Here is a 144,179-nt window from a genome sequence, read left to right as displayed (position 1 = left end):
ATGGTCTCACTACCCTAAGCTGCATCCAGCTTCAGTGCTTATCCAGTAGTACTTTACCCTAGCTTGTTATTAGTGTAAACCTTGTATCCTGCCTATGTGGACCAAGGCTTTTAACGTAAGATAGTGTGGTAAAGTTATTATTATTATTGTTATTGGTGTGAGTGTATATGGGGGGTTGTTAAGGGGTTAATAAATAAGTACATGAATTATAGAGTATCCCTTCTTCCTGTGTGGGAGTGCATTGATCAACCCTTAGACTAACATATATGGTCTAGTAGCAAGTTATTACTACTGTGGATAGTTTATTTTGGGGGCCGGGCCTTTTAGCTCTCCCATATTTGATACTCTGTCTTCTAACTACCCTTACCCCTTAATAGTACCAGTTCCCCATAGCAAGCCCACCACACATTTATATTTATAACAGTAGGCATGGAGGGAGGGAGGCAGGCAGGCAGGCAGGCAGAGGCTGAGTGGTAAGCGGGGAGGGAGGGAGGCAGCTGGGTGGTAGGCAGGGAGGGAGCAGCAAGGAGGGTAGCAGGCAGGCAGAGGCTGGGTGGTAGGTAGGGCGGGAGTGGATGGAGATGGATGGAGGGATGGATTGATGGATGGATGGATTGATGGAGGGAGGGAGAGAGGGATGGCACTATGGTTGTTGAGGTGAAGCAGAGAAAGCGTGTGTATGGGAAGTTTGGGGGGGAGGGGGGGTGTCGTTGGAGGGGGAAGGGACCAGCTCGCAACCAGATGTTTAGATGGAAGGAAGGAGGGAGGAAGGGATGGAGGGGAGGGAAGGAGGGAGAGATGGAGGGAGGGAAGGACGGAGGGATGGGGGGAGGAATGGAGGGAAGGAGGGAGGGAGGGAGCTGGGAAGGAGGGACGGATGGAAGGAGGGAGGGAGAGAGGAAGAGATGGAGGGAGTGAAAGAGGGAGGAAGGGATGGAGGGAGTGAAGGAGGGAGGAAGGGATGGAGGGGAGTGATGGAGGGAAGGAGGGAGGGAAGGAGGGAGGGAGGGATGGAGGGAGGGATGGAGGAAGGGATGGAGGAAGGGATGGAGGAAGGGAAGGGAGGGAAGAAGAGAGGGAGGGAGGGATGGAGCAATGGATGTTGAGGTGAAGCAGAGAGAGCGTGTATGGGAAGTATGGGGGGGGGGTGTGTGTGTCGGTGGTGGGGAAGGGAAGAGATAAGCCTAACACTTGACCCAGTTAACCAGATGTTTGGATGGAAGGAAGGAATAAGGGAGGGAGGGATGGAGGGAGGAAGGAAGGGAAGGAAGGAGGAAGGGATGGAGGGGAGGGAGAGATGGAGGTAAGGAGGGAGGGAGGGAGGGAGGGATGGAGGGAGGGAGGGAGCGAGGGAGGGATGGAGGGAGGCATGGAGGGAAGGAGGCATGGAGGGAAGGAGGCATGGAAAGGAGGGAGGGATGGAGGGAGGGAGAGAAGGAGGGAGGGAAGTAGGGAGGGAGGAAGGGAAGGAAGGACAAAGGGATGGAGTTGAGGGATGGTTGGATGGAGAAAGGGAGCTGGGAAGGAGGGACGGAGGGAGGAATGGTTGGATGGAGGGAGCTGGGAAGGAGGGGGGGAAGAAGAGAGGGAGGGAGGGATGGAGCAATGGATGATGAGGTAAAGCAGAGAGAGAGCATGTGTATGGGAAGTATGGGGGGGGGGGGCGGGTGGGGGTGTGTTTGTCGGTGGTGGGGAAGGGAAGAGATAAGCCTAATGCTTGACCCAGTTAACCAGATGTTTTTTATTTAATTCTGGATGTACATCATATATATTTTTGCTTACAGATTTTGTTTAGTAATATTATTAGGATAATAAAAAGTTATAAAATACTTGCTTCATGAATGCTTTATTAGATGGATATTCTCCAGGTTGTCTCTGGCTGGCTGGCAGTCTACTGAGCCATTTCCCAGAAGGGTCTTGGGGGGGGGGGGGGGGAAGGCAGTGAGGGTGTGGAGGTAGAAGTTCAGTGAAGGTGAGGGAAGGGATGAAAGGGGTAGGCGGCCTGCTTGCCATGTGAGGACCCTCTGATACAAAGACAAACCCAACACCGACCTTCGGTAATATCGACCGCCAGACCGTTTATGAGGCTCTAAATACCGGTCTCCCAAACCGGTCGTTATTACCGGCAGATCGGTATAAAAGAGGCCGTTTGCAGGCGATGAGTCACAATAACGTGGCTGAAGTATGTTGAATCCTCCTTCTGTTAAGAAAAGTGTCCTCGTCTCTCTCTTCCTCCGCGCTCTACGCATCAGCGACCCTCAGTTTCTTGATTCTGAAATTGCCTTTATCTACAAATCATTCTCTCGCCTTGGTTATCCTTTGCATTTCATCATCTGTGCCTACTCTCAAGCTAAACAAAATTTCTTTCATCCTAAACCTGCTTCCAACACTAGTAGCACTGTACTATGCCTTCCCTTCATATCTGAACTCAAAACTTTTACCAATACCTTTCGTCCTCTTGACATTAAACTCGCCTTTCGACAAACTAACACACTTCGTAGTAATCTAGTTCACACTGCTCCTCCTGCTTCTAACGCTGCTGGTGTCTACTCTATTTCCTGTTCATCTTGTCCTCTCCAATACTTTGGCGAAACTGGCCGTACACTGAATGACAGACTTAAAGAACACAAGAGAAGTGTTAAGTCTGCAGACACTAACAATGCTCTCTTCTTCCATGTGAGGGATTCTAATCATCCCATTGATTGGTCTTCCTCCAAAATAATCTTTCCTGCCTCTACTCTACACAGACGCCGTCTTGTAGAATCGGCTCTTATACACAATGTACCCAACATGAACTTGAGTCCTGGCTTTGTTGCTGTGGACTCTTCCCTTTCACAGTATATACTCAAATGCTCTAATCTTTCTAACAAACGTGACTTAACATAAGCTTACCCCTTCCATTTATCTTTCTTTTTCTTTTTCTCTTTCCTTTTCTTTCTCTCTTCTCCCTTTTTCTGTGCATTGTCTTCTCCTACGCTCCCTTGCTATCCTCTTCTTATTCCTATTACTATCTCCTTTGGTAGTAATAATAGGAGCTGCCTCGTATGGGCCAATAGGCCTTCTGCAGTTCTCATTATTACTACTATCCCCTACACCTTACTTTCCTCCTCAGCTCTCTCTGGCCTATTTATTGCCTGTCCCTACCTGTCCTCATCACAATCGACCTGAGAATGGTCCAGGACGGACCGAAACGTCGTCGTCCCTTCAACTTCTAGTGTGTGGTCTGGTCAACAAAGAGGCCATTAAATTGAGTGGAAACTGTACACTAAAAAGAACCCGATTAATGGCAGAGGGAAAGGACGCGAAAAGCACCAAAATGCCATGTGGAGGAGGCAGACACCACCCACAAGAGCAAACAAGAAGACAGGGCCCAGAAGGCTCAGGAAACTGCGCAACCATCAACTGACAGGAGAGGCGGGGCCCAAGAGCCAGAGCTCAACCCCTGCAAGCACTACTAGGCAAGCACCCCACCAAAAGTGAGAACCAGCACTAGGCCGACAGAAGCGCCAGACAAGACAACCTCACCTGCAGAGCAGACACATGACCGTGCCACAACCCAGGCGAGCCAAGTAACATACTAGGAGCAGCGCTAAAGGTGTACCCGAAAGCCATGCATACTCGAGGCAGTAGGCACAGTATGTACCCTCACCTGAATAAAATACGAGGTCGAAGGAGAAAGACAGCAGAGGTGCGCTCCCTGCAGAAGACGAAGCAGTACAGAGGAAGAACAAAGTGACACCCCCAAATATAAATCCAAAACACCCTCAGCATCCAGAGGGCCACGACTGGAGGGAGAAACGAGCTGCCGTAGAAAACCACGAGAAACGGCGCGAACACACGAGCATACTGCCCGTAGACAAAATGCACACCGCGGCCACAGCACACAAGGTACGAAACGCACCACCCGTTCACCGGGAGGCGTGGCTCGTACACCAGGCGGACACAAAACGTACACAAATTGTACACACAATGAACAGACATCGTACAAACACAAGGAAGGCGTGCAGAACGAAGACAAGGAACGCCGAAACTGGAAGTAGAGACGACGCGAGAACAAAACAAGGCGAAAACGAGGCGAAAAAAAAAGATGATGAAAGGGATCCAACAAGGCCGACAAAAGACCCGATGGAAACTACATCGAAAATCAACAGACGTTCCAATAATATTGGAAGGTACGAAGAGACTCGCGAACCAACGAGAACCATGACAAGCACCCCCTGACCAAGGAACATGCAGGGCCAATGATACGAAGCGGTTTAGGCACTATGTACTAGGTCAATATAGAAATCCATCAATGTTTGTTTCATACCTTGTATGGATATACCTTACCTGAACACTTTTTTTTTTTGTGAACAGCATCGTGACATAGGAGCATAGGAGCAAAAAGGGTAAGGAAAAGGGGGTGAAACCCAACCCCAGGAACGACGGGACCGACGAACCCGAAGGAACATGGAACCGAACCCAGGGAGGGGTATACCCGAAAACAACAGGAACACAGAGGGAAGGAACAACCAAAGGTACAAGGACCCAAGAGGAGCAAAAGGGGCCGAGGCCCCCCAGGTAACCCCTCCCTAACCCCGGGAACCTCTACGGCATGACCCAGGGCCGAGCCGCACCCCCAAAGCCCCAGCTTAACGAGGAAAAGCCGGGGCAGCCGTTCAAACACTAATGAAGGGAGCCCACTGGTCAGACCCATACTGCACGGCAGGAGGAACCAACTGGAATGCCTCCGCCGCTACCCCGGAAGAGGAAAACCCCCGAGACCGCCCGAGTCTCAACCCAACCAGACCCCGCCCCAACGCCGAAACCCTTCTATGGTTCGGAGCAGGAAGCAAGGGAGGAAGTGAGTAGAACAGAAGGGGAGGAACAAGAAGCGGAAGGAGCCAGAGCCGAAGCGACCCCCACCCCCAAGTCCATTCCCCATCCACCAAAACGGGAATGTGAGGATACAAATATGGTAATTACAGTCTTGTAAAGCCACTAGCACGCGCAGCGTTTCGGGCAGGTCCTTAATCTAAGAAAATTTTAAGGAGGTAAATACTTGCAAAATTATAGACAAAAAATGATAACAGATTACATGAAATGAAAAAAAAGATGAGAGAAAATTGTAGGTACAGTATATTAAAGCACATAGGTAGCTAAGATTGATTGCAATGACAGCTTGAATGGTAGTTGACAAAAAAATTGGTAGGCATAATACAGCAGAAACAATATAAGATTGGTTGCAATGACAGCTTGAATGGTAGTTGACAAAAATTGGTAGTCACAATACAGCATATGGCTAGCACATAAAAGAAGACAGCAATGAACACAATGATAAGGTTGTTTGAAATTACATAAAAATTAGGAGATTGGGTAACACTAGGTACAGAGCAAATTTAAAGCTCAGTGTAGGAAACTAAGAAGATGAAGTTAGATACTTTTTGGTTTTGCTTTTAAATAAGGCAAAAGTTTTACAGTTTTTCAATTCACTAGGGAGTGAGTTCCATAAACTAGGTCCCTTAATTTGCATAGAGTGTTTACACAGATTAAGTTTGACCCTGACCATCCATTGTATACAAGAGCGCCTCCCATGCCCTTGCATCACCTATAGCTCTGCTGTTCAACAAATCCCTTGAGTGTCATACCTTCCCTGATATCCATAAAAATGCAAGAGTAACGCCAGTTCATAAAGGAGGTAATCCGTCAGACATAAACAACTACAGACCAATATCGAACCTACCCATACTATCAAAAATATTTGAAAAAATTATCTACAAACAGCTATACTCCTATCTCGTAAAATTCGACATTCTTAGCCCCTGTCAGTTTGGCTTCCGCTCTCAAAAGAGTACCAACGATGCAATTATTAGTCTCCTTGATATAATTTACTCGGCCCTTGACAAAAATGAGTTTCCAATTGGACTCTTCATTGACCTGAGAAAGGCCTTTGATACTGTTAATCACGATTACCTCTTATGTAAACTCCATCATTATGGAATCCGAGGCCATGCACTGGACTATATCCAATCCTATCTTAGTGATAGACACCAATGTGTAGCCATCAATAATATAATCTCTCCCATTCTGCCAATAACCGTTGGAGTATCACAGGGCAGCATCTTGGGACCCCTACTATTTCTTATATACATTAATGATCTGCCTAATGTCTCTAACATTCTGAAACCTATTTTGTTTGCTGATGATACTACCCTCATTTACTCCAACCCCAACCCACATACACTAAATGATGTTGTTAATAATGAACTAAAAAAAGTCCACTTATGGATGTCAACCAACAAACTAACACTTAACATAGAAAAGACCTACTACATCCTATTTGGAAGCAAATCTACAAATGCAATTCAGCTTCAGATTGACAATGTAAACATTAGCAATAAAAATGATGGAAAGTTTCTTGGCATATTCCTAGACAAGAGACTCAACTTCAGTACCCACATACAACACATAACTAAGAAAGTCTCTAAAACAGTTGGTATACTCTCCAAAATCAGATATTATGTTCCTAACTCTGCTCTCATCTCTCTATATTATGCACTAATCTATCCCTATCTCAACTATGGTATCTGTGCATGGGGTTCAACCACTGCAAACCACCTCAAGTCCATCATCACCCAGCAAAAATCTGCTATCAGAATAATATCAAATTCTGCTTTCAGACAACACACAGCCCCCTTGTTTAACTCCCTAAACATGCTAAACATAATCTCACTCCACAAATTCTCCTGTGTCAACTACATTTACAAAACCCTGTTCTTAAATGCAAATCCTTGTCTGAAACTCTTCCTGGACAGATGTAATATGACCCATTATCACCACACCAGAAATAAATATCTCTTCGATATCCCCAGAGTTAAACTTAATCTGTGTAAACACTCTGTGCAAATTAAGGGACCCAGTTTATGGAACTCACTCCCTACTGAATTGAAAAGCTGTCCAACTTTTACATCATTCAAAATCAATACTAAAAAGTACCTAATTTCATCTTCATAGTTTTTCACTTTTTGCCTTAAAATTGCACTGTATCTATTGCTACCCAATCTCCCAACCTTTATGTTCCCAACTTGAACATCTTTACCATTGAGATCATTGCTGTTTTCTTATATGTGCTGCCAATCTGTTGTATGGTGTTTATAAATCTTGTTATCTATCTTTTGCTACCCAGTCTCCCAATCTTTATGTACCCATTCTGAACATCTTTACCATTGTGATCATTGCTGTCTTATATGTGCTGTCAATCTGCTGTATGGTGTCTATTAATCTTGTTTAAATTACTAATCAAGCTGTCAATGTAATCAATCAGAGCTTTAATATAACAATGTGCTTTAATATACTTATCTCTCTCATCTCATTTTTCTCTTGTAATGTATCTTTCATTTATCAATTCTGATTGAAATTACCTACTTAAAATTATCTGCTAGACTAAGGACCTGCCCGAAACGCTGCGCGTACTAGTGGCTTTACAAGAATGTAAATACTGTACTATCCAATGTATTCTCTCAAACCCAATGTACCTTCTTGTATATATATAAATAAAAAAAAAAAAAAAAAAATATTGAACAACCTAACACCATTAATGAATGGTCCAGACCCTGTTTTGGGTGTAATTTTTATCAACCCGAGTTGAGTTGTATATATAATAATTTACTTATGATCATTACACCTTTGAGTGATTAATTAGTGTCTATACCATCCTAGGGTGATATAGAAGAGCTAACCTAAAGGTACTTCCATGACACTGGTTTATCACTCAAATCATTAGTGTGTATGATTGTATATATATAATGTGTATTAATTTTAAGTGCTAACCTCTAGTAGAGGTAGGATTATTGCCTAGTGAGTGCAGAATTTTACCCTAGGCTACCATCAGTGCTTGTTCAGTATTATGAGCGACCCAAGTACAAGTCCCATAAGGCTTCACCAACTAGCCAGTATGGATAATGCAGGGAGAATGAAAAGAACCCTTGCAGGTCTTAAAGGCCACTTAACAAGACAGATCAAGAAATGTGAAGATTTGTCACAACAATCTCAAGTTGATTATGCTGACCTGGAAAGCTATTATCAAGCAGCTGCAGGTAAATTTGAGCAAATCAAATGCCAAATAGCAACATATGTGGCTGAACTTGTCAACACCAATTTATCAGAAACAGAAATAGACGACATTATGGTTGATCTTGCGAATTATGAAGATCACACTCAGGCCACGTTACAGCCTTATGTCAAATTAATTGCCCAGAACAAAGCAACAACAACAACAGTTGCATCTAATACGAATCAAGCAGAAGTTCGACTCCAATTAATTTACCCACTTTCTCAGGAAAAGATGAGGAAGATTGGGACGAATTTTGGAACAAATTCGTTGACCTTGTAGACTCAAAACAATCTTTACCAAAGAGTAGTAAATTCTCTTATTTGCAAGGCCAATTATCAGGTGAGGCTAAAACAGTAGTATCCCATCTGAGATTAACTTTGAGATTAATACATTGTTTACATCATGTGCTGTACTACGAAGATAAATTTACCCAAATAAAGAGCAACATTAAACAAACATGGAGAACAATTTCACAAATATTGGGATCAAAAAAGTCTTTTAATAACAAACCGACTCTCCTGTCTAATAACGATGGTCAGCTTTCAGCCTCTGATTCTGCTATTGAGTTCAATAGGTTCTTCTCTTCCATTGGTTCATCCCTTGCTAATGATATTCCATCTTCCAGTACTGACATTAAGGACTATCTTACAGGGAACTATCCCCAGTCTCTGTACCTAAAGCCTATTAATTCCATTGACGTCAATGAGATAATCCTTTCCCTTAAAACCAAGTCTGGTGCCCTTGAGGAGATACCAACTTTAATCTACAAAAAAGCCTCCAGATCTTTAGCCCCTGCTATTGCTTTGCTCTTCAACAAGTCACTTGAACTCCAAACCTTTCCAGATATTCTAAAAAAAAGCGAGAGTAACGCCTGTCCACAAATGTGGTGATCTCACAGATGTTAACAACTACAGACCTATATCAATCCTGCCAAACTTGTCAAAAATTTTTGAAAAACTAATCTATAAGCAGCTTTACTCATATCTAGCCAAACTCAATATACTTAGCCCTTGCCAATATGGCTTCAGGCCCAAAAAAAGCACTAACGATGCACTTATTGGTATGCTTAACTCGATTCATACAGCTCTTGATAAAAATGAGTTCCCTGTTGGGTTATTTGTGGACCTGCGTAAAGCTTTCGATACTGTCAACCACCAAAACCTTCTTCTTTAATTGCATCATTATGGTGTCAGAGGACACTCCCTACAATACCTCAAATCCTACCTTACTGACAGGCTCCAATGTGTTTCTGTGAATAATACAATTTCGCCCACCCTACCCATCAACATTGGTGTTCCCCAGGGCAGCATACTTGGCCCTCTCCTCTTTCTCATCTACATTAATGACCTTCCAAATGCCTCCCAACACCTCAAACCAATCCTATTTGCTGACGACACAACCTTCATTTACTCCAGTCCTGATCCCCTTGCTCTAAATGCCACAGTAAATACTGAGCTAAATAAAGTCCATCTGTGGCTAACTGCCAACAAACTCACCCTTAACATTGACAAAACTTTCTATATTCTGTTTGGCAATAAATCCTCTAAACAAATAAATCTCAAAATAAACAATACCCAAATTTGTAACAAATTAGATGGCAAATTCCTTGGCATTCTCATTGACCACAAGCTGAATTTCCAGGGACACATTCTAAACATATCAAAAAAAGTTTCAAAAACTGTGGGCATTCTTTCCAAGATCAGATATTATGTACCACGCCCTGCCCTGGTGACTCTCTATTACTCCCTTATCTATCCATATCTCAACTATGGTATTTGTGCTTGGGGCTCTACTACCCAAAATCACTTACGTCCTCTAATTACTCAACACAAAGCTGCTATTAGGACAATATCCAATTCTGGCCCCAGACATCACTCGGTACCCCTATTCAAATCCCTGAATATGTTAGACATTAAGTCACTGCACATTCTCTCATGTGTACTATACATATACAAAACGCTAAATTGTAATGCCAATCCTGATCTCAAAAGCTTCATAGAAGGTTGTAACAGAACCCATGAGCACCACACCAGAAATAAATACAGTTTTGATATTCCTAGAGTACGACTTAATCAAACCAGAAATGCTTTACAAATCAAGGGGCCCAAGATGTGGAATGACCTTCCCAACCATGTTAAAGACAGTACCTCTCTCAACCAGTTTAAGTTAAAAACGAAGCTATACCTAATAAATTCCCTGTAACCTACCTTACCTCTCTATTGTCAACCCATGTATGTTATTTGTTTTTTGTTTTACAAATCAACGCTGTTTTAATGTAATTTTCTGTAATAATTTGTAATTGTATTTGTGCTGTTTTTTCAACAATGTTCCCCCCTCTTTTACCTCTATTTTTATTTGTACTCAACGCATTTTTTTCTTTTTACCCATTAGTTTTAAGCTTTAGTCAGTAGTGTTTTTTCCTGCCCGAAACGCTTTGCGTAATAGTGGCTTTAGGCATTGTATGTACTAGCTCCTATCTATAAAGCCAACAAACTTTGTAAAATCTCTTTATGTATGTACCTTTGCCTAAATAAAAATTATTATTATTATTATTATTATTATAACTAATGACGGCTATGATCTGGCAGTAAAACTCCTCAAGGATAATTATGCTGATCCAGAAGTAAGAACATCACATTTAGTTCATGAGCTGTTGCATTTACCCCCACCGGAGGCTTCAGCTGATTCACTCCAAGTCTTCAAGCTGGAGGTAGAATCATTGATCAATGCCCTCAGCCTGACAGCAGATACAAACGGGGCTGAGTGGGTCTTGAAAATAATTGTCCAGGAGAAAATACCTAGGGACATATTGAGACAAATGAGTGTTCATTACAATAAAAGTATCTTATCCATGAGTGAAATATCTGAGGGTTTAAAGTCAGTAGTTCATCAATTACGAACACATGACAAATTAAAACCACCAAGTAAACCCTCAGAAACCAATAATAGTAAACCACAGAGTACCAAAGGTACTCCAAATCAATCTAGACAATATAATTCAACACCAAAGTGGAACAGTAGCAGTGTGGGCGTATATGCAGTGGGACCCTCCAAGCCTATAGTTACTGTGTCACCCAAGAACGTGACACCAAAGGGTACTGGAAGCTATGGAACATGTTTGTTCTGCAATGAGAAACATTCGACTCAAAGATTTGCAACATTGCACGAGGTGCCTCAGGAAACATAACATCAAGGACTGTGAGACCCAATTACACACCTGTAATAGGTGTAACAAAGGTCAGCACCATGCAGCATTGTGCAGACACCAAAACAACGTCTCCAAACCCCAAGGTGGAAGATAGCATTCCCACCACAGTACAGTACTGCAAGGTGCAACAAACAAAGAGTGTCCAATCGGCAAAGTCTAAAGGTAATACGACTTTGCCTACTGCCCAAATTACCATCCTGAATAAGAGGGCCAAGGTCCATACCCGTGGGTTGTTTGACCAAGGATCCCAGAGAACATATGTCACTAAAAAGTTGAACAATTAAGGCCTGTAGCCCAGATGTCATTCAATATCTCAGGGTTTGTAACAGATGCAGGACCTCAAGTCTACCAGGTGGTACAACCATCAGTACGTTTAGGCAGGTACGTCTGTCGAGTACAAGCCATTGTGGTGGACAAAATACCAGTAGACCTACAAGTTCAAGGTCTGAGAGCAACAGCCAAATTCCTGAGAAATAGAAGAATAAAATTGGCAGATAATATTAAGTCTGATCACCTCACCGACTTCGGTCTCCTTTTTGGGACAGACTATTGCCATCGATTCATCGGTAGCCCTACTAAATATCAGGGTATAACCATGTTAAAGTCTGCAGGAGGTAAATTACTCTCAGGCCCAGTATCAAGCCTGAGGAGACCTATGGCTGCAGATAAACAATACCAATAGAAATCTAAATTTGTCAGCTGATTATATTTCTCCAGTAGCATTATACTAAGGAGATTACAGCTGACTATACCAACAGAGGTTGATGTTAGTATCATCATTTAAAGCTGAAGATGAGTTCATGAGGCCTCAGTGGCAAATCAGTGAACAGTAGCTACAAGTCACTGCGACCAATGTCACTGAACCCACTGCAGTCTCAGAACCATACCTTACTTTAATGATGAGCTATTCAATCTTCTGAATCAATTAACTAAATTAAACCCCAATAAATCTGATGACTGATTTGATACATTTATTATTTAATCAAGATGTATTCCATGGGCCTCAGTGTTTATATATCAGTGACCAGTTACCTGAACAAACTTCAAGTTATATCTAATGTCACTGATCTCACTGCAGTCCCTGAATCATACTTGACTGTAGTACTTGATCACATTCAGTCTTCTGGGTTAAATAATATGTATTTAGGCTTGAATATTAGCCTTTCAAGAGTTGACAGGGAAATGAAATCGCATTAGACTTCTAACCCCTGCAACTCTAGTACGGGACATCCGTCCTGTACGAACAGACGCACAAATGTGTGATTACTAACTACTAACATCAAATTACTCTAATAATTCGAAGGAGGAGTATCGGTGTTCGTCTGTTCTAAATAGGACTTCGACCCGTGAGCAGCCCCCTGGGGAATTATATCGGAAAATCCGACACCATTTAATAATAATATCATACAGACAGATAATAATTGCTGCTGTATTGTATACACAAGTTAACCCATAGAAAACGTAACTTGTAGTGGAATTACCGTCTATAGAAAATGGAATATCATTACCACATACTATTATAAAATCACCACCTATTATGGTGGGAATTATTCTTAAATACATTAGTCTTTGGACTTTACCATCATAAAAACATCTTATATAAATTAACTTAATTATCAGAATTAAAATAGAGTAAATGTGACCCTTCTATCACTTACTGTCATCTGGACAAAGTAAGCCAGGCATCAGTGGTGAGGGAGTGGTCAGGCATTGTTGTTGTCACCTCCGAGACGCGTGGAGCAAATTCGGCTCCTATCATATCTGGACAATGTCGGCCAGTAGCGTCAGTAGTATGGAGTGTTAGACATTGTTATTGTATGAGACCAGAGGCATAGGAGCAATTCGGCTCCTGTTAATTTTACTTGGACAAAGTGTTATGGAAACCAAAGGTGTACCATCATCAACACGCTGTCAACAAATTCAAGTTAAGTGTTCTGCCGAAACCCATTTATCTTTCATTTATGGCCATTAATGTCAGTGGATATAGGGTGAGCCATTTAGAGCATGAGTTCGCCTCATACTAAAGGTAATTAAGCCTAGGTCTGTATGGTTCCATGTACAGTGTTTTCTCTGATATAGCTGTCATATATTAGGATTCTGGCTTCACAGCTAGCGCCCTTTTGACAGGTCAAGACGAGGAAGCATGCTTTGTGTACCAGTTACTGGGTGATGGACGCTACCTCACACGAGGGAAAATGTGGTGTCTACATCCTGGTTATACCTGGTGGACTAAGGCCTGCTGTACAATAAGATAAGGAACCTCTTCAATGTATGTAGTCTAATACTGTAGTTTGATTGGCTGCATATATATAAATTCAATTAATATAAACCCCCCCTAATGTGTAGAAGATCGATTTGTGAGATTATGAGATTATTGCAGAAATACAGTCCACTTATCATTATACAAATTGCTATCGAAGTATACAAATTAACGTAAATATAAATTCATATAAATTAAATATAAATCTCACAGGTCGGTTCCCTCACCCCTCCCAGATGATACCTTGTGTTCAGCCTCCTGCTCCCTTCGCCTAATTTCAACACCATAGTGATGAAATTTCATCATCATAGTATATCCACGTGTTTGCTGTAGAAGCTGTGAGTCACCCCCTGGATGAACACTGTTGTGTTAGCCTGCCTGTGACGTGGCAGAACCTGGAATTGTCGTACCCGGGGCTGACTGGTGGAGAAGACTAGCCACTGGGGTGTTGTGGTGAGGAGAGTGATCAGCGGTATCACACGAGGCTCCTGCCTAGGGCTCGCAACCCTAGTATCGGTCGTGGAGTGGCCTACGCAGCAGAGCTGATTGGAACCTGCCAGCTACAGGCTGGATTTGTGGTTGAAGGCCTCCACGACGGTGCACCCAGTGGGACTGTGATTTGGCTGGCCTGTGGCCAGGGTAGACTCGTCTAGAGAATCTAAGGATTCATCGTGAGGCCACGAGAAGAGGACCAGGGCTACTCATCGTGAGCACCGTGGGGCATCCCGTGTCTTCGGAGGAAGACGAGTTATTGTAAATAAGTGTAGTAATAGCAACCCCACGTGTGACTGTGATATATTTATTTATGGTGGTGGTAGCAATATATATTTAATTTTGTGTATTTGTATCCCTTCCCCTTTAATTTACTTGTGTTACGGAACACACCCCTTGAAAGCCACTACTAACTTGGGGCCGGATACCCAAATTTTAATAACATCAGAGAAAGAACCCAGTTGCGACCCAATAGGGCCGTAACAACACCGCCCAGTAGTATTAGCGATAACTGTTACTCACCGTAGCCCTGTGGGTCTTCATTCAATCCTCGCGGCGCCACTGTACGCCTGGAGAGTATCCCAGTCGATCCCCGGCCGGCCTCTTTATCCAGAGATGAGTGAGAACACGGTTTGCTCTCTCAACCATGTGCCCACCCTGACAAGGGCTCTACTACTAACCACAAGGTCGCCAACTGGTGTTTCCCATGTCCAGTAACACGTCAGTGGTATTGTGGAATTGTAGAAACAGTGGCAAGAGCACACTCAACGGATCTGATATCAGGCAGGTATTTATTTCTACCACTATCTCCTTTCAAGTATTATATAGCCACAAGAAATATGGAGGGGATGATACAAACACGAAGGTATTTTGTATTTTACTTAAAACTCAAGATATCATATTCTTATATCAACAAGCAAACAGCTAGTACATGAAAAAGTCGCTCGCTCTCCACATATAATCAGGAACACACCAAGATGGCAATGCTCCCCCTCACGTCAACGTCTAAATCAGCTGGGCGACTCTCCCCCTCACTGCGTGATCTCTTACTGCGCTTGTTTGTTGGCGTTAGGCGCCTATTTCTTTAAATTCTCAAGAATCACTATATGTTCAAATAACACAATATTTGCGACAATGGCAATAGAACGCAAATGAATTACTGCACTGATCTTGAGCTCAATCAAACATTTCTATATTAATGAACATAATTCACTATCATGGCATAACACACTGTACTTCATATAATGATAACGAATGCAACAAGATATAATACTGGAGTTCTCAGTAATTCCTTTCGTAGGCGAATATTCAATTGATCACTGCACACATGAAAAATTATTCAACACACAAGCATAAATATATATAGATAAATCATAGATATCAATAATAGTAATAATATAAATACTGGGCACATAGCCTAACACCAATAACTGGTACACTTATATATATATATATATATTCTCTCTAAATTATCATATTAAAGTCACATGAAAGAAATTATCAACACAGTAAATTCTTCAATTATTCCAGGTGCCTGCACACACCACATATATATAAATATCGTGAGAGCTCTATACAGCCTCACTCTGCACAACTGTGCCTTACTGTGACATAGACCTAGGTGAGACTTGCTCACGACATGAAAGATACTCTGGCTAAATATATATATATAGCTGACTAAAGGGGAATTGGGAGGGAAACTAGAATCACCTACTTCCACCTATCCTCCGGTGAGAGTTGAATTGTAGCTCCTGGTACAGGCTCTCGCCTCGTGTAGGGAATGCCCCCACACAAACAAAAGGCCCCAAAATCTGTTGGTATTACAAATGGGCTACCTGTAAGCATGGGGGATTCGGGAAGAATAAATGGAACATGTACATACGATCACCCTAGAAAGTGCAGGAACCTCCTCAATACAGGTAAATGTACCAAAAGTTGTGAATTCTTTCACCCAGAAATTTGCAAGAACTCTTTGGACAGGAAAAGTGTGCTTCAATGCTGAATGTCCAGCTTTTCATATAAGAGGTACCAGGCGAATAAAACAGACAGACTACCACTATGAAAACAGCCACTACTCCATTGACCGGGATAATTTTTTAGCAACAGGAGGAGAAGAATGGCTAAAAATGACCAGACTCTACCACCAACTCGGTCAAATGCTAGAGAGGACGCAAACACAGTGGCCTCCTTACCAGCGCCTCAGATATTAACACCAAGTAAAGCATCCAGCACTTCCACTAACACGATAACATCATTTATATTTGCCAACATCCAGGGTATAAAAACACGCAAATCCAACAAAGTTCACTTTATAGATGGTCTCCTTCATGAGGCAAATGCAGTGTTTGCAGCCCTAACGGAAACTCTCACAAAGGACTACCTTGATGGTGAAATATGGATCTCGGAATACAATCTCTTCAGATGTGATAGGAAACACCGGCTTCAGGGTGGGGTCAGCCTCTACATCAAAGACACACTCATCTGTACTGAGCTGCTAAACACCTCAAATGATAAGGTGGAAGTGCTGATAGTCAAAATAGAGATCCTAAATGTAGTTGTTGTCCTTGTAACCAGAGGCAAACCAGAGGCAGTTTAAAGACCAACTAATGAAAATAGAGCACTGCTTGGAAAACCTCGCAAATCCAGCTCCGAACATCATCCTGCTTGGGGACTTCAACCTACAGCACCTGAAATGGAAGCACCTGGCTAATACAGTAATATCAGAAAGAATACCAGGAAGTAGCCTAAATGAACAGGCACATGCAAATGACCTGCTACGGATGTGCGATAGGTTTGCCTTAAACCAGCAAATAGTAGAACCAACTAGGAAGGAGAACACGCTGGACCTCATTTTCACTAATAATGATGAGTTGATCGGGAACATAATGATTACAAATACCTGTTACTCAGATCACAACTTAATTGAAGTTCTGACAACCATGGAGAATGGACCTTCAAAACCAGTCCAGATTCCCGGTGGAGGATATTTCAGCAAATTCAACTTCAATAATAAACAGATAAACTGGGAGCAAATAAACCAGGACTTCACAGAAATAAACTGGGAAGAACAGCTAGAAAATGCAAACCTGAACCAGTGCCTGGAAAAAATAAGCTCAGTAGCACTAGAAATATGTTCAAACCGCATACCCCTAAGAAAAAAGAGAGAGAGATGCAGATTGGAACGGGAACGTCGTTCCCTATATAGGCGAAGAAAACGAATCGCGGAACAACTTGAGAGTCACACCCTATCTCAAGAACGGCGAAGGTTAGGTAGAGAAATAGAAACAATTGAACTCACGCTACAAGAATCATACAAAACCCAGGAGAGGCAAAGAGAGCAAAAGGCCATCAGTGAAATAGAGAGAAATCCAAAATATTTTTTCTCCTATGCAAAATCAAGATAAAAAACCACATCTAGTATTGGGCCCCTGCGAAAGGGAGATGGGACTTTCACCGATGACAACAAAGAAATGAGCAAATTACTGAGGAAGCAGTACAACTCTGTTTTCAGCGAGCCATTATATGCACTAAAGGTTGATAACCCAAATGAATTTTTCATGGATATGATACCAACATCAAATAAATCATATATCAGACGTCGCCCTATCCCCACTAGATTTTGAACAAGCCATAAACAGTATGCCTATGCACTCCGCACCAGGCCCGGATTCTTGGAACTCCATATTCATCAAGAACTGTAAAAAACCACTATTGCAGGCCCTTCACATTCTGTGGAGACAAAGCTTAGATACTGGCGTTATCCCTGCCATACTAAAAACAGCAGAGATAGCACCACTCCATAAAGGAGGAAATAAGGCAGAGGCAAAAAATTACAGACCGATAGCACTAACATCGCACATCATAAAAATTTTTGAGAGTGCGCTAAGATGATCACAAAATACATGGAATCACAGCATCTCCATAACCCCGGACAACATGGTTTCAGAACAGGGCGCTCTTGCCTGTCGCAGTTGCTGGACCACTATGATATGGCATTAGATGCTATGGAAGACAAACAAAATGCTGATGTAATTTACACAGATTTCGCAAAAGCCTTTGATAAATGTGACCATGGTGTTATTGCACATAAAATGTGTTCAAAAGGAATTAACGGGAAAATAGGCAGATGGATCTACAATTTCCTGACTAACAGAACCCAATGTGTAATAGTCAACAAAATAAAATCCAGCCCATCAACCGTGAAGAGCTCAGTCCCCCAGGGTACTGTGCTTGCTCCAGTACTTTTACTCATCCTCATATCGGACATAGACCAGAACACAACCTATAGCACTGTATCATCCTTTGTGATGACACTAGGATTTTCGTGAGAGTTGGCAACATAGAGGACACGGCAAACCTCCAATCAGATGTAGATCAGGTCTTTCTATGGGCTACAGAAAATAATATGGTGTTTAATGAGGATAAGTTCCAGCTCATGCGCTACGGAAAAATTGAAAATATAAAAACAGAAACCACGTACAAAACTCAGGCAAATCATAACATAGAACGAAAAGGCAATGTAAAGGATCTGGGTGTACTCATGTCGGAAGACCTTACCTTTAAAGAACACAATAAAGTAGCCATCACAACTGCAAGAAAAATGACAGGTTGGATAACAAGAACTTTTCACACTAGAGATGCTATACCGATGATGATACTTTTCAAAACGCTTGTGCTCTCTAGAGTGGAGTACTGCTGCACAATGACAGCCCCTTTCAAAGCTGGAGAAATTGCTGACCTGGAGAGCGTGCAGAGATCCTTTACTGCTAGAATCCACTCAGTAAAACATCTAAATTACTGGGACCGACTAAAGAGCCTAAATCTGTACTCCCTTGAGCGCAGGCGGGAGAGATACATAATAATTTACACGTGGAAAATAATTGAGGGGCTGGCCCCAAACCTGCACACAGAAATAACATCACATGTGACCAGGAGGCATGGCAGGATGTGCAGAATACCCCCGTTGAAAAGCAGAGGTGCAACAGGTACTCTGAGAGAGAACTATCAACATCAGAGGCCCGCGACTGTTCAACACGCTTCCACTACACATAAGGGGCATAACTGGCCGACCCCTCACTGTGTCCAAGAGAGAACTGGATAAGCACCTCCAAAGGATACCTGATCAACAAGGCTGTGACTCGTACGTCAGGCTGCGAGCAGCCGCGTCCAACAGCCTGGTTGATCAGTCCAGCAACCAGGAGGCCTGGTCGACGACCGTGCCGCGGGGACACTAAGCCCCGGAAGCACCTCAAGGTAACCTCAAGGTAAGGTAACACACACACTGTTGTGTCCTCCAGGAACTCACTCAACGTCCCAAAATAAACGCGTCGTCTCCGTGTTCTGTCCTCTGCAGGTCCGTGCTCATCCACAACGTCTTGTAGGGTTGGAGTCGGTCTCCCGGCCGTCGACTTCTCCCAGCTACGGCTAACAACCTACTTCTCGGCTGCAGTCGTCCGGATTCCCAATTAGTTTCTTCTTTCACTGCTTCACGGTGGATTGGCCCAGCCGCTACGTCGTCACTGTGAAGCTATCAGACGTCCCAGATGACACTGCCTAGACTTCACCTGCACAGCACCTGACCCTGGAGCACTTGATGCTCAATATTCCGTCAATTCCCTCTTCGGTCCACACATGGAATGAAGGAAGACCTCTCGGCGTACTTGCAGACTACGGGTGACGCGTAAGATCCACGGGATCGGGGTACAACTGTCAAACTGACAGGACCAACCTTCACACATCCGTCCACCTTGACGTTTCGTGTCAGACTGATTCCCTCACGGAGGATCGGCCCAGCCACTACGTCATCACTGTGAAGCTATCAGACGTCCCATACGTCACTGCCTAGACTTCACCTGCACAACACCTGTCCCGGGAGCACTTGTTGCTCAATATTCCATCAATTCCCTCTCTGGTCAAACACATGAACGAAGGAAGACCCCACAGGTGCTGGCAGACCACTGGTGATGCGTAACTCCTCCAGAGATGGGGTAAACTATCCAACTGACAGGACCCCCCCAGCACACGTCCGACCTCCTTGGTGTGCTATCTCAGACTGGTGGCGCCAGAGTGGCGGGATGACCAGACCCCCCCTGCCTTCGTGACATCATATTTGCCACGGGAGGTTTTCATTGGCTCCCTGTCCCACGTCGCTGTCGGTGACCAATCTGGTGTCACTGACGTCACACAGTTTTGGCAACAAAACAGAGGGGCCAGCGCCATATTGGCTCCCTAAAGGGCCTATACCACAGGCCAAAATACTCTTCTTTTACGAATTTCTCGCCAACGCGAGAACATTACACTCCCCCACATATATCAAACTGCTGCCCGTAATGAACAGAACGCTCGGGCAAAGTGGATATGACTCTTACAGCAGGCGTGGGAGAAATATCAGGGGGGGAACGCCGTCACAATATGTGTGTGTGTGTGTATGTATATGAATGTGTATAAAGTATATATGGAAGCTGATCAGAATTACATTTCACCTTTGTAAATGCACATTACTGCCAAAATGCCAAAACATTCTGGCCAAAGGAGGAGCAAGGTCGGGGCCTAATGCAGCGGAGGCTGCAGAGCCTGGTCTTCCAACATGGACCGACTCAGGGGCTTGGTTGCCAACCCCACGAGCCTGAGAAGGTAAAGGAGAAACAAAATTTAACATGAGGACGAAAAAGAAACATTCATTCACAAATGTGCCCCCACACCTACCATGGAGGCACAGTTACAGGCAGGACACCCAACAAGAAGCTATTGCTGATCATACCGTGGCCTCCTAGGGCTGTGTCGTGAGTATACGCCCCACAAACGCCACCTTAAGAACCGTCAGTCTGTCGAGATCGTGTTCAGTGATGAAAGGAGGATTGACAATAAAAGGTTCCCCTCGCTCTCGACTTTGGGTACTACAGTTCTACGGGTGCAAGAGTATGCCTCCTCAAGCACCCAGGCGTCAAAATGGAAGAAGTCCAAAGGAATAACCAAAACAAGCAAAAGGTCGGCAGGAAACGACAAGCAGATAGGAGAAGAGGGGGGGGGGAGAAAAACGAAACAGAAGGGAAAGGAAAAGTTGTTCAGCACAATTAGAGAGGATAGCAGCAGGAGCACAAGGCTACAAAAGGGCAGAGGAGTGTCCCAAGGAGCATTACACTCCAGCAGCCGCCCACTAAGCCCCCCTCATGGCATCAATGAGCTGAACAGGGAGGGGGGGGGGGAGGCAGAAGAGTAAGCAGGACAGCCATAATTGCGTTTAGACAGCATGAGAAAGGAATGTAAAGAGAGCAGCATGCGCCTTTCAGCTCCCCAGGAAGTATGGGACAAGACCTTAAGTAAGTTAAGGGCTTTGAAGCATTCAACTCGAAGGTAAGAGATAAGGGGTGATTAAGACAAGCAAATATCAAAGATTAACCCAAAAAGTTTAACAGAATCCTTTATAAAAGAGGATTACTATAAAGAGGACAAAGTGGGGTCGAAGAACGACCTGCTTCCGAGTAAAGGTCATAGCACAAGTCTTAGTTGGAGAGAACTTGAAGCCATGATTGGTGGACCAGGACGACATGGCATCAATCGCAAGTTGAAGCCGCCATTGGAGAAAAGGCGAGTCATCACCTAGACAGCAGAGGGTAAGATCATCAACATAAGAGATCCGAGAAAATGCCAAAGGGATGGGAGGAAAGAAGACCATTGAGGGTTACCAGGAAAATAGTACTGCTCAGAACACAACCTTGAGGTACACCTTCATATTGCTGAAAAGAGGCAGAGAGGTTCCCTTAGAATCTCATTCTATGGGAACGACAAGAGAGGAAGATCTTGAGTTAGAGAGGGAGATTGCCATCAAGGCCAAAAGAACAGAGTTGGAACAGAATGTGGTATCTCCAGGTGGTGTCATACGCCTTTTCCAGGTCAAAAAGGACTGCAACCATGAAGGTCTTCACAGCAAAGGTAGTACAAACATTACCCTCTAAGTTCAGAAGGACATCAGTCATGCAGCAACACTTGTGAAAGCCAAATTGAGAAGGAGAGAGAGGGTTCCAAGAACCATATCAGACAGACACTGACCATACATTTAAAGAGGTTGCAGACACAACTCGTTAAAGCAATGGAGCGAAAGTCTTTAGGGAATGACCACTGAGAACTAGGTTTTCAAATAGGAAGAATAACCCCCTCAAGTCAGTCCTCGGGAACTGAAGACAACTCCCAGACACTGTTATAAACATTCAGTAAATACTGAAATATGTATGGAGGGAGATGTCAAAGTATTACATAATGAATATCATCTGTACCCGCCGCTGTAGAACCACAGAAGGCCAGGGCAGACTGGAGTTCTGAGAGAGAGGAGCGTTATAGAGAAGATGAAGAGGTGTTTGAAAATCTAAGTGACAAGATTCAAGAAGAGGCTTAAGAGTAAGGAAAGGCGGAAGATGAGAATCGGAGCTAACAGTTGAAAAGTGTGAACCCAGTTCGGTTTTGACCGAGACCGGATCTGCCACAATAGAACCACAGAGGTGAAGAACTGGCAAGACATCTGGAAAAAACTTACCCACTACCTTGCAGATTTCCTCCCAGATCAGGGGCAGAGGGGTGTTAGACATAATAGTGGATATGAAAGATCGCCAACTCTCACTCTTAGTCGTACAGATGGCCCTACGGGCCACCACACTTGACTTCTGGCGCAAAAGCAAAGAATCAGGCGTCCATCAACAACGGTGTTTCTTCCAGGCCGCAGGCTTACAGTGGACAGCCTGAGCACAGGGAGCATTCCACCAGGGAACACACTTCTGTGCGCCCCAGGAGGTAGAGCGAGGAACAGAGCTGAGGGCAGCATCAAAAACTGTCAAGAAAGGAGGAGGGGGGCTCGGGAAAGAGGAAAATCAGAGAGGTCGGAAAGAGTAACACAAAGGTAAAGAGGTTCCAAACAGCCTTGTCAAACTTCCACCTAGGGAAAGAGAGGGGAGGGTGAGAAGAAAAGTGAGAAGGATGGGGAAAAGGTCACTGTTATGTAGGTCATCAAGAACCCACCAGGTGAAGTCCATATAAAGAGAAGATGAGCAGAAAGTTCAATACAGGAAATGGTGGGAATCAACATGAGTGGGTTCACCAGAATTCACTAGTTATAAAGGAAGAGAAGTGAGCACAAATGGTTCAAGAAGGCGTCCCCGAATGTTTGTCAGAATATCTCCCCAGAGGGTATGCTGACAGTTAAAATCATTCAAAAGGAGCACAGGCTCTGGTAAAGAGTCCAACAAGTGTTTAGGATCATGAAGAGAAAGCGTAAAATTTGAGGGGAAATAAACGAAACAGACTGTATACCATTTACTCACAAAGATACAGACCACAAAACACTGAATGGGTGACTGAAAAAGTTGAGGGATGAAGGGAATATCAAGACAGATCAAGAGAGCAGTAGAGTTATGCGCAGTAAAAGCTGGAGGGAAAAAGAGAAAGTAATAACCACGCCAAGTAAGTTTTATTGTTTTCTTTTGGGAGGGAGGTCTTTGGTTGTTCTACCTCTTCCCCTCACTTCATTACACACACAAATTACAATAGCGTGATGCTTCAATGAACAAATCCACAAGGGCCGTGACGAGGATTCGAAACCTACGTCAGAAGAGGTAGAACGGCCTATTGACATAGCTAGAGTGCATGGAGGGAGCTGTGTAAAGCCCTGGTTTGTGTCTCAGGAGACGCTGCAGGATTCAAGTAAGTTCAGTAAAACTTCTGGTTTCAACTCTTTTTACCATGTCGTAGCTCAGTCGATAAGGCAGCGTCTGGGATGATCTCGGACATAGGTTCAAATCCTCGTCACGGTCCTTGTGGATTTGTTCATTGATGCATCACGCTATTGTGATTTCTGTGTGTTTTTGACAATATTCAAATGACTCTTATGCTGTATGAATCCTAATGTGCCTTATTAGATTTGATTTTTGTGAAAAGTCTTTTTGACATTCTGAACAGTGATATGGTTTCTCTCCTGTATGAATCCTCATGTGTATTCTTAGATATGATTTTTGTGAAAAGTCTTTTTGACATTCTGAACAGTGATATGGTTTCTCTCCTGTATGAATCCTCATGTGATTTAATTAGATCCAATTTTTGTGAAAAGTCTTTTTGACACACTGAACAGTGATATGGTTTCTCTCCTGTATGAATCCTCATGTGTGTTATTAGAACTGATTTTCGTGAAAAGTCTTTTTGACACACTGAACAGTGATATGGTTTCTCTCCTGTATGAATCCTCATGTGATTTATTAGATCCAATTTTTGTGAAAAGTCTTTTTGACACACTAAACAGTGATATGGTTTCTCTCCTGTATGAATCCTCATGTGTGTTATTAGAGATAATTTGTGTGAAAAGTCTTTTTGACATACTGAACAGTGATATGGTTTCTCTCCTGTATGAATCCTCATGTGTGTTATTAGATTTGATTTAAGTGAAAAATCTTTTTGACATTCTGAACAGTGATATGGTTTCTCTCCTGTATGAATCCTCATGTGTGTTATTATATCCATGTTTTGAGTAAAGTTTTTTTGACATACTGAACAGTGATATGGTTTCTCTCCTGCATGAATCCTCATGTGTTTTATTAGAGATAATTTGTGTGAAAAGTCTTTTTGACATACTGAACAGTGATATGGTTTCTCTCCTGTATGAATCCTCATGTGTGTTATTAGATTTGATTTAAGTGAAAAATCTTTTTGACATTCTGAACAGTGATATGGTTTCTCTCCTGTATGAATCCTCATGTGTGTTATTATATCCGATTTTCGTGAAAAGTCTTTTTGACACACTGAACAGTGATATGGTTTCTTTCCTGTATGAATCCTCATGTGTGTTATTAGATTTGATTTTCGAGTAAAGTTTTTTTGACATACTGAACAGTGATATGGTTTCTCTCCTGTATGAATCCTCATGTGTTTTATTAGAGATAATTTGTGTGAAAAGTCTTTTTGACATACTGAACAGTGATATGCATTCTCTCCTGTATGAATCCTCATGTGTGTTATTAGATTTGATTTAACTGAAAAATCTTTTTGACACATCTGAACAGTGATATGGTTTCTCTCCTGTATGAATCCTTGTGTGTGTGTTATTAGCCATAATTTATTTTTAAAGTCTTTCAGACACATTCTACAGTGATATGACTTTTCTCCTGAATGGTCACTTATATAAATTTTGATATTTTTGAAAGTAGTTTAGACAATGTATTTACTTTTTTTCTCTAAATGTTTTGTATGCTATTATGCGAGATGTTTTCATAATATAATTTTGAACATTCAACACTGATGACATTTTTCTTTTGAATAAATATTTGTACAGTTTTCTTGATTGTATAAACCTTTACAGCTATTTGATCCAAAAAGCAAGTATTATCTAATGAAATATTCTACATTTCATTAGTTAAGTCTTGTAGACAATTATTATTAGTATTTGTCTCCTTTATAAATTGTTGTGTTCTTTATAAATCTTAGTAATATATTTGATATATTTTAAATGCATGAGCTTTTATTTATTACTAAAGCAAATATTGTTAAGAGATGCCAAAAACACTTGGACTGTCGGATACATAAATAATTCAAGTAACTACATAGCAATCAGTATAGAGTAACCAGAATAGAGCACACAGGCTTATAGTGTTAACTCTGTTGTCAAAAGATGGCACTCAATATCAGATAAGCAATTGGAATAATCTAATTAACTTTTGTAGGAATATAAAGTAATTTAATTACTTGTCAAAGACACAAGAGAATGGAAAAAAGTTACAATATGTAAACCACTGGTATTATTCATAAATAGTAAGATAATATTGTACTTATTATATTATAAAATGTGCTAGACATAAAATATACTGTACAATATTTCCTGTGAATCAGCAAGTGTAAAAGCAAACATACAAATCTACGTCTCCACATGCATTCACCAGCAGGAAAGTTAGTGTCCGTGTATAACTTTGTAAACATTACAAACAAATCCTGTGGCAATTTTTTTTTTTAAGATTTAGCAAAATGTCTTTGCATAGAAAAACTAAATATATTATAAATTTATTTATAATTATACTGATTTATCATACTGTACATATAGCAACAGCAGAGAGGGATGGTTTATTATAAATACAGCCACAGTATTAAGATGTTTCACTACAGAACCTTATTACAAATATGACCACAGAATTTGGGATGTTTAATTATAAACATAACCACAGAACTGATGGATGTCTTATTATAAATATAACCACAGCACAAGAGTCAGGTACAGTGGACCCTCATGTGGTTTGTCATTTGCAAACATATATGTATGTGATTTTTACAAGAACTTACTGATCCAATGTACCATGCACATTGTTATTTTTAAATCCCCTATACATTAATGTAAATATGTAAATAAATAAATAAATTCTGAGCATTAAGAACACTGATATATTATCTTATTTGGAGAGCCTTTTGAGCTTAAGAGCAAATTACCTAAGAAAAAATTCATAATTACTATAGAGTATAAAGATTATTTATTTTAAATGCTTTCTCAACATTTACAATGGCTCACATAGGAGAAACAGTATGTAATGTTTTAAAACTTAAAATATATATTAAACTTTTTTATATTAGAACCTGATAATAAAAATAATTAATTTGAAAATCTTAAAATGTTTTCTTGCCAAACAATAGTATTAAAAACAATACTGTACCACATACACAATGAACTAATAAATACTGAGATTTTAAAATTAATGATACACCAAATTTAATTTAAATACACATTTCCTTTGTTACCATAGTGCATGAGATGTTAATAATGCATGACATATTGATAATACATGTAGTCATTCACATGAGTGTGCTGAAGACAGTCTTACCCATCTACATGTAGTATTTCTTACACCATAATGTGTTTCATAATACTGCTGACAACATGTATGCAGTATATCTGACACTGTGTGTGGATGCTGACACTGCAGGTATTATTCAATACCACTGGGTCCTGACACTGCAGGTATTATTCAATGCCACTGGTTTCTGGCACTGCAGGTATTATTCTTCTGGTGACCGTAGGAGCTGTGAAAGAAAGGATTGAGATTACCAAGTCGTTTTAAGTCAACAAATACCAAATACAGAATCTTTTAAAGCTAGTAAAGATTTCCCAAATAGGATTTTTTTTTAATAATTCCAATACTATAATGGTTCTTTCTCCAAATAAAACAAAGATATACAGTATAGGTAAAATATATCAGCCAGCAGACTTCAAACAGGTACAAATCCCTGCGCACAGGAATCTTAGCAGATACAGTATATGGAAAATGGCAAACATAATTCCAATCTACAAAAATGGTATCCAAAAAGACCCTCTAAATTATAAACCCATATCATTAACAAGTAAGGTAGTTAAAACATTAGAAAAAAATAGCTAACACCAAATGGGTTGATCCATTAACACAACAATGGGTAGAACACCTGGAGAATACAATAATGACATCATAATGGACAGACGGTATGGTTTTCGAACAGGAAGATCCTGTGTAACAAATCTACTTAGTTTTTATGAATCACAGAGATTCTACAGGAAAGAGATGGTTGGCCAACTGTCTATCTGGACCTAAAAGACCAGCATTGATGTAATGAAATGCCATCTTCTGGGTGAGACTAGAGGCTCCCTGGAGCTATCCGGGCTGATATGAGTGAATTAGACCGTGGCATCAGCCAAGTGAATGGAGTTCTTAGGCCTAACAGGGACCACAAACCAGAGCCTAGGCCCCCCTCAGAGAGGCACGAGGAGCAATGGCCTATAGAAAGCCTTGTGAGGTTGGAAGCATTCTATGTCTGCCATCGACCAAGACAGGCACCAAAGAAAGGTAGGTACCCCAAAGCAAACCCTATCTGATTAAAAAAAACAGCGTTGAATGTAATGAAACGCCATTTTCTGGGTGAGTCCCGGAGGCTCCCCGGAGCTATCCATGGCTGATATGGATACCCTAACTATTCTGCATCAGTCGATGTGGGTGGCGTTCTAGGCCTACCGGGGACCATGAGCCAGAACCTGGCCCCCCTCAGAGGCATGGGGAGCAATGGCCCATAGAATTGCACATGTGATTTGGAGCATTCTACATCTGCCATCGACCGGGACAGGCACCCAGAAAGGTAAGCGCCACAAAACAAACCCTTATTCTGGTTAACAACAAAAATCGACAAACGAGTGGACAGAACTCCCCCAGAAAAAATAAACTAACAAGCATGACGTCACACGAGCCTCGCCGCCGCATGTCTGCGCAACTCCCCCCTCCCGGGAGGGGGAAGGGGGAGCCCCAGACCCCCCGCGCCGGTGATCCCTGCCCCAGTTCTGAGGCTGGATATCAAAACCGCGAAAAAAACGCCGACCGAAGGGCAGGAGGGTGCCGGGAAGCCTCTGGGACTCGCCCAGAAAATGGTGTTTCATTACATTCAACGCTGGTTTTCTGGGGGGCGCTTCTATGGCTCCCCGGAGCTTATTCACCAAAGACTACCTAAGAAAACAAGGGGACATACCCGGGAGGCGGTCGGTGAACCACACCTCAACACGAAGTTGAGACAACCCAAGGACCCCTCCGGAAAGCAGCAGGCACATCATTCGCCAGAAAAACGGAGAACAGCTGCAGACGAAGAGAGCCGGTCGGCCGAGCGGACAGCACGCAGGACTTGTGATCCTGTGGTCCTGGGTTCGATCCCAGGCGCCGGCGAGAAACAATGGGCAGAGTTTCTTTCACCCTATGCCCCTGTTACCTAGCAGTAAAATAGGTACCTGGGTGTTAGTCAGCTGTCACGGGCTGCTTCCTGGGGGTGGAGGCCTGGTCGAGGACCGGGCCGCAGGGACACTAAAAAGCCCCGAAATCATCTCAAGATAACCTCAAGAAGATAACCTATGACCACGACCACAGGAGCCAAAAACCACTGCGCCTGAGAAGAGCATGAAGCTCTGCCACACGACCCCCAGAGGCCAATGCCAACATAAAAAGAGAGCCGAGGCAAAACAAACCTGAACCGAAGGAGCCACAACAACCAAGGAGAAGAAAAACAGGAGAGCACCCGGTCCAAAGACCAGAATGGTACAGGCAGTGCATGAGCAGGCCGGAGGTGAAACAATGCATGAGACAGCCTGCGAAACGGCACAGAAGGAACATCGATACCGAAAGCTAGCAGCAGAAACCAAGGTGCCAGACCCAGGAACGGTCCCAAGTGCCTCTACATCCTCCGCAAGCCAATCCTATGACAGCCCCAGGAGGGAAAAGAAAATGCAGGACCAAAACCAAAATGCCACAAGCATGCAAGTCCACCGCCACAAGTGCAGCCGACAGGGAAGGAACCCGCATAAGGAGCCGCCCCGCACCAACATCCCGCAGAAGGGCAGGAGTGAAAAGACTCATTAAGAGGAGCAAAATCGCCCCCAGGAAAACAAGTAGCGCCGAGACAGCGCTAAGAGAAGAGATATGAACAAAAGAACAAGGCCAAACACCCAGAAACTGCCTGGAATAGAACCCACAAGCCCTAGAAAAGACCGGAGGGAAGCTCAACCGAATGACGACAAACGTACCAGAAAACAGGAAGGAGCAAAACCGTCCCGAACCTTCGAGAACAAAAAGAAGCACACACAAAGGACGAAGGCACAAAAAACCCATCACACCCGAGACCAAAAGTCATGCAGAAACCCCAAGAAGAGGGGGACATGACAGAAGAAGGCCCGTCCCGGAAAAAAGGGGCGAAGACCGTAGAAAAGCACCCACCGACAGGACGGAAGAAATGGGCACAATGGACAAGGAAACCGAGCCCAGGGAGGGGCCGACGCCCACAAAGCACGTGCGGAAAGGGGGGAACAGAAAAACCCCACACCACAAAACTGCAAGCCCCGCCCAGAGGGGTAGAAATACCCCGGCGGGGACCAACGGGGCCTGAGGCCCCTCACGTTAGCCCCGCCCCCCCCCCCAGCCCCAGGAACCCACCCTGCAGGCCCTGGGGCCGAGCTGTCCCCCCTAAGCCCCAGCGTCAAGAAAAACCCCGGGGCAGCCGTGAAAAACACTAAGGAAGGAAGCCCACTAGGCTCTGGAACTTGAACCAAAATCGGAGGATAGGAGAGGGGCGAGACAAAGACCCCAAGCTCATCCCCAGCCAGCTCAACGAGGCGAGGACAACGAGGACAGGACAGAGAATCCAAGGAACATGGAAAAACCAGGCCCGGCACAGCAAGACCGGCAAGGAAGGAGGGCCCCAGAAGGAGCACGGAAGGGCCGAACAAAATGCCACAACCAACCCCGACACGCAGCTGCAGTACCAAAACCGCAGCAGAACGTCACCACACTCCCCGAGGAAGCGACAGAGAAGATAAAGATAAATCGGAACATGAGTGGCACACAAGGGGACACAGGCGGAAACCGAGCACCCAACTGAGCCACAGGGACGGTAGAAGAAACGTGTGCAGTGGAACAGGCAATCGAAGGAACACATTAGGCAGCCCAACTAGGGCTGTCCCCATACACAGCCCCAAGAGCAGAAATGAGAGCGCCCATGAAGCACAGAATCCGCTCGACAGGCGAACGACAGGGGAGAGGCGGAACCAAAGAGCCAGAACCCAATCCTGCAAGCACAAGGAGGCGAGCACAAAACACCCTCCACACAGGAAAACGTACCACCGAACAGGCACCCCCACTGTTGCACCATGGAACAAGGTGGAGGCGGGGCCCCGAACTCCAGCAATGTTAGACAAGCATAGGAGAGGGGCAGGAGCCGTCTCAGAAGGGCCAAGAGGCCACCCGCAGACACCCGTGAACCGAGGAAGGAATCAGGTGGAGAGAACAAGAGCTGCCCTGTATGGGCTAATAGCCCTGCAGTAGGCACCTCGGGTGGTACGGTCCACGTTCTCAAGTATGTATGTACACTCATTCCTACTTCCAAAAACAAAAACAGCGCCAGGACGAAGGAGACGCCATACTGCACCAACCCACCTGCAGAACATAGGCTCTGAAGGGCCATGATGCAAGCCTATGAGTCCGTAGCCGCCGGAGGCGGCCAGGGCGCCCATGCTGGAGAGGAGGAGGGGAGCAGCGAAGGAGGCTCCCCACCCTAGAATGCAGGGAAAAAACCTTGTGACTTCCCCACAGCGGCACTCCAGAACACCCCCAAAGCAACGGGGCACGGATTGGATTAAGAAAAGAGCGAGAGGCGAAGCCCCCTGAGAGAAATGGATGCAGAACAACACGTGTGCACACCGCCTGGAGCCAAAACAAACTCCCACGGCGCATGCGCAGGACGCGAAAGAAAAGTAGCCCAACAAGGCGAGAAGTAGCCCAATCGGCGACAAGCAGCCCAACCGGCGGCAAGGAGCCCAAACCGGCGGCAAGGAGCCCAAACCGGCGGCAAGGAGCCCAAACCGGCGGCAAGGAGCCCAAACCGGCGGCAAGGAGCCCAAACCGGCGGCAAGGAGCCCAAACCGGCGGCAAGGAGCCCAAACCGGCGACAAGGAGCCCAAACCGCTACAAGAAGCCCAAACCGCTACAAGGAGCCCAAACCGGCGACAAGGAGCCCAAACCGGCGACAAGGAGCCCAAACCGCTACAAGGAGCCCAAACCGCTACAAGGAGCCCAAACTGCTACAAAGGAGCACAAACCGCTACAAAGGAGCGCAAACAACTACAAGGAGCCCAAACCGCTACAAGGAGCCCAAACCGCTACAAGGAGCCCAAACTGCTACAAAGGAGCGCAAACCACTACAAAGGAGCGCAAACCGCTACAAAGGAGCCCAAACAGCTACAAGGAGCCCAAACAGCTACAAGGAGCCCAAACAGCTACAAGGAGCCCAAACAGCTACAAGGAACCCAAACAGCTACAAGGAACCCAAACAGCTACAAGGAACCAGTATGGAGGCAAATTCCGAGACACACAGGAGGTAAGCCGCAAAGGCCAACCGCACCACAGGCGAAGAGATGCGGGTAGCCGAAAACCTCCGGAAGACGGAACCGAAAAACCACAGAGACACAGAACCGACCCGGGGAGGAGCAGAACCCAAGCCCAAATCGTACGCAGAAGGGGGAAAGAAAACCCCACTCCTCGCAACAGTAAGCCCTGCTCAGGACGGAAATCCAGGCGGGGCGCAATGGAGCCCAAGGCCCCCCCCCCCTCCCCAACCCCAGGAGCCTCTACAACAGGCCCCAGGGCCGAGTCGCCCTCCAAAGCCCCGGCCCCACAAGAAAAAGCCGGGGCAGCCGAGAGAGCTGGAAGAGAAGGGGCCCACTGGTCAGACCCCGGAGCATCGGCCGGAGGAACAGACTCAAATGCCTCTGCAGCTACCCCGGACGGGGCAACCCCTGAAACTGCCCAAGTCTCAGAACCTCTAACCCCGCCCCGACCCCGAAGCCTGCAGATGCGTAGGGGCCGGAAGCAGGAGGGAGAAAAACAAGGAGGAGTGGAAGGAACCAAGGCCGAAGCGACCAAAACCCCCAAGTCTGGGTCCCTACACAAAGCGGGGCAGCATCGGGGCATCCAGGGAAGCAACAAACCCGAGCGCGTTGCAACAACCTACCTTGCAACGCGCGAGCTGCCTGCAGCCACGGGAATTCATCAGCAGACTGGGTGAATGGAGTCACGAACAAGCAACAAAGCTCGCAGGACTCATGGTCGAATGTGTCACCGACCCAACAGGCAGCATGACGGAGGCAAAAAACAAGGAGTCACCCTAAGACAAAGGGACAGAGCAACCCTCAACTCGCACAAAGCGAGAGGGGACGCAAGGGTCTCCACTATCGGACCCGAGAGCCCCCCGGGGGGGAGGGGGGGGGTTCCCAGGGCTCCTAGACTGGGTCTGCTAAGGGTTATCCAAGGCAGGGCACTGCCAACTGGCGCCCCAAACTACCAAGCAAACTGCTAAAGCTGAACCCACGGGACGTGTCCACCCGTGAGGGCGAAGCAGGGGGGTGCCACCACACAAACAAACCTAACATAAAGTGGGGGGGGGGAACACAAGGCAGACCCCCCTACCAGGCAAAAACAAATATAAAAGAAAAACCACACAAGTGGACAACGTACCCGGAGGGAACAGAGCCGGCCGCTGTCATAGGTGAAAACTAGCTACGCAGTACCCTGCGCCCCACCAGCGCTATAACTACCATGTACCCCAAGGTAAACAAGGGAGGAAAACCCCCAAACACTCGGGGCGGCTAAACGCCAAGCAGCAAAAAGCCAACAGAGGTAGACCCAAGGTGATTTGTGGAAGGCAACCCCAAGCCCCAAGGGTGGTACTTACAGGGCACTCAGGGAAGGTGACCTCAAGCACATGCAGGCCGAGTACCTGAGAATACTACTCCCAGCTCACACGACCACCGTAGGAGCAGCACTTCAAAGAAGTCACAGCACTGAGACAAGACCGAAGCTGGAGCCACACAACCGTACATTATTCCATCAGCCGAGGAATTGGGGCGGGGATCGCCGGCGCAGGGGTCTGGGGCTCCCCCTTCCCCCTCCCGGGGAGGGGGGAGTTGCGCAGACATGCGGCGCGGCTCGTGTGACGTCATGCTTGTTAGTTTGTTTTCCTGGGGGAGTTCTGTCCACTCGTTTGTCGATTTTTGCTGTTAACCAAAATAGGGGTTTGTTTTGTGGCGCTTACCTTTCTGGGTGCCTGTCCCGGTCGATGGCAGATACAGAATGCTCCAAATCACATGTGCAATTCTATGGGCCATTGCTCCCCATGCCTCTGAGGGGGGCCAGGTTCTGGCTCATGGTCCCCGGTAGGCCTAGAACGCCACCCACATCGACTGATGCAAAATAGTTAGAGTATCCATATCAGCCATGGATAGCTCCGGGGAGCCGTAGGGGCTCCCTCCAGAAATTGCTACTGAAAGCCAAACTGTTGAGAAGAACTCTCCAAGCTAAAAACGAACAAACGAGCATGATGTCACAACCATCTCCGTGCCACTGTCAGTGCAGCTCCCCACTTGTGCAGAAGGGGAAAGGGGGAGCTCCAGACCTCCCACACCGGCTATCACCCCCAAGTTCAGAGGCTGGATGTCAAAAACTGTGAAAAACCTCCGACCGGAGGAAGGGAGGGTTGCCGGGAAGACTCCGGGTCTAACCCAAAAAATGGTGGTTCATTACATTCAACGCTAGTTTTCTGGGGGAGCCCCTTTGGCTCCCTGGAGCTACTTAACCAAAGATAAAAACAAGAGGGACTTTCCCGGGAGGAGGTCGCCACTCGCTCCAGGGGCACCATCCAAGCGCCCGCTTCCAAGAGAAGCCGGACCTGGGACAAAGAAGTCATCCGAAAGCAGGAGCAATAGACCCAGAGGTTCAGATGGAACAAGTCCAGAATGTACCGCAAGTCCGCACAGTCTCGTTTCAGAACCGGAAACAGGCGGGAAACTGACCTGAGGGATGAGGACTTTTGTCCACACCCAAGCAAACCCACTCCAAGATGACCCAACAGAGAGAGAGAAAGCCTGCCCTGCCAGCTCCAAGCCCCCCGAAGAAGGAGGGGCCACCCAATGCCACTGCAAGCTGCATGAAGAGACCCGAAAAGCCGACAAATCGTGGGACCAGGCGTGAGCAAACTGCACGAACCTCTCCCCCCCCAATTGCCTCGTCAAAAGGATGACCAACGAAAGGGCCAAAGCCCCTTATGAAAAGCCGATAGATGAGCAGAGCAATTACCGCTCCAACCAGACGTCGTCGGCCCGGAAGGCTATTTTGACTCTGAAAATGGCACCACTGGCATACCACGACAAGAGGAACCTCGAGCCCTGGGGCATGACCCTTTTGGGAAGAAACCCCACGGGCCCCCCTAAGAACCAAAAAGTCCAACATGGGACGACAACTAGAAACCTCCGTTTGCAGAAACTGCACCACCGCATACTCTGCAAACAGAAAGGACAAAATGGGCATAGAAAACCTAAGAGCCAGAGCTCAAGCGGATTCTAAGGATTGAGCAAGCACCGCCTGATGGCACCCAAAACGAGAAGCAAAAAACAGAGACACTGCCTCCCTCAGGATCGGCACAAACAGCTTCAACAAGGCAGCCGATGCCCGCACCACTGCGACCAACGCACCAGAACTAGGAATCAGCAACCAACGCCTCCATGTCCTCCTTAAGCCAGTCCGAAGACAGCTTGAGAAGGGAAAAGAAACGCAAGACCGAAGCCTAATGGTCACGGATGAGTAAGTCCTCAGGAACCAGGGCAGCCGAAGGGAAGGGAACCTGCACGCGAAGCTACACAGGCCGACATCCCAAAGAAGGACAGGGATGAACAAACAAGCAGTGAAGCGTTCAATCTCGCCCCCCCCCCCCCCCGGGTAAATTTGAACAACTGTCAGGGCCTCTCGCCACTGAAGCATGTGGGACCGACAGAATGTATGCCATACCGCCATTGAAAATACAGGCTATTTTGCCAAAGAGGACGACTCAGGAACCTCGTAACGCACCCAGTAAGGAAAGGAAAAACCAATCACAAATGAGGCAGGATCCATTATCGAGGCACAATCCAGGTCGCGCAAGAGATGGCCTCGAGCCACAATGGCCTCCTGCACCTAATGGAGCACGATGCGGGAAGCCGAAAACCTCCAGAAGTGAGGGACAGAAGTACCAGAGGGATCCCGGGGAGGTGATGATGCTATATCAAATTCGTATAGGGAGGGAGGGGATAAGAAAACCCCACCCCCCTGCAACAACAAGCCTCGCTCATAGGGTACCAACACCCAAGCGGGGTCAAATGGAGCCCAAGCCCCCTAATTCAACCCCCTCCCTTGCCTCGGGAACCTCCACATTAGGACCCAGGGCCGAGTCGTCCTGCAAACTCTGTGCCTCAAGAGATAAGGCAGAGTCCACCGGAAAAGTTGGAACAGGGCCCATTGGTCACACCCAGAAGCACCGGCTGGAGAAAAAGGCTCGAATGCCTCCGTCATCACACCAGAAGGAGCATCCCCTGAAACTGCCCGAATCTCACCACCAACTAAACCCTGCCCTGACTCTGAAACCCTTAAACACTTCAAAACTGGGTGCAGAGGGTCGAAGAACAGCAGGGGAAGGACAAGGGAGGCATGGACGAAACAAAGTTGAGGCGATAACAACCCCAAGTTCGAATCCCTATATGCAAAACTGGGCAGGCTCGGGGCATCCGGGTTAGTAACCAACCCAGCGCACTGCAGCAACCTAAAACATGCAAGCAACGCCGAAGCTGCCTGCACCCGAGTATTAAGATCAGTGGATTGGATGAACTGGAGTACAAGCAAGGAACACCACTCGCAGGACTCCGGGTCAAAGGTTTCACGGACCCAACAGGCAGCATGAGGGAGGCACAAATTGGTGATTGTCATCCTGAGACAAGGGGACAGAGCAACCCTCAAACTCACACGAAGTGAGATGGGACCCAGAGGATGCATCCATCGGACCACAGAGCCCTAAAGGGGGTTTCCAGGGCCCTTACATGCTCTGCTAAGGGAAGCCCAGGCAAGATACTGATAACTGGCACCCCAAACTATCCAGCAAACTACTAACAGTTGAACCCTCGGGAGGTGTACACTCACAGGGACCTAGTAGGACCACCAATTTATATAGAAGGGGTACCAACACCAAGGGGCAGACCCCCACCAGGCAGGAAACAAAAATAAAAGAAAACCCCTGCATGAGGGACAACGACCCGGTGAAAACTAGCTGCACAGTACCTTGTGCCCCTACCAGTGACAAAACAAGTGGTGCAAGAAACACCCCAGCTGACACCAAGGCAATTAAGCAATTACCGAGAAGCAAAAGATTCTACAGAGGCAGACCCCAAGCGACTTGTGGAAGATAACCCCAAGCCACAAGGGCAATACCTACTGGGCACCTAGGGAAAGGAACCCTAGGCATATGCAGCCCCGAGTACTTGTGAAATTACTCCTGGTTCACACACCACCACAAGGCACAGCACTGGAAATGACTTGAGCTCGATCAGGGCATTAGTCAATGGAGTTCAGCCTACCGGGGACCATGAACTAGAACCTGGCCCCCTCAGAGAGGTACAGGGAGGAATGGCCCTGGAAAACACCCCATAGTTGGGGGTTTTCCTTATCTGCCATCCAATGGGGTTAGGCACCCAGAAAAGTAGGCATAACAAAACAGACCCCACATGGTAAGAAAACTGCAACCAAAAACCGGAGAGGCAAAACACCCAACCAGTCCCAAGTTAACAAGGGAAACAAGCAAACATCACACTTTGCCGTCGCACCACTCGTAAGCACAGCCATCCCCTCCCCGAGAGGGTGATGGGGGAGCCCCGGACCCCTTGTGCCGGCTACCTAGCAATCCAGTTCGGAAGCTAAGCATCCAAACAATGCGAAAAAAAACATCGGCAGGAGGGAGGGAGGGAGGGTGACTGGGAGCCTCCAGGGATCACTGAGAACTTTTCGACCTCCAAAAGCACTGCGCCCGAATATTGACCCAAGAAATGGCAAACACGGCAGCCAAAGCAGCAAACTTCCTAACGTCATGGGCGTGCGGACAGATAGCAGGCTGGCTAGACTTAACCACCATGCTGTACGGCCATAATAAAGGACAATTCTGTGGTGAGCCGAAAATAAATTCTGCGCAAAAAATTATTTTCTCTTCTTATATTGTTAAATTGTAGCCTCTGATCACGGCAAAATAAAATTAAATATTGTATGTGACATACTATAGCCATGATGGAGCTGAGAAGTTGAGCAAATTATGGGCGCTGAGCGATAAAGCTCTCAGGGTCACTAGCAGACGCCACCTCACTCCCTCTTTCACCAACACCTCAGTCGGCAACATTCCTTCTCCCAACATACTCCTTTTGCTGTTATTACACTATATATACACACACATCATATACAGTGTAAGAATCTACATTTGTTTTCAACATAGCGAACCACTAAGCTGGTATGCTGAGTCCAGACAACAACAGGTTGCCACGCAGAATCAGTAGACGACGCTACCTCCCTCCCTCCCTCACCAAGATTACTCCTCCCACCATACTGCGAACAAGGCTAATTATCACCACAATCCTGCTATTATCAGAATCCTGGTCACTAAATCCTGTAAATTAATCATATTCCACAAGTTTATTCTGTTAAGGAACATGAAAATTCATTTCAACATTCTAAGATGGACCAAACAATGGTAGGGTGCTGTGGCTACCTGCATCGAAAAAATATTTTTATAAATTCCATTTTTTAACCGAAACGGATGTTATGTATATGTCTGTGTAGGGAATTTTTACTGCGATCACTGTCATACAAATTATAAAATGTTTCAACAAGTATAAACATGACAAACATCAAACGAACGAAAACAATGCGTTCGTTTCTGCCGCGAACGCATACTGAGCAACGTGGTTCTATATTTGGCGCTTCTCTTACACATGCTTTGTACAAATGTTATACATTTCATCTTATAGAAAATTTTATTGCAAACACATTGGTATAAAAAAGAAATACGTACATAGAAAAGTAGGGTCAGGAAACGTATAAATGTATAAACTTTCCAAGCATGATTGTGTTTTCGCCAGTGCGCTTGCGGCTAACTACTCTCCACTTCACACACTCTTGCGGGTGGGCAATTACCTATATTAAACATTCATATGCATATGTCCGTGTAGAGAATTTTATTGCGATTCCAATGATACCAAAATTAGCGATGTAGGACAACTGTAGGCTTCGCAACCATTAGGAGAGTGGAAACATTTTGTTGCTGTTTGGCGCTCTCGGCGAGTGATCTGCATACAGTAGTTTTTTATTTGGTGTTGATACTCCTTAAGCTTGGGCGGCATTTTATAGGCATGCTCTTATAGACAATTTCATTGCGAACACAGTGATACCAAATTTAAATACATGCGCCTTCAATTATTGTCAGGACAGTCAAAAGAGTGTACACTTTTTCGGTCTTACCGCGTAGGCGCGCGAAGTGCTGAAAGCATCTGGGGTATTGATTTTTTTTGAGCGCCGAGAGCGCGAAAGTGTTAAGTGGGGTTATGCAGGGATGTTCAGAGAACAGTTTTAAGATAAAGTGACTAAGAAAATATATTTAACAGAAATGTAAGTTTGATATGAAAAGCTGAACTAGTTACATTTGAGTGTGTTATTTAATGCTTGTAGATGTATTAGAGAACAACATTGATGAATGAAGGTGACTGAGAATAACTTTTGATGACTCTGAGAATGACTTTTGAGGACATGAGTAGTATTTAGAGGTCTTTAAGATTAACTTTTGTTGGCGCTGAGAATAACTTTTGATGAACGAAGGCGAGTTAAATAATAACTTTGATGAACAAAGATGTCTTAGAAAACAACTTTGATGAACGAAGGTGACTTAGAGATTACCTTTGATGACTATGAGAATAACCTTGATGGCTCTGAGATTAACTTTGATGACTGAGAATAACTTTTGATTTCTCTGAGAATAATTTTTGAGGACGAGAGTTGTATTTTGACATCTTTGAGTGTGTCTTATGAGTGTGTCCTTGATTGTGTGATTGATGTGTTTGAGTGTCATTGGTGCCTTTGAGTGCATTATTAATGTCTTTTGATGTATCAAAGAGTAACTTTGGTGTCCCAAAGAGTGTCTTTGATGTCTCGAAGAGTGTCCTTGACTATTTTTTCTTACTTAATGACACAAAACTTTAGTTAAGAACAGTGTTGAAAGATTCCCTTTAACTATTTTTATACTCTAAGAAGTATACTGGACGACTATTGTCACTAATGCAATGGATGTGGACGCTTGTGGGCCTGCTATCGAAACTGACGAAGAGGCCACAGACTTTGATGCGACAGCCCATATTGAAACCTTCCGGTTATCTTGAGGTTATCTTGAGATGATTTCGGGGCTTTTTTTTTTTTTAGTGTCCCCGCGGCCCGGTCTTCTACCAGGCCTCCACCCCCAGGAAGCAGCCCGTGACAGTTGACTAACACCCAGGTACCTATTTTACTGCTAGGTAACAGGGGCATAGGGTGAAAGAAACTCTGCCCATTGTTTCTTGCCGGCGCCTGGGATCGAACCCAGGACCACAGGATCACAAGTCCAGCGTGCTGTCCGCTCGGCCGACCGGCTCGGCTCCGACCTTGATGAACACATCTACGCCAATGTCTTGAGTCGATGATATTTTGTGTAAGGTGTGCTTTAATATATTGAGTGTCATACTGCTGCCCTGCAGACATATGGTAATGTACGGTATTTGTCTCGTATCTATGAGAAGGTGCCCTATTTTCAGATACGCCATTTCGCATGTCCTTCAACCGATTATTTCCTAAGATGACAAAAAGGCAGAGACTTATTTATGTAAATAAAACTTGTACAAATGTTGAGTTATTTTTTCTTTTTTATATCCATAAATTGGTATAAATAAGCTCGTATTTTCTTGAACAGTATTTTTTTTGTGGGGGGGGGGGAACACATACTGAAAGCAACCCGTTCTCGCAAATTCGTAAAGTCAATATTGACTTATTAACTACGTGCATAGGTGATATACTAAACATAATAGATACCCTTAAAAAGATTCATAGAAAACACCGACCTTACCTAACCTTGTTAGTATCTTAAGATAAGCATCTTATTGCTTCGTAATTACAATTATTACTTAACCTATACCTATTATAGGTTAGGTAATAATTGTAATTACGAAGCAATAAGATGCTTATCTTAAGATACTAACAAGGTTAGGTAAGGTCAGTGTTTTCTATGAATCTTTTTAAGGGTATCTATTATGTTAAGTATGTCACCTATGCACATATTTAATAAGTCAATATTGACTTATTAAATTTGCGAGAACGGGTTGACTGAAAGAGGTCATAATGCTCATAAGAACATAACATTCTTCCCACAGTCACTGGCGACTTGCCGGCTGGATTGATTGCAATTGTTTAGTTACTGCCCAAAATAGTTGGTTTTTTGGGTGGGGGGGGGGGACACTGCCTCATTTAGTGAAATTTGCTATGTCTAATAGCTTGGACGTTGGGAACTGAACAAGAGGTCTGCATGAAGGTTGCTCAACATCCCGCGCGAATATGGACATAAATAGAATCTCTCTCTTTCTCTTTCTGAGGTAAAGAAACTTTTGAGAACTAGTACTCAAAGGTCAAAAAGAATAAAATCTTTATAATTAGAGGAGCAACTAAGATACTGCATTATTCAGAGAAATTTGCTATGTCCAATAGCTCGGACGTGGGGAACTGAACGAGGGCCTGCATGAAGGTTGCTCAACATCCCATCTGAATGAGGAAACATGTGGGAGAAAGGTGAGACAGCTTTTCTCTCTTTGTGATGAAAAAAAAACTTTAACAATTGGTGCTCTAAGTATTGAAAATCTTAATAACTTCATAGCAATTGAAAGTCTTATAAAATAATATATATTTAGAAGTAAATCCATGTCTATGTTAATATATATTAATTAAAAAGTTAGTTGTAATTTCATTGCCAAAGCCATCCAAACCTGGCTCATTAAAATAATTTTTTTTATGAAATTTCCTAAATATTTATGCAATATTTATTATGAAACTATCATAATACATAAAGGCACTTCATTTTCATACAAATTATTTATCAAGTAAGAACATAAGAACATAAGAACAAAAGCAACTGCAGAAGGCCTATTGGCCCATACGAGGCAGCTCCTATCTATAACCACCCAATCCCTCTCATATACATGTCCAACCCATGCCCGAAACAATCGAGGGACCCCACCTCCACCACGTTACACGGCAATTGGCTCCACAAATCAACAACCCCGCTACCGAACCAGTATCCACCCAAGTCTTTCTTAAATCTAAATTTATCCAATTTATACCCATTGTTTCGTGTTCTGTTTTGTGTTGATACTTTTAATATCCTATTAATATCCCCTTTTTTGTGTCCATTAAATTAATCCAGTTGTAAACCTCTATCATGTCACCCCTAACTCTTCGCCTTTCCAGTGAATGCAATTTAAGCTTTGTTAATCATAAGAACATAAGAACAAAGGTAACTGCAGAAGGCCTATTGGCCCATACGAGGCAGCTCCTATCTATAACCCCCCAATCCCACTCATATACTTGTCCAACCCGCGCTTGAAACAATCGAGGGACCCCACATCCACCACGTTACACAGCAATTGGTCCCACAAATCAACAACCCTATTACTGATCCAGTATTTACCCAAGTCTTTCCTAAATATAAACTTATCCAATTTATACCCATTGTTTCGTGTTCTGTCTTGTTTTGATATTTTTAATACCCTATTTATATCCCCCCCCCCTGTTATGTCCATTCATCCACTTGTAAACCTCTATCATGTCACCCCTAACTCTTCGCCTTTCCAGTGAATGCAACTTAAGCTTTGTTAATCTTTCTTTATATGAAAGATTTCTAATTTGGGGAATTAACTTAGTCATCCTACGTTGGACACGTTCAAGTGAATTTATATCCATTCTATAATATGGCGACCAAAACTGAATTGCATAATCTAAATGGGGCCTAACCAGAGCAAGATATAGCTTAAGAACCACACCAGCTGTCTTGTTACTAACGCTTCGATTAATAAATCCCAGTGTCCTATTCGCCTTATTACGAACATTCATGTATTGATCCTTTTGTTTTAAATTCTTACTAATCATAACTCCCAGATCCCTTTCGCAATCCGACTTCGCAATCTCAACACCATCTAGCTCGTATCTTGTAACTCTATCATCATTACCTAGCCTCAGAACTTTACATTTATCAGCATTAAACTGCATTTGCCAATCCTTTGACCATTTCAAAACCCTATCTAGATCAACTTGAAGTGATAGCGAGTCCTCCTCCAAATTAATTTCCCTACCGATTTTCGTATCATCGGCAAATTTGCAAAAGTTGCTACTCAAACCTGAATCTAAATCATTTATATATATTTTAAACAACAGAGGTCCCAGGACAGAGCCCTGAGGTACTCCACTAACAACATTATCCCACTCTGACTTAACCCCATTTATACTCTGTTTCCTTTGGAATAGCCATGCTCTAATCCAACTTAATATAGCACCCCCAATACCATGAGCTTCGATTTTTTTAATTAGTCTTTCATGTGGCACTGTATCAAAAGCTTTGCTAAAGTCAAGGTACACAACATCACAATCCTTACCACTATCAACTGCCTCAACTATGCTGGAATAAAAAGTTAGCAAATTTGTTAAACATGAACGGCCATTTGTAAAACCATATTGTGACTCATTTATTAATTTATGTTTTTCAAGATGGAGACGAATAGTATTTGCAATTATTGTTTCAAGTAACTTTCCCACAATAGACGTTAGGCTAATTGGCCGATAGTTTGACGCAAGTGATCTATCTCCTTTCTTAAAAATTGGTACCACATTAGCTACCTTCCATGACTGGCACTCTGCCTGACTCTATTGATTTATTAAATATGGTAGACAGTGGCTCGGAAAGCTCCTCTTTGCATTCTTTAAGCACCCTGGCAAACACTTCATCCGGCCCTGGGGATTTGTTTGGTTTTAGTTTTTCTAATTGTTTAACCCTTAAAGTGCGCATCACTTCATATGAAGTGTAAATCGTTTTACCAGTCAACTGCGCTTCACTTCATATGAAGTGTATGGGTACCACGCACGATTTGAATGGCCCGCGGTGTAGCTGGGGGTCCCATACGCTGCCCAGGGGCTCTAGTAAACAGCGGCCATTTTGAAAAAAAATCCCGCTCACGATCCGAAGGCATGGGAGGCCTCAGTTTAGCGAGAGTCACCATGGCGAGCGCACGGTCAAACGCCTCACGGGCACGCACCACTCAGTCCCTCACCCCAGAGCAAATAGCCCACGAATTATTCTCTGAAGGTGAAGAAAGTGTGTTTGACGATTCAGACAACGATGAGGATTATACACAGTTGTCGGGTGATAGTAGCAGCAGCAGTGAAAGTGAGAATGACCGCCATGCCATGGCGAGGCCTATACGCTCATCGATGCCTCCTCGCCCAGTTTCTACCCCAATTCTACCACGACCTCACAGTTCCTGTGGATATTTTCTGTTTGAGGGTGACGAGTCAGAGGGAGGTGACTCCTTTTCTGGGTTTAGTGACTCAGATCAAAGTTTTATTGAGCCTGTTGCTGGTACCAGTGGTGTAACTGGGCGAGAAATTGTCGCGTCAGCAGCATCTTGCCCAGCCAAGCGCCACCGCATGGCACCACATGAGGGACCAAGACCCTCGTGTTCACGTGCATCCACCTCACGTGCACCCACCTCACGTGCACGTAGCCGCCGTGCTTCTCGCAGACGGTATTCAGCTCCTGGTCGCCGGTATGCATCGCTTCCTCGCCGTCCTTCCTCTGCATCTCGCAGGACGCCTGGTATACTTGAGTGGAGTGATGTTGATGATTTTATTCCTAATATTCCTCACTTTGATGATAAAGATGTAGGGATTACAAACCTTTTCCCTAATCAAGGTGAGGACATGGCTGAGATGGAATATTTTACAGCATTCTATGATGAACCACTCATGGAATACATTGTACACCAAACGAACCTGCATGCTGCTTACCTGATTGAGAGGGAAATCACAGAATTTTCACGACTGCAGCGTTGGAAAAATACCACAGTGACGGAAATGTATGTGTTTTTGGCACTCTGTTTGTTGATGAAGCACTGTCACAAACATGCAATAAATGACTATTGGAGCAAGGACAAGACAATACCAACACCTTTATTCGGGAAATATATGTCACGAGACAGGTTTCAGATACTCCTCAGGTGTCTACATTTTGGAAGTGTTCAGGACCGAACACCTGATGATAGACTGTGGCGAGTGAGGCACTACATAAACGATGTTATTGGAAAATTCAGAGATTTTTACGTACCAGCACAGAAGCTGGTGGTTGATGAATCTCTCATACTTTTCAAGGGACGTGTTCCATTCAAACAGTACATTCCCTCAAAACGAAACCGATTTGGCCTGAAATTTTTTGTTCTTTGTGATTGTGAGACAGGATACGTGTTACACATGATTCTGTACTCGGCTAGTGATGTAGACATTCCCGGTAACGACGAACATGGATTCTCGGGGAGTGTAGTGAAGACCATCATGGCTCCGTGGATGAACAAGGGACACATTTTATACACAGATAATTACTATACAAGTCCCTTGCTAGCTCGGTTCTTGCTAGAAAATAGAACCGGATTGGTTGGTACAGTAAAGCCACAACGAAGGGAAATGCCTGTGTTTGACAACGACATTGCAGTTGGTGAGTGTCAGAGAAGGAAAAGTGATAACATTCTGTCAGTTCGGTGGAAAGACAAAAGAGAGGTGAACTTGTTGACAACAATTCATGATGGAACAATGGTGAACAGTGGGAAAGTGAGCCATAAAACAAATGCACCACTATATAAGCCAGACTGTGTTTTAGACTATAATATCAACATGCGGTTGATTGATAAATCAGACATGATGATTGGCACTGCAGAGTGTGTGCGGAAGACATGTAGGTGGACGAAAAAAGTGTTCTTCCATCTTGTGGACATGAGCATGCTGAACTGTTTCAACATGTACCTTGTGAGAACTGGACGTAAGCCCACTTTCCGTGACTTTGTATTTGATGCTGCAATACAGTTATTAGGAAAGTTTGCAAATGATGTCCCAGGTATTCAGCGGCCCATCATAAACCCACTGTTGCAGCATGCTGGTACTCCACGCCTCGCTCACACTGAAGGCTTCCTAGCACACAAACTTAAGTATTTGCCCCCTGGTGTGAAGCGTGCAATAGCCCAACGTGATTGCTTGGTGTGTAAAACAACGACACGTAGAGACAAGAAACGGAAGCTTGTGCAAACATGGTGTGAAATGTGTGGTATCCCATTATGTGCTGTCGACTGCTTCAATGACTACCACAGTCTAGAAATCTTCTAAGTGTGCTTCAAAGTGTGTATAGCGTGTGCGAGTGTGTAAATATGTAAACATATAAGCAGATAGCGTGTGCGTGTGTGTAAATATATACAAATATAAGCAGAACATACAATATAATAGACTGTAATAACATATTATATTGCCGTAATTGAAAACATTTGTGTGCGCCTGTGTATACTCAAATATGCAACAATTATTGATACAAAATATGTTCAAACAGTATTTGAAACACAATTAGTGAAAAAAATTAGATAAAATGCGCTTAGACATTGTAAATAAATAACGCGAAAATATATTTGTGGCAACTCTGGCTGTTTGAGGACCGCGCGCAACACCTCCCGGGCGTGTACTGCATGAGCGAACATGCAGATTGTGACGTCATCACAGAGCTTCTCGGCTCTATTGCAACAAAAGTAAGTACAATAGAATTTTTTTTTTATTTTTCCCGTGATCAGTGAACAGAACTTAACAGATTAGCAAAAAAAAAAAAAAATTTTTTTTTTTTTCAAAATGACATGCGCCTGTGCGGATGGCAGGATATTAGACCCCGAGCATGTTAAGGGTTAATTACATCCTCCCTGGTAACTACTAAATTAGTCAACCTGTTCTCATCCCCACCCACATAGACTTCTTCGGCTGAAGGCATATTGTTAAGTTCTTTAGTAAATACAGATATAAAATATTTGTCAAAAATACTACTCATCTCCTTGTCATTATCCGTTATTTGACCTGTCTCAGATTTTAATGGACCTATCCTTTCCCTAGTCTTAGTTCGATATAACTGAAAAAAACCTTTAGGATTTGACTTTGCTTGCTCTGCTATGCGAACTTCAAAGTTTCTTTTTGCTTTCCTAATCTCTTTTTTAACATTTCTAACCAGTTGTATGAATTCCTGTTCTAAACTGACTTCCCCATTTTTAATCCTTTTGTACCAAGCTCTCTTTTACCTATAAGGTTCTTTAACCCCCTAACTGCGTTGCCTCCAAATGTGACACCCCCGCAGTGCGCAGGAAATAAATTCTCTGGAAAAAATTCTTTTTTCTTTTTAAAGTGTCAAAAACCCTTCCCTGAGTATGGGTATGTAAAAAAAAAATTCAAAATTGTACTTACTTTGGCTGCTATGGGGTCCGAAAGTTGGGGCGTGACGTCATCATTCCCCGTGCGCCCGTGGCGTAAGCTCTCGGAGGCGGTGGGGCGCTCGAGTTGCCGCGAATATATTTTCTTTCATTTATTGCGCACATTTCCAAATACATTTACATTGTTTTTATGTACCAATCCAATGTATAATGAACACGTACACTATAATATCGCAGTACAACATCCGTACTGTCCGTAGACACTGTGTTACGTGCATCGCAAACAAGTTCACTTATCCTGCACAATTTCCAATGTATCATGCCAAATAAATTTATATTTACACTTTATATACACACTGTACAGTATCACACACTATATACACACACCATAAACACACTCAGTACTCCGCGAGTGTGTGATATGCTGCGAAACAGCCAACGGGGCAGAGTGGCACCTTGCACTCCACGCACCAGGTGCTGATACATCTTCGTTTCTGTTCTCTGCGGGTAGTGTTCCTGCATACTATACACGCACGTTTACCCTTCTCCCGTGATGCTGTGCCTGGCATATACTCGAGCATATGTACTCCGAAGTTCTCATTACCCCTCAATCTGTCTGGAGCTGCATGTGGCATTGTTGCTTGCACTCCGTGCGGTACAACAGAACCCTCCTTGCCATACTTTACTAGCAGCTGTGACACAACACCAGCACTGAATGTACATATAGACGGTCTCCTGCCAGATTTTACAAAGTACTGTCTCCAGTCGATCATCTGGACTATATGGGAAGGACCCCCAGCCGGATTATCACATTTTTCGGATAATGGTACTTTTTCACCTACGAGTCCAAAAGTGACCATTTCCAACTATTTTTATACTACAAACAACATAATTTGAATTGCCTTGCCACATACAATTATTAAATATTCAACTAGAAACCTCAACTTACCTTGTTGGTGTTCGTCTTCTTGATTGATGCCACACATCTTGAAGTTAAAAATTCTTAACAATTTACGTAACCTATACTAACACAACACTAAAATTAACACTTAAAATTACTGTACTAAGCTAAGTTAGTTTTGACTGCCAGCTGCTGAAGCCTCACTGGTTGAGGGCATTTGGGTTGCCTGTGAGGCCTCACTTGTTGAAGGTGCTTGCTTGCACCTCACTTGTTGAAGCGCTTGCATGCCCTCACTTGTTGAAGCGCTTGGCTTGCCTGTGACGCCTCACTTGTTAAAGGCGCTTGCTTGCGCCTCACTTGTTGAAAGCGCTTGGCTTGCCTGTGGCGCCTCACTTGTTGAAAGCGCTTGGCTTGCCTATAATGCCTCACTTGTTGAAGGCGCTTGGCTGCCTGTGACGCCTCACTGTTTGAACAACACGTAACTTGTCTTTAATTGCTAGGACAATCTTCTTCCTCTTAACACTTCCAGAACGATTGATGCTGCTACCAGACATATTCTTGGCCAAAAATGTTCAAAATTACTATGAAAATTAAGAAAGTTATTTAAAAAAATATTTCACTAATGGCGCAACACTGTGAGGCCGCACTGGTTGAGGCGTATAACTGTGACTTGTCTTTAATTGTTAGGACAACTTTCTTCCTCTTAACACCTCCAGAACGATTGATGCTGCTACCAGACATAGTCTTGGCCAAAAATGTTCAGTTACTATGAAAATAAAAAAGTTATTTAAAAAAATATTTCACTAATGGCGCAGCACTCTGTATAACACGAGGGACGGACGCACATGGGTTGACCAGTGTTGGACAGGTCCACTTGGGGCAGCCATAACGCATTATGTAGGCCGCCAGGAGGAAAAAAATTCACAATATTTTTTAAGGAAACTTCAGCCTGTGCACAATGCTTTTAGGAAACTTATTTATTTGTTATTACATAATTACTAGTAGTTATTTTATTTGTTTTTGGCTATGATTAATTGTTCTAAAATTAATGGTAATTCCTGTACCCAGGTAGTCCCTCCTGACGCACCCCTCCCACCCTCCCAACACCACCCACCCACCCCACCCCCACCTACACCATGCGCCTCGAGTCTCGGGCAGACGGGATTAATACCGTATGGCCTGCCTCATGTTTTCATATACGGACAAAGGCACGATTATCTGGGGGACTGACCGGATAGTGTAATTTCTGCAGAAAACCTGCTTTAATCCGGTCCCTGTGGCTATTTTGGCCGGATATTGTGATAACTTTATCCGTTCACGATTTTGGCCGTATAAGGGCGTTTTTCGGATGTTCGAATCCCGGATAATTGAGGGGTTACAGTACATATTGAAGCAGTTGAGCACTGCAACATCCATGAGGTGGAAGAAGAACTTTTTAGTCCACTTCACAGACTTGCGCACGCACTCCACTCCACCAAGCATCATGTCACACTTATCGACGAGGCGCATGTTCACGTTATAGTCTATGACACAGTCTGGCTTATACACGGTGTTGCGTGTCTGAAAGTGGACTTTCCCACTGTCCAACATGGCACCGGTGTGAATCGTAGTCAGCATATTCACCTCGCGTCTGTCCTTCCACCGCACTGACAGCGTATTGTCACACTTGCGCAGCTGGCACTCACCCACGGCTATAGCTATACCGAACACTGGCATTTCCTTCCTGTGGCTCTTCACAGTGCCACATACGCCGGTGTTGTGGGCAAGGAGGTATCTGGTCAATAAGGGGCTGGTGTAATAGTTGTCGGTGTACAGTACATGCCCCTTGTTCAGCAACGGTTCCATCAGGGTTTTTACAACACTGCCAGAGAACCCGTGTTCATCTTGAGCCGGTATGTCGACGTCTGTACCAGAATATAATATGTCCAAGACAATACCAGTCTCACAGTCGCATAGCACAAAAAACTTCAGTCAAAATCGGTGCCGCTTTGATGGAATGTACTGCTTGAATGCCAGTCGCCCCTTGAACAGTACAAGCGACTCGTCAATAACCACATTCTGTCCTGGTACAAAATAATCCCTGAACTTCCCTCTCATGTCACTGAACATCTTCCGTACTTTCCACAGTCTGTCGTGTCTGTCCTCATTTGCATTATTCTCGAAATGCAGGCACCTGAGAATCAAGAGAAACCTATCACGCGACATGTACCGGTTGAACACAGGCGATGGAACAAGGCTGTCTTTGCTCCAATAATCCTGGATGACAGCTTTCTCAGAGTGCTTCATCATCATACAGAGTGCCAGAAACACGTACATTTCGTCGATTGTCGTGTCCTTCCATCGTGTGAGCCGTGAGGCAGGTAAAATGCCTTCGTCTATGAGGCTGTGAGCGAACCTGTTTGTCTCAGTCACAAGATGCGTCATGAATACATTGTCAAAATATGCCTGAAAATATTACATGTCTGCCATATCATCACCAGTATATGGGAATAATGGTGTAACACCAAAATCGCTATCATCAAATGTTGGTATTTGAGGGACAAATGTGGTGCAATCCTCCCACACAAGTACACCAGAGGGTTTGGTGTTGGCGCCAACACCACCACGAGCACCAAAACTACGGCTACGTCGTCTGCTGCTTCTGCTGGAGCTGCGTGAGGGTATGCTAGGCGCCGAGGCAGATTTACGTACTGTAGACCTACCACGAATAAATGATGTTGAGGGGCCACTGTCGTTGTCCACATGCTGTGAGGCACGCTGCTGCCTGCCGCGGCGTGTTGCTGAGGTAGCAAAACCCCGCCTGGTAACACCACCACTGCTCGTACTCGGGTCGTCCACACTACTCGTATCGGAGTCAATGTCACTGAAGCCCGAGAAAGATTCGTCACATGTACTATCACTGAATAAACTACTAGCGTCTGGGGACATACATGATGGTGGTGATGATAACGGTGTTGACCCAGGGCGGCGAGGCAAGCCGGGCGAGGCACGAGTACCCCACACACTCGCCACATCTTCCAATTCTGTCTCTTCCTCACTCGTATCAGATCTCCGAGTTAGGTCTTTATCTGGATCATAGTCCAGGTCATCATCCAGAGCACCGTCATCATACAAAATATCGCGTATTTCCTCCTCAGAGAGTCGTTTTCCATGACCGCAGGTCACCGTGGAGCGGGAGCTCGTAGAGGATGCGTCAGACATGGTTGCTGCCATGAAACTGAGGCTCCCCACGGCCGCAGGGCATGCTGGGATTTTTTTTTTAAGATGCCAGACGATCACTGGGGCCCCCACCCACCTATACCATATCCGCGTCACCGCGCGCTAGTTTTGAATGGAACGTGAAAAATCAAAATACCTGGAGGCGCGTTGCGCAAACCAGATGTGAGCCTGCAGGCGAGTTGCACAGTTTAAGGGTTAAATTATTTGTTATCCACTTTGGGTCATTAGTATTCGATCTATTCAATTTGTATGGTATACTACGTTCCTGTGCTTTGTTTAGAATATTCTTAAATAAGTTATATATTAAATCCACATCGAAATCCCCTTTTACGTCACTTATCGCTGGGTTCATGTCTTGCTCCAAGACCGGCCCACACCCCATACCCAAGACTTTCCAATCTATTTTACCCAAAAAATTTCTTAGGCTATTAAAATCAGCTTTTCGAAAATCTGGCACTTTAGCAGAATTTTCTCCTACAGGTCTATTCCATTCTATGCTAAATCTGATTACTTTGTGATCACTGTTCCCTAGCTCACTCCCTATTTCGATGTCATTAATTTGTGTTTCCCTGTTAGTTAGCACTAAATCTAAAATATTATTTTCCCGCGTTGGTTCCTTAATGTGTTGCGTAAGAAAGCAATCGTCAATTAATTTTAGAAAATCTTCTGCTTCACTATTCCCTGTTTTGTTCACCCAGTTTATTCCACTAAAATTAAAGTCATCCATGACATAAATACTGTTAGGTCTAGATGCTCTAGATATTTCATCCCATAGATGCTTTGCTTCCATTCTGTCTAAATTTGGTGGCCTATATATAACTCCTATTATAATATTATTTGCTTTTTCGTTTAATTCTATCCAAATAGTTTCTGTGTGTGGCTCAGTTTTGATTCCCTCTCTGAGACTACATTTCAAATTGTCCCTAACATATATGGCTACTCCCCCTCCTTGTCTAATATATCTATCTGTGTGAAATAGTTTAAATCCATTTATTTGATATTCAGCTAATAGTTCTCTATTTTCTACATTCATCCACGTTTCGGTAAGTGCAATAATATCTATTTTTTTCTGTGCAGACAAGAGCATTTAATTCGTTAATTTTATTTCTTAGACTTCTACTGTTAGTGTAATATACCCTAAGTGAATTGTTATTATGAGGCCCTTTTCTTTCCCTGATCATTTTGCCAATTCTTTTCTCCCACGAACACATACTTTTATTACCTCCTTCCTCCAAATCAATTCCCATACCACTATCTACTAACAGTTTAAACCCAAACAAACACCTCTAACCACTGGTTCCAACGAGTTCGCAACAGCAACAACCCCAGCACTCGATAGATGCCCCCCATCACGAGCATACATTTCATTTCTTCCATAGAAGTGTTCCCAGTTGTCTATGAAAGATATTGCATTTGATTTGCAATATCTTTCCAGCCGGCAATTGACACAAAATGCCCTCGACATCCATTCATTTCCCACTACCTTTCTTGGAAGAATGCCACATATGATCGGGATTCCTCCCTTGCTCCTAATTCAATGGCTGTCCTGAATCTCTGTATTAGTTCCTCACTCCTAACTCGGAATATTATTATATATCCCAAGTTAGGAGATAAATATAATGCCATTGCGAAACTCTTTCTATCTGATAAATACAGTTTTGCGAAAAAAAAATGTCAACTTATGTATGTGTAAATGGGGATGTGGGGTCCTTCTGGAAGACTGTGGGATTTGTTTGGGGGCAGGGATGCGAGAGGCGAGTGATCAGAGTTCTGGGGGCGCGAGTTCATCCCTGATGATTTTTCCCAGCCATATTTTACAAAGATCCCAGTGCGATGGGAATATTAGATGAACTTAAAGCTAGTTGTTAGTTAGAGTGGTTAGCCCTGCTTACTAACTCTTGGTAACCCTTCTTACGAACTTCTGCCAGCCCTGCTTACTGACTCATGCTGGCCTTCTTACTAAATCTTGCCAGCCCTGCTTACCAACTCTTGCCAGCCCTGCTTACCAACTCTTGCCAGCCCTGCTTACTGTAACACCCAGGACCTCCCCCCCCCCCCTTTAGAGTTCACACCCAGGGAAGCCTTCTCCAAGAGGTCAGCCCAGATGACCTCCGGTTTATCTTGTATATTGATTAAAAATTCCTGGGTTAGTCTTAGTCAGCATAGTTTCAAGTATGTAATATTTCATGCAAGGAAATTAGACTCCAGATTCTTATGTGTAAACATCCCTGGATCTCCCCCTTTTGGCCAGGTCAGAGGTCAGCCACACACATAGTTATAATAACTCCTCTCTTGAAGAGTGTAGGGTGAATGTCAAACAAGCTTTTTGAAATATTTCTTGAGTGTTTGTACACTCTTGGTGGGTAGCAACAGCAGATCTCCCTCTTCCCCTGTGGGGGGTTGTATATAGAGGGCCTGTAGGAACATAGGAAAGGCAGAGTGCGGGACACCGGGATCGAGAGCGGGTCTGTGAAGAACATCTCAGCCCGGGAGAGACAGAGGTCTTAAGGTAATGTGTGTGATCTCTGAGGTTTTGTTCCATGTCCAAATTTCTTAACTTTTTGCCAGCGTTAGAGTAGCATTTATAAGTGGTGATTGACATAATTTTGGTCTCAATAAACTCATTAAATTTCCCGTGTCAATTGTTGAATCCTCTTAGCCTTTTGGATATAGTGGCTGACAACCGTTTACATAATTAATGACAGTCATAGAAAGTACTCTCCAAGTCAAGCAATGTTTCTTGCCTCGTTGCTTGATATAGTTTCAATGGTCAAAGGCAGATGGTGGCAGCGTATTTCATCCTGTGTTAGCATCTCCTTGTTGGCAGTGTACTTTGTAGTCCCGGTGTAACCATCATATGTCAGCCCATAAGTGTTACCAAGTGCAACCAATGGGGAAGTGTTACTCAGGATAGTTTAGTGTTCCATTATAGTGGTGTTCCATTATAGTGGTACATTTTAGGGTGGTGTTACAATTAAAGCGGTGTTACAATGGTGCTAGCAGTGGTCCAATAAATTGTGGGTGTGTTCACACTTTATTGGAGTCCTGCGCGCCGGCGGCTGCTCAGTTGGCCACGTAGTTGTTTGTTAGTTTAGGCGGGCTCGCGATTTCGTTGCTCGGAGCCACACGTATTTTAAGTGTTATGATTAGTGCGACATACGGGAAACTAGAGAAAGTTTGGGGTATGCGCGTCGCTCTGAAATCTATGGACAGAAATTAGTTCTCGTTTTTCTTCATAGCTTCCAGAGGTGTACAACCCAGTTATAGGTTGTACAGCAATCTGTTCGGCAGGTTGTCTGGGAAATTATCAGTGGAGGACGCTTACTGATATATTTCTGAGGTACATGGAGTTGCCTCGAGTTCTAGATCTTAACGATAAGGCCGCAGACGGTGCTTCGTCACCTAGAGTGTAGCTGAGTTATCATCATAGAGGGGGTCATGTTGGCAGCGAGACTGACCTCAAACATTCTGGTCGTGAATTGTGTCTTAGGAAGGACGGCTGCTAGTGTTGGATGTTTTTCCCCAAGGGCGGGTCAGACGTAGTTAGCAGGCGTAGCTTACCGAGGAACAATCGTAGTTTTAATCACCACGAGAGTAGTCTTACAATTAGTTAAGGGAATTCATAATTAATTATACTATAACTTTTTGTTTTATTATTTTACTCAGATTTTTTTATAAGTGTAAGGAATTTCAGTGTCGATAAGGTTGTATGTGCACCTGCCGTCTCTTGTGTGCACATATGTGTACATGTGTTTCTCATGCGACGATCTGAGAGATTGTTTATACTAAGTTATCAACACCTGTTTCATCTGGGGCGCGCGGTCATAACTCTCGTCCACTCAGGAAGGGTACTGTCCTATGTCCCTTCATCTTTCTGCAGACGCTCCGCGCGGTGTATATTGTGTTTACAGCGAGTGTGCGTTTGTTGTGATTTACTTTTTAATGTTCATTCGTTACATAGAACATTGTGTTAAATTTTTAGGTTAATATGACGCTCGGTGACAAAGTTACAGATATTGTGTTATTTTGTGGAACTCTATCTTTATTGGCAATTTGTTTGATTTTATATATCCACTCAGATGTTATCAGAATGGAAGGGGTTCAAAATAGGGTTGCAATCCCCCTCTATTACTTCTCAGTTCCTGCCCCAAATTCCCTACACCTACCCCACCCAGTTCCCTCCCACCCTACCCGCCCATGTTCCCTCCACCCACTCTGCTCCACGTCCTCCCACCGTCCCCACTCAAGGTCACTCCACCCACACCTTGCTTGTTCAGCCCCTCCCCTCTCAGTATTGTCCCACTCCATCCGTCCACCCTCACCCTCCTTCCCCTCAGTTTCCACCCCTCCCGCCCCACTCCGAGTCGGTGTCACTCATCCACGTGCCCTCCACTCTCCCTCCACTTCCACCCTCCCCTCCCTGCGCCCAGTCCCTCAACCCCCCACTAGCCCTCCTTGCCTCCCTCATACCTCCTGCCATACCCTCCCCCTCAGACATTCCCCACCCCCACCCTGCTTCCCCCGCCCATCCCCCCAGTGTTGCCTCCCCGGGGGTAGTTTGTACTTGTGGTAAAATTTCTTACACATTAAGTAGTATTAGTAAGGAGAAGTGTTGGACCTGTCATGGAAAAGGTCATTTTAGGAAAGCGTGTACGAGTGTTCGGCTTAAGGAAGTGCCGTCACTAGATTACTTTAAGGATGGTCGCCCTACTTTTGAAGTCAAAGTTGAGGGTGAGAGTTTGATTGCTTTCCTGGACACCGGTAGCCAAGCAACACTCATTAAGAGTTCAGCCTTCAGCAAATTCAATCATGCACGGCTTAAATGTAGTAGTAAGCAGCTCTCAGCAGTTAATGGGGGACAGATTGACATCTTGGGTCAGGCCACAATTAATTTTGAAATAGGTCATGATGAGTCGTACCCTCACACTTGTACAGTGGTTCAGAATCTTGCTTATCCGGGTGATATCTTGATTGGCATGGATTTCTTACACAGGTTTTCATATTCTCTGTCTGCTAAGAAAGGGGCGAGACATTGCCGGTTGAAATTAGGAACTGTATCCTATCCGGTGACATTGACTGACCATCCCCCGGTTGTAGCTTCCATCCAGCGGAAGCAGAAACATCATGCCAATTACGCGAAATTTTTGTTTCAGTCTCCTCCAGACAATAATAAGAAGTGTATTTTACATGCTTTTGACAAGCAGACTTGCCCACCACGATCATTTAGGTTCCTTAGGGTGGCCGTGGGTCGTCATATCCAGCCTGGTACTACCCTTCTGGTGGCCGGCAGGTTTGATAAACTATTAATTCCCCACCACTTAATTGTTGTCCTGGACAAAGGTGCTCTCATACCTGTAGTCAATCTCTCACACAAGACCTACCGCTTCAGAGTGGGTGATCGAGTGTCTCAGGGTATTATCTTAGAGGAGACATCGATCTTTCAATCAGATCCATCGGAAACTATTACGGACACTAAGCAATGTGGCGCTCTTAATGTTAGAGACACTAGTAAGACTGCGGAGCACGGCACAACGGTGCTCACGCCACCTTGCGATACCAACAATTTGAATAAATTAATATCAGCACTAGACTTACAGACATTCCACAGTTAGAGAGGAAACGGGTGCGGGAAGTTTTGCGGATGTTCCCCAAATTATTTGCAACGGACGACGATCAAATTGGGTTGTTAGACAGAATTGAGCACACCATTCCAACAGGTGATCACGAGCCCGTGTATACGAGACAGTGGAGGCTCCCGGAACAGGCTAAGAAAACTATCAGAGAGGAGTGTCAGAAGATGTTAAGACAGGGAGTTATAGAACCAAGTACTTCACCATGGTTGTCTCCTGTGGTGCTGGTGCGCAAACCGGATGGTAGTTACCGGTTTTGCGTCGACTATCGGAAGGTTAATGAAATAACAAAGGGGGACGTGTACCCCTTACCTCGGATTCAGGAAATTATAGATCAGTTCGCGGCAGCCAAGTATTTCTCCACTCTGGATGCGAAGTCAGCATATTGGGCTATTCCAGTTGCAGTTAAGGACCGTGAGAAAACAGCATTCTCTGATGGGGTTCACCAGTTTCAGTTTAAGAGCATGCCTTTTGGGCTCAAGACAGCCCCTTCCTCATTTCAGAGGGCTATTAACTACATCCTCAGCCCTGTGCTAGGTAGGCATTCATTAGCATACCTGGATGACGTGGTTATCTATTCCAGGTCATTTGATGAGCACCTGAGGGACTTGACTGAGACACTGTCATTGTCAGACAAGGCAGGCTTCAAATTGAATATCCAAAAATGCACCCTGGCATCTCAGAAATTCAAATTTCTGGGGTTCCAGGTGAGCACAGATGGCATCCGCCCTGACCCAGACTCATGCCGCGCCATTGCTGAGATGCCCAGGCCTAGGTCCGCAAGGGATGTGCGCCGGTTTCTGGGAGCAGCCGGATACTTCCGCCGCCATATTGAGGGATTTGCTAGTATAACAGCGCCTTTAACTGACCTTGTAAAGAAGAATGCTAAATTTATGTGGACCTTAGAACACGATGAGGCTTATACTAGGCTCAAAAGTATAATTGAATATTGAAATAATTGAATATTTGGAGGGTGGTAAATACCCTATGAAGAAAGGTAACTTTCCCCTGCAGCATTTTGACCTGCAGAAGGGTGTCCTATATTATGTTAACGACATGAAAGATCGTGCGGTTTACCAGTTAGTCATCCCCGACGTGTTAAGATCATCAGCCGTGAAACTCGCGCATGCATCTAAGATCGCTGGTCACCCTGGGGTCTTTAAGACCTATATGAGAGCTAAAACTTTATTCTATTTTCCTAGGATGTTATCTTATATCACTAAGTTTGTCAGATCGTGTCCGAATTGTCAAAGGAGAAAAGGTACCCCTAAGGTACAGGCGCCACTACAAGAGTTCCCTGACATTTTTGAGCCTTTAGATCGAGTGGGAGCGGATTTGATTTTTTTTTTTTTTTTTTGAGATATATACAAGAGTTGTTACATTCTTGTACAGCCACTAGTACGCGTAGCGTTTCGGGCAAGTCCTTAATCCTATGGTCCCTGGAATACGATCCCCTGCCGCGAAGAATCGTTTTTTCATCCAAGTACACATTTTACTGTTGCATTAAACAGAGGCTACAGTTAAGGAATTGCGCCCAGTAAATCCTCCCCGGCCAGGATACGAACCCATGACATAGCGCTCGCGGAACGCCAGGCGAGTGTCTTACCACTACACCACGGAGACTGCAAATTGATTTGATTGATTTACATAGTAGTCATTCTGGTAATCGCTACGTGTTGGTGCTAGTGGACCATCTGTCCCGGTTCACTACCTTGGTTGCTCTTCCTCGTAAGGACGCGCAGACTGTTGCAGACGCTTTCTTAAGTAAATTTGTCACTGTGTTTGGACCACCTAAAGTATTAGTATCTGACAGAGGTCAAGAGTTCGTTGGTAACACTTTTAAAGAGGTTTGTAAAATTTTAGAAACTACAACAGCCCTCACGACTGCTTACCATCCGCAAGCAAACGGTATGACTGAAAGAACCAATCGTATAATTAAGGATATGCTAGCAATTCTTGCAGAGAAAGATGCTGCCACCTGGGATGAACAACTCCCCTATGTTCAACTAGCCTTGAACACTGCCATTCATCAGTCAATTAACACACAACCATTGCTGCTTTTTACGGGGCGCTCATGTAACTTCCCATCAGGTCTGCTTAACAGACACGTGGTTGTGTACGGTGAGGATTATCCTTCAGAAATCCTCTCTAAAATGAGAAATGCTTGGAGGATTGCTGCTGAGGCTTCTAAGACAGCGAGGAGCCGGTATGCGCACTATTATGATAAGAAGGTTCAACCGTTGACACTTAGAGAAGGAAGCTTGGTTATGAGGTTAAATGAAAATGCGCCTGCCAATCAAAGTAGGAAGCTAGCACCTAGATGGCGTGGACCATATAGAGTAATTAAGAAGCTTGGACCAGCTAATTTTCTGATCAGGGGAATCTTTGATGACCAGGGTGACACAACTAATCATGTCAACAAATTAAAGTGTTACGTTGCCAGGGAGGAACTGGAACTGCCTTCAGCGATTCCCATTCCTGACCCTTGTGAGTTGACTGACCCAGCTGGGCTTGTCCAGGATGGGGAGGAGGACCTTCTGTCAACTCTCATTGGTACCCAGGGTCAGCCTTGTCACCCTATGTTAACGAGGTCACGGGCGAGGCAGGGAGAGTTTCAGTAAACTGTCTCGTCCCTTAGTAGTTGTTTGTTTTAGCAGAGTTTTTAAACTGGCAATTGTTTTGAGATTTTGTCATGGAATGTATTCAGAGAACATGCCTTACCTACCCTTGGGCTGTACCCTGTCACCAAAGCCCAGGGGAGAGTCCTTGCTTCCGCCAGTCGGAGTGTTATCCTGTCTTCCCCAGGTCTGCTTGTCCACACCGCTCTGTCCCCGGTACCAGCTACTCGTGAACCAACATTGAGGCCAGAGGGGTCACCCCCTCTGGTACAGTGGAGAGGGGGTTACGTTACACCCCACCCCCTCCCAACACTCCCGGTAACCCCACCACTCGGTTACCTGGGACGGTGATAATGACACCATTCACCCAGCCGACACCTCCCACCACACGAGGTTGTCCAAGCCAGAGTTCCTGCCAGCAGAGCACAGCTGTCCAGATGTCAACGTACCATGGTGGGCCCCAGTCTTGCAGTTCATCATCAGAGGCACCCACCTGCCTGCTGCGACACACCGTGCAGGCACACCAGAAGTGGAGGCGCGAGGTCAACAAGCGGGTATGCCAGCAGCAGTCACCTACCACTTCCCCCTCGACCTTGGGGATGCCACATCACTGACTCCACCAAGATGCGCAACGAGGCGGTCACATTCCAACGGCACCTCCCTACTGAGTGTGCTTGACTCGCCAATAGGGTGCACGTTTCGCACCATCGGCCCAAGGTCAGGCACATTAGGGCATGCGCGATAAGGCGTACCGGCTCAGTAGAATGTGACACAAGCAACGCCTGTGTAGTGATGGGCCCCAGGAGCTGAAGTCGGGATCCACCTGGCCTGCCGCCACGCCACCCACGCCCCAACACCTGCACCTGCTTACTTCTGTTGCAAGACATCGTCGACGTCACACTCTCTGCCCTGCTGTCACGACTCCTGCTATGTAGCTGCTGTCACTCATCATCGACCGTCAGCTTCAAGCAGCTGGATGTGAGATGTGCCTCCATACATCTCTCCTAACACCGTTCACTTGTGACCGGCCAAGTCCCCGGCCGCTGTCACTTGCCGCTGCTCTTCACACCACCACCTTCGAGCAGTTTGATAGCTTGACGAGGAGTCTGTTACCAGTAGACTCGCTCTGTCACCAGACGTACCCCCAGAGCTGTTACAAGAAGATCTCAGGGTATATGCAGGCATCATCGACGGGCAGACGCTGGACCAACATCAGGTCTTCTACATCAGGTCTCCAACATCGTCACCAACATCACGTCACCAACATCACGTCTCCAACATCACGTCTCCAACATCACGTCACCAACATCAGGTCTCCAACATCAGGCCACCTCGCGAGAGTATAACGGATGCACGATAGAAAACGCGTATATAAACACGAACATTAATGTGTCAAGATTTACGAATGATGGTTCAGAGAAATGACTATTATTAACGGTGTCAAATAGTTCTGTCTAATCGGGTTAAAAGTGTAACATTTATGGGGATGTAAAGTAACTAGGCCTAGAAAAAGTGGTCATAGACAGTGTTCTTAGCTAGATGACTTCGGTCTCTAGCACAAACTTTTCTTGAAATTTATTTTGTTTCATGTATGTATCTATTTTATTTTGTTTCATGTATGTATCTATGAGATAAGTCTGTCCTGGTGATGAGTGTCCAGGTTCCCTATTTGTTACCAGTGTATGGGTACATACTTTTTTTTATATTTGCATGTCTTTTTATTTCATTAAAATGTTATAATGTTAAGTAATGTTCCTGTTGTGGTAAGAGGTAGTCTTACTATCAGAGTGTGCAGGGTGCATAGAGATTGACCCGGGCACTATTGTCTTGTGCGGTATATGGATTGGCCCACAAGTATTCTATTAACGTACGGTTCTATTGATGAGTCTTCATGTCTATTGTTGTATTTTTACCATGTTTTATAACTTGTATAACTCATATGTTTGGCTGTGGGTCATGAGGTACCCAGCAGATGTTTGGAATATGCTCACTTAGGTATAATGTTTCCTGTTATTTTTAATTAGTTAAATTTAAATGTTAGAGTAGGAATATTACTTATATATATATTTTTTTTCATGTTGCTGTTCATTTTTTTTGTATGTTTTGTTCTTTAGACCTTCTGAGGAAGACTTGCTAGCCTGCCTAGTGTGCAGGCAGGATATGTCATTGTTTCATAGTATTCGTTATTGCCATGTATTGTCACTCAGGGTTGTATTATGTAGCCTTGTGTTATTCCTTGTATTTTGACATTATATTATCTTTAGTTACTTGTAATTTTCCTGTTCCATTAGGAAATTTTTTTTTTTTTTTATGTCATGCTAGTTTTAAGGCGATTTTTTGTTTTGGTCTTCCAGCCTTCTGAGGGAGCCTTGCTGGACTGCTTTGGTGCAGTCGGGATTTGTTTTTTTCATTGATACTTTATTGTCATATTAGGATATCGGAATCGTATCATGTGTGACGGCATCATTGCTTGTACTTTTGCCAAGGTATTTTTTTTTGTACTTTTGTTTCTTTCATTGTACATGTATGTGTTGTTCTTACTGACGTGTAACTGTATAATGTACTTTGCATCATGTTAATTTAGTTAGCTTACTTTTATCATTATGTCACTGGCATTGTTTTTCTTTTAGGGTTAGTTGTGGTATTTTGGATGAGTTAGGATAAGACAAAATTGGGCTTAATTATCATACACCCGATTTTGTCTTAACTCCAGGGAAAGGGAGCTGTAACACCCAGGACCTCCCCCCCCCCTTTAGAGTTCACACCCAGGGAAGCCTTCTCCAAGAGGTCAGCCCAGATGACCTCCGGTTTATCTTGTATATTGATTAAAAATTCCTGGGTTAGTCTTAGCATAGTTTCAAGTACATGTATGTAATATTTCATGCAAGGAAATTAGACTCCAGATTCTTATGTGTAAACATCCCTGGATCTCCCCCTTTTGGCCAGGTCAGAGGTCAGCCACACACATAGTTAATAACTCCTCTCTTGAAGAGTGTAGGGTGAATGTCAAACAAGCTTTTTGAAATATTTCTTGAGTGTTTGTACACTCTTGGTGGGTAGCAACAGCAGATCTCCCCCTTCCCCTGTGGGGGGTTGTATATAGAGGGCCTGTAGGAACATAGGAAAGGCAGAGTGCGGGACACCGGGATCGAGAGCGGGTCTGTGAAGAACATCTCAGCCCGGGAGAGACAGAGGTCTTAAGGTAATGTGTGTGATCTCTGAGGTTTTGTTCCATGTCCAAATTTCTTAACTTTTTGCCAGTGTTAGAGTAGCATTTATAAGTGGTGATTGACATAATTTTGGTCTCAATAAACTCATTAAATTTCCCGTCTGTGTCTAGAGTAGCATTTATAAGTGGTGATTGACATAATTTTGGTCTCAATAAACTCACTAAATTTCCCGTCTGTGTCAATTGTTGAATCCTCTTAGCCTTTTGGATATAGTGGCTGACAACCGTTTACATAATTAATGACAGTCATAGAAAGTACTCTCCAAGTCAAGCAATGTTTCTTGCCTCGTTGCTTGATATAGTTTCAATGGTCAAAGGCAGATGGTGGCAGCGTATTTCATCCTGTGTTAGCATCTCCTTGTTGGCAGTGTACTTTGTAGTCCCGGTGTAACCATCATATGTCAGCCCATAAGTGTTACCAAGTGCAACCAACGGGGAAGTGTTACTCAGGATAGTTTAGTGTTCCATTATAGTGGTACATTTTAGGGTGGTGTTACAATTAAAGCGGTGTTACATTACCAACTCTTGCCAGCCCTGCTTACCAACTCTTGCCAGCCCTGCTTACCAACTCTTGCCAGCCCTGCTTACCAACTCTTGCCAGCCCTGCTTACCAACTCTTGCCAGCCCTGCTTACCAACTCTTGCCAGCCCTGCTTACCAACTCTTGCCAGCCCTGCTTACCAACTCTTGCCAGCCCTGCTTACCAACTCTTGCCAGCCCTGCTTACCAACTCTTGCCAGCCCTGCTTACCAACTCTTGCCAGCCCTGCTTACCAACTCTTGCCAGCCCTGCTTACCAACTCTTGCCAGCCCTGCTTACCAACTCTTGCCAGCCCTGCTTACCAACTCTTGCCAGCCCTGCTTACCAACTCTTGCCAGCCCTGCTTACCAACTCTTGCCAGCCCTGCTTACCAACTCATGCCAGGCCTGCTAACTCTTGCTAGCTCTTCTTACTAAGTCATGCTATCCCTGCTTACTACCTCATGCTATCCTTGCTTACTACCTCATGCTAGCCCTGCTTACTGATTCATGCTGGCCTTCTTACTAACTCATGCTAGCCCTTCTTACTAACTCTTGCTAGCCCTGCTTACTAACTCATTATTGAAGCAGATATTTTTCTCCCCTGATTCTATGTATGACTAACCACCCAGTGCTGGTTTGGAAGGCTTTTGGCATTTACAGTGAGATTGTGATAGTGTTTAAGTTTAACCCTTAACATGCTCGGGGTCTAATATCCTGCTATCCACACAGGCGCATGTCATTTTGAAAAAAAAAAAAATTTTTTTTTTTTGCTAATCTGTTAAGTTCTGTTCACTGATCACGGGAAAAATAAAAAAAAAATTCTATTGTACTTACTTTTGTTGCAATAGAGCCGAGAAGCTCTGCGATGACGTCACAATCTGCATGGTCGCTCATGCAGTACACGCCCGGGAGATGTTGCGCGCGGTCCTCAAACAGCCAGAGTTGCCACAAATATATTTTCGCGCTATTTATTTAAAATGTCTAAGCGCATTTTATCTAATTTTTTTTCACTAATTGTGTTTCAAATACTGTTTGAACATATTTTGTATCAATAATTGTTGCATATTTGAGTATACACAGGCGCACACAAATGTTTTCAATTACGGCAATATAATATGTCATTACAGTCTATTATATTATATGTTCTGCTTATATGTTTACATATTTACACACTCGCACACGCTATACACACTTTGAAGCACACTTAGAAGATTTCTAGACTGTGGTAGTCATTGAAGCAGTCGACAGCACATAATGGGATACCACACGTTTCACACCATGTTTGCACAAGCTTCCGTTTCTTGTCTCTACGTGTCGTTGTTTTACACACCAAGCAATCACGTTGGGCTATTGCACGCTTCACACCAGGTGGCAAATACTTAAGTATGTGTGCTAGGAAGCCTTCAGTGTGAGCGAGGCGTGGAGTACCAGCATGCTGCAACAGTGGGTTTATGATGGGCCGCTGAATACCTGGGACATCTTTTGCAAACTTTCCTAATAACTGTATTGCAGCATCAAATACAAAGTCACGGAAAGTGGGCTTACGTCCAGTTCTCACAAGGTACATGTTGAAACAGTTCAGCATGCTCATGTCCACAAGATGGAAGAACACTTTTTTCGTCCACCTACATGTCTTCCGCACACACTCTGCAGTGCCAATCATCATGTCTGATTTATCAATCAACCGCATGTTGATATTATAGTCTAAAACACAGTCTGGCTTATATAGTGGTGCGTTTGTTTTATGGCTCACTTTCCCACTGTTCACCATTGTTCCATCATGAATTGTTGTCAACAAGTTCACCTCTCTTTTGTCTTTCCACCGAACTGACAGAATGTTATCACTTTTCCTTCTCTGACACTCACCAACTGCAATGTCGTTGTCAAACACAGGCATTTCCCTTCGTTGTGGCTTTACTGTACCAACCAATCCGGTTCTATTTTCTAGCAAGAACCGAGCTAGCAAGGGACTTGTATAGTAATTATCTGTGTATAAAATGTGTCCCTTGTTCATCCACGGAGCCATGATGGTCTTCACTACACTCCCCGAGAATCCATGTTCGTCGTTACCGGGAATGTCTACATCACTAGCCGAGTACAGAATCATGTGTAACACGTATCCTGTCTCACAATCACAAAGAACAAAAAATTTCAGGCCAAATCGGTTTCGTTTTGAGGGAATGTACTGTTTGAATGGAACACGTCCCTTGAAAAGTATGAGAGATTCATCAACCACCAGCTTCTGTGCTGGTACGTAAAAATCTCTGAATTTTCCAATAACATCGTTCATGTAGTGCCTCACTCGCCACAGTCTATCATCAGGTGTTCGGTCCTGAACACTTCCAAAATGTAGACACCTGAGGAGTATCTGAAACCTGTCTCGTGACATATATTTCCCGAATAAAGGTGTTGGTATTGTCTTGTCCTTGCTCCAATAGTCATTTATTGCATGTTTGTGACAGTGCTTCATCAACAAACAGAGTGCCAAAAACACATACATTTCCGCCACTGTGGTATTTTTCCAACGCTGCAGTCGTGAAAATTCTGTGATTTCCCTCTCAATCAGGTAAGCAGCATGCAGGTTCGTTTGGTGTACAATGTATTCCATGAGTGGTTCATCATAGAATGCTGTAAAATATTCCATCTCAGCCATGTCCTCACCTTGATTAGGGAAAAGGTTTGTAATCCCTACATCTTTATCGTCAAAGTGAGGAATATTAGGAATAAAATCGTCACCATCACTCCACTCAAGTACACCAGGCGTCCTGCGAGATGCAGAGGAAAGACGGCGAGGAAGCGATGCATACCGGCGACCAGGAGCTGAATACCGTCTGCGAGAAGCACGGCGGCTACGTGCACGTGAGGTGGGTGCACGTGAACACGAGGGTCTTGGTGCCTCATGTGGTGCCATGCGGTGGCGCTTGGCTGGGCGAGATGCTGCTGACGCGACAATTTCTCGCCCAGTTACACCACTGGTACCAGCCACAGGCTCAATAAAACTTTGATCTGAGTCACTAAACCCAGAAAAGGAGTCACCTCCCTCTGACTCGTCACCCTCAAACAGAAAATATCCACAGGAACTGTGAGGTCGTGGTAGAATTGGGGTAGAAAATGGGCGAGGAGGCATGGGAGAGCGTATAGGCCTCGCCATGGCATGGCGGTCATTCTCACTTTCACTGCTGCTGCTACTATCTCCCGACAACTGTGTATAATCCTCATCGTTGTCTGAATCGTCAAACACACTTTCTTCACCTTCAGAGAATAATTCGTGGGCTATTTGCTCTGGGGTGAGGGACTGAGTGATGCGTGCTCGTGAGGCGTTTGACCGTGCGCTCGCCATGGTGACTCTCGCTAAACTGAGGCCTCCCATGCCATCGGAGCGTGAGCTGGATTTTTTTTCAAAATGGCCGCTGTTTACTAGAGCCCCTGGGCAGCGTATGGGACCCCCAGCTACACCGCGGGCCATTCAAATCGTGCGCGGTACCCATACACTTCATATGAAGTGAAGCGCAGTTGAACGATTGGTAAAACGATTTACACTTCATATGAAGTGATGCGCACTTTAAGGGTTAACCCCTTACACCGCACAAATCTATATATATATATATATATATATGTCGTACCTAGTAGCCAGAACGCACTACTCCGCTTACTATGCAAGGCCTGATTTGCCTAATAAGCCAAGTTTTCATGAATTAATTGTTTTTCGACAACCTAACCTACCTAACCTAACTTTTTCGGCTACCTAATCTAACCTAACCTATAAAGATAGGTTAGGTTAGGTAGGGTTGGTTAGGTTCGGTCATATATCTACGTTAATTTTAACTCCAATAAAAAAAATTGACCTCAATACATAATGAAATGGGTAGCTTTATCATTTCATAAGAAAAAAATTAGAGAAAATATATTAATTCAGGAAAACTTGGCTTATTAGGCAAATCGGGCCTTGCATAGTAGGCCGAGAAGTGCGTTCTGACTACTAGGTACGATATATATATATATATATATATATATATATATATATATATATATATATATATATATATATATACAGTGGTACCTCGCATAACGATTGCCCCAAAAGACGAATATTTTGGGTAACGAACGGCCTGATCGGCGTCAAATCGTCCCGTATGACGAACGCTGGTTTGAGTAACGTCAACACCACATGGTGGGGTCGCGCTGCTGCTTGCACATTCTTAGACGCCTCCGACGATGCACATAAATTATGTTGTTCTTGTTTAAAGATGCTAATGATGCTGGGATATAAAAGGGTGACTGCTGAGATGTTGCAAAGCATTGACGTTTTTGTAGGAAAAAAGAATTGAAATATCTGATATACAACAAATGTCAAAAAAGTTCGTTTGGTGTTCGGCAGGTAGGCTGCTCCATTATAACAATCTTTCTTTGTTTCAAATGTGTTCCATTTGTTTTTTATTTGTCATTTACGTCTCAATAATGGAGAAGCCTACCTTACATACACTGAATAAACCATTATGACATTTTCCTTTCTTCAAATGTGTTCAATATTTATTTTTCATTTGTCTTATAGCAAAAGGTTCGTTCGGTGGTCGGCAGGTAGGCTGCTCCATGTTTCTGACATACAAAAAACGTAAATAATAAAAAAAATGAAGAATTTTGAAAACCAGTACAAATGTCAAAAAGGTTCGTTCGGTGGTCTACAGGTCGACTGCTCCATGTTTCTTAAAAAAAAAAAAAAAACGAAAAATAAAAGAACTGTTGAAACAATTTGGAAAATGGACAAATGTCATAAAGGTTCGTTCAGTGTTTGTCGGGTAGGCTGCTCCATTATTGAGACGTAAGTGATAAATACAAAACAAATGGAACACATTTGAAACAAAGAAAGATTGTCATAATGGAGCAGCCTACCCAACAAACACTGAACGAACCTTTTGCTATAACGAATATGAAAGACAAGGGCTGCTGGCTGGGTTAGTAGTGCGTGAGCAACCATTTGTAGCACACGTGCCTCTGGCTCTCAAACACCTGTCCCACACGGTGTTGAAAGACTGTACTCAGTCAGTGCAATTCAGACCCTATTGTTTGAAGAACATAAGGGTCATAACATTGGTGAAGCTAGGCGCAATAAGGGCTTAACACAACGGTCGGATGCCTGTGATACAGCACCTATGAGGATAAAACAGCGAGCGTATCCAGGTGTAGCTCTGAGCCCCACCCTTGCCATCTCTAATGTATATAGATGATACATAGATGAATCGTTTTCTGCGTTCAGTGATGATGCATCTGATACAAGTAGCATAGATGAACAGTGTTAGCGGCTTCCATGGTGGAGGTGTTCATTGATATTTTTAAGAATACCTAAATCTTTTCCTGACTGATGGACACTCTTTGAGGCTAGCTGAATCTCTTCCTGACTGATGGACACTCTTTGAGGCTAGCTGAATCTCTTCCTGTGTGGGACCTTACAAAGCGATCTTTTCAAGACTACCTTACAAATTGAGCTTTTCCTATAATCGTTTCAATACTACTTTATGCTTTACAAGCTTGGCTACATACCACCTACAAGTACTAAAGCCAAGGGTGCACGCGAGTGCATTATTTGCAAGCACACAGAACGATGAAACAGGAAACAAAAATCTATCTGTAGCTGGTGCAAGGAGAGCAAAGTCGCGCTGTGTACCATGGACTACTTCGTTGACTATTATGCACCTCCAAAGTACTGAGTGTGTAATACAGTGTGTTACTGTGTAAATAGTATGTGAAACTGTACATATTGTAATATTAGTGAATTTTTACCACGTAATATTGTGACAATAAACATTTATTGTGGACACATTACTGACACATGTATCACAGTTTCATGGAAAATTATGAACATTCTACTGTATACATATTGTAAAGGTCACAAATATGCATCATATACGATAAAAGAAACAAATACAACCGCATTGGAAATGCATAGGAAAAATATTTGAAAATATATTTGTGGCAACACGCGGTGCTTGAATGGCCTGCGGGACCGTGTCTGGGAGCTTTACACACGGGCCACCAGCCCCTGATGACGTCACAGCGCACCTTGTCCACGCCCTCACAGCCAAAGTAAGTGGAATTTGGTAATTATCTTTACATAGACATGTTCAGGGACGGTAATTTATCATTTTACAAAGAAAAATTATATTTTGGGGAACATTTGATGTCATGCACACTAGGGAAATTTCACAATAAACACAGTGCATCACACTGGTTACATGGGAGACACTCGTTTTGTATGACGTCCGTTTCGCATGACGAACATGGAACGGATTAAATTCGTTATGCGAGGTACCACTGTATATATATATTAATATATATATATATTAATATATATATATATATATATTAATATATATATATATATATATTAATATATATATATATATATATTAATATATATATATATATATATTAATATATATATATTAATATATATATATATATATATATATGTTTCATTGAATATGACCGCATATTCTGTATTTATTATTTTCTGGTTTAGGGCTTCCATCCCTCTAACTATTTTCTTAGCATCAGGGCTCAATTGAAATAGGAGTTCTCCAAAACTCATTTTCGTACTTTTAAGGTGAAGAAAAGAAGTGATTTACTATAGAGTGTATTACACTTATTTGTATAATTTGCACGACGTTTCGAACCTCCATGGTTCATTCTCAAGTGAACAGATCTTACAATACTAGTTGATTTTATACCCGCATTAGGTCAGGTGATAATACAATGAAGGTGAAAACATGGGGGGATACATAAGGGATAAACATAGGGGCTGCAGAAGGCTTATTGGCCCATACGAGGCATCTCCTATCCAAACACAAAGATTAATCCAGTGTAATTGGCCTGTTATGTTGGACATTGTCTTCTGTGTTGGCATCGATATGTTCTTGTCTTGTCCTTACTCTCATGGTGGGTAGAGTAAATAGTTCCGTGATTTGGGTGTTCCTGGTAGGTCGCTCTATTCTTATGTGAATTGCCTCAAGAATTTGTAATCTTCTTGAATCTTGGGTTTTGTCTATTATGCAAGTATTCTTGTTCAACATTTCTCTTGTTAGAGTAATGTCATGGGCTTGTCTCATGTGATTCCTAGGGGCACCAGATTGAAGATGGCATGTCAAACGCCTCGTCAGCTTGGTCGACGTCATACCTATGTACTTACATTGAAGGTTACATCCTTCGTGGGGGCAAGTGTACATGTATACAACGCTTGACTGCTGTAGAGGGTTCTCCGTCGGCTTCGGGCTGTTTTTGATAAGGAGTTCGGAAGTCTTCTTGGTTTTGTAGAATATTATCAGGTTTATGTTTTGGTTAGGAGTAGTGCTTTTTACTCCTTTACGGATTATTTCTTTCATTATTCTTTCCTCTTTTATATGTTCACTGTGCATGGTTGATTTGTAATATAATTTTATTGGGGGTGTTGTGGTTTCTGTTCTAGGTTCTGAATTATACCAACGGTCCAAGTGTCATCTTATAGCAGCGTTTATTTCCGCGTTGCTATATCCGTTGTTCACCAATACCTGAGTTACTCTTTCAAACTCTCTACTCACGTTGCTCCATTCAGAGCAGTGGGTAAGCGCTCGACGAATATAAGCATTGAGAACACTGGCTTTGTATCTTTGGGGGCACTCACTTCTACCGTTCAGGCATAATCCTATGTTGGTGGGCTTGGTATATACGTTGGTGCTTAAAGAGGTTCCTGTTTTTGTTATTAGTACATCCAAGAATGGCAGACTGTTATTTTCACTATTTTCATGTGTAAATCGGAGTACTGACTCTCTCTCTAGGTGTCTTTTTAGGTCAATTAGTTCATCTGAGTCTTTTACTATTACGAATATGTCATCTACATAACGGCAGTATACAGTTGGTTTTTGTCTGCTACTGAAGACCCTATCTTCGATGGTTCCCATATAAAAATTAGCAAATAAAACTCCTAAGGGGGAGCCCATTGCTACTCCGTCTATTTGTAAATACATGTCTCCTTGTGGACTGATGAAAGGGGCTTCCTTTGTACATGCTTCGAGAAGACTTTTCAAGTGTGGCTCAGGTATGTCTAATTTGGGGGTGCTCTCGTCTCTGTATACTCTGTCCAGTATCATTCCTATGGTTGTGTCGACTGGGACGTTGGTAAAAAGGGATTCAACGTCCAGGGAAGCGATGATTCCATCGGGCTGGGTAGATTTGATCAATTCTAGGAAATCTGCTGATGATTGTAGACTAAACTTACTTGGAGTGTATGGAGTTAGGAATTCATTGAGTTTCTTTGCCAGGTGATAAGTTGGGGTTGGTATTTGGCTGATTATAGGGCGTAGTGGTGCCTCTTTAAGCACCAACGTAGTGGTGCCTCTTTAAGCACCAACGTATATACCAAGCCCACCAACATAGGATTATGCCTGAACGGTAGAAGTGAGTGCCCCCAAAGATACAAAGCCAGTGTTCTCAATGCTTATATTCGTCGAGCGCTTACCCACTGCTCTGAATGGAGCAACGTGAGTAGAGAGTTTGAAAGAGTAACTCAGGTATTGGTGAACAACGGATATAGCAACGCGGAAATAAACGCTGCTATAAGATGACACTTGGACCGTTGGTATAATTCAGAACCTAGAACAGAAACCACAACACCCCCAATAAAATTATATTACAAATCAACCATGCACAGTGAACATATAAAAGAGGAAAGAATAATGAAAGAAATAATCCGTAAAGGAGTAAAAAGCACTACTCCTAACCAAAACATAAACCTGATAATATTCTACAAAACCAAGAAGACTTCTGAACTCCTTATCAAAAACAGCCCGAAGCCGACGGAGAACCCTCTACAGCAGTCAAGCGTTGTATACATGTACACTTGCCCCCACGAAGGATGTAACCTTCAATGTAAGTACATAGGTATGACGTCGACCAAGCTGACGAGGCGTTTGACATGCCATCTTCAATCTGGTGCCCCTAGGAATCACATGAGACAAGCCCATGACATTACTCTAACAAGAGAAATGTTGAACAAGAATACTTGCATAATAGACAAAACCCAAGATTCAAGAAGATTACAAATTCTTGAGGCAATTCACATAAGAATAGAGCGACCTACCATGAACACCCAAATCACGGAACTATTTACTCTACCCACCATGAGAGTAAGGACAAGACAAGAACATATCGATGCCAACACAGAAGACAATGTCCAACATAACAGGCCAATTACACTGGATTAATCTTTGTGTTTGGATAGGAGATGCCTCGTATGGGCCAATAAGCCTTCTGCAGCCCCTATGTTTATCCCTTATGTATCCCCCCATGTTTTCACCTTCATTGTATTATCACCTGACCTAATGCGGGTATAAAATCAACTAGTATTGTAAGATCTGTTCACTTGAGAATGAACCATGGAGGTTCGAAACGTCGTGCAAATTATACAAATAAGTGTAATACACTCTATAGTAAATCACTTCTTTTCTTCACCTTAAAAGTACAAAAATGAGTTTTGGAGAACTCCTATTTCAAATAAGCCCTGATGCTAAGAAAATAGTTAGAGGGATAGAAGCCCTAAACCAGAAAATAATAAATACAGAATATGCGGTCATATTCAATGAAACATATATATATGTATATGTCGTACCTAGTAGCCAGAACGCACTTCTCAGCCTACTATGCAAGGCCCGATTTGCCTAATAAGCCAAGTTTTCCTGAATTAATATATTTTTTCTAATTTTTTTCTTATGAAATGATAAAGCTACCCATTTTATTATGTATGAGGTCAATTTTATTTTATTGGAGTTAAAATTAACGTAGATATATGACCGAACCTAACCAACCCTACCTAACCTAACCTAATCTATCTTTAAAGGTTAGGTTAGGTTAGGTAGCAGAAAAAGCTAGGTTAGGTTAGGTTAGGTAGGTTAGGTAGTCGAAAAACAATTAATTCATGTAAACTTGGCTTATTAGGCAAATCGGGCCTTGCATAGTAGGCTGAGAAGTGCGTTCTGGCTACTAGGTACGACATATATATATATATATATATATATATGTCGTACCTAGTAGCCAGAACGTCCTTCTCAGCCTACTATGCAAGGCCCGATTTGCCTAATAAGCCAAGTTTTCATGAATTAATATATTATCTCAAATTTTTTTCATGTGAAATGATAAAGCTACCCATTTCATTATGTATGAGGTCAATTTTTTTTTATTGGAGTTAAAATTAATGTAGATATATGACCGAACCTAACCAACCCTACCTAACCTAACCTATCTTTATAAGTTAGGTTAGGTAGCCGAAAATGTTAGGTTAGGTAGTCGAAAAACAATTAATTCATAAAAACTTGGCTTATTAGGTAAATCGGGCCTTGCATAGTAGGCTGAGAAGTGCATTCTGGCTACTAGGTACGACATTATATATATATATATATATATATATATATATATATATATATATATATATATATATATATATATATATATTAAATATGACCGAAAAAGTAAGATTAATAATTCTAACACAAATTTTCTCAATCTTTCGTACATTTCTTTTCACTGTTGGTGGTAATTCAAAAATCAATTCTCCAAAATTCATTTTTACTTCTAGTCTGACGCGACACTTGAGCGTGTTTCGTAAAACTTATTACATTTTCAAAGACTTTTGTTTACACATACACAACTGAATAGAACTTACACATCTCCGATTTGTTTATATCTACATTTGAGTGAGGTGGATGGGGTGAGGTGGTATTAATAGGGTATTAAATTCATCAACACAAGACAGAACACGAAACAATGGGTATTGAATGGAAGTGATTTGTAGAAAGCCTATTGGTCCATATTTCTTGATGCTTCTATATTGGAGCGGAGTCTTGACGTGGGTAGAATATAGTTGTGCATTAATTGGCTGTTGATTGCTGGTGTTGACTTCTTGATGTGTAGAGCCTCGCAGACGTCAAGCCGCCTGCTATCGCTGTATCTATCGATGATTTCTGTGTTGTTTACTAGGATTTCTCTGGCGATGGTTTGGTTGTGGGAAGAGATTATATGTTCCTTAATGGAGCCCTGTTGCTTATGCATCATTAAACGCCTAGAAAGAGATGTTGTTGTCTTGCCTATACAGGCATACCTCAGTTTAAGAGTTTAATTGGTTCCTGGAGACGCCTCGTATTCCGAAAACTCGCATTCCGAAGCTAATTTCCCCATAAGAAATAAAGGGAAATGAATTAATCCGTTCCTGACTACCCCAAAAACCCCACATCAAACTAAATTTTTATACCTAATTCATCTAAATAAACCTACAAAACTATGTTCAAGTTATTACTTACCTTGCTGTTGAATGCTGTAGGCGTATGGAAGATGGTGAGGAGGTGGGAGGAAGAGAGGAGTTACTGTTTGGAAGGGGAGTCCCCTTCCATTATCACATCAGGCAGTGAGGACTTCACTGGTATGCACACTCTGGCACATTTTGCCTGCATACCACTAGGACTTGCTTGTTTTACTAAGAATTTGTCTAATGACACTTGTTTTTCCCTACATTTTAACACTTGTCTGTAGTAAGACATCACATTATCATTTAAAAGGTCAATGCAATGGCCTGCTACAGCTTTATCTGGGTGAGTTTTTTCAACAAAACTTTGCAGTTCTTCCCATACTTCACACATTTTCTTAATCAAGAAGGGACATCCTCTACTGCCTCTACTCACAGCTATTTTCTTAGGTTAAACCTTACCAATGGCTTTCTTGAGACCCATGGCAAGATATATAATGACAACTTTTATACTCAAATGGCCAAAAAAACGATAAAAAACTGTAAATCCTTGTGAAGAATTCAGGTGGGATAGTCACTGGACACGAGACACTGGTAAACTGAGGCGCGATCGCCATGCCACCACGCGCCAGTCGGCCTGTACACGTATCAACAAACTCGTGTCCCGAGGTAACCCTCGCCTTCCGAGACATATTTTTGGAGTAAATCCTGCTCGTCTTCCGAAAAACTCGCATACAGGGACACTCGCATTCCGAGGTACCACTGTATACTGGTTTTTTTTGGAGCTTACAGTCTCCAAGAGGGCATTTGAAGGCATAGACGACGTTGGTCTCTTTTAAAGCGTTCTGCTTAGTATCTGGAGAGTTTCTCATGAGTAGGCTGGCCGTTTTTCTGGTTTTATAGTAAATCGTCAGTTGTATCCTCTGATTTTTGTCTGTAGGGATAACGTTTCTATTAACAATATCTTTCAGGACCCTTTCCTCCGTTTTATGAGCTGTGGAAAAGAAGTTCCTGTAAAATAGTCTAATAGGGGTATAGGTGTTGTGTTGGTTGTCTCTTCAGAGGTTGCATGGCATTTCACTTTCCTTCTTATGATGTCTTTGACGAAACCATTGGAGAAGCAGTTGTTGACTAGGACCTGCCTTATCCTACAGAGTTCTTCGTCGACTTGTTTCCATTCTGAGCTGTGGCTGAGAGCACGGTCGACATAAGCGTTAACCACACTCCTCTTGTACCTGTCTGGGCAGTCGCTGTTGGCATTTAGGCACATTCCTATCTTCGTTTCCTTAATGTAGACTGCAGTGTGGAAACCTCTGCTCTTTTCCATGACTGCTACATCTAGAAAGGGCAGCTTCCCATCCTTTTCCATCTCATAAGTGAAACGCAGCACGGAACTCTGCTCAAATGCCTCCTTCAGCTCCTGCAGATGTCTGACATCAGGTACCTGTGTAAAAATGTCGTCAACATACCTGCAGTATATTGCCGGTTTCAAGTTCATTTCGACTAAGACTTTTTGCTCGATGGTACCCATGTAGAAGTTTGCAAACAGGACACCTAGGGGGGAACCCATGGCGACCCCATCTACTTACTTATACATGTGCCCATCCGGGCTCAAGAAGGGTGCCTCTTTAGTACAAGCTTGGAGTAGTTTCCTCAGAATGTTCTCTGGTATGTCAAGAGAAGTGCAGGCCGGATCACGATACACATGAGCAGGCCTACTCATGAGAAACTCTCCAGATACAAAGCAGAACGCTTTAAAAGAGACCAACGTCGTCTATGCCTTCAAATGCCCTCTTGGAGACTGTAAGCTCAAAAAAAAAACAGTATATAGGCAAGACAACAACATCTCTTTCTAGGCGTTTAACGATGCATAAGCAACAGGGCTCCATTAAGGAACATATACTCTCTTCCCACAACCAAACCATCGCCAGAGAAATCCTAGTAAACAACACAGAAATCGATAGATACAGCGATAGCAGGCGGCTTGACGTCTGCGAGGCTCTACACATCAAGAAGTCAACACCAGCAATCAACAGCCAATTAATGCACAACTATATTCTACCCACCTCAAGACTCCGCTCCAATATAGAAGCATCAAGAAATATGGACAAATAGGCTTTCTACAAATCACTTCCATTCAATACCCATTGTTTCGTGTTCTGTCTTGTGTTTAGGAATTTAATACCACCTCACCCCATCCACCTCACTCAAATGTAGATATAAACAAATCGAAGATGTGTAAGTTCTATTCAGTTGTGTATGTGTAAGCTAAAGTCTTTGAAAATGTAATAAGTTTTACAAAATGCGCTCAAGTGTCGCGTCAGACTAAAAATAAAAATGAATTTTGGAGAATTGATTTTTGAATTACCTCCAACAGTGAAAAGAAATGTACGGAAAATCGAGAAAATTCGTGTTAGAATTATTAATCTTACTTTTTCGGTCATATTTAATAATATATGTCTACAGGAAAGACTGCTACCAAAATATACTAATATATTATATATATATATATATATATATATATATATATATATATATATATATATATATATATATATATTATATATATATATATATATATATATATATATATATATATATATTTATATATATATATATATATATATTTATATATATATATTATATATATATATATATATATATATATATATATATTTATATATATATATATATATATATATATATATATATATATATATATATATATATATATATATATATATATATATATATATGTCGTACCTAGTAGCCAGAATGCACTTCTCTGCCTACTACGCAAGGCCCGATTTGCCTAATAAGCCAAGTTTTCATGAATTAATTATTTTTTGACTACCTAACCTACCTAACCTAACCTAACTTTTTCGGCTACCTAACCTAATCTAACCTATAAAGATAGGTTAGTGTAGGTTAGGTAGGGTTGGTTAGGTTCGGTCATATATCTACGTCAATTTTAACTCCAATTAAAAAAAATTGACCTCATACGTAATGAAATGGGTAGCTTTATCATTTCATAAGAAAAAAATTAGAGAAAATATATTAATTCAGGAAAACTTGGCTTATTAGGCAAATCGGGCCTTGTATAGTAGGCTGAGAAGTGCGTTCTGACTACTAGGTACGACATATTATATATATATATATATATATATATATATATATATATATATATATATATATATATATATATATATATATATATATATATATATATATATACTCTGTGGATCTGAGGTTCCGCACACACTCTATAGTGCCAACCATCATGTCAGCCTTATCAATCAAACGCATGTTGATATTGTAGTCAAGAACACAATCTGGCTTATATACTGGTTCTCCCGTTACACGGTGCACCTTACCACTGTTCAACATTGTACCCTCATGAACGGTTGTCAGCAGGTTCACTTCTCTCTTGTCTTTCCACCGTACCAAGAGTATTTGATCACATTTCCGTACCTGGCACTCACCAACTGCAAGTCCACCGTCAAACACTGGCATTTCCCTTCTTCGTCCCTGTACTGTGCCAACCAATCTGGTTCTATTTTCAATCAAGAACCTAGCTAGCAATGGACTTGTATAGTAATTATCTGTGTATAGGATGTGGCCCTTGTTCATCCATGGTTCCATCAGTGACTTCACCACACTACCCGAGAAACCATGTTCGTCGTTACCAGGAATGTCTACATCGCTAGCTGAATACAGAATCATGTGTAACACGTATCCTGTTTCACAGTCACACAGTACAAAGTATTTCAATCCAAATCTGTTTCGTTTGGAGGGAATATACTGCTTGAATGAAACACGTCCTTTGAAAAGTACAAGGGATTTGTCAATCACCAGCTTCTGTGCTGGTACGTAAAAATCTCTGAATTTTCTAATTGCTTCATTCATATAGTGCCTGACTCGCCAAAGTCTATCATCCTCTGTCCGGTCCTCATTACTTGCAAAATGCAGACACCTGAGGAGTATTTGAAATCTTTCTTGTGATATATATTTCCCGAAGAAAGGTGTTGTTATAGTCAGATCTTTGCTCCAGTAATCTGTGATAGCGTGTTTGAGACAGTTTCATCAACATACATATTGCTAAAAACACATACATTTCATCTACATTGGTGATTTTACAACGTTGCAATCGTGAAAATTCCGATCTCTCTCTTCTAATGAGATGAGCCGCATGAAGGTTTGTTTGGTGTACAATATATTCCATGAGCGGCTGATCATAGAATGCTGTAAAATATTCATATTCACTCATATCCTCTCTATTATCAGGGAAAAGCTCTGTAATCCCAACGTCTTTATTGTCAAAGGCGGGAGTTCGAGGAATAAAACCAGCACCGTCACTCCACACTAGTACACCTGGTGTCCTGCGAGACGCAGGGGACGCAACAGGGGCACTACAGCGAGGAAGCGATGCACCCCGTGGACCAGGAGCTGAAGCCCGTCTACGCACAGTACGGCCGCTACGTGCATGTGAGGTGGAACCACGTGAACATGGGGCTCTTGGTGCCTCATGTTGTTCCATGCGGTGGCGCTTGGCTGGGCAAGACGCTGCTGACACGACAAAATCTCGCCAAGTAACACCACTGGTACTGGCACCAGGCTCGGTAACACTGTTCTGATTCCACTTCACTAAAACCAAAAAAAAGAGTTGCCTTCCTCTGACTTGTCACCAAAAATATCCTCAGACTCTAAATAAGCACAGGAACTGTGTGGTCGAGGGTGAATTGGAGTAGACACTGGGCGAGGTGGCATGGGTGAGCGTATAGGCCTCGCCATGGGAGGCAGCTGTATCTCATTTTCACTGTCCGTGCTATCTTCATTGGTCACTTGTGTGTAGTCTTTATCAATGTCAGAGTCATCAAAATCACTTTCCTCCCCATCAGAAAATAATTCACTGGTTATTTGCTCTGGGATGAGTGATTGCGTGGTGCGTGTCCGGGAAGCGTTTGGCCGTGCGCTCGACATGGTGGCTGCTGGGTAGCTGAGGCCTCCCACGCAATGGTAGCGTGAGCTGGATTTTTTTTCAAAATGGCGGCTGTTTACTATAGCCCCTGGGCAGCGCATGGAGACCCCCTATACCCCACAGGCCTTTAAAATCTTGTACGGTACTCCAAAACATCATATGATGTGGAGCGCAATTTACTGCAAGTCATATTTCAGGAAAATTATGACACTAGAGATTTGTTGAATAGCAGAGCTATGGGTAGAGCAAGAGCGGGGACACACTTATATACCATGGGTGGTATTTCACTGTTCCCAGCTTTGGTTTAAAATGCGAATTTTTCAAACTCATAATAAACAAAAAACTACTACATTTAATTTATTAGTATATCATCAAACCAAATTAAACATCTGATAGACAATGTTAAAATTAGCATTACAAATAATGAAAGTTCCTTGGCCTCTACATAAGCATGAGACTCAAATTCAGCACCCACATACAACACAATGTTATGAAACGCAAGTTTCTAGGTGAGACCCAGAGGCCAGGTCATTATCAACCTGGTCAGGCACCCAGAGAGGTAAAAACAAACCCCTGTTCTGGTTGAAACTACTACTGAAAGCAAACTAGTGGACAGAACTCCCCAAATGAAAATGAGCAAACTGGCATGATGTCATCATGTCATCATGCTGCTGTCTGCACAACCCCCCCCCCCTTCCCCGGGTGGGGGAAGGTTGAGCACCAGATCCCCCGCGCTGGCAATCCACCTCTCAGTTCCGAGGCTGGATGTGAAAACCGCGAAAAACCTCTGACCGGAGGGACAGGTTTGCCGGTGAACCTCCAGGTCTAATGCAGAAACTGGTGTTTCATTACATTCAAAGCTGGTTTTCTGGGGGGAGCCCATTCGGCTCTCCGGAGCTACTTACCCAAAGACAACACAAGAGGGACTACCCGGGAGGTGGTCGGCACTCATTCCTCAACCCGACGTCAACAACTGGCTACAATCACCGACCCAACGCAATAAAGGTGCGACTAGGCCCAGGAACACTGATAAGATAGCATGCGGCCAGGACCCTGTTCGACCTCCAAAAACCCTGTGCCCGAATGTTAGCCCAAGACATGTTACCTAAGTTGGTAGCCAGTGCAGCAAACTTATCAACATTGTGAGCACGAGGATAGACCGAAGGCTGGCTGGATCCAATAACCTTGCGGACGACCTGGCAGACCTGAACCCTGGAACAGGAAATAAGGGAAACCGGGTCAACCCAAAGCGCGTCCACGGACACAGAAGCCGTGGGGCACAAACAACAGCGGTGGCCCGCAAACGGACACAACACATGATGCACCCTCGGCCTGACCAACCAAGCATCAACAACCCAAGGATCCCCCAGAAAGCAGCAGGCTCATTCTTTGCCAGAAAAGGAGACTGCTCTGGGAGAAAAGAAGGAGACTGTTGTGCAGATGAACAACCTATTTCCACGACCGAAAGAGCAGAAACCCCTGCGCCGGAGAAGAGCATGACACTCTCCGACCTTACCCCCAGAGGCCAATGCCAACAGCAAAAATCTTCGAAAAACAATCCTGAACCGAAGGAGCCACAACAAACCGAGGAGAAAAGAGATAGGAGAGCACTCGATCCAAAAACTAGGACGGCTCAGGCGGCGCATAAGCAGGCCGGAGGTGAAACAATGCACAAAACGGTGCAGAAGTAATATCTATACCGAAAGCCAGCTGAAGCAGCTCCGCCAGCACCACACGATACGAGGCGACAGTATTTGGCATAAGATGATAGTCCTGGAATAACCACGAGAGAAAGGACAACACCACCCGAACCGAAAGCGAAGTAAAACGACGAAGAGTCAAACAGAAACGGAAGGACCGACAAGAAACTTCATACTGCCACCGAGACACAGCCTGCAGGTGGGACACCATCAATGAAGCCACCTGATCACCATACAGATGGTGATAAACTCGAGTCAAAAATTCCAAATGCGAAGACTCAAGGAGAAGAGTGAACCAGTCTCGTAACGGACCGCGCCGATATTCTGAAAGAGGCGGTGCCGCGGAAAAACCTCCGGGTTCGAACACCGGGCAAGCAGCACCTGAAACCACGGCTGGGCCAGCCACCACGGGGCCAAGAGGACTTCCCACCCTTGGTAAGTCTCCAAGCAAGCCAGGACCTGGAGTAACAGCTGAAACGGGGGGGAGGGGGAAGAAGTACAGGCATACCTCAGAATGCGAGTTTAATCCGTTCCTGGAGACGCCTCGCCTTCCGAAAACTCGCATTCCGAAGTTAATTTCCCCATAAGAAATAAAGGGAAATGAATTAATCCGTTCCTGACTACCCCAAAAACCCCACATCAAACTAAATTTTTATACCTAATTTACCTAATTCATCTAAATAAACCTACAAAACTATGTTCCAGTTATTACTTACCTTACTGTCGAGTGCTGTAGGCGTATGGAAGATGGTGAGGAGGGGGGAGGAGGAGAGGAGTTACTGTTTGGAAGGGGAGTCCTCTTCCATAATCACATCAGGCAGTGAGGACCTTTCTGGTGTGCTCTCCCTGGGACGTTTAACCTGAGTGCCACTAGGTCCTGGTTGAGGCTCACTGCTCGATTTCTTCACCAAATATTTGTCCATGGAAGCTTGCTTTTCCCTTCTTCGCAAGCACTCTCTGTAGTAAGGCATCACATTGTCATTGAAAAGATTAAGACAACGGCCTACTACAGCTTTGTCTGGGTGAGTATGTTCAATAGTTGTTTGAATCTCTTCCCACATCTGACACACCTTCTTAATTACTGCAGAAGGGACATTCGCTGGTGCTGCTGCCACCACCTCCTCCTCCACTGCAGAATCATTCGCTGCTGTGTTGGCTTGCTGTTCCTGTTGAAGGGCTAGGAGTTCTTCGGTGGTCAGTTCTTCGTTGTGTTCTTCCACCAACTCCTCCACATCATCACCATCCAATTCCAAGCCCATTTTCTGGCCTAGACTAACAATTTCCTCAACAATAGGCGCATCATTTATAGGCTCAAACCCCTCAAAGTCTAGTTCTCTCACACCTTCAGGCCACAATTTTCTCCAGCCAGAGATCAGGGTTCTTTGAGTCACTTCTTGCCAGGCTTTGTCAACGAGTTTTAAAGCACTAAAAATGTTAAAATGCTCTCTCCAGAACTCTTTGAGGGTGAGGTTTGTGGCTTCAGTCACTTCAAAACATTTCCGGAAAAGTGCCCTTTCATACAGTTTCTTAAAATTCGCTATGATTTTCTGGTCCATAGGCTGAATTAGAGGAGTGGTGTTAGGAGGAAGGAATTTAACTGTGAGGAATTTATTGTATTGAGGCATCAAATCATCTTCCAAGCCTGGAGGATGAGCAGGAGCATTGTCAAGGAGAAGCACGGCTTTGAGTGGCAATTGTTTCTCCTGCAGATATTTTTCTATGGCAGGGCACAGCACTTCATTCACCCACTCCGAAAAAATAAGCCTAGTCACCCATGCTTTTTTATTAGACTTCCACATCACAGACAAACGGGTTTTCTGCACATTATACTGTTTGAAAACCCTTGGATTTTCAGAATGATACACTAGCAAGGGTTTAATTTTTAAATCGCCACTCGCATTTGAACACAGCACAAGCGTAAACCTATCTTTCATAGGCTTGTGTCCAGGCAAGGATTTTTCCTCCTTGGTAATGTATGTCCTCTTAGGCATTCTTTTCCAAAACAGTCCTGTTTCGTCACAATTAAACACTTGTTGCGGTAGGTATCCCTCAGCCTGTGCAAACTCTTTAAATTCGTCAATAAATCGTCCAGCGGCTGGTTTGTCTGAGCTGGCTGCCTCCCCATGCCTTGTAACACTATGGATACCACTTCTCTTTCTAAATTTTTCAAACCAGCCCCTGCTTGCCTTAAACTCTTTCTTATCTGCATCACTCGTTGCAGGGGTCTTCTTTAGAAGGTCTTCGTGCAACACCCTGGCTTTCTCAGAAATAATGGCCTCCGAAACACTATCACCCCTCAACTCCTTGTCGTGTATCCAAATTAATAACAACTTTTCCACTTCTTCAAGTATTTGTGGTCTTTGTGTCGTTAATGTTCTTACTCCTTTTGCCACATTAGCACTCATAATCTTATTTTTCTTCTTAAGTATAGTGCATATTGTTGATGTCGCTTTGTTGTACTGCCTACAAAGATCAACAACACGTGTACCGTTCTCATGCTTTCGAATGATCTCTTGTTTCTCCTCTATTGTCATCCTCACATGAGCTTTCTGGCCTTTATCCTTACCACTGGCTTTCTTGGGACTCATGGTGAGATATATAATAACAAATTGTATAGACAAATCACCAAAAATCCAACAAAACACTGAAAATTCACGACAAGAATTGATGTGGGGGTAGTCACTGCGCGCGAGACAATGGTGAACTGAGGGGCAGCGGGGCAGAGGGGCGACGATCGCCGAACGACCACGCGCTAGGTCGGCTGTACGCGTATCAACAAACTCGCGTTCAAACTCGCCTCCCGAAGTAACCATCGCCTTCCGAGACAAATTTTTGGAGTAAATACACCTCGCCTTCCGAAAATCTCGCATACAGGGACAATCGCATTCCGAGGTACCACTGTACAGGAACCCCCACCTCAACCAGTCCTGCCGGAAGGCGTCGATTCCAACAGCCTCGCAATCAGGGAAGGGCACCACATATACCGGAAGAAGCCTCGACCACGCCGACGCGAAGAGGTCCACCTCCAGGTGCCTGAACGTCGGGCAGAGCCAACTGAATGAACCAGCATTAACCATCCATTCCATGGACAGGCCGTCCGCCAGGACGATGAACACCCCCAGACGTGAACCGCCAGGAGAGCCAAATCCCAAGAACTCAGCAGATGAGTCACCCAAAGTGCCCAACCCCAAAGAGCCAAAGACTGCATTGAAACCCCTCGGTTCAGACAAAGGACCACCGGGGAGCAGTCCAAATGAAGCTGAATCGTCGCTCCGCAGGCAACCCGAACCCTCTGAAGCACAAACTACACTGCAGCGAACTCCCGCACCATGCTGTGGGCCCGACAGAAGGACGGGCCCCACCACCCCTGGGTGGCGTGGTGAGCACTGGTCACAAAGTGCTCACCAGGCCACCACCTAATCTCCCAACCGAGAGACGATGCGTCCGTGAACACGTCGAGCGAGGGGCTCAGGTGGGTGCCAAGGCACCGAACCCCGAAAAAACGAAGAGGAAGCCAGCGACGAAGCAGCCGACACAAGGCCCCCCCCGCGGGGTCAAACCCAGCAATCGCGAGAGGCAGAAGGGACGTCCCCGAATGAACCAGAACAGCTGACGAAGCCAGACCCGACCCGGCGGGTAGACCATCATCGCAAAGTTTAGGTTCCCGCACAGACCGTCGAGCAACCGCCTGGTAACCCAGGAGCCCCCCCAGAAACTAGAGCATGCGGGACCGCAGCCAAAGGGGAGACTCCGGAGGAAGAGACAAGGAAGCGGTCCGAGAGTCCCACACAAGACCCAGCCAGGTCCAAACCTAGGAGGGGAACGAGATGGGACTTTCACCAGTTCACCAGAAACCCGAACCCGGCTAGCTGGGAACCCAAACCCCTGGCACGCAGACACACGGACCGAAAGGGAGCCCAAACCAGCCAGTCGTCGAGGTAAGTCAACACCCGAACACCTAACAGACACAGACAGGCCACTACAACCCGGATAAGGTGTGTGAACATGCGAGGTGCCAGGTTCAACCCGAAAGGGTGACAACAAAAGTGGTAACCCTGATGCCCCAAAACAAAACCGAGCCAGTCCCTGAACCCCAGATGAATTGGGGCATACCAATACGCGTTCTTGAGGTCCAGGCACACCAACCAAGCGCCTGGCTCCAACAGAAGCCAGACCTGGGGACAGAGTGGTCATTCAAAAGGAGGGGCAAAAAACCCAGGGGTTCAGACAGGACAAGTCCAGAATGAACCGTTGGTCCACAGTTACCTGGTTGATACCAGGTTGATGGGGGTTCTGGGAGTTCTTCTACTCCCCAAGCCCAGCCCGAGGCCAGGCTTGACTTGTGAGAGTTTGGTCCACCAGGCTGTTGCTTGGAGCGGCATGCAGGCCCACATACCCACCACAGCTCGGTTGGTCCGGCACTCCTTGGAGGAATAAATCTAGTTTCCTCTTGAAGATGTCCACGGTTGTTCCGGCAATATTTCTTATGCTCGCTGGGAGGGTGTTGAACAATCGTGGACCTCTGATGTTTATACAGTGTTCTCTGATTGTGCCCATGGCACCTCTGCTCTTCACTGGTTCTATTCTGCATTTTTTTTCCATATCGTTCACTCCAGTATGTTGTTATTTTACTGTGTAGATTTGGTACTTGGCCCTCCAGTATCTTCCAGGTGTATATTATTTGATATCTCTCTCGTCTTCTTTCTAGTGAGTACATTTGGAGAGCTTTAAGACGATCCCAATAATTTAGGTGCTTTATCGCGTCTATGTGTGCCGTATATGTTCTCTGTACAGTATTCCCTCAATTTCAGCAATCTCTCCTGCTCTGAATGGGGAAGTGAGTACTGAGCAGTACTCAAGACGGGACAACACAAGTGACTTGAAGAGTACAACCATTGTGATGGGATCCTGGATTTGAAAGTTCTCGTAATCCATCCTATCATTTTTCTGGCTGTAGCAATATTTGCTTGGTTATGCTCCCTAAACATTATGTCGTCAGACATCATTATTCCCAAATCCTTTACATGTTGTTTTCCTACTATGAGTACATTTGATTGTGTTTTATACCCTGAATTATGTATAACTCTCAAACCGCGCATATCATATATAAATGATATCAGTGACAAAACCGAAACCGCGCACATCATTTATATATGATTTCGTGTCTAGCGCTATAATTTAAACGCCCCGCCTGGGATAGGGGCAGCTATAGTACAGCCACGACCGATAGTTGCCAGATGCCACCTAGAAAAAAAATCCAGGCCAACATTCTTGGGTGTTACAGCGTCAGTATTGAGCAAGCCACCAAGGCTGGCGCACGCAGCACGAGCTCACAGCACCGCTGTCCAGCTTGTGACCACAGCATCGCCTACAAATACCATAATATAAATGATACTGCTGTTATTTAGCAGTGATAGTATTACTGAAGCCCCCCTGACTGATAAAACTGACCAGGATTCTGATACTAGCAGGATTGTGGTGATATTTAGCGCTGTGCTCCATGGAGGGAGGAGTAGGGCTGTGGGAGGGAGGGTTGTGGCGTCGTCTTCTGACTGTGTGTGGCCACCATTTATTGACTGCACTCACCATACCAGCTTAGTGGTTCGCCATGGTGAACACAAATGTAGATACTTATATATATCGTGTGTATAGTGTGAGATAACAGCGAGAGGAGTAGGTTGGGAGCCGCCATTTTGGTGAGTGAGGAGCGTCGTCTGCACGACTTGGCATGTTGTTTACTGGTGGCCACTATGGTCTTTGGGCACCATACCAGCTTATTTGTTCAGGTATGGTGAATAAAACAGGTAGATACTTATATATAATGTGTGTATATAGCGTAATAACACCACAAACAATATTGTTGGAGGACAAATATTAGTGTGTCTGGCCTTGAGGGCGGCCGCCGATCAGCTGACTGTGTGAGTAGCTACATCTTATGGCCTTTACTCACCATACAAGCTTAGATGTACAGTTATGGTGAACAAAGCATGTAAATACGTATATATAACGTCTGTGTATAGTGAATAAATACAAAAGAGTATTGTGAGAGGTGAATGAGGGTGAGTGAGGTGGTGTTGAGGGAGGGAGTGGCTCGCTGGTGTTTGGCGGTCACTCCTCGTTGCTTTTTGACTCACAAGACCAACGTAGTAGTTCATTATGGTGTACAAAACATGCAAATACTTATATATAACGTGTGTATATAGTGTAACAACAGCAAAACTATTTGTTTATTGTTTTATGAACATAATACTTGAATCACTAATATGCACACCATAATTTTGAGTACAGCGATGGTTCACACATTTTATAATATAAATATACCACAATTCACTGTATGGAATAATATTACTGCAAAAAAACTAAGAAAAAATCAATCAGAGACATTGAAATAATTAGGTAATAATATATTTGTGGCAACTGCCGTCTGACAGCTCGGGCGGAGTAGACCTCGTCTGGCGAAGGCTCTGCCAACGCCCCTTTTTTGCCACACTTCCCTACCCTATTGCGGCTAAAATATGCCACCTACGATTTTTTTGTTATTTTTTCCGTGATCAGGGAACACAAATGAACACTTCTATAACACGAAAGAATTTTTTGGAATTTTTTCTTTGTTGCGCCTGTGGGTGTGAATTCCATTTGGACCCCTAGCGGTTTGAGGGTTAAGGTCCTCATTTTTACCGTACCTGAGTACCTGGAATTTATCACTGTTAAACATCATGTTATTTTCTGATGCCCAGTCAAAAACTTTATTAATATCCGCTTGAAGTTTTTCAATGTCTTCAGCCGAGGTAATTTTCATACTGATTTTTGTGTCATCTGCAAAGGATGATACGAAGCTGTGACTTGTATTTTTGTCTATATCTGATATGAGAATAAGGAAAAGCAGCGGTGCAAGGACTGTACCCTGAGGTACAGAGCTTTTAACTGCACTTGCACTAGATTTTATATGGTTGACCGTTACTCGCTGAGTTCTGTTTGACAGAAAACTGAGTATCCAGCGTCCTACTTTACCAGTTATTCCCATTGACTTCATTTTGTATGCTATCACGCCATGGTCACATTTATCGAAAGCCTTTGCCAAGTCCGTGTATATCACATCAGCATTCTATTTTTCCTCTAATGCCTCAGTGACTTTGTCGTAGTGCTCAAGTAGGTGTGAGAGGCACGATCTTCCCGCTCGAAATCCATGTTGGCCTGGGTTGTGAAGGTCATTGGTCTCCATGAAATTGGTGACCTGAATCCTAATCACTCTCTCAAATACTTTTATTATGTGCTATGTTAGTGCAACTGGTCTATAATTCTTTGCCAATGCTTTGCTCCCTCCCTTGTGTAGAGGGGCTATGTCTGCTACTTTAAGTGCATCTGGTATCTCCCCTGTGTCCAAGCTCTTCCTCCACACTATACTGAGTGCCTGTGCTACCGGCACTTTGCATTTCTTTATAAATATTGAATTCCATGAGTCTGGAACTGGGGCTGAGTGCATGGGCATGTTTTCAATTTCTCTTTCAAAATTTTCTGCGCTCGTGTTGATATCAGTTATATTTACAGGGGTTTGAATACCCCGCATAAAGAAATTGTCTGGATAGTCTGACTGAAACAGTCTGACAGAGCGCAGAAGAGGCCTGCCTTGCCAGCCCCGAACCTCCCCCCCCCCCCCAAAGGAGGAGGAGCCACCAATGAAGAGAATGCCAATGGAGGCCGCAAGAAACGACCCAAAAAGCCCACAAATTGAGAGACCAGGCGTGAGTGAACAGAGCAAGCCTCCCACCCCATCGCCCCTTCAATGGGGCGAACCACGAAAGGGCCGACGCTCCTTACGAGAACCCGACCTGCGCACAGAGTGAGCACCGCGCCTACCAGGCGCAGACGGGACCAAAGGTAGCACCAGCACCTGTGGCCCACCTCGACGAGCAGAACCACGGGCCCTGGCACGACCCCTCTGTGAGGAACTCGCCCAGGACCCCCGGAGAACCAACAAGTCAGATGGGGAACCCATCCAGGGGCCAGATTCACAAAGGAACTTACATATGTTTTTCCTTCTTAGCGCCTTCGTGGCAGCTACGTCGGTATTCAGGCAGGTACACTAAGAAGGAAAACCTTCGTAAGTTTGCTCCGTCAGCTAAGTCAACCGCTCGTAACTTTACGTAAACTGGATACAAGTAAATTTTTCTCTACTACACAACACAAGGATCGATTGTAATGTAAACAAAAAGATTATTAGTTGATGAATCTCGTGAAGTGGAGTCCTTCATGTTAGTTATATATACATTCTCTGCTTGAAACTTATAGTAAATATGTCTATTATGATAATAGAATTAGTTTCATAATAGAAAGATATTATACCAGTAGTTATTAAGTAAATAAACACTGATGAACATGAAATATGAGAAAAGGTGATGATCCCTGCCTGATGGGAGCATTTACTATCACCAAGTTCACCTAGTAATAAGTATAGATGGGTATGTATAGCTAAGGTACACCACCTATTTTTAATTTATATTGTTTGGTTTTATTTTGAAATTAAATCTGGGTGCGACAAAATAAAAATATGCTGCACAAATGATGTTAGGTAGGGAGAAAGGTAAAAACTTCAAAACTTTTCTCATTGAAACCTAAAGCTATAATTATGACTATATGGACTATTAAGGGGGCGTCTGGTTGGCATCTGGGTCCAAAAATGCAATAAATGAAAACTCATTCGATTTCAATCAAACTTTTTTGACAAGTTCTATATGAAAAGTGTTTCATCTGGTCCAAGTTTCAGCATTGTAGCATAAATAGGAAGGGAGAAAAAAAATATTGAAGTAGTTGTGAAAATTATGCAAAAATGGTCAAAATCAATTATCAATCAAAAGTGTCAACTGAAATCATAACTACAACTCTTTGCTATCACAATAGCATATATTAAACAAATATTATTATTAGTTTAATTGGAAAAAAATTTTAAGGAAAAAAAAAAAAAAAGGATTTTTTTTTTTAAATATTTTTTTTTTTCATTTTTTTGGGGGGCGATTTGCATCAAACTTACACACCTGACTGTACGTAAGCCTATCTGTAAGGATGCCAATTTTGGAGAAAATTGGTTGATGTCAACCCCAGCCACAGATTTTAGAACCTTAGACTTTATTCATTTCTGTTTTTTTTTCAATTGACACAAACGTTTACAAAACTCATTCTTTTTTTATTCAATTTACATGAAACTTACACAGTATATGTGAAGGGCATGTCTCTACATTGGGGGGCTTTCATTTTTCTCTAAGTTCATTTATTGATTTTATAATAGCAATAAACATGCCATATTTGCAAAAAAAATTTGGGGAACTTTGAACATTTGTATTAGGAAAACTAAAGATGTTTTGGAAATTCAAAATCCCCAAATCCTTTATTATATGCTAATGTGTCAGAAAAATGTCACAGAATAATTTTATCTGAAACGTGTGTTCTGAAGTGTGGACTTGAAAATGTGTAAAAAACGTTCAAAAAAAAAAAAAAAAAATCCCTTTCTATTTACGCTGCAGTACTGAAACTTGGGACAATTTAAGCACTTTTCATATACAACTAGAAAAATAATATTGGTTGACATTGAACAACTTTCATTATAATAACCAGACGCCCCCTTAAAAAAGAGAGAGAGAAGTAGGGGTCCAAGACCTCTTCCTGTTACACAACTTGGGTGTGGAACAAGTAATTATCAAAAGAAGGTACCATGCCGGGAAGGCTATGTAGCAGTAAGGCAGTGAGGCGAGGCAGCTACTTATTTGAGGAATGCTTATTTTATTTACCTTATAAGCTGAGGCAGTTTATTTTATTTGAGGAATACTCAGCTGATTCCTTTACATTTAGCATGGAACAAATTTGTGTCCAAGACCTCTTCCTGTTACACAATTTGGCTGTGTGTAACCAAACTAGAAGTGCTCTACAAATCAAGGGACCCAGAATGTGGAATGACCTCCCGAATCATGTCAATGGCTGTACCTCTCTCAACCAATTTAGGAGTAAAACCAAGTACTACCTAATTAACTCCATGTAACTTACCTTACCCCCTAAATGTGAACCCATGTCTTGCTATTTTTTAAACAATGCTGTTTGTTCACCAACGTGTACAATTACTGATTTCTACTATGTTCCCCCCATTTTCTTTATTTTTTATTCCTTCTTTCAACACAATTTATACCTAATTCCAATTACTATTAAGTTTTAGTTTAAGTGTTTTTTCCCCCACACCTTGCCCGAAATGCTATGAGTATTAGTGGCTTTAGATATTGTATGTACTTGCTCTGTCTATAAATCAAACATCATGTTTGTAAATCAACTATGTATGTACTTTTCCTGAATAAAATTTATTTATTATTTATTTATTAATCAATAAGTAAGTATTAAAAGAAGGTACCAAGCTGGGAAGGCTATGTAGCACCATTTTGTGTAACAATAAACCAAATTTTTTTTAATAAACAATGCACCTGTGTGGTAAAACAAATTCTGTCAGCTGTAAAAATATTGATGCAGTTATTTAAATAAAAAATATAATGAAAGAAATGTTACTGGTTTATTTTTATCCTATCTTTTTGTACTGTACAGTATACCCAAGGAAATGAAAAATTGAAACATAATGCACAATTTAATGAATGATTCAAAAGAAATATAACTATTACATATCAACATGAGATCTTAATGATCCATGGTTAACATGATTTATTAAGAATAATACTTGCAATAATACAAACTATAATTTAAAATCTTTATTACTGATATTTTTATTACGAAGCTTAGGTATACACAGCACTGTGCTGCTCCCCTATTCATATGGAAGATTACAGTGTAGATAAAAAACTAGCTATAAGTTCATCTAATACTCCCATCTCACAGGATGGATAGGCATACATGGGTAATGCCAAAGTCTGACATTAGCATATCAGCCTGGTATAGCTCCGGGGAGCCGACGGGGCTCCCCCCAGAAAACAAATCAACTCTAAACAACAATTTCATGATTTTCACAAGAGGTAAGCATTGAATCATGGGAACATTATATTATAACTACTCTTGCCAGTTTCTACAAGACTCCTCTCAAACAATGTATTTTTTTTAACATGCTTAGGAATATACAGCAATGTGCTGCTTCCCTATTCTGTATGAAGGACCACACAGTATAGATCAAAAACCAGCTACAAGCTCATCCAACATCCCCACCTCACAGGACGGCCAGTCATACATGGAATCAGGAGAGAACAAAATACTTAAGGCTGATCTATTAGCCTCCACTGGCAAAATCTGGGTGCAGCACAAGAATATCTTCCAATATTCCTGAGTGGATGTAGTAATTACAGAGCTCAAAGTACCTCACACCATTTGGTATGAAGTCACTAATAACAGGGCAATCGCAGATATAGTGTTGGAGAGTACTGTATGTCATCTCAAGTAGGGACACGCCAGACACTGCCCCAGTGTCTGGCGTGTCCCTAGTGCCGTGTCCCTTGTGGTACGCATCGGGCCGCTTTAGCTAGCTTCCTCCCTGGCCGGGCCGGAGGGCCTAGCTGCTTCTCACTTGGGCGCCAAGCCGTGAGGTCCTTCCTTGCCCTCCATGGCGCCCTGGAGCGTGCCCCTGTGGCACGCCTGTGTGGGGCTTTCTCCCGCCTGTGGGTTGGCAACACTCTGTCTGGTGGTGCCATACACGTGGCCCAGGCCCTCGTGACTTTCAAGCCTTATGGGGCTTGCCAGGGCCCTTTGGGCCCTGGCCCGCCTCTCCCTTGGCGGCCCAGGGTGCTGGCATTCCTTTCAAGGTGACCCTCGGGGCCCCCTTGGCGCTACTTTGGACGGGGCCACTTCAGTTTATTATGCCCAGGCTGCGGCCACTTCAGTTCTTATGCCCCAGGCTGGGGCCACTTCAGTTCCTATGCCCCAGGCTGGGGCCCCTTTAGTTCCTATGCCCCAGGCTGGGGTCATTTCAATTCCTATGCACCAGGCTGGGGCCACTTCAGTTCTTATGCCCCAGGCTGGGGCCACTTCAGTTCTTATGCCCCAGGCTGGGGCCACTTCAGTTCTTATGCCCCAGGCTGGGGCCACTTCAGTTCTTATGCCCCAGGCTGGGGCCACTTCAGTTCTTATGCCCCAGGCTGGGGCCACTTCAGTTCTTATGCCCCAGGCTGGGGCCACTTCAGTTCTTATGCCCCAGGGTGGAGGCCACTTCAGTTTCTATGCCCAGGCTAGGGACACTTCGGTTCCTATGCTCCAGGCTGGGGCCACTTCAGTTTCTTATGCCCCAGGTAGGGACCACTCCAGTTTCTTATGCCCCAGGTAGGGGCCACTCCAGTTTATTATGACCCAGGGCAGGGCCACTCCCATTATATGCCCCACGCTTCAGTTCTGCCACTGGCTGGGACCACTTCAGTTTATATGCCCCAGGCTGGGGCCACTTCAGTTTACTGTGGTCCAGAGTGGGGCCACTTCAGTTTAACATGGCCCAGGTCGAGGCGACTTCAGTTCTATGCCCAGGACGAGGCCAGTTTTGCATATTATGCCCCAGGGTAGGGCCACTTCAGTTGTTACGTCCCAGGACGGGGCCACTGCCGATTATGCCCCAGCAGGCTGGGGCCCCTTCAGTTTTATGCCCTTGCCTAGGCCAACTTCGGTTCCTATGCCCTTGGCTGGGCCACCAGTTCCCTGTGTGTCCGGAAGAAACTGCGGCCTCCCAGGCTACTGGTTTATCCAGACGTTTCGTCTGCCATGCTCCGGCTGAAGTTGTTCCTGATGTTCCAGTTGATGCGGTACCAACTGTTAACGTCCATGCTACTGCATTCCAGGTATCGAGGTTCCTGCCGTGGACGTTCCTGCTCCTGTTCCAGCTGCTGACATTCCAGCCCCTGAAGTTCCAGCGTGTGGGGTTCCAGCTGAAGCGTTCCTGCTGTCGTGCCTATTATTATCACTCCTTTTCAGTTTATTGTATTTGATTGCATTTTATTTTCAGCTTCATGTATTCATCCTGTTCTCTAACGAGTTATATTCCAGCCTTATTTTGAGCATAAATTGTTTTGCAGTTGCCTTTCCTTACTACGACAGTTTCCCCGTTGGCACGTTGCCGCTAATTTTGTATCTTCAGCAGCTGCTGACGTTCTAGCTGTCGCTGTCCCAGCCATCGATGTTACAGCTGTTGCTGTTTCAGCGTTGTTATTCCAGCTGCTGGCGTGCTAGCTGCTGATATTCTCGCCCCTTTTGGCAAGGGAAAGCTTCAGCTTTAGCTTCAGTTCGTTCCCGGCGTTCCCTTAATGCTAGCTCCCAGGTTCTAATGGCCCCTAATAGTTTTGCAGTTGGACTTCTACTTACCACTGAAGATTTCCCTGGTAGCCTGTTGCCGCTATTTATTTATCTTCAGTAGATGTTGATGCTCCAGTTGCCAATGTCCAGCTGCAGGTGTTCCAGCTGCGGTGTACAGCTGCTGATGTTCCGGGGCAGGATTTTGCAGTTTACATTTGGCAACGGTTGTTTATATTAATCCCTTATTTTGCCACTTTTTGCCATTGGTGTTTGTGTTATACATGCTACGTTAATGTTGGTTTAATGTTAAGGTTAAGGTTTCCCGGCCCCAGTGTGGGACGTTTCCTTATTTATCTATTTATACAGTGATTTCTATGTTGTGCTTGACCTTACTCTTGTCATTTCCCGTTTGGACCTTTTCGGCGATGTTTTAAATTTATTATTTAACAAATTCAATGTTTCACGTCTTGGATTTATCATTTAATGACAGTCTCCAGTGCTGCTAAATTTTACGTGGTATTGTTAATACTGTCATATCATTACGGTTAATGTCCAGTTTCTTTATTATGAGCGCAATTATCATGCGACATTGGCCTTTCCAGCCTAAGCTTTGTGCTGTATTAACTTTGCAATTTTGTAGTATTGGTTTATTACACAATTTTTTGTTTAATTTTGACTATTCTTAATTGACAGTTTATTCCAGTCTTATTTTCTGCACAATTGCTTACAGTTGGACATACTACTTCTGCTGCGGTTCTCCTAGTGCACCGTTGATGTTATTTACTATATTCATATATTTAATTCTAACTCATATTTCTTGTCTTGCCTTGTGAATTTGCAGCCTTCGCCTATTTTCTTTACCACTTTCAATCATCAACCACTTTCCTGGTTGATGGGGTTCTGGGAGTTGTTCTACTCCCCAAGCCCGGCCCGAGGCCAGACTTGACTTGTGACAGTTTCGTCCACCAGGATGTTGCTTGGAGCGGCCCGCAGGCCCACATACCCACCACAGCCCGGTTGGTCCGGCACTCCTTGAAGGAAACAATCTAGTTTCCTCTTGAAGATGTCCACGGTTGTTCCCGTAATATTTCTGATGCTCGCTGATAGGACGTTGAACAACCGTGGACCTCTGATGTTCACACTGTGTTCTCTGATTGTGCCTATGGCACCTCTGCTCTTCACTGGTTCTATTCTGCATTTTCTTCCATGTCGATCACTCCAGTACGTTGTTATTTTACTGTGCAGATTTGGAACCTGTCACTCCAGTATTTTCCACGTGTATATTATTTGGTATCTCTCTTGTCTCCTTTCTAGTGAGTACATTTGGAGAGCTTTGAGACGATCCCAATAATTTAGGTGCTTTATTGCGTCTATGCTTGCCGTATATGTTCTCTGTATTCCCTCTATTTCAGCAATCTCTCCTGCTTTGAAGGGGGAAGTGAGTACTGAGCAGTACTCAAGACGGGACAACACAAGTGATTTGAAGAGTACAACCATTGTGATGGGATCTCTGGACTTGAAGGTTCTCGAAATCCATCCTATCATTTTTCTGGCTGACGCAATACTTGCTTGGTTATGCTCCCTAAACGTTAGGTCGTTGGACATGATTATTCCCAAATCCATGACATGCTGTTTTCCTACTTTGGGCAGATTCGATTGTGTTTTGTACCCTGTATTATGTTTAAGATCCTCATTTTTGCCGTATCTGAGTACCCAGAATTTATCACCGTTAAACATCATGTTATTTTCTGCTGCCCAATCGAAAACTTTGTTAATATGTTTTTAGTTTATCAATGTCTTCTGAGTTGAACTTTAGCAGCCTTTTTTCTAGACCTTTCCTCCAGTTTATCCAGGTCTTCCTGTAGTAGTGAATGTCTGCGATCACCAGCAAGGTGACTTAGTGTTGACTAAAAGACGACTTCTTGATGCCTGCATGATGCCTTCTTGTTGGCGCCTTCCTGTTCCAGGATGATTACAAGATGATCTCCAGTTGGCGTCAGGACGAATCCCAGACGACTCCTAGCTGCTTTTCATGTTGACTGGTGGCAATATATTATTTATTACATTATGTTATATATTTATTCAATTTCTTTTCTATTCACTTCGGGTTTTTGGTTTCCTCCCTTCACCCCCCCCCCCCCTCCCTTTGCTAGTATTTGTAATTATTGAGTTTATTCTGTTTTTTTTCTGCTACTATATTATTGTTTTAAGCCTACTTTGCTTATAGTCTTTGGTTTCACTGGCAGATTTGGCTGAGTTATTCTCCACTTAGGAGAAGGACAATATTAGAACAATATCCAACTCTGTACCTTTTTGATATTCCAAGAGTACGACTTAATCAAACTAGAAATGCTCTACAAATCATCGGACCCAGAATGTGGAATGGCCTTCCCAATCATGTTAACCCTTAAACGGCGCATGGCTATATACCATTTGACACCCACAGGCGCATACAAAAAAAAAAAAACTTTTTTCTTCCTAACCTGTTAATTTGTGTTCACTGATCATGGGAAAAATAATAATAATATCGTAAGTGGCATATATTGCCTGCTATAGGGCGGGGAAGTTTGGCAAAAAAACAGGCGTTGACTCAGCGTGCGTCCCAGATGGTCTGTTGCTCCCCAGCTGTCAGGCCGGAGTTGCGACAAAGAGATAATTACCTAATTATTTCAATGTCTCTGGTTGATTTTTCGTAGTTTTTTTTTGCTGTAATATTATTCAATAGTGTGTAGTGTGATATATTTATATAATAAAATGAGTAAATCATCGCTGTACTCAAAAAAATGGTGCGCATATTGTTGATTCAATTATTATGTTCATCAAGCAGTGAACAAATACTTTGTCGGTTATTACATTATATACACAGGTTATATATAAGTATCTGCATGTTTTGTTCACCATAACGAACCACTAAGTTGGCATGCTGAGTGGCAGTGCCAGTGGCAGCCTGCCACTGGCTGCTACTTCCTCACTCCCTCAAGTCACCTGACTCACCCACATTCTCCTCCCACAATACTTTTTTTGCTTTTATTCACTATTAACAGACGCTATATATAAATATCTACATTCGTGTTCACTATAACGAACCAATAAGTTGGTATGTTGAGTGGCAGTGGCAGTATCAGTGGCAGCCCGCCACTGGCTGCCTCTCCCTCCCTCCCTCCCTCACCTGACGTGACACCATTCTCCTCCCACCATACTGTTTTGCTTTTATATACACACGTTATATATAGGTATTTATATGTTTTGTTCACCATAACTGTACATCTAAGCTTGTATGGTGAGTAAAGGCACAAAGACGTAGCTACTCACACAGTTAGCTGATGGCGGCCGCCCTCAAGGCCAGACGCACTAATATTTCTCCTCCAACAATACTGTTTGTGGTGTTATTACGCTATATACACACATTATATATAAGTATCTACCAGTTTTATTCACCATACTTGTACAAGTAAACTGGTATGGTGCCCAAAGACCATAGTGGTCACCAGTAAACATGATAAATCGTGCAGGCGACGCCACCTCCCTCACCAAAATGGCGGTTCCCAACCTATTCCTATTGCTGTTTATAACCTCTATACACTCGTTATAGATAAGTATCTACATTTGTGTTCACCATAGCGAACCACTAAGCTGGTATGGTGAGTGCAGTCAATAAATGGTGGCCGCACACAGTCAGAAGACGACGCCAGAACCCTCCCCTCCCACAGCATTACTCCTCCCTCCATGGAGCAAAGTGCTAAATATCACCACAATCCTGCTATTATCAGAACCCTGGTCAGTTTTATCACAGTCAGGGGTCTTCTGTAATATCATCATCGCTACATAATAGCATGAACAAGTATATAATGGCATTTTTAGGCGATGCTGTGGTCACAAGCTGAACAGCAGTGCTGTGAGCTCATGCTGCGTGCATCAGGCTTGGTAGCTCACTCAATACTGAGGCCTCTAACACCCGGGAATTTGGCCCACGATTTAAAAAAAAAAATGGCATCTGTTTACAGGAGCCCTGATGAAGGTGTGGTGAACCCCGTGTGTTCGCGGGCCGTTTAAATCTTGCGTAGTACTCCAAAGCATCATATGAAGCAATGCACAATTTACTGCAAGTCGGTCAAAGCATCATATGATGCGATGCGCAGCTTAAGGGTTAAAGACTGTACCTCTCTCAACCAGTTTAAGATAAAAACTAAGCACTACCTAATTAACTCCATGTAACCTACCTTACCCCTATAATGTCAACCCATGTCTGTTATTTTTAAACAATGCTGTTTGTCGACCAAATTATATTTTGCTGTTTTCCTGCCATGTTCCCCCCGTTTTTATTTTTATATTTTCTCAACACATTTTATACTTTAATCTCAATTAGTATAATGTTTTAGTCTTTAGTGTTTTTCTGCCCGAAACGCTTTGCGTAATAGTGGCTTTAGGCATTGTATGTACTAGCTCTATCTATAAATTCATCAATATCTGTATCACCCCTTGTATGTATGTACTTTACCTAAATAAACATTTGAATTTTGAATTTGAACTTGTTACTATTTGCTATTGATGTTAGTTATAGTCACTTTTTGGTGTTATTGATCTCATGTCAATTCCCCTTTCGGCTTCCGGCCTCGCATAACGCCATAAATGTTGTTATTATTGTATCATACTACTACTAATTTAAGTTCTTTATTATTCGGTCCGGGTTTTAGTTGCCTTATTTCTACCCTCCCTCTGCTTTATTTGTTATTATCGTTTTCTCTGGATCATGGCTCTGTTATTGTTTATGCTTATTTAGCATAACGGTCTTTGGCCTTTACGGTAATGAGTGCTATGCTGGCGGCATTAGTTCTCAAACTATATTATTACTTTCCCTTTCTTTACCGACTTGCCTCCCCTTTCGTGAGGCACTTTTTGCAGTCCTGCCTTTTCCTTAGTCAAAGGCATCCGTAGTCACGGGCCTAAGCTGGGCACATCAGTCATGCCCCTCGGACGGCCCTGTCCTAGGCCCCTTATTGGAACCCCAGTGGAGCCTTAAGCTGAATGGGTCCGCCCTGTTAGTGGGCTAACGGTCCTGCAACCTAGTACTTTGGAAGGAGTATTTGCACTTAACCTTATCCTTCTAGTGCTTATTTCTAGTATAAAGGACAATTTGAAATGTAGTCTCAAAGAGGGAATCAAAACTGAGCCACATACAGAAACTATTTGGATAGAATTGAACGAAAAAGCAAATATTATTATAATAGGAGTTATATATAGGCCACCAAATTTAGACAGAATGGAAGCAAAGCATCTATGGGATGAAATATCTAGAGCATCTAGATCTAACAGTATTTATGTCATGGGTGATTTTAATTTTAGTGGAATAAATTGGTTGAACAAAACAGGGAATAATGAAGCAGATTTTCTAGAATTAATTAACGATTGCTTTCTTACGCAACACATTAAGGAACCAACGCGGGAAAATAATATTTTAGATTTAGTGTTAACTAACAGGGAAACAAATTAAGGACATCAAAATAGGGAGTGAGCTAGGGAACAGTGATCATAAAGAAATCAGATTTAGCATTGAATGGAATAGATCTGTAGGAGAAAATTCTGTTAAAGTGCCTGATTTTCGAAAAGCTGATGTCAATAGCCTAAGAATTTTTTGGGGTCAAATAGATTGGAAAGTCTTGGGTATGGGGTGTGGGCCGGTCATGGAGCTAGACGTGAACCCAGCGATAGGTGACATAAAAGGGGTTTTCGATGTGGATTCCAAATATAACCTATTTAAAAATATTCTAAGCAAAGCCCAGGAATGTAGTATACCATATAAATTGAATAGATCGAATACTAATCATCCAAAGTGGATAACAAAGAATCTGAAGAACCTTAATAGGTAAAAAGAGAGCGTGGTACAAAAGGATTAAGAATGGGGAAGTCAGTTTAGAACAGGAATTCGTACAACTGGTTAGAAATACTAAAAAAGAGATAAGGAAAGTAAAAAGAAACTACGAAGTTCGCATAGCAAAGCAAGCGAAGACAAATCCTAAAGGGTTTTCCAATTATACCGAACAAAGATTAAGGAAAGGATAGGTCCATTAAAAACTGAGACAGGTCAAATAACAGATAGTGATAAAGAGATGAGTAGTATTTTTAATAAATATTTTATATCTGTATTTACTAAAGAGGAACTTAACAATATGCCTTCAGCCAAACAAGTCTATCTGGGTGGTGACGAGGACAGGTTGACTAGTTTAGCAGTTACCAGGGAGGATGTAATTAAACAAATAGTAAAACTCAAACCAAACAAATCCCCAGGGCTGGATAAAGTGTTTGCCAAAAGGGCTTAAAAAATGCAAAGAGGAGCTTTGCGACCCACTGTCTACCATATTTAATAAAGCAAGTCAGGCAGAGTGCCAGAGTTATGGAAAGTTGCTAATATGATACCAGTTTTTAAGAAAGGAGATAGATCGCTTGCGTCAAACTATTGCCCAATTAGCCTAACGTCTATTGTGGGAAAGTTACTCGAATCGATAATTGCAAATAAAATTCGTCTTCATCTTTAAAAACATAAATTAATAATTGAGTTGCAACACGGTTTTATAAATGGCCGTTCATGTTTAACAAATTTATTACTTTTTTATTCTAGCATAGTTGAGGCAGTTGATAGTGGTAAGGATTGTGATGATGTGTACCTTGACTTTAGCAAAGCTTTTGATACAGTGCCACATGAAAGACTGATTAAAAAGATAAAGGTTCATGGTATTAGAGGTGCTATATTAAAATGGATTAGGGCATGGCTATACCAAAGGAAACAGAGAGTTAGTATAAATGGAATCAAGTCAGAGTGGGAAAATGTTTTAAGTGGAGTGCCTCAAGGCTCTGTCCTGGGACCTCTGTTGTTTATAATTAATATAAATGATTTAGATTCAGGATTGAGTAGCAACATTTGCAAATTTACCGATGATACAAAAATCGGTAGGGAAATTAATACGGAAGACGACTCACTATCACTTCAAGTTGGTGTAAATAGGGTTTTGAAATGGTCAAAGGATTGGCAGATGCAGTTTAATGCTCATAAATGTAAAGCTTTGAGGCTCGGTAATGATGATAAGAGTTACAAGATACGAGCTAGATGGTGTTGAGATTGCGAAGTCAGATTGCGAAAGGGATCTGGGAGTTATGATTAGTAAGAATTTAAAACAAAAGGACCAATGCATGAATGTTCATAATAAAGCAAATAGGACACTGGGACTTATTAATCGAAGCGTTAGTAACAAGACACCTGGTGTGGTTCTTCAGCTATATCTAGCTCTGGTTAGGCCCTATATAGAATATGCAGTTCAGTTTTGGTTGCCGTACTATAGAATGGATATAAATTCACTTGAACGTGTCAAGTGTAGAATGACTAAGTTAATTCCCCAAATTAGAAATCTTTCATATGAAGAAAGATTAACAAAGCTTAAGTTGCATTCACTGGAAACGCGAAGAGTTAGGGGTGACATGATAGAGGTTTACAAGTGGATGAATGGACATAACAAAGATGATATTAATAGGGTATTAAAAGTATCAACACAAGAGAGAACACGAAACAATGGGTATAAATCGGCAAAGTTTAGATTTAGGAGACTTGGGTAAATACTGGTTCAGTAACAGGGTTGTTATTTGTGGAACCAATTGCCACGTAAAGTGGTGAAGGTGGGGTCCCTCGATTGTTTCAAGCATGGGTTGGACATGTATATGAGTGGGATTAGGTGGTTATAAATAGGAGCTGCCTCGTATGGGCCAATCGGCCTTCTGTAGTTACCTTTGTTCTTATGTTCTTATGTCTCTCTTTTACACTCTTCTTAGTGGAACCTTCACGTAATATTTGTAATGTACTATTTATTGCTTATAAATTGTAATCCTGCTCTCTAGTTATTATCCAATCCTATCTTTGCACTTTGACTGTTTCAGTTCGACTCTACATAGTATCCGCATTTTTCCCCGTGGCTTATTGTCGTTATTTATTATGTACTAAATTATTGTAAATTTATATCATCACAGTCACAGTCCAGTATTTTTTATTTTTTATATTGAGTTGAACTATTATAAGGCATTGGCTTCCCAGCTCCTGAGTTTTGCATTATTTGGTAATAAACTTTGTGAGTCCATAGTATTGGATTATTACGTATTTTCATGTATTAAATTGTCTATTTTAAAAAATCCTAATCTGTGGCCCATTGTCTTTATCTTTGTTATGTTACGTAGGAGGACTGACACTGGAAAAACCTATTCAATAACCACTGAAGCTCACCTTAATTCTTTCCTGAGTGACTGTGGGAGAGCTGCTGTATAGCCAGAATTCAAATTATAATCTCATTTAACTGCCATTGTGTACTTTAGCTCTGCCTTTCCTTTCAAAAGGTTTTAACTATTAAAAAAAACCAGCGTTGAATGTAATGAAACGCCATTTTCTGGGTGAGTCCCGGAGGCTCCCCGGAGCTATCCAGGCTGAATGGATATGTATAACTTTCTGGCATCAAAGTGCTAGGAGTTCTTGCCTACCGGAGACCAAGAGCCAGAACCTGGCCCCCTCAGAGAGGCACGAGGAGCAATGGCCTATACAAACCCCCTTGTGATTGGGAGCATTCTATGTCTGCCATCGACTAGGACAGGCACCCAGAAAGGTAGGCGCCCCAAAACAAACCCCAATTCTTGTGAAATTATTGCTACCGAAAGCAGAACGAGTGGACAGAACTCCCCAAACAAAATTATCAAACTAGCATGACGTCATCATGTCGCCGCATCACTGTCTGCGCAACCCCCCCCCCCCTCCCCTAGAGGGGAAAGGGGGAGCCCCAGACCCTCCACGCCGGCGATCCAACTGGCAGTTCTTAGGCTGGATGTCAAAATACGCGAAAAACGCCGCCGACCGGAAGGAGGGAGGGATGCTGGGGGACCTCCGGGACTCACCCAGAAAATGGTGTTTCATTACATTTAACGCTGGTTTTCTGGGAGGAGCCCCGTCGGCTCCCCGGAGCTACTTTACCAAAAGGTAAGTAAAACAGGGAAGGAACCGGGAGGCGGATACGACACGTCCTAACTGACCAATCAAAACCAGAGACAAAACAAAGACCAAAACGAGAAGAAAAAGACCACCCAGGTCAACGACCAGGACGACCCCAAAACTCAAGAGCAGGCCAGAGGGGAACAACGCCCAGGACAGCAAGTGGAATGGAGCAGAAGGAACCACAACACTGAACGCAAGCAGGAGCGGCTCTGCCAGCACCACCCAACACGAGGTGACAGGACAATTCCAGATAACGGTCCCAGAACAACCCCAAAGGGAAGACAAGCCAACCCTATCAAAGACCGAAGGACCCTTCGCAGTGATAGGAAAACCACACACCGCCCCCGAGACGAAACATGCAGGTGGGAGACCAATAACAAACCCACCTGTGCCGACACAAACGAGGAGAAACGAACACCACGATCGAAAGCGCAAAACGCGAATCTAAAAACAGCGCAACCCAAAGGAGCAAGATAACCAGCTCCAGCAGGGAAGAATGAGACACGCATCCCCGAGGCATCCAAGAGGAGAACTACCGAGGACGAGAACCGCAGGAAAGCAAACACACCAGGTCCGGAAAAGGAACAAAGAAAAACCGAAACCAGGACCGGAACCCAGCAAACCTGGTACCAAGAAAAGGAACCAGGAAGGCAGGAGCGGCAGACTGAAAAGTCCACACCCCCCCCCCCACAGACAGCGCAACCCGAAGCCTGCAGAAAACCACACAGAAATCGCAGGAACTCGGTACCAAAACGGAACACCGGAGAAGTCCAAAAACAGGACGTGGAACATGGACAGAGGTCCACCGGAGCACCAAACAGGATAATCAAGTAGCACTGACCCAGATACACAAAAAAGTGTAGCATGGGGGGAAGAAAAACGGAAATAGGTAAGGAAAACCACGAATACGGCCCAAGGAGCGGCCGGGAAGTAACGCACACGACCAACCACAAAATGTGTAGAGGAGCACGTACATACCTCACGGACAGCAGGGTGCAGTCAGGCACCGCAGATAGGCAAGGAAGTGTCCAGACAGGGAAAAGACCCAGGGGTCTACAACGAAAACAAAAGCACCGAAATGCGGGGCAGAGCCCCACAGGACAACAAAGAACAAAAGATGGACAAAAGGCACTAAAGACACATGCAAGGTGACCAAATACCACACCAAACACCCCAGTTAGGAGCCATCGACGCAATCCCGCCAAGCGGGGAAGAGTAAACAAGGATGGAACAGTGAACAAGGGTGGCGGAGTGAGTAGAGTATCCCAAGAAGATACTCGCTCCAAATGCATGAGCCTAACTAGAGAAGCAAAGCTCTACAAAGTACCAACGATGGAACTCAAACCGTTCCGTACGTCCAACGAAAAGTCCTGCAAACCAGTGGAGAACTGAGGCGGCACCCAAGCATATAACCAGCAGAGTAGCGAATAATAACTAGTCTACCGGCAAGTGTTGTCTAGAACAGACATGCGAGACACCGTACCGACACTCAGTGCGCCCAACCTGCACCATTACCCGCCAATTATCACCAGCAACTACTGTATACGCAACAAAAGATAAGCAGTTCCTTAGGGTTTGTGGTTATTGACCCAATCTCCACGAAACAATAGAAACTCGAATAATGGCACACGCCACTCTTGCGGCACATTGTGGGCACGAAACAATGGGCATAAAAGGGATAAGTGCAGAATCAGGAAAGACCGGCACGGTAACAGGCCCGGCGATGAGCTGAACCAATTACCACGTAACGTGGAGGTGGGGCCCCACGATTGGTGCAAGGGCGGGTTGGACATGTATGTGAGTGGGAGTGGATGGTAAGAAACAGTAGCAGCCTCGCATGGGCCAAGAGGCCCTCCGCAGGTCCACTGTATTTATGTCCGTATGCAGGTATGCACAAGGGGACACAGGAGGTAGTAAGCACCCAAAGGAGCCACAGACACTAAAAAGAACCTGATTAATGGCAGAGGGAAAGGAAGCAAAAAGCACCAAAAAGCCATGTGGAGGAGGGAGACGCCACCCACAGGAGCAAACGTGAAGAAGGCCCAAGAGCGAGAGCTCAACCCCGCAAGCACTACTAGGCAAGCACTACTAGGCAAGCACCCCACCAAAAGTGAGAACCAGAACTAGGCCGACAGAAGCGCCAGACAAGACCTCACCTGCAGAGCAGACACACGACCATGCCACAACACAGGCGAGCCAAGTAACATACCAGGAGCAGCGCTAAAGGTGTGCCCGAAAGTCATGCAGACGCGAGGCAGTAGGCATAGTGTGTATCGTTACCTGAATAAAATGCGAGGTCGAAGGAGAAATACGGCCAAAGGTGCGTGCGCTGCAGAAGACGAAGCAGTACAGAGGGAGAACAAAGTGACACCCCCAGATATAAATCCAAAACACCCTCTGCATCCAGAGGGCCCCGACTGGAGGGAGAAACGAGCAAGAAGCCGTAGAAAAACCACGAGAAACGGCGCGAACACACGAGCATACCGCCCGTAAACAAAATGCACACCGCAGCCCCAGAACACGAGGTATGAAACGCACCACCCATCCACCGGGAGGCGTGGCTCGTACACCAGGCGGACACACAAATCGTACACACAATGTACAGACATCGTACAAACACCAGAAAGGCGTGCAGAATGAAGACAAAGAACGCCAAAACTGGAAGTAGAGACGACGCGAAATCAAAACAAGGCGAAAACGAAGCAAAAGAAAACAGATGATGGAAGGGAACCAACAAGACCGACAAAAGACCCGATGGAAACCACATCGAAAATCAACAGACGTTCCAATAATATTGGAAGGTACGAAGAGACTCGCTAACCAACGAGAACACTTTGCCCGAAACGCTTTGCGTAATAGTGGCCCCAGGCATTGTATGTACTAGCCCTATCTATAAATCCATCATTCTGTGTAAAATCTCTTATGTATATACCTTACCCAAATAAACATTCATTTATTTGTATTATGTATTTAGAACCACGACAAGCACCCCTGACCAAGGAACATGCAGGTACAACGATACGAAGCGGTTTAGGCACTATGTACTAGGTCAATATAGAAATCCATCAATGTTTGCTTCACACCTTGTATGGCTGTACCTTACCTGAACACTTTTTTTTTTTTTTGAACAGCGTCGCGACATAAGAGCAAAAAGGTTAAGGAAAAGGGGGTGAAAAACACCCCCAGGAACGATGGGACCGACGAACCCGAAGGAACACGGAACCGAACCCAGGGAGGGGTATACCTGAAAACAACAGGAACACAGAGGGAAGGAACAACCCCACTGAGAAACTGCCAGCCCCACACCAAAGGTACAAGGACCCAAGAGGAGCAAACAGGGCCGAGGCCCCCCGGGCAACCCCTCCCTAACCCCGGGAACCTCTACGACATGACCCAGGGCCGAGCTGCACCCCCAAAGACCCAGCTTGACAAGGAAAAGCCGGGGCAACCGTGCAAACACTAATGAAGGGAGCCCACTGGTCAGACCCATACTGCACGGCTGGACGAACCGACTCGAATGCCTCCGCCACCACCCCGGAAGAGGAAAACCCCCGAGACCGCCAGAGTCTCAACCCAACCAGACCCCGCCCCAACCCCGAAACCCGCCTAAGGTTCAGAGCAGGAAGCAAGGGAGGAAGTGAGTAGAACAGAAGGGGAGGAACAAGAAGCAAAAGGAGCCAGAGCCGAAGTGACCCCCACCCCCAAGTCCAGACCCCAACCACCAAAACGGGGCTGCCTCAGGGCATCCGGGGCTGCAAACAACCAAGAGCGTTGCAGCAACCTACACCCAGCAAGCAATGCCGCAGCCGCCTGCACCCGATTATCAAGACTAGTGGCCTGGGTGAAGGAGAGCGCGTACCGACAACAATCATCGGACGACTCCGGGTCACAAGAACAAGGACCCAACAGGCAGCATGGCGGAGGCACAACCGGTGAGTGTCACCCTGAGACAAGGGGATAGATCAACCGTCAACTCGAAAGTGGACGGGACATGTCCACTCACAGGGGCCAAGCAGGGAGTACCGCTAACAGAAGAATTCGAAAGAAATTCACCTACAACAGGAAAGGGGACCATAGTAAAGGCAGACCCCCCACCAGGCAAAAACAAAAGAAAAAGCCTGCAAGAGGACAACGTACCCAGGCGGAACAGAGCCGGCCGCTGTTAATGGTGAAAACTAGCTGTGCAGTACCCCGCGCCCCTACCAGTGACGAAAACTACCACCTACCCAGAGACAAACCAGGGCAACAAAACCCCAGCCGACTCCAAGGGCAGCCCAGTACCGAGCAGTAAAGGACACAGCGGAGGTAGAACCCAAGGTGACTAAGCCCCAAAGGCAGTACTTACAGGGCACCTAGGGAAGATAGCCCTAGGCACATGCAACCCGAGTACCGTGGAATCTTACTCCTGACTCACACCCCACTGGTAGAGACAGTCCACACCACAAGGCACAGAACTGAAACAAAAACCGGAGTCAGAGGCACTCGACCAGCCAGTAATACCATCAGCCAAGAACTGCCAGTTGGATCGCCGGCGTGGAGGGTCTGGGGCTCCCCCTTCCCCCTCTCGGGGAGGTGGGGTGTTGTGCAGACAGTGGTGCTGCGACGTGATCACGTCATGCTAGTTTGATAATTTTGTTTGGGGAGTTCTGTCCACTCATTCGGCTTTCGGTAGCAATAATTTCACCAGAATAGGGGTTTGTTTTGGGGCGCCTACCTTTCTGGGTGCTTGTCCCGGTCGATGGCAGACATAGAATGCTCCCAATCACAAGGGGGTTTCTATAGGCCATTGCTCCTCGTGCCTCTCTGAGGGGGCCAGGTTCTGGCTCGTGGTCCCCGGTAGGCAAGAACTCCTAGCACTTTGACTGATGCCAGAAAGTTATACATATCCATTCAGCCTGGATAGCTCTGGGGAGCCGATGGGGCTCCCCCCAGAAAAAAAAATTATCTTTATTATTGTCTTTTTTTTCCTTTTTACTCCCATGTTCCATAATACACTGGCTTTGCCTGTGTCCTCTAGTATAAACTTCATTATCCAGTGTACCTCAGTGTATCTCTATTTAACCCTCAAACCGCTAGGGGCCCAAATGGAATTCACACCCACAGGCGCAACAAAAAAAAAAAATCCAAAAAATTCTTTCGTCTTATAGAAGTGTTCATTTTTGTTCCCTGATCACGGAAAAAATAACAAAAAAATCGTAGGTGGCATATTTTAGCCGCAATAGGGTAGGGAAGTGTGGCAAAAGAGGGGCGTTGGCAGAGCCTTCGCCAGACGAGGTCTACTCCGCCCGAGCTGTCAGACGGCAGTTGCCACAAATATATTATTTCCTAATTATTTCAATGTCTCTGATTTTTTTAGTTTTTTTACAGTAATATTATTCCATACAGTGAATTGTGATATATTTATATTATAAAATGTGTGAACCATTGCTGTACTCAAAATTATGGTGTGCATATTAGTGATTCAATTATTATGTTCATAAAACAATAAACAAATAGTTTTGCTGTTGTAACACTATATACACAGGTTATATATAAGTATTTGCATGTTTTGTACACCATAACGAACTACTAAGTTGGTCTTGTGAGTCAAAAAACAACGAGGAGTGACCGCCAAACACCAGCGAGCCACTCCCTCCCTCAACACCACCTCACTCACCCTCATTCACCTCATTCCCACAATACTCTTTCTGTATTTATTCACTATACACAGACATTATATATACATATTTACATGTTTTGTTCACCATAACTTTACATCTAAGCTTGTATAGTGAGTAAAGTCCATAAGATGTAGCTACTCACACAGCTGATCGGCGGCCGCCCTCAAGACCAGACGCACTAATATTTGTCCTTCAACAATATTGTTTGTGGTGTTATTACGCTATATACACACATTATATATAAGTATCTACCTGTTTTATTCACCAAACCTGAACAAATAAGCTGGTATGGTGCCCAAAGACCATAGTGGCCATCAGTAAACAACATGCCAAGTCGTGCAGACGACGCTCCTCCCTCACCAAAATGGCGGCTCCCAACCTACTCCTCTCGCTGTTATCTCACACTATACACATGATATATAAAAGTATCTACATTTGTGTTCACCATATCGAACCACTAAGCTGGTATGGTGAGTGCAGTCAATAAATGGTGGCCACACAGTCAGAAAACGACGCCACAACCCTCCCTCCCACAGCCTTACTCCTCCCTCCATGGAGCACAGCGCTAAATATCACCACAATCCTGCTATTATCAGAATCCTGGTCAGTTTTATCACAGTCAGGGGGCTTCAGTAATACTATCACTGCTAAATAATAGCAGTATCATTTATATTATGGTATTTGTAGGCGATGCTGTGGTCACAAGCTGAACAGCGGTGCCGTGAGCTCGTGCTGCGTGCGCCAGCCTTGGTGGCTTGCTCAATACTGACGCTGTAACACCCAAGAATGTTGGCCTGGATTTTTTTTCTAGGTGGCATCTGGCAACTATCGGTCGTGGCTGTACTATAGCTGCTCCTATCCCAGGCGGGGCGTTTAAATTATAGCGCTAGACACGAAACCATATATAAATGATGTGCGCGGTTTCGGTTTTGTCACTGATATCATTTATATATGATATGCGCGGTTTGAGGGTTAAACTACCTCATTTTGTTTTAGTGTAACTTTAGTATTCAACTATAATGTACTTATAATAGTAAAGTAGGCAAGCTTTTCATTTTATAGATTTCATAATTGTTTTTTTACTTTTTTGGTCATCTATTATTATTAATTATTTTAGTTCATTTTTTACATTCCTAAGTTCCCATTAAGTTTTATTACTTAAATTACCATTAAGTTTATATTACTTTAAAATTTTTATTCTACTTTTTCTTTGTAACCCAGGTTGCCTAGCCCAACCACAATTGCTCCATTGTGCACTTTGCTTTGCCTGTGCAATTTTGATCATTAGTGCAAATAATTACCTACAGTGTACCTGAAAGTACTTTTAAGCAACCTACCTCATTTTTGTATATAGTTTTATATATATATTTTTTCATAGCTAGTTATTTTATCATTGTCTTTTGACTTTTCTGTAAAACAGCCCTCTTATGCAAACTTTTATAGATCCAGACCTTAACCTCTTATCTAGTATCTATGACAATCAGCACCTTAATGATCAAAATTGCAGATATTACACAGCACATGATGTAAACAATGTTTTAGTGTGTAATCACAATGTTTCTGTAATTAACTTGAATTTAAAATCTCTTAGCAAACACTTTGATGATGTTAATGCCCTGATTCAAACAGTAGACAACAAATTCTCTTTTATTGTGTTTACTGAAATGTGGTTAAAAAGAGGACACTTATCAACTCTACAACATACCTAACTACTCAGCCATTCACAACTGTCGTCCTATACAAAGAGGTGGTGATACTTATCTTTACTACCACCATGCACTGACTTGCTTAAAAGTAATTAAATCTAGAGACCCTTATGGAGAGTATATATTTGCTTGTTTCAGAGTCAAGGGTAATGATGCTGTCTTGACTGTGGGAGCATTCTACAGGGTTCCTAACACTGATGTGACTGAATTTAACACTAACCTTAGAAATCTTATAGTAGAGAACCGACTGAACAAAAAGCACTTAATTATTTCTAGTGACTTTAACGTTGACCTCTGCGAGCCTGATAACCCTCCTGCTGCTAGTTTCCTCAACTGTATGCATTCCTGCTTCCTCATATCCTTAATCACTAGACCTACTAGAATCACTGACAGTACTGCCACGGCTCTTGATCACATCTGGCCCAACATAAACCTCTCCACTTCAGGGATAATCATTGATAACACTACTAACCATTACCCCACATTTCTCCTAACCAACATTAACAAGCCACCTCTAGAGACAAGGGAGATAAGCTTTAGGCTGCACAATGAAACTGCTATAGGCAATTTTATAGCTGCTGCTGCTGCTAATATCAACTGGGAATCCGAATTAGGTAACATAGGGGACATCAACCTAGCAGTGCAATCATTTCTTCAAAAAACTCTCAGCGTTTATAACACCCACTGTCCTATGCTAACAAAACAAGTCACAACTAAAAGGCTAAACACCCCTTGGCTTACAAAGGGGATACTTAAATCCATTAATAAAAAACATGACCTTGAAAAGAAGTATAGGTTAGGAACCGTCCCCAAAGAATTTTCAAAGAATTACTCATCATTGCTATCTAAAATAATTAGGAGAGCCAAAATTAAATACTACGAAGATAAATTTAGCCACACAAAGGCCAATATTAAGAAAACATGGAGCACAATTTCTCAAATATTGGGATCAAAGAAGATTTTAAATAACAAACCAATACTCCTGTCATATAATGATGGTCTGCTTCAGCCTCTGACACTGCTCTTGAATTCAAAAGGTTCTTCGCTTCCATTGGGTCATCCCTTGCAAATGATATTCCATCTTCCAGTACTAATATTCAGGACTATCTTACAGGTAACTATCCACAGTCTCTGTACCTAATGCCTACTACAGTACAACCTCGATTCAACATACCCCGATTCAACGAATCTCCGGCTTGTTTGCACACTTTTCAGGCCGGATTTACTCACCCGGTTCGACGAACAATGGTTCGCCGAAGCGGGGGATGTTCGGATTTGCTTACGACGTTGAGACAGTTCACAGACTGGTGGAAAACTTTCACATTCTATCACAGGTTACAATTATTAATTCCTTCATATGACAAGTTCGATCACACAAGAGGACCACACAAGTGGACCGCACATGTGGTCCACAAGCGGTCCACAAGCTTACGATGTTGGGACAGAGTTCACAGTGGTAGAAAAACTTTACCATACCATCACAGATTACAATTAATAATTCCTTCATATGACAAGTTGGATCACACAAATGGACCACACAAATGGACCACACAAGTGGACCACAAGTGGTCCACAAGCTTACGATGTTGGGACAGAGTTCACAGACTGGTGTAAAACTGTTTCATTCTATCACAGATTACAATTAATAATTCCTTCATAAGACAAGTTGGATCACACAAGTGGACCACACAACAAGTGAGTCATATGAACCAAACACCAGCCAGAATGGTCCACAAGAAGTGATGCATATTAACCAAATACCAGCCAGAGTCGTCCACACAAGTGAACGACTGAGTTTCAATGATTTTCGATCACCGATTTGTGGCACACGTATCTTTCTAAATTAATTTAAAGGCTGAAGCGTGAATAGCTAGCTAATATGTTGAAATCTTCTTATATACATTTTCTGTGATGAAACAAGACGAGTGAGGGTGGACAGATAAGGGAATACTGTACAGTAAATCTCACTTTACAGTGAGGTTTCACTCACTTTCGTCTGTGTTGTCATAGATCAGTGACCCAAGGCTTTGAACGTTTCACATTAATAAATCATTTCTAAAACTTGTGTTTTAATAACTCTTTATTATCCTAATTAAACTAAACTAAATAAAACCAAAAATATACTGTAATAAGATAGATATCTCCTATTTGAGAAATTATTCACGTTATTGGCAGCACAACTCCAGCATGAGTGGACAGGTCTAATCCCTGTCTATACAACACCATGCTTGTTGTGTTCGATTTCGTCGCCACAGTTCAGCGATCTACGACTTCGAAATAATAAAATTAATAAATCAGTTCCAAAGTAAGTATTATTTATAGCTCTTATTATCGTAATAATGTTGCTAAACTAAATATGTAACCCAAAAATATATAATTTGATGTAAATTGAATATTTGAGAGAAATATATGTTACTGGAAATCGAACACAACACCAGGCAGTGTTTTGTTTGATTTCGTCGCCACAGTTCAGTGATCTACGGCTTCGAAATAATAAAATTAATAAATCAGTTCCAAAATAAGTATTTTTTATAGCTCTTATTATCGTAATAATGTTGCTAAACTAAATATATAATCCAAAAATATATAATTTGATGTAAATCGAATTAAGGAAAATTTATGTTACTGGATCAGGCTTAAACACCAGCCTACTGAAGGGTGTACGTATAGACTTAGTCTGCGTTCGTACAGTATGCACCCAGTGCTCTTAGCTTTGTCTGCGATTGACGTACAGTATTTATCCGCCGGTGGAAGAATAATTGTGGAATTGACCATTTTTTTACTACAGCTCTTTGGTTATAAAACAAAATGTCTCAGGGGCTTACTAATAGTGCCTCATTAATGCCAAAAATGAAGCAATATTTTGCAAGAACTAGTAGCAGAAAATCAACCAGCACGAGAACAGCCGTACCCAACACGAGAATAGCTGTACCCAGCACGAGAACAGCCGTACCCAGCACGAGAACAGCCGTACCCAGCAAGAGAACAGCCGTACCCAGCAAGAGAACAGCCGTACCAAGCACGAGAACAGCCAAACCCAGCACGAGAACAGCCGCACCCAGCACGAGCACAGTTGTACCCAGCACTGGTACAACAGCCGTACCCAGCACAAGCACAGTTGCACCCAGCACTGGTACAACAGCAGCCAGCACCAGCTCAGAAGCAGCTGAACCCACAGCAGCAGTGAGCACCAGCAAAGCTGATGCAAACATCTAAAAACATCATGTGAAGCGTGAACAGTTAGAACAAGTGTTAAATTTAAGTGTGTACACAGTGTTAAAATTAAAGTTGCAGTAATTTTAGTGTACAATAGTTTTCATAAACTGTATTGTAGTACTCAACATACAGCAGAACTACTTTTAATCAACACAGTGCTAACGGCAAAATGCACTGCAGTACATATTTAATGTAGAGCATTCACAACTTCACGAAACTTCCAGATGGACATAACTTCAACAATAAGGTAAATTTATGAATTACAGTATTTTTTAGTAGAGAAGTAATATATAGGTAGAGTATGTAATATGATAATGCATTTTTATTGTGTACAAGAAAAAAAAAGACACTGACACAAACGCCTCCTGAAGGTCACCTCTTGCAACGAATCCAACACTCCAACGAACTGGGGTTAGTCCCATATAGTACGTTGAATCGAGGTTGTACTGTAATTCCACTGATGTTACTGACATAATCCTTTCCATTAAAACCAAGTCTAGTGCCCTTGAGGAGATACCAACTCTTATTTACAAAAAAGCCTCCAGAATTTTAGCTCCTGCCATTGCATTGCTCTTCAACAAGTCACTTAAACTCCAAACCTTTCCAGATATTCTAAAAAAAATGAGAGTAACCCCTGTCCACAAATGTGGTGATCCCACAGATGTTAACAACTTCAGACCTATATCAATTCTGCCAAACTTGTCAAAAATATTTGAAAAACTAATCTATAAGCAGCTTTATTCTTATCTAGCCAAACTCAATATACTTAGCTCTTGTCAATATGGCTTCAGACCCCAAAAAAGCACTAACGATGCACTTATTAGCATGATTAACTTGATACATACAGCTCTTGATAAAAATGAGTTCCCTGTTGGGTTATTTGTAGACCTGCGTAAGGCTTTTGACACTGTTAACCACCAAAACCTTCTTCTTAAATTACAACATTATGGAGTCAGAGGTCACTCCCTGCAGTACAATAAGTCTTACCTTGCTGACAGACTCCAGTATGTTTCTGTGAATAATTCACTTTTTCCCATCCTACCCATCAACATTGGTGTTCCCCAGGGCAGCATACTTGGCCCTCTCCTCTTTCTCATCTACATTAATGACCTTCCAAATGCCTCCCAACATCTCAAACCCATTCTATTTGCTGATGACACAACCTTCATTTAATCCAGTCCTGACCCCCTTGCTCTAAATGTCACAGTGAATACTAAGCTAAATAAAGTCCATTACTGGCTAACTGCCAACAAACTCACCCTCAATATTGACAAAACTTTCTATATTTTGTTTGGCAATAAATCCTCAAATCAAATAAATCTCAGGATTAACAATACCCAAATTTGTAACAAAGTAGATGGCAAATTCCTTGGCGTTCTCATTGAACGCAAGCTGAATTTCCAGGGACACATTCTAAATATGTAAAAAAAAGTTTCAAAAACTGTTGGCATTCTTTCTAAGATCAGATATTATGTACCTCGCCCTGCCCTGGTGACACTCTATTACTCTCTCATCTATCCTTATCTCAACTATGGTATTTGTGCTTGGGGTTCTACTACCCAAAATCATTTACGTCCTCTAATTACTCAACACAAAGCTGCTATTAGAACAATATCTCACTCTGGCCCCAGACATCACTCGGTACCCTTACTCAAATCTCTGAATATGTTTGATATTAAGTCACTGCACATCCTCTCATGTGTATTTAATATACAGTATATAAAACGCTGAACTGTAATGTCAATCCGGACCTTAAAAGCTTCCTAGAAGGTTGTAACAGATCCCATGAGCACCACACCAGAAACAAATACCTATTTGATATTCCAAGAGTACGACTTAGTCAAACTAGAAATGCTTTACAAATCAAGGGACCCAGAATGTGGAATGACCTTCCCAATTATGTTAAAGACTGCATGTACCTCTCCCAACCAGTTTAAGATTAAAACTAAGTGCTATCTAATTAACTTAATGTAACCTATCTCACCCCTAAATGTCAACCCATGATACCTGGTTGATGGAGTTCTGGGAGTTCTTCTACTCCCCAAGCCTGGCCCGAGGCCAGAATTTACTTGTGAGAGTTTGGTCCACCAGGCTGTTGCTTGGAGCGGCCCGCAGGCCCACATACCCACCACAGCCCGGTTGGTCCGGCACTCCTTGAAGGAAACAATCTAGTTTCTTCTTGAAGATGTCCACGGTTGTTCCTGTAGTATTTCTGATTTTATACAATGCTGTTTTTTGACCAAATTGTATTTTTGCTTTTTTTCTTCCATGTTTACCCTCCCCCCCTTTTTTCATTATTTTTTCTTATTTTTTCAAAACACAATTTATACTTTAATCTCAATTAGTATTAAGTTTTAGTCTTAGTGTTTTTCCTGCCCGAAACGCTTTGCGTAATAGTGGCTTTAGGCATTGTATGTACTAGCTCTATCTATAAATCCATCAACTTTTGTATCTTACCATGTATGTATGTATGTACTTTACCTGAATAAATATTTGTATTTGTATTTGGTTTAGCCGGATAAAATATCAGAGCCAGTTAATTTGCTGCCAATGTTACACTATCTGGACAGTCAGCCGGATAATCATGGAATTGTCCGTATATGAAAACCATGAGGCAGGTCATACCGTATTAATCCCGTCTGCCTGTGGCTCGAGGCGCATGGTGTAGGAGGGGGTGGGGAGGGTGGGTGGTGTCGGGAAAGAGGGGAGCATTGGGAGGGACCACCTGGGGGGATAAGGGTTGGATGGGGGAGCGGCCTATAGACTACAGTTCAGGAATTACCATCGATTTTAGAACAATTCATCATAGCCAAAGTCAAAAGAAATACTAGTAAATATGTAAAAAAAAAATATCATGCAAGATTCCTAAAAACAATTTGCACAGGCTGAAGTTTCCTTCAAAAATATTTTTTTTTTTGCTGCTGGTGGCCTACATAACGTGCCTCCTCCCTGCCCCGACTGGACCCGTCCAGGCCTGGTCAAGCCATGTGCTCTCTACCCTCACAGTGCTGCACCATTAGTGAAATATTTTTTTAAATAACTTTTTTTTATTTTCATAGTAACTTTGAACATTTTTGACCAAGACTATGTCTGGTAGCAGCATGAATCGTTCTGGAGATGTTAAGAGGAAGAAGGTTGTCCTAACAATTAAGGACAAGCTATGTGTTATACAATTTTGTGAAAATGGCCGGTCGACCTCAAGTGTTGCCAAGGAATTTAATATAGGCACTAGTACGGTTTCTGATATAAGGAAACAAAAAGAATAACTTATAAAATTCACTTCAACCTGTAAAAGTGAAGGTGCAAGCACTAGCAGAGGGTGTGGTAGAAAGACTATGAAAACTTTGACGCATGTACAGTTGGATGAGGCTGTGTACAAGTGGTTTGCTAAGCACTGCACAGCTGGCCTGACAATTCGTGGCCAGAAATACAAAATGCTGCAAGCAGGTTTGCTGCAAGCCTTGGAATAAAGAATTTTGAAGCGAGTGAAGGGTGGGTTGCAAGGTTCAAGGGTAGGCACAATATTGTGAAGAGGAAAATTGTCGGTGAAAAATTGAGTGCAGATGAAAGCAGTGTAGAACCATTTAAAAAGAAATTAAGAGCATACATTGTGGCAAATAATTTATATTCGTATCAAATTTATAATGGAGATGAAACTGGGTTGTATTGGAAGAGTTTACCAGAAAAATCTCTAGCAATGAGGAGTGAGGGTTGTGTGCCAGGATGTAAGGTCAACAAGGACAGGCTCTTGGCCATGATGTGTGCGAATGCTGACGGAACAGACAATCACATGTGTAATTGTTGGCAAATCTAAGAAACCAAGAGCCTTGCAACATTGCATGGACAGACTGCCAGTCAAATATTATACGTGTAATAAATATTAATATTATAAGTGCCGGACAAACCGGCTCACGGACCAACCAGGCCAACTTAAAATTATCTGTTGATTTAGGACCTCCCAAAGCTCTATGGGTGTTAATTGCTTTACAATAATTTAAAAACATCAATGCTATGTACTCAAATAAACCTAATGTACCGCCTTTATATATATATATAATATATATATATATATATATTATTAAATATGACCGAAAAAGTAAGATTAATAATTCTAACACGAATTTTCTCAATCTTTCGTACATTTCTTTTCACTGTTGGAGGTAATTAAAAAATCAATTCTCCAAAATTCATTTTTATTTCTAGTCTGACGCGACACTTGAGCGCGTTTCGTAAATATATATATATATATATATATATATATATATATATATATATATATATATATATATATATATATATATATATGTATATAATATATATATAATATAATATATATATAATATTTATATATATATATATATATATATATATATATATATATATATTATATATATATATATATATATATATATATATATGCGAACAAGCCTGAATGGTCCCCAGGACAATATGCAACTGAAAACTCACACCCCAGAAGTGACTCGAACCCATACTCCCAGAAGCAACGCAACTGGTATGTACAAGACGCCTTAACCCTTAACATGCTCGGGGTCTAATATCCTGCTATCCACACAGGCGCATGTCATTTTGAAAAAAAAAAAAATTTTTTTTTTTGCTAATCTGTTAAGTTCTGTTCACTGATCACGGGAAAAAAAAAATTCTATTGTACTTACTTTTGTTGCAATAGAGCCGAGAAGCTCGGTGATGACGTCACAATCTGCATGTTCGCTCATGCAGTACACGCCCGGGAGGTGTTGCGCGCGGTCCTCAAACAGCCAAAGTTGCCACAAATATATTTTCGCGCTATTTATTTACAATGTCTAAGCGCATTTTATCCAATTTTTTTTCACTAATTGTGTTTCAAATACTGTTTGAACATATTTTGTAGCAATAATTGTTGCATATTTGAGTATACACAGGCGCACACAAATGTTTTCAATTACGGCAATATAATATGTCATTACAGTCTATTATATTGTATGTTCTGCTTATATTTGTATATATTTACACACGCGCACACGCTATCTGCTTATATGTTTACATATTTACACACTCGCACACGCTATACACACTTTGAAGCACACTTAGAAGATTTCTAGACTGTGGTAGTCATTGAAGCAGTCGACAGCACATAATGGGATACCACACGTTTCACACCATGTTTGCACAAGCTTCCGTTTCTTGTCTCTACGTGTCGTTGTTTTACACACCAAGCAATCACGTTGGGCTTGGGCACGCTTCACACCAGGTGGCAAATACTTAAGTTTGTGTGCTAGGAAGCCTTCAGTGTGAGCGAGGCGTGGAGTACCAGCATGCTGCAACAGTGGGTTTATGATGGGCCGCTGAATACCTGGGACATCTTTTGCAAACTTTCCTAATAACTGTATTGCAGCATCAAATACAAAGTCACGGAAAGTGGGCTTACGTCCAGTTCTCACAAGGTACATGTTGAAACAGTTCAGCATGCTCATGTCCACAAGATGGAAGAACACTTTTTTCGTCCACCTACATGTCTTCCGCACACACTCTGCAGTGCCAATCATCATGTCTGATTTATCAATCAACCGCATGTTGATATTATAGTCTAAAACACAGTCTGGCTTATATAGTGGTGCGTTTGTTTTATGGCTCACTTTCCCACTGTTCACCATTGTTCCATCATGAATTGTTGTCAACAAGTTCACCTCTCTTTTGTCTTTCCACCGAACTGACAGAATGTTATCACTTTTCCTTCTCTGACACTCACCAACTGCAATGTCGTTGTCAAACACAGGCATTTCCCTTCGTTGTGGCTTTACTGTACCAACCAATCCAGTTCTATTTTCTAGCAAGAACCAAGCTAGCAAGGGACTTGTATAGTAATTATCTGTGTATAAAATGTGTCCCTTGTTCATCCACGGAGCCATGATGGTCTTCACTACACTCCCCGAGAATCCATGTTCGTCGTTACCGGGAATGTCTACATCACTAGCCGAGTACAGAATCATGTGTAACACGTATCCTGTCTCACAATCACAAAGAACAAAAAATTTCAGGCCAAATCGGTTTCGTTTTGAGGGAATGTACTGTTTGAATGGAACACGTCCCTTGAAAAGTATGAGAGATTCATCAACCACCAGCTTCTGTGCTGGTACGTAAAAATCTCTGAATTTTCCAATAACATCGTTCATGTAGTGCCTCACTCGCCACAGTCTATCATCAGGTGTTCGGTCCTGAACACTTCCAAAATGTAGACACCTGAGGAGTATCTGAAACCTGTCTCGTGACATATATTTCCCGAATAAAGGTGTTGGTATTGTCTTGTCCTTGCTCCAATAGTCATTTATTGCATGTTTGTGACAGTGCTTCATCAACAAACAGAGTGCCAAAAACACATACATTTCCGCCACTGTGGTATTTTTCCAACGCTGCAGTCGTGAAAATTCTGTGATTTCCCTCTCAATCAGGTAAGCAGCATGCAGGTTCGTTTGGTGTACAATGTATTCCATGAGTGGTTCATCATAGAATGCTGTAAAATATTCCATCTCAGCCATGTCCTCACCTTGATTAGGGAAAAGGTTTGTAATCCCTACATCTTTATCGTCAAAGTGAGGAATATTAGGAATAAAATCGTCACCATCACTCCACTCAAGTACACCAGGCGTCCTGCGAGATGCAGAGGAAAGACGGCGAGGAAGCGATGCATACCGGCGACCAGGAGCTGAATACCGTCTGCGAGAAGCACAGCGGCTACGTGCACGTGAGGTGGGTGCACGTGAACACGAGGGTCTTGGTCCCTCATGTGGTGCCATGCGGTGGCGCTTGGCCGGGCGAGATGCTGCTGACGCGACAATTTCTCGCCCAGTTACACCACTGGTACCAGCCACAGGCTCAATAAAACTTTGATCTGAGTCACTAAACCCAGAAAAGGAGTCACCTCCCTCTGACTCGTCACCCTCAAACAGAAAATATCCACAGGAACTGTGAGGTCGTGGTAGAATTGGGGTAGAAAATGGGCGAGGAGGCATGGGAGAGCGTATAGGCCTCGCCATGGCATGGCGGTCATTCTCACTTTCACTGCTGCTGCTACTATCACCCGACAACTGTGTATAATCCTCATCGTTGTCTGAATCGTCAAACACACTTTCTTCACCTTCAGAGAATAATTCGTGGGCTATTTGCTCTGGGGTGAGGGACTGAGTGATGCGTGCTCGTGAGGCGTTTGACCGTGCGCTCGCCATGGTGACTCTCGCTAAACAGAGGCCTCCCATGCCATGGATCGTGAGCTGGATTTTTTTTCAAAATGGCCGCTGTTTACTAGAGCCCCTGGGCAGCGTATGGGACCCCCAGCTACACCGCGGGCCATTCAAATCGTGCGCGGTACCCATACACTTCATATGAAGTGAAGCGCAGTTGACTGGTAAAACGATTTACACTTCATATGAAGTGATGCGCACTTTAAGGGTTAATCCACTTGACCATCACGACCGGACAAAATGAGGTGATAGCCGAGGCTATTTGAACCACCCCACCGCCGGCACTCGGATAGTAATCTTGGGCATAGCATTTTACCAAATCACCTCATTCTTTGGGGCACACGTGAGGAACACAAATGCGAACAAGCCTTAATGGTCCCCAGGACAATATGCAACTGAAAACTCACACCCCAGAAGTGACTCGAACCCATACTCCCAGAAGCAACGCAACTGGTATGTACAAGACGCCTTAATCCACTTGACCATCACGACCGGACAAAATGAGGTGATAGCCGAGGCTATTTGAACCACCCCACCGCCGGCACTCGGATAGTAATCTTGGGCATAGCATTTTACCAAATCACCTCATTCTTTGGGGCACACGTGAGGAACACAAATGCGAACAAGCCTGAATGGTCCCCAGGACAATATGCAACTGAAAACTCACACCCCAGAAGTGACTCAAACCCATACTCCCAGAAGCAACGCAACTGGTATGTACAAGACGCCTTAATCCACTTGACCATCACGACCGGACAAAATGTGGTGATAGCCGAGGCTATTTGAACCACCCCACCGCCGGCACTCGGATAGTAATCTTGGGCATAGCATTTTACCAAATCACCTCAATTCAGTTGCATTTTTTTGTCCTGGGGACCATTCAGGCTTGTTCGCATTTGTGTTCCTCACGTGTGCCCCAAAGAATGAGGTGATTTGGTAAAATGCTATGCCCAAGATTACTATCCGAGTGCCGGCGGTGGGGTGGTTCAAATAGCCTCGGCTATCACCTCATTTTGTCCGGTCGTGATGGTCAAGTGGATTAAGGCGTCTTGTACATACCAGTTGCGTTGCTTCTGGGAGTATGGGTTCGAGTCACTTCTGGGGTGTGAGTTTTCAGTTGCATATTGTCCTGGGGACCATTCAGGCTTGTTCACATTTGTGTTCCTCACGTGTGCCCCAAAGAATGAGGTGATTTGGTAAAATGCTATGCCCAAGATTACTATCCGAGTGCCGGCGGTGGGGTGGTTCAAATAGCCTCGGCTATCACCTCATTTTGTCCGGTCGTGATGGTCAAGTGGATTAAGGCGTCTTGTACATACCAGTTGCGTTGCTTCTGGGAGTATGGGTTCGAGTCACTTCTGGGGTGTGAGTTTTCAGTTGCATATTGTCCTGGGGACCATTCAGGCTTGTTCGCATTTGTGTTCCTCACGTGTGCCCCAAAGAATGAGGTGATTTGGTAAAATGCTATGCCCAAGATTACTATCCGAGTGCCGGCGGTGGGGTGGTTCAAATAGCCTCGGCTATCACCTCATTTTGTCCGGTCGTGATGGTCAAGTGGATTAAGGCGTCTTGTACATACCAGTTGCGTTGCTTCTGGGAGTATGGGTTCGAGTCACTTCTGGGGTGTGAGTTTTCAGTTGCATATTGTCCTGGGGACCATTCAGGCTTGTTCGCATTTGTGTTCCTCACGTGTGCCCCAAAGAATGAGGTGATTTGGTAAAATGCTATGCCCAAGATTACTATCCGAGTGCCGGCGGTGGGGTGGTTCAAATAGCCTCGCCTATCACCTCATTTTGTCCGGTCGTGATGGTCAAGTGGATTAAGGCGTCTTGTACATACCAGTTGCGTTGCTTCTGGGAGTATGGGTTCGAGTCACTTCTGGGGTGTGAGTTTTCAGTTGCATATTGTCCTGGGGACCATTCAGGCTTGTTCGCATTTGTGTTCCTCACGTGTGCCCCAAAGAATGAGGTGATTTGGTAAAATGCTATGCCCAAGATTACTATCCGAGTGCCGGCGGTGGGGTGGTTCAAATAGCCTCGGCTATCACCTCATTTTGTCCGGTCGTGATGGTCAAGTGGATTAAGGCGTCTTGTACATACCAGTTGCGTTGCTTCTGGGAGTATGGGTTCGAGTCACTTCTGGGGTGTGAGTTTTCAGTTGCATATTGTCCTGGGGACCATTCAGGCTTGTTCGCATTTGTGTTCCTCACGTGTGCCCCAAAGAATGAGGTGATTTGGTAAAATGCTATGCCCAAGATTACTATCCGAGTGCCGGCGGTGGGGTGGTTCAAATAGCCTCGGCTATCACCTCATTTTGTCCGGTCGTGATGGTCAAGTGGATTAAGGCGTCTTGTACATACCAGTTGCGTTGCTTCTGGGAGTATGGGTTCGAGTCACTTCTGGGGTGTGAGTTTTCAGTTGCATATTGTCCTGGGGACCATTCAGGCTTGTTCGCATTTGTGTTCCTCACGTGTGCCCCAAAGAATGAGGTGTTTTGGTAAAATGCTATGCCCAAGATTACTATCCGAGTGCCGGCGGTGGGGTGGTTCAAATAGCCTCGGCTATCACCTCATTTTGTCCGGTCGTGATGGTCAAGTGGATTAAGGCGTCTTGTACATACCAGTTGCGTTGCTTCTGGGAGTATGGGTTCGAGTCACTTCTGGGGTGTGAGTTTTCAGTTATATATATATATATATAAATGTGCATAGGACACTACAAACAGGTGCTAAACATTTCAAGTGTGCTGAATGCAGGGAAAAGATTTGGGAAACGTTCTAGTACAATTAGTCACATGACTGTGCATACGGATGATAAACCTCGTGAATGTTTTGAGTGTGGCAAGGGATTCAATCATCTGCGACTTATAAAAACTCACAGGATTGTGCATACAGCTGATAAACCTCTTGTGTGTCATGAGTGTGGGAAAGGATTCAGATGATGCATTGCAGATGGTGCATTCAGATGATGAACGTTACCTAGTTCCTTCATCTGGGAAGAATGAAGACATATTGGTGCATTTGGATGATAAATAGTACCTAGTTCACTTGATCAGTAGACTGTATATCATACTAACAATAAACATACAACCCCAATGAATTTTCCAGTGAGGTTTGATAGAAATTTACTTCAGGACACAAACTAGAAAAAGTTTGTTACAATTAACAATTTTTGTTTGTGTGAATTTTTTGGTGGATAATATACATTTATACACTAAAGGGACCTAGCCATATTTATTCTTAAATATCTTCAAACTGATATTACTCTGAAATTTAACAATAAAAACATAAGCATTTTTACTATTAACACTGAAAAACAAAAATTGGTAGAATTTTTCAACTAATATTATTGCAAACCCTTTTGATTTGTTTTGTTATAAAGTTAAAGTTCAATATAGTAGGCTAAGCTAAGCTTTGCTAAGCTAGAACAGAGGATTTTTGGACTTGTAGATTTGTAAACCTCATCCTGTAAACATTCATGTTTCTACATGTTAAACAAGCTACGAGGATGAGGGAAGGGGATGTTCCCTCCATTCTGGATGTTATATTTACAAGGAAAGAGGGAGAGATATTTGTCATTCAGTACCTCCCTCCCTTGGGTAAAAGTGACCATGTCTTTTTGGGAATAAAGTATGCAATGCATTATAATCTGTTAGAAAATAAGCTTGAAGCAGTTGAAAAACCTGATTTGTGGAGAGGTCATTATGGGGAACTCAGATATTTCCTTAAGGAATTTGACAAACACTTGCTGTTAGGACATGAAGTAAATGAGATGTATGTCAAGTTTTGTGAAAAATATGATAAAGGCACAACAAAATTTATTCCAAAGGAGAGATGCAGAACTAGGAAAAGGGGATTTGTTTATAGATGTCATCTGGATTTTTCCGAGTTTCGGAGTTTCCGTGATATTTTCTATTTTGATCAAAATATGTATAATGTTAATGTATTTTGATAAATGAGCTTTCCTGTCTACTTAGGTAATGATTCCAAAGATCGTCCTTCCTTTCCTCCCAGGAATCTGGATGTAGCAGGTGCTCAATTGTCAAAAGTGAAAAATTTGGTTTGTCATCCGAATGCACCATATCGGTAATTTTTTTAATAATATTTTAAAAATAGTAAATGGCACTATTTTTGCAAAATCATTACAAGATCTATTATTCTAATAGGGGTTTGATAAAATACAGTAGAATGCCTACTGGTTTTACCTGTAATAGGGTTTGATATAGTTGATTATGGATATATTGTAATGAAATGCTCCTATTGTTAAGAAACACTTTTTTAAAAGAATATTTTGTAATGAGCAGCTCTGAAAATCAGTTGATTACAGATAATGCTACATAATACACTTAATGTGTGTATATGTTACCACAAGTGAGGTATATAATGGTATTTATGAGTAAGATGTAATTGTGTCTTTGACACTGATAAAATTAAGTACTGTGGTTTTATATACTGATAATTAGCTAAAAATATATACTGTACAAGTAAATAAATTATTTTACCTTGCACCGAGATCCACCAAGCCTGTATGGTGTGCGTTTCAGTACTTTGGAAATCTGGAACGATCTGGAATCTCTTATCTGCAATGAAACAATACATATTATTGCACTTACCAAAACATGGATGAATGTAGAAAATAGAGAACTATTAGATGAATATCAAATAAATGGATTTAATCTATTTCACACAGATATATTAGACAAGGAGAGGGAGTAGCCATGTATGTTAGGTAATATTTGAAATGTAGTCTCGAAAAAGACTACATTTCAACAGAAACGTGCCACACACCAGTCACAAGACTGAACCTCATCGAGGCCAAACGTCTAAATGAGAGCGTGAACGAGTAAGAAATAATACTTTAACACCTGGCATCATACACACAATGAATGCACCTGCAGACACACAACGAGCACTATCAACATAGCAAAGATTACTCCATAAAAAAAAATCATTAAATATGATTGACAATGAGACGAAATAATGCACAGTATGTCAATTTTGTGAATTTTTTTCATTACTGAACTAGGTTTTCAATGCTTACATTTGCTATTCTTGGCATTCTTTGCTTCATATCTGAAGCTTCGTTTTAAGTTTCCACTTCAGACGTGTCTTCCGCAGCTATGCATCTCCGGTTTGCAGCATCAAAATCATCTGCAATAGCTGAATATAATTAATAATATATCAGTGAGATATATATTTATCATTACCTAGTAGTAGTGAACACTAAGAAATAACATAAATCAGCTTTCTAAAGAGATGTTTAATAATACGACACACATGATTTGGAACTTATCACTGGGTTAAGTACTTTGCACATAAGTCTCAAGGAGCCATTAGGAAACCCTGCTCGTGATTAAAATATTATGCTGTTTTTATATACTGTATGTGCAGCACAGTACCTCTCCTCTCAATACACCAGCACTGGCCTTCGCCTCTCAATACACCAGCACTGGCCCTCACCTCTCAATACACCACCACTGCCCCTCACCTCTCAATACACCACCACTGCCCCTCACCTCTCAATACACCACCACTGCCCCTCGCCTCTCAATACACCACCACTGCCCCTCGCCTCTCAATACACCACCACTGCCCCTCACCTCTCAATACACCACCACTGCCCCTCACCTCTCAATACACCACCACTGCCCCTCACCTCTCAATACACCACCACTGCCCCTCACCTCTCAATACACCACCACTGCCCCTCACCTCTCAATACACCACCACTGCCCCTCACCTCTCAATACACCACCACTGCCCCTCACCTCTCAATACATCACCACTGCCACTCACCTCTCAATACACCACTGCCCCTCACCTCTCAATACACCACTGCCCCTCACCTCTCAATACACCACTGCCCCTCACCTCTCAATACACCACCACTGCCCCTCACCTCTCAATACACCAGCACTGGCCCTCACCTCTCAATACACCACCACTGCCCCTCACCTCTCAATACACCACCACTGCCCCTCACCTCTCAATACACCACCACTACACTACCCCTCGCCTCTCAATTCAACACCACTGCCCCTCGCCTCTCAATACACCACCACTGCCCCTCGCCTCTCAATACACCACCACTGCCCCTCGCCTCTCAATACACCACCACTGCCCCTCGCCTCTCAATACACCACCACTGCCCCTCACCTCTCAATACACCACCACTGCCCCTCACCTCTCAATACACCACCACTGCCCCTCACCTCTCAATACACCACCACTGCCCCTCACCTCTCAATACACCACCACTGCCCCTCACCTCTCAATACACCACCACTGCTCCTCACCTCTCAATACACCACCACTGCTCCTCGCCTCTTAATACACCACCACTGCCCCTCACCTCTCAATACACCACCACTGCCCCTCACTTCTCAATACACCACCACTGCCCCTCACCTCTCAATACACCACCACTGCCCCTCACCTCTCAATACACCACCACTGCTCCTCACCTCTCAATACACCACCACTGCTCCTCGCCTCTTAATACACCACCACTGCCCCTCACCTCTCAATACACCACCACTGCCCCTCACTTCTCAATACACCACCACTGCCCCCCACCTCTCAATACACCACCACTGCCCCCCACCTTTCAATACATCACCACTGCCCCTCACCTCTCAATACACCACCACTGCCCCTCACCTCTCAATACACCACCACTGCCCCTCACCTCTCAATACACCACCACTGCCCCTCACCTCTCAATACACCACCACTGCCCCTCGCCACTTAATACACCAGCACTATAGCCAGCACCAGTCTAATAATATTATAAAATATAAGTGTTTACTTACGATAATATTTGCGTGACTGCATGAAGTGTTTGTCTTCTTGCTGACTGCACGGACCACAAACTGACCGCTTTGTTGATGTTCCTGGCGGATACAAGACACTCCGTACATTGACAACATCGCACACTAATATTTTTACCACTTCGGACACCAGCTTTCGACGTTTCGCATATGTGTACGTGTTCCATATTAAAACGACAATATAATGCTATTAACAATTAAAATCTTCTATTTAACAGGCATATATTTATTAAATGAAGTTTAGTGATGTAATAGACATAATCCGGAGTTGGTAAGGACGCCGCCCACCAGCGTAAACACAACACACCCGAATGCCCACAAACACGATACAACGCACAAAACACAACACTTCTGTCAGTTTTTGGATAAACTCCTTTTATATTTATTATGTGAGAGTTATACATGTATAAAATGATAACTATTATAGGTAAGCGCCTAATATTTAATATTAATCAATAAAAAAGAAGTCAGAAGCTACACGCCTGTCTGTACATGTCTTTTGTGTAAAAGTATTTTGGGCGCTCATGTACTTGTGCGCTAGCTGGTGTTCACAACTGTTCTCGCCTACAAGCATTAGAATTAAACAAACGAATTTATTTTTTCATTTATATACAAGAAGAGAAGGCTACCCTTGAGTCTGTAATATTCATCTGATCACTGGTCTCCCATTTGGTCCTCATTGTTTTATCTTACTATTATTGAAAGCCAATAACCGTATTATGCAATTTCAATTTCTTCTATTTCTTTCTTTATTATGCACCCCATACCCATCCCGTGGGCGGTGGTGTAAAGGATTACAGAGGCACATAATCGGTTCAGGAACTGAACCCTCTAGTTCGTTTAGCTAAGCAAATAACAATGTTTGACGCTAGTTACAAAATTATTAATGTTGTATACACATGTACACACACTCATACATACATGTACACACACACACACACATATATATATATATATATATATATATATATATATATATATATATATATATATATATATATATATATATATATATATATATATATATATATATATATATATACGTATACATATATACATACACATACATATTTAATCACCTACACAAATACACACATCAATAATCTTTGTGTCACAGGTGATCAACAAGAGGCTCACAACAGTCACTATAAAAGGCACTTTACATCTATAGTGAGTCACACAGTTAGTAGTATTGCTGCAAACCCACCCAACTGGGCGGCAGCTTTACAGTCATGTGCTCCACACCCACCCAACTGGGCGGCAGCTTTACAGTCATGTGCTCCACACCCACCCAACTGGGCGGCAGCTTTACAGTCATGTGCATGCATTACCTACAGTAAGCAAATTTTGGATACTTCGCTAAGAATTCGGGCAGCACATCATTATGAATGAAGTACTTACACATTTCATTATGCAACTTTAATAAAGTTGTCCTTCAGCATTTTGTGGTGTTCAGCTACCCTTATCTTCTGTATGTTCCTCACATTACCAGTATACACAAACATTGACATGTAGGGATATAGACTCTCAGGTAAGTTAGTAATGTAATGCACAGTAGCAGTCCTAGGCGTTCAATCCCCGACCGCCGTCCAAGTGGTTTGGCACCATTCCTCCCCATCCCATCCCAAATCCTTATCCTGATCCCTTCCCAGTGTTAAATAGTTGTAATGAACAGGCACTATATATATATATACACATATATATATATATATATATATATATATATATATATATATATATATATATATATATATATATATATATATATATATATATATATATATATATATATATATATATATATATATATATTGGTGTATACTGGCAGCAGGTTTTCTTTCAAACATGTTTCATTGAATATGACCGCATATTCTGTATTTATTATTTTCTGGTTTAGGGCTTCTATCCCTCTAACTATTTTCTTAGCATCAGGGCTTAATTGGAATAGGAGTTCTCCAACACTCATTTTCGTACTTTTAAGGTGAAGAAAAGAAGTGATTTACTATAGAGTGTATTACACTTATTTGTATAATTTGCACGACGTTTCGAACCTCCATGGTTCATTCTCAAGTGAACAGATCTTACAATACTAGTTGATTTTATACCCGCATTAGGTCAGGTGTTAATACAATGAAGGTGAAAAACATGGGGGGATACATAAGGGATAAACATAGGGGCTGCAGAAGGCTTATTGGCCCATACGAGGCATCTCCTATCTAAACACAAAGATTAATCCAATGTAATTGGCCTGTTATGTTGGACATTGTCTTCTGTGTTGGCATCGATATGTTCTTGTCTTGTCCTTATGTATGTATGTATGTATGTACTAACCTGGTTGATTGTTCTACCTGGGAATCCTCCACTGTTTTATATCTTATGTATGTATGTATGTATGTATGTATGTAAGGACAAGACAAGAACATATCGATGCCAACACAGAAGACAATGTCCAACATAACAGGCCAATTACATTGGATTAATCTTTGTGTTTAGATAGGAGATGCCTCGTATGGGCCAATAAGCCTTCTGCAGCCCCTATGTTTATCCCTTATGTATCCCCCCATGTTTTTCACCTTCATTGTATTAACACCTGACCTAATGCGGGTATAAAATCAACTAGTATTGTAAGATCTGTTCACTTGAGAATGAACCATGGAGGTTCGAAACGTCGTGCAAATTATACAAATAAGTGTAATACACTCTATAGTAAATCACTTCTTTTCTTCACCTTAAAAGTACGAAAATGAGTGTTGGAGAACTCCTATTCCAATTAAGCCCTGATGCTAAGAAAATAGTTAGAGGGATAGAAGCCCTAAACCAGAAAATAATAAATACAGAATATGCGGTCATATTCAATGAAACATATATATATATATATATATATATATATATATATATATATATATATATATATATATATATATATATATATATATATATATGATAAAACTGACTGTTCATTGTTGAGAAATGTGTTAACAAACAATATATCTGACATTATCAAGACTGTAGCTTGCTTAGCAAAAGGAACTTTTTTTAAATTTGGGTTCAGTTTAACTACCGCTCAATGGATGAGTAATTGGGGCATAATAAAGGAACTAAGCTGATAAAATGAAAGATGGGAAAACAACATTAGAGAGATAAACTCGAGAGACGTTTTCATGTTAACCCGAAAATTATTTGAGGAGCAAGACGGACTGCGGGTCAGGCAATTGGTCTTCATGCTATCGTGATGGGGGATCAGCCATTATACGTGTTAATGACTCTTGTGTAGTTGTGTAGTTAAGGACTACAGGGTAAAGGGGTAATGGGCATTGTGGTTGATTGTTCTACCTGGGAATCCTCCACTGTTTTATATCTTATGTATGTATGTATGTATGTATGTATGTATGTATGTATGTATGTATGTATGTATGTATGTATGTATGTATGTATGTACTAACCTGGTTGATTGTTCTACCTGGGAATCCTCCACTGTTTTATATCTTATGCATGTATGTATGTATGTACTAACCTAGTTGTGGTTGCGGGGGTTGAACTTTGGCTCTTTGGTCCCGCCTCTCAACCGTCAATCAACTGATGTACAGATTCCTGAGCCTACTGGGCTCTGACATATCTACATTTGAACCTGTGTATGGAGTCAGCCTCCACCACATTACTGCCTAATGCATTCCATTTATTAACTACTCTGACACTGAAAAGTTCTTTCTATAATCTCTCTGGCTCATTTGCGTACTCAGCTTCCACCTGTGTCCCCTTGTGCGTGTACCACATGTGTTAAATAAATGTATGTATGTATGTAAGGAGAGAGAGAGGAGAGAAAGAGATGAAGACCGAGACAGAGAAATAGATATAGACAGAGTCAGGGAGAGAATGTCCCTGACGGATAGATAAGGATATGCAAAGTCAGTGAGAGAATGACAGAGATAGAGCGAGGAAAGAGACAGAGAGATAGGCTGACACAGAGAATGGCAGAAACGAGGAGAGGCAGAGACAGAGGGACAGGGACAGACGGACAGGGCCAGAGGAGGGACGGGGGAACAGAGGGGGTCAGTGGGACAGAGAGGGAGACAGGGACATAGAAGGGGACAGGGACAGAGACAGAGGGACAGGAACAGAGGGACAGAGACAGAGGGACAGGGTTAGAGAGGGGGACCGGGGGACAGAGGGAGGAGAGGGGGCAGGAGACCAAGAGAGAGGGGACAGAGGAGAGACAGGGGATAGAGTGGGCAGGGGGACAGAGGGAGGGACAGGGACAGACAGAGAAAGACATGAACAGGGGGGCAGAAAGGGCGGACAGGGGGACAGAGAGAGGTACAGGCGGCAGAGATAGGGACAGGGGAACAGAGACAGGGACAAGGGGACAGAGATGGATAGGGGGACTGGAGGAAAGGGAGGGGGACTGATGAAGGACAGCGGACAGAAAGAGTGGGCAGGGGGACAGAGAGGTACAGGGGGACAGAGAGATGGACAGGGGGACAGAGAGAGGAACAGGAGGACAGAGAGGAACAGGGGGACAGAGAGAGACAGGAGGACAGAGAGAGGGACAATGGGATAGAGAGGGACAGAGAGATGGAAAGGGGGGACAAGGGGACAGGGGGAAAGGGATCGGGGACAGAGGACAGAAAATGTGGGCAAGGGGACAAAGTGAGGGACAGGGGGACAAAGATGGACAGGGGGACAGAAGAAAAGGGGGGAGATGTATGAGGGGGAATGTTTGCGAGAGATGGAGAAGGGGTATTTAGAACGGTAAGTTAGAGAGGGGACAACTAAGGCGCATCATTGAAAAGCAAATGAGCAACATTGCAATAGCAGGAGCCACACACATCTTCAGCCTGCGTTGTTGAGACATTGTCAATTAAGCGGTGTCCAATAGCAGTATCTTCGGTATTTTAGCGATACCTTAAAAAATACTGGAAATATTGAAAGATATTAATCCAGATATTAATCCCCTTGTGCAACGCACACAAGAGGCAACAGCTTCTAGCTCTATAAGCGGCAATATAAAATAGAGAACAGGCGATTGTTTTCACTCATAGTGTAATAAACCCACGGACCCACCCACCCGCTGAAGCCGCAAATGCCAAGACATTACTTCCGTTTAAAATTAGGCCGGAAAAATCCTCAGGTATGTGGAGGATGAGGGAGGCCTTTGATCAACCGCCGACTTCCTGCCCCGTCGACGGGGCCACCATCCCTCAGTGTGCCCTCAGCCAAATTCATGTGAAACATATATGTGTGTGTATTAAATATTTTAATTTATTATTTCCAAGATTTAGCTGTTAGCTCTTGGACCCCGCCTTTCTAAGCGTCGGTTGTCTAATGTACCGACTCTCGGCCTCTTTTCCTCCATCATATCTAAACAACATATATTTTTATCTAACACACACACACAGCCCCAAGATGCAGCCTTTAGCAGCTTCCTGACTTTCAGGTTTCTATTTACTGCAAGGTGAATAGAGGCATTAGTGTGTGTATGTTTGTGTCTGTGTGTGTGTATGTTTGTGTCTGTGTGTGTGTGTGTGTACGTGTGTGTGTGCACGTGTGTGTGTTTGTGTGTATACTTACCTATTTGTGGTTGCGGGGGTTGAGCTCTGGCTCTTTGGTCCCGCCTCTCAACAGGTGTACAGGTTCCTGAGCCTATTGGGCTCTATCATATCTACACTTGAAACTGTGTATGGAGTCAGCCTCCACCACATCGCTGCCTAATGCATTCCATCTATTAACTACTCTGACACTGAAAAAGTTCATTCTAACATCCCAGTGACTCATTTGGGTACTAAGTTTCCACATGTGTCCCCTTGTTCGCCTACCACCCGTGTTAAACAGTTTATCTTTATGTACCCTATCAATTGCTCTGAGAATTTTGTAGGTAGTGATCATGTCTCCCCTTACTCTTCTGTCTTCCAGTGTCATGAGGTGCATTTCTCGCAGCCTGTCCTCGTAACTCATGCGTTTTAGTCCTGGGACTAGCCTATTGGCATACCATTAAACTTTTTCGAGCTTCGTCCTGTGCTTGACAAGGTGTGTGTGTGTGTGTGTGTGTGTGTGTACTCACCTAATTGTACTCACCTAATTGTGCTTGCGGGGGTTGAGCTCTGGCTCTTTGGTCCCGCCTCTCAACCGTCAATCAACTGGTGTACAGATTCCTGAGCCTATTGGGCTCTATCATATCTACATTTGAAACTGTGAATGGAGTCAGCCTCCACCACATCACTTCCTAATGCATTCCATTTGCTAACTACTCTGACACTGAAAAAGTTCTTTCTAACGTCTCTGTGGCTCATTTGGGTACTCAGCTTCCACCTGTGTCCCCTTGTTCGCGTCCCACCAGTGTTGAAAAGTTCATCCTTGTTTACCCGGTCGATTCCCCTGAGGATTTTGTAGGTTGTGATCATGTCCCCCCTTACTCTTCTGTCTTCCAGTGTCGTGAGGTGCATTTCCCGCAGCCTTTCCTCATAACTCATGCCTCTTAGTTCTGGGACTAGTCTAGTAGCATACCTTTGGACTTTTTCCAGCTTCGTCTTGTGCTTGACAAGGTACGGGCTCCATGCTGGGGCCGCATACTCCAGGATTGGTCTTACATATGTGGTGTACAAGATTCTGAATGATTCCTTACACAGGTTCCTGAACGCCGTTCTGATGTTAGCCAGCCTCGCATATGCCGCAGACGTTATTCTCTTTATGTGGGCTTCAGGAGACAGGTTTGGTGTGATATCAACTCCTAGATCTTTCTCTCTGTCTGTTTCATTAAGTACTTCATCTCCTATTCTGTATCCTGTGCCTGGCCTCCTGTTTCCACTGCCTAGTTTCATTACTTTGCATTTACTCGGGTTGAACTTCAACAGCCATTTGTTGGACCATTCACTCAGTCTATCCAGGTCATCTTGTAGCCTCCTACTATCATCCTCTGTTTCAATCCTCCTCATAATTTTTGCATCGTCGGCAAACATTGAGAGGAACGAATCTATACCCTCTGGGAGATCATTTACATATACCAGAAACAGTATAGGTCCAAGGACTGACCCCTGCGGGACTCCACTTGTGACGTCTCGCCAATCTGAGACCTCACCCCTCACACAGACTCGTTGTCTCCTGTTGCTTAGGTATTCCTCTATCCACCGGAGTACCTTCCCTCTCACTCCAGCCTGCATCTCCAACTTTCGCACTAGCCTCTTGTGTGGCACTGTATCAAAGGCTTTCTGACAATCCAAAAATATGCAGTCTGCCCACCCTTCTCTTTCTTGCCTTATTTTTGTTGCCTGGTCGTAGAATTCAAGTAACCCTGTGAGGCAGGACCTGCCATCCCTGAACCCATGTTGATGCTGTGTTACAAAGTTCCTTCGCTCCAGATGCTCCACTAGTTTTTTTCGCACAATCTTCTCCATCAGCTTGCATGGTATGCAGGTTAGGGACACTGGCCTGTAGTTCAGTGCCTCCTGTCTATCCCCTTTCTTGTATATCGGGAACACACACACACACATGTGTGTGTGTGTGTGTGTGTGTGTGTGTGTGTGTGTGTGTACGTGTATAACACAAACGTACTTATGTGGTACGTATGTACTACATAATTGTAAGGCGTTTGCTGAATTAGAAAAGTCGGCTAGCAGTCCACCCTTAACGACACAATTAACTCATTACATAAAAAAATACGTGGCTGTGCAACAGTGTGTGGGAATTGGGGACTGGTGTGCATTTAGACGACTGGTGAGGACCAACAATGACGTAGAAGGATGGCACCAGCGTCTGAATCAAAGGTCAGTGAGGGACAACTTGGCTTTATATATTTTAATCCCCTTACTGTACCGTGAGGCGTCCCTGGTAACCTTGCAATACCAACTGGTTTCTGATCAAAAGCTAAAGTCCAGTCGCCGCAAGGGCAATAAAGAGAAACAGGAACATTTGTGGAAGCTTTGGGACCGTTACGAGGAAAAACAGATAAGCACCTCACAGTTCCTCAAGGAATGTTCGCGTTTTATCCCAGGAAGTTCCTGAACTAGAATTAGAAAACAGCAGTCTGTTTACTGGTTGTTATTTAACTTAAGTTAGTTGTAAATGATAATGTAAAAATAGCCACTGAGAACTGATGAGTTGCCCAAGACTTTTGCTCGTAAAGAGGGAATTGATTACAAACTTGGACTGCCTTTGAGCAGCCTGAGGGCAGCAATATCCCAGGAACGTCAACTAAATTTCGGAGACTTGAAGCAAAGTGAAATTCACACCAGTTACTCCATCTATCATCATTCTATTATGCAGGAAGAACCGCACGTCTATGGGTCATCCAATAATGTTAGCAGACTTCTAGATGTTACCACTGCTAGGCTTAGGCTCGGCTACAATAATAATAATAATAATAATAATAATAATAATAATAATATTTATTTAGGTAAAGGTACATACATAAAGAGATTTCACAAAGTTTGTTGGCTTTATAGATAGAGCTAGTACATACAATGCCTAAAGCCACTATTACGCAAAGCGTTTCGGGCAGGAAAAAACACTAATGGAATAAAAATAAAATGGAATAGTGAATAAAAATAAAATGGAATAGTGAATAAAAACACTAAAAACGCTTAAAACTAATGGGTAAAAAGAACAAAATGTGTTGAGTACAAATAAAAATAGAGGTAAAAGAGGGGGGGAACAAGTACCTCTGGGAGTTTGTAACATCTGCTGATGTAGATTTGACTAAATGTAAACTCTGTCAGCAGAACTATTCGCTTACTTTGCGTCATTATATAATGGAATGTGAAAAAATCGCGGAATTTAGAGATAACACCATCAATAGTGTCCAAGAAATGTGTAAGTACTTCGTTCATAATGATGTGCTGCTCGAAATCTTAGCAAAGTATCCAAAATTTGCTTACTGTAGGTAATGCTGCACATGACTGTAAAGCTGCCGCTCAGTTGGATGGGTGTGGGTGGGTGTGGAGCACATGACTGTAAAGCTGCCGCCCAGTTGGGTGGGTGTGGAGCACATGACAGTAAAGCTGCCGCCCAGTTGGGTGGGTGTGGAGCACATGACTGTAAAGCTGCCGCCCAGTTAGGTGGGTGTGCAGCAAGACTAGTAACTGTGTGACTCACCATAGATGTAAAGTGCCTTGTATAGTGACTGTTGTGAGCCTCTTGTTGATCACTTGTGACACAAAGATTATTGATGTGTGTATTTGTGTAGGTGATTAGATATGTATGTGTATGTATATATGTATATGTATATATATGTGTACATGTATGTATGAGAGTGTGTACATGTATATATAATATTAATAATTTTGTAACTAGCGTCACAAATTGTTATTTGCTTAGCTAAACGTACTAGAGGGTTCAGTTCCTGAACCGATTATGTGCCTCTGTAATCCTTTACACCACCGCCCACGGGATAGGTATGGGGTGCATAATAAAGAAAGAAATAGAATTGAATTGGTCTGATTAAGACTTTATGACCATGTAATCTATGTTTTGCTCCACTACTTACTGGTTGAGTATGGGGTGCATAACAAATAATAGCCTCCTTCGGGGGCGCCTTGTTTCTAAACGTGTTAGTCTTAAATCCTTTAATCTCAAATCTTGCTACAATGTACCTCTTAATATATGTTATGTACTCTTGCAACCCAATGTACCTTCTTGTATATGAATAAATAGATTTCAACTGTAAGGGGGTATGGTTTGCACCTTGTTATTCTAATAATGGATAAATAATTCTAATAATGGAAGCGCTAATTATATGAACAAGTGCCATGTATTTATTCAGACGAGAACAACAGCGAACACAAACCAGCGCATATACGAACGGAATGGTTTGTATGTACAAACTTCTCAGTGAACGAAGTTGTTTCTAGCCCGGTATCCGAAATTGCAGTATACGACTTGACCAGTCCCCTTCCTGGATGACGCTGTGACGTCACAGGTGAGGGACGCTTTGCGCACTACTCAATCGTCGCTTGAACCCATCATAAGATCCCACGATCGTCGTCGCCCCTAAATCAACACAACAACCCATCATAAATAGTTTTGTTATTTTTATTATTTTATTTTTATTTATTTTTTTACAAGAAGTTACAATGGAGGTTAACAGAGAATATAGAAAATAAGTTGAATTAACATTCTTGTAAAGCCACTAGCACGCATAGCGTTTCGGGTAAGTCTTTAAACTAAGTTTTTTTTTTTGATAAATTAACAGTAAAATTGATAAAAAATGTTACCAGGTATTTTATTGCTTTTCTTTACAGGTACAGATAATTTTAAGTAAAATAATTACAGTAAAATCAACAAAAATGTTTACAGGTAATTTGAAGAAATATTGACACAAAAGCAGATCAGAATAATACACAATAAAGAAACAAGGATTACTAGATACATGAGAATAGCATTTCAGGGTTATACATTGGTTCACTGAAGCACAATATGAGGATCATTTTGAGGAAAAGTTTCAAGGAATAATGCAGTAGAAAATGCACTCAATACAACAACCATGATATCAAATGATATCTAAGATTACAATGTTAAAGTAATATGGCTTAGGTACAAATATTGGGGGATTGAGTAGCACTAGGTACAGTGTGAAGATAAAGCCCATGGTAGAAAACTATGAAGATGAAATTAGGTACTTTTTGGTTTTATTTTTGAATATGGCAAAAGTTGGACAGCTTTTCAAATCATTAGGGAGTAAGTTCCATAGACTAGGTCCTTTTATTTACATAGCGTGTTTACATAGATTAAGTTTGACTCTGAGGATATCAAAGAGATATTTATGTCTGGTGTGGTGGGCATGTGTTCTATTACATCTGTCCAGGAAGAGTTTCAGAACAGGGTTTGCACTTAGAAAAAGGGTTTTATAAACGTAATTTACACAGGAGAATGTGTGAACTGAATTTATGTTTAGCATGTTTAGGGATTTAAACAGAGGAGCTGTGTGTTGTCTGAAAGTAGAGTTAGTTATTGCCCTGATAGCAGATTTTTGCTGGATGATGATGGGCCTGAGGTAGTTTGCAGAGGTTGAACCCCAAGCACAGCTACCATAAGTAAGATAGAGATAGATAAGTGCATAATAGAGTGAGAGGAGAGCAGAGTAGGGTACATAATATCTGATCTTAGAGAGTATCTTAGAGAGTATACCAATTGTTTTAGAAACCTTTTTAGTTATGTGTTGTATATGGGTGCTGAAGTTGAGTCTCTTGTCTAAGTACAGGCCAAGGAACTTTCCATCATTTTCATTGCTAATGTTTACATTATCTATTTGAAGCTGAATTGCATTTGTTGATTTGCTTCCAAATAAGATGTAGTAGGTCTTTTCTATGTTTAGTGTGAGTTTGTTGGTTGACATCCACAAGTAGACTTTTTTTTAATTAATTGTTTACAACCTTATTTAACATGAGTGGGTTGGGGTCAGAGTAGATGAGTAGTATCATCAGCAAACAATATAGGTTTAAGTATGTTAGAGACATTAGGGAGATCATTGATGTATATAAGAAACAGGAGGGCCCTAGGATGCTGCCCTGTGGCACCCATACAGTTATTGGTAGAGTAGGAGAGGTTATATCTCTTACTTACTTACTTAAATCACTTACGTCCTCTAATTACTCAACACAAAGCTGCTATTAGGACAATATCCAATTCTGGCCCCAGACATCACTCGGTACCCCTACTCAAATCTCTGAATATGTTAGACATTAAGTCACTGCACATTCTCTCATGTGTATTATACATATATAAAACGCTAAACTATAATGCCAATCCTGATCTCAAAAGCTTCATAGAAGGCTGTAACAGAACCAATGAGCACCACACCAGAAATAAATACAGTTTTGATATTCCTAGAGTACGACTTAATCAAACTAGAAATGCTCTACAAATCAAGGGGCCCAGAATGTGGAATGACCTTCCCAACCATGTTAAAGACTGTACCTCTCTCAACCAGTTTAAGTTAAAAACGAAGCTATACCTAATAAATTCCCTGTAACCTACCTTACCCTTCTATTGTCAACCAATGTCTGTTTTTCTTTAAAGAGCGCTGTTTGTCGACATAATTGTATTTGTGCTGCTTTTTCATCTATGTTTTCATTTCTTGTTTTCATTCTACTCATTATGCTCAATTAGTATTAAGCTTGTCATTTAAGTTTATCATGCCCGAAACGCTTTGCGTAATAGTGGCTTTAGGCATTGTATGTACTAGCTCTACCTATAAGTCAACCAATCCTTGTAAAAATTTATTGTATGTATGTACCTTACCTAAATAAAATTGTATTGTATTGTATTGTATTGTATATCATTGATGGCTACATATTAGTGTCTGTTACTAAGATAGGATCGGATATAGTTCAGGGTAAGGCCACGGATTCCATATTGGTGGAGTTTAAGTAAGAGGTAGTTATGGTTAACAGTATCAAAAGCCTTTCTCAGGTCAATGAAGAGTCCAATTGGAAACTCACTTTTGTCGAAGGCTGAGAAGATTAAGTCAAGCAGACTAACAATACCATCATTGGTACTCTTTTGGGAGCGGAAGCCAAACTGACAAGGACTTAGTATATTGAACTTTATAAGGGAGTAGAGCTGTTTGTAAAAAAAAATTAAAATATTTTTGATAATATAGGTAGATTTGATATGGGTCTGTAATTATTTATGTCTGCCGTGTTACCTCCTTTATGAACTGGCGTTACTCTTGCTTTTTTAAGGATATCAGGGATGGTATGACACTCTAGGGATTTATTGAACAGCAATGCTATGGGTGGTGCAAGGGAATGGGGGGCACTCCTGTATACCATCGATGGTATTTCACTAATGTTCCCCGCTTTGGTTTTTAGCGAGTGAATGATGGACACAACATCTGGAGGGCTGACCGGAGAGAGAAGAGAGTTTGGATAGCTGCCTGAAAGATATGTGGTAACATATGTCTGAGTCTCTGGGATTTTTCGGGCAAGGTTAGCACAAATCGATGAAAAGAAGCTATTAAATTCAGTTGTTGTTTCAAGATCTGTTGCAGGTACTCACCTAGTTGTGCTTGCGGGGGTTGAGCTCTGGCTCTTTGGTCCCGCCTCTCAACCGTCAATCAACAGGTGTACAGGTTCCTGAGCCTATTGGGCTCTATCATATCTACGCTTGAAACTGTGTATGGAGTCAGCCTCCACCACATTGCTTCCTAATGCATTCCATTTGTCAACCACTCTGACACTAAAAAAGTTCTTTCTAATATCTCTGTGGCTCAATTGGGGCACTCAGTTTCCACCTGTGTCCCCTAGTGCGTGTGCCCCTTGTGTTAAATAGCCTGTCTTTATCAACCCTGTCGATTCCCTTGAGAATCTTGAATGTGGTGATCATGTCCCCCCTAACTCTTCTGTCTTCCAACGAAGTGAGGTTTAATTCCCGTAGTCTCTCTTCGTAGCTCATACCTCTCAGCTTTAGTACTAGTCTGGTGGCAAACCTTTGAACCTTTTCCAGTTTAGTCTTATGCTTGACTAGATATGGACTCCATGCTGGAGCCGCATACTCCAGGATTGGTCTGACATATGTGGTATATAATGTTCTGAAAGATTCCTTACACAAGTTTCTAAAGGCCGTTCTTATGTTAGCCAAAGCGTTTCTGCCCGAAACGCTTTGCGTAACAGTGGCTTTAGGCATTGTATGTACTAGCTCTATCTATAAAGCCAACAAACTTTGTAAAATCTCTTTATGTATGTACCTTACCTAAATAAAATTATTATTATTATTATTATTATAACCTGGCATATGCTGCTGATGTTATCCTCTTGATATGAGCATCAGGGGACAGGTCTGGCGTGATATCAACCCCCAGGTCTTTCTCTCTCTCTGACTCTTGAAGTATTTCATCTCCCAAGTAATACCTTGTATCTGGTCTCCTGCTTCCTACCCCTATCTTCATTACATTACATTTGCTTGGGTTAAACTCTAACATCCATTTGTTCGACCATTCCTGCAGCTTGTCCAGGTCTTCTTGAAGCCTCAAGCTGTCCTCCTCTGTCTTAATCCTTCTCATAATTTTGGCGTCGTCAGCAAACATTGAGAGGAATGAGTCTATACCCTCTGGGAGATCATTAACGTATATCAGAAACTTATTTATTTATTTATTTATTTATGCATATACAAGAATGTACATAAGGAATGTGAGGATACAAATATGGTAATTACAGTCTTGTAAAGCCACTAGCACGCGCAGCGTTTCGGGCAGGTCCTTAATCTAAGAAAATTTTAAGGAGGTAAATACTTGCAAAATTTATAGACAAAAAATGATAACAGTTACATGAAATGAAAAATAAGAAGATGAGAGAAAATTGTAGGTACAGTATATTAAAGCACATAGGTAGCTAAGATTGATTGCAATAACAGCTTAAATGTTAGTTGACAAAAATTGGTAGTCACAATACAACATATGGCTAGCACATAAAAGAAGACAGCAATGAACACAATGATAAGGTTGTTTGATATTACATAAAAAGTAGGAGATTGGGTAACACTAGGTATAGAGCAAATTTAAAGCTCATGCAGTGTAGGAAACTAAGAAGATGAAGCTAGGTACTTTTTGGTTTTGCTTTAAAATAAGGCAAAGGTTTTACAGTTTTTCAATTCACTAGGGAGTGAGTTCCATAGACTAGGTCCCTTAATTTGCATAGAGTGTTTACACAGATTAAGTTTGACCCTGGGGATATCAAAGAGATATTTATTTCTGGTGTGGTGATAATGGGTTCTATTACATCTGTCCAGGGAGAGTTTCAGAGCATGGTTTGCATTTAAGAACAGGGTTTTGTAAATGTAGTTGACACAAGAGAATGTGTGGAGGGAGTTAATATTTAGCAAGTTTAGGGATTTAAACAAGGGAGCTGAGTGTTGTCTGAAAGCAGAGTTAGTTATTATTCTGATAGCAGATTTTTGCTGTGTGATGATGGGCTTAAGGTGGTTTGCAGTGGTAGACCCCCATGCACAGATACCATAATTAAGATAGGGGTAGATTAGTGCATAATATAGTGAAAGGAGAGCAGAGTTAGGAACATAATATCTGATTTTGGAGAGTATACCAACTGTCTTAGAGACTTTCTTAGTTATGTGTTGAATGTGGGTGCTGAAGTTGAGTCACTTGTCTAGGAATAGGCCAAGAAACTTGCCATCATTTTTATTACTGATGTTAATGTTGTCTATCTGTAGCTGAATTGCATTTGATGATTTGCTTCCAAATAAGATGTAGTAAGTCTTTTTGATGTTTAATGTTAGTTTGTTCGTTGACATCCATAAGTGGACTTTTTTTAATTCATTATTCACAACATTATTTAGTGTATGTGGGTTGAGGTTTGAATAGATAAGGGTAGTATCGTCAGCAAACAATATAGGTTTGAGAATATTAGAGACATTAGGCAGATCGTTTATATATATAAGAAATAAAAGAGGTCCTAAGATGCTGCCCTGTGGCACTCCAACGGTAATTGGTAGAGTGGAAGAAGTTGTATCATTGATGGTTACATATTGGTGTCTGTCACTAAGATAGGATCGGATGTAGTCAAGGGCAAGGCCTCGGATTCCATAATGCTGGAGTTTAAGTAAGAGGTAGTTGTGATTAACAGTATCAAAGGCTTTTCTTAGGTCAATGAAGAGTCCAATCGGAAACTCATTTTTGTCAAGGGCTGAGTAGATAACGTCAAGGAGACTAATGATTGCATCGTTGGTGCTCTTTTGGGACCGGAAGCCAAACTGGCAGGGGCTGAGTATGTCGAATTTTACGAGGTAGGAATAGAGCTGTTTGTAAATAATTTTTTTCAAATATTTTTGATAGAATGGGTAGATTTGATATTGGTCTATAATTGTTTATGTCCGTCGGATTGCCTCCTTTATGGACTGGCGTTACTCTTGCTTTTTTGAGGATATCAGGGAAGGTGTGACACTCTATAAATTTGTTGAACAGTAGTGCTATGGGTGGGGCAAGGGCAAGGTCAAACAGGATAGGTCCAAGCACAGAGCCCTGTGGGACTCCACTGGTGACTTCACGCCATTCTGAGGTCTCACCCCTCACTATAACTCTCTGCTTCCTATTGCTTAGGTACTCCCTTATCCACTGGAGCGCCCTACCAGTTACTCCTGCCTGTTTCTCCAGCTTATGCATCAACCTTTTATGGGGTACTGTGTCAAAGACTTTCCGACAGTCCAAAAAAAATGCAGTCCGCCCATCCTTCTCTTTCTTGCTTAATCTTCGTCACCTGATCATAGAATTCTATCAAGCCTGTAAGGCAAGATTTACCCTCCCTGAACC

At 43.1% G+C, this 144,179-nt stretch overlaps 1 long non-coding RNA gene across 1 annotated transcript; it reads right to left on the bottom strand.

Annotated features, from left to right (window-relative positions):
- Nucleotides 1–26,070: 26,070 nt before the first annotated feature.
- Nucleotides 26,071–128,336, bottom strand: LOC138363848 (uncharacterized). Its single transcript, XR_011228161.1, has 4 exons — nt 127,913–128,336; nt 126,142–126,251; nt 125,603–125,680; nt 26,071–27,090 (listed from the first exon to the last, which is right to left on the bottom strand). It is a non-coding gene; the product is annotated as an uncharacterized lncRNA (long non-coding RNA).
- Nucleotides 128,337–144,179: the final 15,843 nt, after the last annotated feature.

The sequence above is a fragment of the Procambarus clarkii genome, chromosome 12 (genome assembly GCF_040958095.1).
Source record: "Procambarus clarkii isolate CNS0578487 chromosome 12, FALCON_Pclarkii_2.0, whole genome shotgun sequence".
NCBI classification, from domain to species: domain Eukaryota; kingdom Metazoa; phylum Arthropoda; class Malacostraca; order Decapoda; family Cambaridae; genus Procambarus; species Procambarus clarkii.
Note: the sequence above shows the minus strand (reverse complement) of the source record. Positions and strands in the feature narration are given on the sequence as shown.